Source organism: Elgaria multicarinata, chromosome 2, assembly GCF_023053635.1.
Source record: "Elgaria multicarinata webbii isolate HBS135686 ecotype San Diego chromosome 2, rElgMul1.1.pri, whole genome shotgun sequence".
Taxonomy (NCBI): domain Eukaryota; kingdom Metazoa; phylum Chordata; class Lepidosauria; order Squamata; family Anguidae; genus Elgaria; species Elgaria multicarinata.
The window spans coordinates 112,889,011-113,010,906 of NC_086172.1; the positions used below are offsets into that span (position 1 = coordinate 112,889,011).

At 41.0% G+C, this 121,896-nt stretch overlaps 1 protein-coding gene across 1 annotated transcript; it reads left to right on the plus strand.

Moving 5' to 3' along the window:
• The first annotated feature begins 20,948 nt into the window (after positions 1-20,948).
• Positions 20,949-121,564, plus strand: CD44 (CD44 molecule (IN blood group)). The gene is given in 23 exon segments (XM_063118427.1): positions 20,949-21,169; positions 73,856-74,021; positions 81,248-81,384; positions 82,754-82,825; positions 84,373-84,540; positions 86,238-86,345; positions 91,649-91,700; positions 92,099-92,250; positions 97,670-97,825; positions 99,069-99,242; positions 100,843-101,034; positions 102,353-102,532; positions 103,498-103,677; positions 104,820-104,999; positions 105,153-105,321; positions 105,484-105,674; positions 108,165-108,344; positions 108,627-108,779; positions 109,829-109,987; positions 111,856-112,041; positions 114,268-114,378; positions 117,560-117,638; positions 120,095-121,564. Coding segments are annotated over 23 exon segments (3,426 nt in total). The 5' UTR covers positions 20,949-21,102; the 3' UTR covers positions 120,309-121,564.
• Positions 121,565-121,896: the final 332 nt, after the last annotated feature.

The window sequence follows — 121,896 nt, forward strand, 5'->3', positions numbered from 1 at the left end:
AGTACATAATAATCAGATATATTACAATGTATCGAAGGCATTTTGCTGTCTGAAGTGGAGCTAAAATGTCCCTCTCCCCATTCGAACCAACATTTTAAAAAAGGTCTTGCTGCACTATTCCAACTCCTGCTTTCATCTATCATGCACCTCCACCCCACCGCCGTGGTGCCACCTAGAGTAGGTCACTTCACTCTGCTGCATAGCAGGGCTGGTCCTGCTATGTTCTTACACAATGGCCATCACCATGGTGATTTCTTTGGGTAGTAAACACAATATATTATTCATAATACTAAGTCATTAGCAGTCTCTTTGTAGTTTCCAAGAATAGCTGGGAGTTTAAATTGCACAATAGGGACTTGACTGAACAGAGGTGGGAGCAATGGAATGAATGAATTTCAAAATTGAACTAGATATGTGTTATAATTAGTTTTAACCCAATGTCTGTTTGTAGTTGCCTATTGATAGGTCTACTGTCTCCGTGATTTCATGGCAACTACACTATGCAAATGCAGATTTTATCTGGAATTTGTCAACCTGAGATTCCATCCACCACCCACCCAACCCAGCCCGGTTTTTAAAGTATATTCCTAGTGCTTAGAATTCAGAACAAGTCTGCAAACGTGTGGGTAAAAATGCCTGGTGGCAAGCAGGCCTTGCAGTTTGTTCTACACTACAGCCTGACTAACTGGGGAATGCTGGAGTTGGACTTTTATTTTCTGTTGAAACATGCATAGGGTTGCACCCTTAATTTGTTAAGGTTGCAACAGATTAGAATGGTATCACTTCAAAAGCTATAGTATTCAGTGTTTATGTGATATTAATATTCTGTAGGCTATAATAATAATAAATCTGGTTGTCTTTGTCCAAAGAGTTGATTTCTTTATATAGCAAATCACAAGGTGGTATATATGCTTACAACTGGATTTTTTTAAACCTTTAATTTTTTAGGATGAGTTTTGTTGTTGTTGCCAAATACGGAATAATTTACTTAGGGTGACCAACTGTCAGGATTTCCCCGGATTTGTCCTGGTTTTTGTTCTTTCCATGGTGTCAGGGGGGATTTTCTATAATTTTCAATAATGTCCTGGAATGACACATCTTCCTCTTTAAGGCTGCCATTAGCATGGCAGGAGGGAGTGACATGCTTTCTTGAGGCACATCATTCCCCCACCCCGAGCTCCAATTGAGGTCTTAAAGGGGAAAGTGGGTCATTCGTGGACATTATAGAAAAGGCCCCAATTGGAGTGGATGGTGGTGGTTCTTTCAATTGGGTTCTTTAAGGTGGTGGGGGAATAACGTACTTTCTGCAGGACTCAGAAAGCTGCTTCCCCACACACACACGAGGTGTCCTCTTTTTTGGTTTCCCAAATATGGTCACCCTAAATTTACTAGTATTAAAACTTCCTGTTATTTGGGGGAGGGGAGGCACTGGAGCTGCAGTGAGGAAGAGAGGCCTGTGAAAGTCCCATTGTATAATCAGAGTTCCACTCATGTATCCTTGGATCCAAGCTACAGTGTCAAAGGCCTTCTTCACACAAGTGAAATAAGGCATCCTCGTGACCGGCCACTCACGGAAGTTCATGCATCCTTTTGATGATGTTGGCAACCCCCCACGCCTTCCTCCAGTAATTCCGTTTTAAAAAAAACAACCACCCTGATTCTGCTGAAATATCTTGGGATTTCTTACCGTGTACAGGGGAAGTTGCACTCTAAATCACCCACTAAAGGGCACTGTCCCATTCAGTGCTATGAGCAGCAAGAGGAGGAGAAGTTTTCCATTACAGACCATGTGGTTGCTGCTCTCCAAGATCCATTATAAGAAGCAGGAAGCAAATTCTGAGAAGCAGGAAATGCAATTTCCTCTTAATCTAAGAAGCCCAAAGACCAGGGTAATTACTTGACTGTAGCACATTAATGTTTTGCATAGTGTGATTAAGTACCAGGCATAGCTAGACTTTTCCTACTCCTCCCATCAGCTCAAATGCAATGCTTTTAGAAGGAGTGAATGCTAAAATTTCTCTGTGAGATATGAAGCCTTAGTAACTGAGCGAGGAGGAAGCCAGTGATATACTTGGAAGGATGTGTGAATTGGCCATAAGGGTTGCTTCATACATTGTATTAGTGGATGACTGCAGCTGGTGAAAACTGATGTTCTACTGTGGGAGCTTGAAGCAGATGCTGTAACATCTCCAGGGTTGCAATTCCTATTAAAAGTTTTTCTGAGAGTAAGCCTCGCTAAACACAGCAGAACTTACTACTGAATAAACATGCAAAGGATTGCAGTGGCTGTGGTCCTATCATATAACAGGGTGCTTAGATGCAAAAGAGTTTTTTTCACCTTTATTCCTTGTGTTGGATGGGGATTTAAGCTTGTCTTCCAACCTGCACCTGCTGAAATCTCCTCTTCTGTACACTTCTTAAAGGTGCAGGAACCCTGCCCTCTTTTTATCTGGCCACCCTAGCAAGTCTCCTTCTCAAATGCTCATCCTGGTTTTGACTAGAATGTTTGGTTGGGATGTGGAAACCCTGATTTCAAAACCCTGATTTCAAATCCCTGCTTAACTATGTAATGAAGTTCACTCTGGAAACTACTATTTGTCAGCTGTGAGCTAAAATGGCTGCGAGCTAAAACACAGTTTTGAGTTCTTCAAAGAAAAAGTGGGATACAAACGTAACATTGTGTACATGTGTGGAATCTGTTTAAGACTTCTATGCTAATTATGCTGAGTGTACTATTATTCAGTAGCACTTCCTGTGTTCCTAGTTATGTTAAATCTTCAGTTATAGCACCAGCTCACGCTTGACAGTGTAGGCGCTTCTAGCAATTTATGATTATCTGAACGAATATTATTAACCTCCTTGTAAATTAATTTAAGACAAGGTAAGTCCCAAATTACCCAGTGAAATGCAAGAACTTGTGCCCACATGTTGCTGGTCTGATTTTGCACGTTCTGATAAAACGTTTGCTTCTAAGCAATTGGTACTTCATTTTGTAAGATGACTGATTCAGAGGGTTTTGGGGGTTTTTAAAGAGTTTTTGCTATGGACATGTTATCTGAAGCACTATTGAATATGGAGTCTCTGTATACATACAGTGAAGGATATACCTTTAAGTTTTATCAGCATGCATGTAAATAGGCGTTATACATAAAGCTATATATAATCGCATACCTTTCTAACCATACATGTAGGCTTCTTCCGTTTTCTGAAATGTTGAGAAAAACAGGAATAGAAACCTGAGATGACTAACACTGTTGACTTGAAATTTCTTAATTACACTGAAAAAAATCACCACCCACCAGAAGTAGACCTGATTTTAGTGGTGGTTTAAAAACAAAAAACCATTGTATTTTAAATGTAGTTGCTCTAGTCTCGCAAACATTGCCACATGGACAACAATGGCAGGACCAGAATTACTTGCTTTACTGTTTCCTACTGGGCTTTTTCAAATGCTGAGTGGTTCCTTAAGGAAGATTTAATTACAGACCAATCCTATACACCTTTAGTCAGAAGTAAGTCCCATTAGGTTCAATGAGACTTACTTCCAAATAAGTGTGCATAAGATGGCAACATAAAGCCATTTTCACATCATGCTTACACTGGGTTTGACATATCCCATAACTGTAATTTGAGCATAGAAGCTACATTAGCTAGAACAAGGATGGGGAAACCTCTCTCCATCCAGATGTTCTTGGTCATCAACTCCCATTAGCATCCGTCAGCATAGCCAATAGCCAGGAATGTTGGGAGTTGTAATCCAAAACATCTGAGGGGGGGGGGCATCAGTTTGGGAAAGGATTAGAGCTCATTACTATGCATTTTAGACAAAACAGCCCTACATCTCTCAACATTTCCCAGCCAGCTGGGGAACGCTGGGAGTTTTTCTGTCTAAGACATCTTCTTTCTTCCTTTAGAAACTCACGTTGTCCAGAAATTTCTATCTATGTGAAATAAGATGTCTTCAAGCATTATACAACAAATTGTGTAACCTTGTCCACCCTTTGTTTCCGTTTAATTAAAGCGCTGCTGTTCTCATCTGATGTGCAATATGTTGGCTATAATAGAACAGTTTGACTTCCAAATCTTTGGCAGGGTTATTTATTTATTTCCCTGATTTGTCATGTACTTACATGCATTTGAGAGACAGGATTGGACTAGGAGAAGATATGAAACACAAGCTGCTCATCTGAAAATGAGATTACTTGTTATAAACCCTGAAGCTAATTTAGGTTCAATTTCAAAGGTGTTTATCTCATACATAAATAGCTGCCTCTTTATATAGCAAGTGAAGGCCTGTGAAATTTCATCGAATTGGTGGGGGGCTCCAAGCATGGAGAAGCCCTATTGGCGGTTCACTGTAAGTATTCTGACCCTGTCTCTCTTGAATTCGGTGGCAGACGTTACTTAGAGGTGGCCTCATCCAATCCATGAGGAAACCATGCATACCTTGACATAGCAGAAAGGGGATGTTTCAAGTACTTATCGCATAGCTTCTGGACAGAGGAATATTAAAGCAGCCATTTGGTAGGATGCGGGAACCAGTGGAGGCTGGTGGCACTGATTTTGGTGGGGCTGTGAACCAGCCAGAACTCTAAATGAGCTATCCAAAGTGCTGAGCCCTATTCCCCAAAATGGGTTCAGAACCTTGGATAGCTTCTTTAGAGTTCTGTCTGCAAACCAGAATGGATTCACACCCCCAACGAAAATTGGATGGAACAACAACCTGTTTTTAAAGACTATTGACACTCTCCCATTACCTCCATGATCTATTCATTGAGAAGTGCAATTCTTTAAAAATGGTGGTTTGATTCAGTGTATGGCAAAGCCACATTTATTTATTTATTTATTGTATTTATTTCTAAAAAGTATAAACTGCCCTTCATCCACAAGGGCTTCCAAGGTGGTGTACACAACATTAAAAACAATAAAACAAAACAAAAACAAATCCAATATAAAAGCCAGAGAATTACACACTAAAAGACAAAATAAAACAGCAACGCTTCAACCAGCAAGCCAAACAGAAACACAATGATCAATTCAATTTAAAAAATAAAATTAATTTTACATTGTGTGTGAGAGATGTGGAAATTATGGACATAATCTACCCAACTGCCCCTTTCACAGTTCTGCCTACTTTACTGTCTCCTCATGCTCATCAGCACCAGGTACACAGGAGGACCCTATAACCCTTCTCCACTGTACTCTTCAGTGTACCCTGTGTTCCGATTTGCAGAGATACCCAAGCCAAGATAACAGACATGTGAAACTGAGAGATAGGAGCTGCATACTTAGCAAAACAGCTTTGAGCTTGAGAGCTATATACAGAAAAGGTGACATTTAGAGAAGAATATTCCAGAGCCTTGGCTATTAGGCAGTATAGAAATGTAATAAATGAAATGAAAATGAAATTCTGGTGGTTATGCCTACAAATTCCACGCTTGGTTTTAGAATCAATGGCTAGAAGGAAAAATGTCTGAGGGAGCAATTTATTAGATGTGTAGTACATCAGTTTGATTAGGGAGCTCATGCAACAGATGAAAACCAAAGGCATGTCTGCAATAGCCATTTATCCTGGGATCATCCCAGGATCATCCTTGTGCATGCAAATGACACAAAGGGGATTCTGGGACCAGGCAGGGATGATCCCTCTGTTTTCCTGGGACAATCCTTAGGTTTAGAAAGGGCTCAAGTGTGTCAAAGCTTGATATGAGCCTGAAAGTGGTATGTGGGCCAAAGAGAGTAAGGCAGATTAAATTAATTTATTAACTTTTTTTTTTGCTGCCTTTTAGTAGGGCTGTGCATGGACCCCCAACCCAAACTGCTTCGTGGCACGATCCACAACTTTCGGATCAGGCCCATCCGCTTTAGGTCAATCCAACCCTCCCCCGCTCCGCTCTGTGGAGCGAGATCCGGAGGGGCGGGTTGAGATTTTACCCCCTTCCCTACTTACTTGCCTCCGCAGTGGACAGTGGAGGCAAGTAAGTGGGGAAGGGGGGGCAAAATGGGGGGCGAATAAGCTCCCCTCCCCCTTACCTGGCTCTGCCGCTGTTGCCACACAGACTGCGGCGGTGGAGGAGCCAGGTAAGCACCTCTCCCCCCTTACCTGCTTCTATCGTGGTCCGGTGCTGGCTTCAACTGAGGGCCAGGCCTCAAAGCAGAAGAGCAGGCCGCGGCCCTCAGTTGAAGCCGGCACCGGACCACGACGGAGGCAGGTAAGCCCCCTCACCCCCACTTACCTGCCTCCGTTGTGGTCCGGCACAGGCTTCAACTGCGGCCCAGGCCTCAAAGCAGAAGCAGGTCACTTACCTGCATTCGGAGCTCCGGATGGAGGCGAACTGCTTCGCCTCGATCCGCAGCTCCCCCGACCCAATTCGGATCCGCCTTTGGCGGAAGCGAATCGGGTCGCTCTGCATTTGCAATCTGAATTGGAGCGGCGCACAGCCCTACCTTTTAGTGTTACCACTTCCGTGGCTGTTCATAGGATATTAAAATAAATAAATATTGAACTCATATTATAATAAAATACAACACGTCTAAAATAAAAATAAAAGTAGCTAGAAACAGTAAGAGCACATTTAAGCATACAGTTCCATCCTAACCATTTTTCATGCAAACTGCAAAGCTGAAACACGGCACACTTAGTTTGGTCTAAGTTACTAAGGAAAAACTGTGGACTTTGAAGAAGCTGTTTTGTTATTCATTTGGATACTCACTGCAAGTCACATGTTGAGTAATACTAGTTGGGCAATAGCTGAACACCGACAATTTACAAGGATTAGTTGGGCAGTATCCAATTGGACACCAGCATCAACATAAATTATGTTGCGGTAGCACAACATCAGACGTGTTAACTGGCATGCAGGATTCCCAAAATATATTTTCCGAAATTTGATATACTTTCCCTTCAACGTTCCCAAGCGTTTTAAAAAAAAAAAATCCCCACAGACATGAAGCAAGATTGCTGGGGGTGGGGGACCATGTGTGTGTGTGTGTGTGTGTGTGTGTGTGTGTGTGTGTGTGTGAGAGAGAGAGAGAGAGAGAGAGAGAGAGAGAGAGAGATGCTTTGGGTATGATTTTTTGTGCCCACCTGAGACTTTTAAAAATGATCACAAAATATCACCACACAGAAGCATTACATGCATCATCCAGAAAATGCATCATAGCCTATTACTTTTTCTAACTTTCACACATTACTCTTTTTAAACGTCTACTTTTTCCATGGAATATTGTGCTAGAAAAAATCCAATGTGTATGCCCATATTTTATTGTAAATAATGTTCGGATATGAGTTGCTAAAAATTCTTGATGTGTTAGGAGTTTAGTGGTAACCGATTAAAAATGTTAACATTTGCTGATAATTAATAAGGCTGCATAAGTGCCTTTCCCTTTATCTAATATTTTATTAGACAAAATATCTAATACCTGTACAGACTTATTTTGGACTAAGCCTCATTGAACTCTATGGTCTTATTTCTGAGCAGACATGCATAAGATTGTGCTGCAAATATCAAAACAAAATCAGACTCAGTTATAAACTCACAGCACTGGTAAATGTAAGAAATTAAAACTATAAATATATAATTCACGTTGCTTCATCTTGTATTTAAAAAATGAGGGCACAATAGAGGAGAATATTCATGTAATATTTTCACTGTATCTTTCTGAAATGAGAAAACAAATGCCATTGATTTATAGAATGTAAGTGCCTTTGATAGACATTTACCAATTACCTCAAGAATTACTGATAAATGTCAGAAGTGAGTATTTCACAAGTCATGCGTGGATATTTGCCAAAATGCCATAATATATGTTATTCTTTAATGGTTAATTGTGGAAATGAGGATGAAATTTGATCTTATGTGCAAAACACTTGATTGGCATTGAGATCTACCAGTAAATGTCAGTATTTTCTAACATTTACTGTTGGCCTCCTACACTGTTGAGGATGGCCAGTAAATGTCAGCATCTTCTGAGTTCCTGACATTTACCTTAAATATGTGTACAGTCTAATTCTCATTCTTGTTCATTTCTTGGATCAGTCATGTGAATTCTTTTTTATTTCTTAGTTAACCTTTCTCTTAATATTGTATCTGCTTAGGTCTTTCCCTAACATATTAACAATAAATCAATACAGATCTTTCCTCCAACATCTTTCTATATGTTTTCTCATGGTTTACATTGCAAAGAACATTAATTTCTGCCTAGAGAAATCACATACCAACTATTTAAATATAGTCTCTTGGAAAGTGGAGTTTTGCAGCTACCTGACATGATTTATTTTTATAACAACATCTCTAATTTAAAGCCGAGGGTAAATGTTTGTTTAGTTAGAATGCAATTACCTGAACTGGCAGAAGGCCAGTATTCTAGCATTAATAAGTACACCTACCTCATTCCTTCCAAATGTTGTACCTATTTAAGAAGCACAGCAGTTTGATGGATACGCTGCCAATTTTTAACGAGAGATACCTGCTGCTAGAATGTACTCAATTTGTGTACCAATGGAGAAGCAGATACGTCAGGCAAAATAGAACGGATTCATAGTTTCTGGCTTAGTAATTACCAGAAATATATGCCATGTAAAAATGGAAGAGATGAGTTTTAAGAAATGTATGTCCCACTTTTCCATTATACTGATGTCTGAGATGGCTTCACCAAAGAGTTTCTTCTTTGGTTCCTAGATTAAGATGCTTCTGTTATGAGATCCAAAGTCAAGGATCTAGAGGAAAAATGTAACATCTCTGAAAACAGCATATTATGAAAATAAAATTTACAAAGAATCACTGGTTTCCCCACCGAGTAGGGTGAGAACTCAGGGCCACAGCGCCAAAGCTGTTGTTTGGGCCACAGTGCCAAAGCACATGCAAAATATGCATTGATAATTAATAGATGATAATTGAGATTATGATAAAAGAGATCTGCCAATATAAATCTAGTAAAACCAGCATTGCGCTCCATTTTTGCTTTGGTTTCTTCCAGAATGTCTAGCAGTTTAGGGTTTTGTTTGCCTCTTGAGTAGACCTTGATCCCACATGGCTCTTTGACCTTGATTTACAACTCTTGGTCTTATGCTAGGTTTGATTTATTCTCATAGGTGCCTGCTCTGTTTCTGAACACCTGGTACTGCAGCTGACTCAGTCTGACCTTTAACAAACCTTGTCTACAACACTAGTTTTCACATTATATATCTCTGCTACAGGTTAGAGTGCAAGGACAGATTCTATACATGAGTAGCATAGTCTTTCCATGTAAGTTTTCTCTTGCGAAATCAACAATGTTCAAAACAAATCTGTAACATTTCTGGACACTCATGAGCATAATTTTAAGCAATTAATTAAATTAATTAATTGTCTATCCGTGATCATCATTGTATTAAACAATATAAAATAACGACTCTAACATCAAAAGAAATAAATATTTTCACCAACAAAATGCCTCTTGATTTATATATGTGTAAATTGCCCTGTGAAAGCAACCAATGATTGAGTGAACTAGCTCTCCCCCATAGAGGGTCTTCCATACTATGGGACCACTACAGAAAGTGGTGTGCCAAGGCACAGAGTTTGAGGCAGGTATCAGTAACAGAGATTCAGCCCTAGTTCTTATCTTAGTTTGCATGTTGGAAGAGTAGTCCACCTGCCTGCCCTCTAACACTCCAGTGATGTAACAACCTCAGTATAAATGTTCGATTGCATGGAAACCCTGTTCTTGTCTTCTCTCCTTCAATGAAGGGAAGGCAAGATAAAATGGTGTGAACAGGAGTTTGTTTGTTTAGTGTTCTCATGGACGCTTTGCTTCAGCTGTATCATTTACATGGTGGCTGAATGGAGAAGCCTACCTTCCATCATAAGAAGGCCAAGTAAGAACATAAGAAGAACCATCCTGAAGAAGACCAAAGGCCTACATAATCCAGCATGCTATTCACATAGTGGCCAACCAGTCCCCTGTGGGAAACCAATAAGACGGATATAAGTAGGTCAGGGGTCCCAACCTTTTTGGGCAGGTGGACACATCTAGAATTTTGAGAACTTTGCTCTTAGAAAATGGCTGCCATGGTGGGTGTGGTCAACCACAAAGCAACCATTTCCCAAAAAGTGAAGAGGTGAAGCTAAAAGCATACTAACTTGCACAAGGAGAGCTAGTGTAGTGTAGTAGTTAGAGTGTTGGACTGAAACTCAGGAGATCTGGGTTCTAATCCACAGTTGGCCACGAAGTCACTGATTCTTAGCCTATCCTAGCTCACAGCATTGTGGGGGGATAAATTGGAGAGGACCATGCAAGCCTCCTTGAATTCCTTGCAAAAGAGAAAAAAGTTGGGATATATATGTAATAATAAAAAACAAAGTTCAAAGCAGGGGAGGGGAAGGTCTGAGCTACAAAACCCAAAACCAGTTTTCTGCCCCAACATCCATTTCACGGAAGGCAACTTGATGAGGCTCATTGACCAGTAACTTAGCCAAGTAACTGAGTACAAGGCATGGGTGGGCCCCCAAATGCCAAATCACATATTTGTCTCCACAAACCACAACCAAACTGATGGTGCTCAGAGAGCCCCCCTTGCCCCCACACCGCCCCCACACCACACAAAAACCAGGCAAAACACACACATACTCACTCCCTGCCACCACCTCTAGCCCCCAGAATGTTGTCAACCACCCCAGCTGACCTTTTTATTTTTCTTGGTACTGGGCATCCTTTAAAACAAAGAACTGGGCTGAAGCTACCTGCCATTTTCATTTTCTAATAACGCCTGTGAGGTTTGCATAGGTCTTGGAGGCATTCTTGGATCTAACTTCACTTTGCAGAATGCCAGCCTCCTAAAACAACAACAACAACAACAAATTTTAAAATAAGCCATGGCAGGTATCCTGTCAAGTAAGAACCAGAGTTCAGCCATTTTCTCTGCACAAGGAAGTAAGCGTAAAAGGTAAAATGAACTCTGTGTGATCCTAAGAGTATAACCTTCCTAGAAGCAATGCATACATGACTGAAGCAATATGTGTGTGTTGAGATAAGCCAAGCCTGAATCCAGATGTGTTGGGGCTTGCTCAGACACACCCAGTTTGAATACTGAAAGTTGTAACCAATCAGTTAGTTTCTGATGCAATAGCATCTGTACAAGTAGCCCTGCCTCTCCTTTCTTCGACAGACACTCCCCCTGCGGAGTCTCCCCAGTGCGCTGTTTGAATAAACCAAGTATTGGAATGAAATTCTGTCCACATGTCTCCCTTTGACGCAAGGGAGATGATCGCGGGCACAATGGTGCCCATAGGCTTGAGGACCCAAATGCAATCATATTGGAGGGCTTTCCAGTCAAATTATATTTGAAACTCATCCTTATCCCAATGATCTCTGGGCAATGTACATGGGACTTCTTCCATTTTATCCTCAAAACAACCCTGAGATGTAAGGTTACTTAGTGAGTACAAGGCAGGAGCCCCAAATGTCAAATCACATATTTGCCCCCACAAAGCACAACCGAACTGATAATGCTCAGAGCAACCCTCCCCCCACCACACCAGTCTTTCTGTCCCAAGAACTCTTATTATATTCACCACATTACACTGAGTCCTGTATCGTTAGAGAGCGTGAAAAGAAAATGGACCAGTTGTTTTCCTTGCACCACCATTCTTAGTCAAAAATAAAGCCTTGGAATTCTCTTTTTAACTCTTATTATGTCCATCACATGAGTCACTCGTGTGTGTATGTGTGTGTGTGTGTGTGAGTGAGTGAGTGAGAGAGAGAGAGAGATATTTTTTTTTACCCAGCACTGCATGTAACCAGTTATTACCTGAGTCAGTGGAAACAAATGGATGCCTGTTATTTTCTCTAAACATATAATGCTCTCCATTCCCTTTCCTGGGGTCACATACAAAACATCAGACACAGGACAGCGTGCTTATTTATATAATCTAGTGAAGTGTTATAAAGAAACCACGAGGCTTGAACTTTCATTCTCATAGTCTTTGACACATGACAACTGTGGCTGCATCAGTTAATGGAATAGCACCCATTAAGACTGTATAATCAGTAAATGACAAACACATGAATCCAGTAAAAGTCTGCTTCCCACCGCCCCACATTTTTAATAAAACAAACCCTTCAGCTTAACGCTGTTCTAGATTTAACCAGGTAACAAACAGTCATTTCTTCCTTCTCAACTTCCAAAGATTTTTTTAAAAAAAGATTTATCAGGGCAGGGATTAGATCTGAGGTGGTTAGTAGGTGTGCTTACTAGGGAGCAGGGCAGGGCAGTGCAAAAAGTTACACCTTGATGCTGAAAAAACAGCCAGGCCAAGTGGTTGCTGTGACCACGATCTTCATTTGCCCACAATACCACGATGTCCTGACAAAGGATTACAGAGGGATGCTATGCCGGGCGCAGGGCCCAGAGAAGCCACCCATTCTAGTGCTTTTCCTCTCAGCACAGACCCTTAACAATGCTATAAAATAAATAAAGGGGTGCTGGTTTCAGCCATGGTGGATCTTCTAGGGTTGGGGTGCAAAACCTCATTCAGCCTGAGGGCCAAATTGCATTTTGGAGAAACTCTTGGTGGTGGTGGTGGTGGTGAGGGAATTCCAGTTGTGGGTGGGACTGAGGGTGAAAGGGGTGGACCAATACCAGCCAATACCAGCCTATAGAAGCTTAAAACTCTAACTGCAAATGACTAAGCCTTAGGAGAGGCATTTCACCTTTTAGAATGGGGGGAAAACTGGCACAAAATTCAGAAAAATGACCAAATAGTTGATGGCTGGGGAGAAAGGGGGTGGGACCCGGGGAAGGTTGCACGGCCTTTGGGGGAACCCTGAGGAGGGGGAGGATTTGGCCTCTCGGAGGGCTGGAGGTTCTCTGCATCCCTGTTCTAAGACCCTGGCACATGCCCACCCATGTGACTGATGATGCCAAACCTGTTCAGAATGTCTGGCAAACGCGGTTAACTTTTCATGTAAAGAATTTATCAAATGCATATGAAAAAATAATTTTCTCACTGTCTCCCGTTGGAACTTCTGTTGTTTCACCTTACAGCCCTTTTCTACTGTCATCTAACAACCCATTCCCACCTGATGGTCACTTAGTCGTGTGTTCTGTTTCCCCAATGAATTGTTTAATTTCTCTGGGTGCTAGTGCCACCTCTTCTTCTCTGAACAGGAGACTGCAACTGTAAAGGCTAATCTGCATCACAGTTGATCTAATTTAACCACCCTTCATTTTTATTTACACTTATCTGCTTCAAATATATTGGTAACTTTGCCAAGTTAATAAACTGTAGAAGCTGGGCTACAAGGTTTTTTTTTTACCTTTTTTTTTTACTTTAAAAAAAATATTTCTATGGGTGTGTCTACATTAAGCAAAAAAACTGCAAAAACAACAACAACAACAACCCACACCCTTACCATGGCTTTCTGCATTTGGGGTTATTGTTTGCTATTATATTATGCCCCCTTTATATTATGGCCCCTTTCTATTGCAGATGCATTGGGTTTGAATCGAGGTAGTGTCTCCCTGCCTGGCATGTGCAAAGGAGGAAGGGAGTTTTGCTTTCATTGATGAACTTGTGCTGTACTGTTTCCTTGCAGCCCCCAAGAAAGCCAGGTCTGACTTCTAAGTAGATGTAAGGATGTGCTACGGCCGTAGCTAGACCTAAGGTTTATCCCAGGATTGTCTTGGGGTCAAACCTGTTCATCTAAGTGCCACACAGGGCATCCAGCGCTCAAGCAGGGACGAACACGGGATGATCCTGGGATAAACCTTAGGTCTAGCTACGGCCTAAGAGTCTGCAACCCTAGGCACTTACTTGGGAGCAAGTCCCATTGAAGACAATGAGTCTTACTTACAATGGGACTGGGTAGACATAAGTGTATGCTATAAGCCGTATTGAACTTAAAAGGGTGCTCTTGGTGGAATGGGGGAATCAGATCTTGTTCCCTTTGTTGCAGGGAGACATTTTACACTCTTCTTCCTCTGATCGCAGACACGGAAAGTCCTTCCTTGGCAAGTTCATAGCACAATGCCAGCTTTACACACTGCCGATTTCACACCATTAAGGATTTATTCCAGCCTATCTCCGATCCTTTTAAAGAAGGAATGTGTGGGTGGGTGGGACTGCACAAGGTGTCCTGTTTGTTGACAACACTGTGAAATCCACCCACAAACTTCTGTGTGTGGCCAGTCATGTGTGTGCTATAAATTCCTCATTTAGAGAATCCCTATATCAGCGTTCAGCTCAAATGTTCTAGGGTGGCTTACTATAACTCATAAAACACTGTAAAAGTTCTTTGCAAGAACTTAGCTCTTGCTGAATGGATAAAAAAGCGTAGTCTGTCTAATGTCCTGTCATACAATAAGAAGTATCTTTATTGTGGTGCTTTTAAAATGCATTAAGGAATGCAAATATTAAAAATGTCTCAAGGTCTAATCTCAGTGGTGTTGTGAGGGTATACATATTTGGCAGAAGTCCAGGCTCCAGGATGAGCAGGAGGTCCTCCCCCAAATTCAGTGCAGATGGTTCTTTAGATGCTAATGTGTAAGTGAAGTAATACAATAATACAGTAAGTGAAGTAATACAGATTAACATCTAAAGAAGGGCCCCCTATAAGTCGATTAAGACCAGAGCCTAAATGAGCTAAGTGCACCACTACCTAATGTGCACATGGAGAATAATGAGGTAATGAGGAAGAAGGGTCTCTGAGATACTACAATGAATGCTTTCATTTCGGGATGGGGGCGTTGTGGTTATACTTTTCAATTTCCTACTTAAAATTGCTGCAGCCAGAAAACTAGGAGGACTTGCATAGAACCATCTGCTAGTTTTATTTTATTTCATTTGCAGGAATCCTGGTACTTAGGAAAGCTATCAAAAAGGCACACACACACACACATCTAAAGTAGTACATTCCTCTGAATATATAGACCAGGACTGAGTGACAGAAGACAATGATTCTAGGGTAAGCTGCCTCCAAATTTGATTCTCTTGGATTGTAAAATGTTGGCATGTATAGGATTGAAATAGCTTTTCAACATTAGTTTGGTGCCATGGTTATTGTACACAGCATGAAATTGGCCTTAGAGGAACTTTATTGGAGTTAAAAGCAACACAGAGTCTTGTGGTTTAAAGACTAATAAATTTATTATGGCTTTAAGCTTTTGTGGACTACATTCTGCCAACTTTGGCTTGGTAACAACAGCATCAGAACAAGTTTGTGTTTGTTTTTAATGTCCTTGTACATTTTGTACACAGGCTTCCAAATATGTACCACAAAAGTTTGGGGAACAGATAACTGGTGAAGCAAATCTAATGGGTATTGGATTGTTATTATTTAAAGGAACGATACAAGAAGAGGAAGTGAAGGGGTGAGGTGTGAAAACAGTTGGGGAACATAACAGAGTGGATAGAGTGGAAAGTGTTGGAAGCCATACTAGATTTGATGGGGAATGATCTATGAATACAATTCTCCTGCAGTTTTTTTTAAAGATCAAAGCAGCCACTGGGTGGGTTAATTTACAAACCCCAATGCCATGTTCCCAGTTGCAATCACCCCCTCCAAGAATCTGGGGCAAAGCATAAAGGGGCAAAAAACATACTGAAGGAAAACTGAAAGGGGGTGAGGGAGAGACAATAACAACGCAATCCTATGTACATCTACGTAGAAGTAAGTCCCATTGTGTTAAATGGGGCTTACTCCCAGGTAAGTATATACAGGATTGCAACTTAAATCTCCATCTATGCATAGTTTACTTATGGAGTTTGACAGGCAAAAGCAATAATTTGCCGTGCAATCCTATGCATATTTACTCAGAAGTAACTCCTACTGTGCTGGATACGATTTACTTCCAGGTACGTGTGCTCAGGATGATTAGAGTATTAGACACCTGAGGTTGTATCCAATCCTGACTGTCCACCAGTGGAATACAAATCTCCAGTGGAAAGGATTTCCCCTCTTCAGTGCAGCACTCAGCTTCCATCCCCTCCAGGGAAGTGCGGTGGGTGAGTGGGTGGGGTTGAAAGCAAGGGGGAAATCTGCTTGTAGGATGTTGAATTTAACCCATGGATGTTGTTTATTCATTGTGCCGTGCATGTGTTCTTAATAGTTCCCAGAATAAGGCCTGTGTCGGTAGGTGGATGGCAATATGATGCTTCTATGCTGTGTTGCAAACTACACATCAAGACAGCCAGAAATGCATCCCTTTTGAGGTCTTCAAGTTGGAGAGACAACCCAGGCTCACCCATGAGAACAATTAAATGGGTGATCACACAGGAGAGGACCTTCTCTGCAGTGGCCCCCACCTTTGGAACTAACTCCCACCGGAGGTCTGCCATGCACCATCTTTGCAGGCTTTTAAGAAGGCCTTGAAAACATTTTATTTTACCGTGGCCTTCTCATAATATGAGTACTGTTGTTGCTGCTGTTATTGCCATTGTTGTTCTTGCTGGGGTTTTATTGTTGCCTTTTATTGTTGTTAATTGTTATTTTATTGTGTTTAATTTTATAGCTTTTAATATCTTAACTGTTTTTATGATTTTTTATTGCTGTAAACTCCCTTGGGAGGGCTTCTGCTCTGAAAGGTGGCCAAGAAATGTTTTAAATAAACAAATAAAATTAGAAGGGGTAGAAAATGGTGGTATCTGAGCAATTTATTTATTTATTTATTTATTCCATTGTTATACCGCCCAATAGCCGAAGCTCTGAAATGGTTTCTTCTGCTATCATTTGGACAGTTGGAGCTATGTTGCAATGTAGAGTGGAAAGATCAGATTATTGGTGGTTTCCTTTTATGCACATAAACTACCGGGAGCCATTGTTCACCCCCCTGCTGCTCTGCAGGACACAGGACATAAATTACACGTGGGAACAAAACAGTTGGCAGGAATGGGTGCCTAGTTTCCCAATAGAATGTTTTGCTTTCAAGCTGACAGAGCAGAATATCTGGCTCAAACCAGCCCAGACCAGGGATCTTGTTATGGAGAGCTCTTGGCGCCACAAAGAAAAGGCACTTTTTCACTACCTGCCATGCAAGCGTAAAGTACTATTCCCATCTTAAAAGTTTTATTCGTGGACAAAATGTAATGTAGGCTCAAATGCATCGAGAGGCCTTAATCTGGGGGGGGCTTTTAGATGTAAATAAACCTCATGTAACTTTCAGGAAGTAGGCCATGGCTGATAAAGAGTGTCACGCAAAGGACAATGGTGTACATAGAACTACCTCATCTTTTACTCTCCAACCTTAGTTAGGTGTTCTCTTAGTAAGTATAGCAAACAAGCAAGGAGAGGGAGCGCGACTAGTTACTACCCCTCCATTATCATATTTGTCACTTTCTGCTTATGGGATGCATCATGGAGGCTCTCCACATGATTAAGAACTCTGTGTGGAAAACCTCCCTATGGCAACAGAGGGGGTGGGGCTAGCATGCTCCCTCTCCTTGTATGTTTGCTATGCCCACTTCAGGCTCTTACAATAGGGCCTCTATGGTACTCTTAAGAGCATATCTATAATACTGTTCTAGGGTACTTCTAGATGTAGGTGTTTGAGGGGCACCCAGCTGTTACTTTTCCACTGCAAGCCAAATAGTTACTTTGTAGATGGGTGGGCACCCCCATTCTCCAGCACTAGATTCTGGCGGGGGGTGGGGGTGGTTGGGTTGTTGGCACCATGGCATGGGCCACAGGATTAAAGTTGTCCTCCTCTGGCCCTTATTACATTCCTTTAGCCGCAGTTTAGGGGGTGATAGGGAAAGAAACAGATGGAAAGTCAATTCTGTTTAAAAAGGAAGGGTTAAAATCTAGTATAGCTAGAGTGACCAAATACAAAACAGGGCAGGGCTCCTGCAACTTTAACTCTTGTGATAAAGAGGGAATTTCACCAGGTGCTGCATGTAAATCCCCTTTTCTATACAACTGTTAAACATATAGGAGCCCTGTCCTCCTTTCCTGTCCTATGGTCACCCTAATATGTGAGTACTTGTAGACTAAGTGTGAGTGAATTGGGTCTAAGAAGTCCATTCATTGTCATTTCTAGAATCCCTGGAACCAGTACCTGGCTATCATTAGTGTAACTTACACATGGAAGATTGCACCAAACTGCCTTGTTCCAACAATTAAGACACATGGCAGTAACCTTGGGAGGCAAGAATTCTGATAAAATCTTCACCGTTCCATTACAACAGAGCCTGCTTACTAATCCCAAGCATTTTCAAGAAGAGCCAGTTTAGAAATCTGTGTGAGAATGTTCTCACACGGAGAAGAACAAATTTTACCTTTCTTTCTGTGGCGCTGTATCCATTTTCTATGATCAAATGCATGTGTAATACTCAGGAATATTGCTTCTTACATTTTTTTCTGTGTAAGTATTTTCTCTCTCTAAACGTGTGTGAAGGTTTGCATAAATGAGTACTCATGAAAATAAGCATGTAAACAAAGTTTAAATTTGAAAGCAAAACCAAGCAGAATCTTATTAATCAATAAAAAAGGATGCCTATAAGAAATCACTGGACAGATATGATTGTGCAAGCTGTAGCATTATATAATTGGTAACTTTAGATGTTGTGTATCTGTGAAAAAGAAACCCATATCTGATATAGACATTACTAATGTGTTTGTCTTTTTTGGCCATGGTAAAATTATTTTAGGTACACCTAAAAGCAGACCTTTGGTTCCCTTTAAACTTGCTTGCATATAGGCAATGCAGGTTGACAACAACCTTAAAAGTGATATGTAAGATCACCCTTAAGTATACAAATTAAATTAAGGACACAAGCTAAGTGCAAACTGGATTTTGAACTTTCAAACTTTAGAATACTTCCTTCCCTTTGAGATGGAGAAAGTAAAAGGTAGAAGACAAAGATCCATTCAAGACTGGAGGTTTGTTTTTAACAAATGTTTAAAGTCAGTATTTAAAGAAGCCAGATGAATGATCAGTTCCAATTGTAGAATCAGGAAGAGAGAAAGGATGTGGTCAGAGAATGGAGGATATAATTTTGGCTTGACAGAAGAGTAGAGAGCAAAAGAAAAAAGGGACAGAAACAGAGAAAGGAAGAGAAACGAAGGTTTTTAAAAGACAGTTAGGAAAGGAATACAGTAGATTTGAAAATCAATAGACACTTAATTAGTATATGAAAGATGGAGCACTTAATAAATGTAAGAGAATGAATATGATCATAATGACAAAAAGAGGCAGTAGGCTGGCTTCATCAGAAGACAGAAAATGGTGAATTTTGCTGATACTAGAAAGCTAAAAGTGATAAGACATTGATATGTTCTTATCTTTTTCATTCCATTTTCATAAGTTTATCTTTAATCAAGGGCCATTGGTCAAATATGCATTTATGTTTTTATTGAAATTTATTAAGAAAGCATGCTCAGTCAGTGTAAAAGGTCATGGAGGTCCATTGGGAATGAAGAGGTCCCTCATAGCAACTAGACAAGACATGGGAGATCCTGATTCAGGATTTCCCCCCACATCATCATCATCATCATAATACCTATTGGAGGATCTGAATAGGATCAGACCATGGCTCTGGGACCCAGATGACTGCCCAGAAACCCCACACTCCCTTCTCGGCGCCGGGATTATCCGCCCGGGAGAGGGAAAGCGCAGGGTTGAGAAGGGAGGTGGTGCCAGCCCGGTGCTATGAAGAAAGCCTCTGACCTTGAGCACAGCCTGAATTTACTTTGGCCCTGAACTCACCTGGAATCTCCAATTGATTTTGAGAATGAACGCAGCCAACCCCTAATTGTTCTCAGCCTGTTGTAATAGTAATCAAAGGAGTCCTGTAATTCTGACTAGTTGTTTTGGGTTTTTTTTGGGGGGGGGGCCCTCAATTGTCAGCTTGAGGATAGCTTCAGTCATTCCATAAATGTGGGGGTTACAGGAAGCATGAGTGACTTCAGGTGTAACATCTCAAGCATGTAATGGCAGATATCCTCCTGACCCAAAATATGTGACCTGCAGCAAGCACATTTCACCATGGGTTTTATGTACAGACTTCTACTTTTGATTTTAGCCTAAAATCACAACAGGAGAAATTACAAAGAAATACTTCCTTCCGCATTTCTATGGAACAGGCAAACAGTTCTGCAGAACTGATAACAAAGAAATCTGAGAAATCCCCAATATCAGAGCCAGTGTGGTATAGTGGCTAAAGTGTTTGGAGATCCAGGTTCTAGTTCCCACTCAGCCCTGGAAACCCACTGGGTGACTTTGGGCCAGTCACAAACTCTCAGCCCAACCTACCTCACAGGGTGGTTGTTGTGAGAATAAAATGGAGAGGAGGATGAGGATGTACTCCGCCTTGGGTTCATTGGAGGAAAAAAGGCGGGGTATAAATGTAATAATAATAATAATAATAATAATAATAATAATAATAATAATAATAATAATAACTGCTTCCCATGTGAAAAAGCACCCAAACACCCAAAGCTTGTGTGCTTTTTCACATGGGAAGCAGAATATTGGGGAATTCTCAGATTTCTTTGTTACAGAATAGAGACATAAATTGGTTTATGATGTCTGCTGCAGAAGTAGCCGGATCAGGAGAAGGGCATTGGCAGAGCCACAGAGACCTGCCATCCTTTGTTTGCACTCTCTGCCTCATGCAGTGAATTCACAAGGGGGAAAATAGATATGAAAATTCTTTTCTAAAAATCAATAATACTAGGCGTTTGGATAGACTTTGGGAGAGCCATGTGGTCCAGAGGCAGCTCCCGCCCCCCCTCTCCTAAAATGAAGAGTTGCACACAGTTCTGGCACAACTGCTTCAATCAGACCTCTGACTTCATTGTGATGAGTAAAAGACATTTGGAGCCTACATAAAAATGCTGCCGGTAACTGTGCTTACTCATAAGTAGTAGCCTTCTCTCCTCCCCTTTTTGCCTAGTCACTTTTGTTTCGAATGGGTGTGACTTTTGATTTTGCTCCCCTCCCTGTTATGTCACTCCTTCAGTTACTTTGAATTAGAATAAAAACTGCAGCAAACTTCAGACGCTGGCTGGCTTTCTGTGCAGACTTAACGAGACCTGGGACCTTTCCCCCCACCCTTGCCCCTCCTTTGTGTAGACCGGGAGAGGAACTCCTTGCCTTTTGCACATTAACTCGAAGAGGAAACAATGGCTAAGTTCTGGCTGTGTGCAGCTGTTGGATTTTACTTGTTGCAGCTTTGTTTAGCGCAGATAGGTAAGTGACTTATGAATGAAATGTCTGATGCTACCTGATTAGCTTAATAATGTTTCAGATAACAAAAGTTCCCCCAGCTTGCCAGCTCCTTAAATCACTCCAATAATTCATTTCATTGCTATTTTACTGTTTATTTCTTTATGGGCATTGACGCTGAACTGCATGCAACCTGTGCATTTTTACAAGCTGTGTGTATAGACTAGAGAACTATAGTATATCAATTCTGTACTGTATTTCTCTAACCTATAGAGAAACTAGAGAAACCAAAGGTGGAACATTGACAATTAAAGTTAACAGAATGTACTGGAGCATGACAGAGCTTCAGCACATCTGGTCCATATTCAGCAGTGGAAACCACAGTTATGCGTTTATTTTTGTTCCCTTTATTTTGTGAAGCATACTGTTCGGACGGTGGGGGGTGGACTCCTTCAGACTTATAATAGCTGTATTCTTGTGTTCACATATGGTGAATGAGAAGCATTTATGTACATAAGAGATGCAGAAGCAAGCCATACCTGCTTCTCCATAATGGGAATAAAAATGTGAGAATTTCAGGGCAAAAAGTGAACAGGGCTCGCTGGCTTTAAATACTGTATTTGAGCAGAGTGGTGAGATTTCGATGGAAACGTTAAGCCAGTCTGGCTGGAATGGGGAACTCTCTGTCCCCCATGATAGCTTTCCGAAGTCTGTCCATGAATAATGAAATCAAATGCTTGTTTGGGAATGAAAGTGGTTCATGAGTTTAAGAAAATCACATGCACAAAATGACAAAATGCTCTTAAAGTTTGATGTGATACAGAACCGCGAGTACTTGTGGAGAAATAACTTTAACAGAGACTCATTGTTAATAGAAATTGGCTTGAGCTGCTTTGAAGGGAATCTATTATCCTTTCAGCCTTATTTCCCCCCTCTCCCCCCAAACCAGATCCTGTGAGACTAACAAAACACTTTTTCATAGTCATTGCCTCCTCAGTGCTCTTATAATTATTTGAACATCAAGAACTAAATTAGATAATGCTTGCAGTTCTAAAGATTTGGAAATGGGTGTGTCGGAGTGCACAGTTCCTAACATGTTTTGGAATCATCAGGAAAAAAATCCCAGTATTGCATTCGGAAATACTTGAAGTCATCATTGTGTGTTCAGTGTGTGCGTGGCGGGGACGGGGACGGGGAATCAGGTACCTGAGTATGCATTTTCCAAACATAAGGAGGTCTTCTTGCACTGCGTGAGATATATGAGGTGTGGCTAAGATTTTGGAATAGATATAACATATGTATGTACATATGTACACCGTAGAACAATTATGCTTCTTATTTATTTATCCCTTGCTCAGCTAATATCTCCTTTTATGAAGGGCCAAATAAGCACAGCCTGCAATTACTCTGGGCATAATATTTTTCTTGTAAGAACGATGGACAGATACCCCTCCCATGCTTTATAATCTCGTCCTTGGTGTGGTTAGAAAAAAATGGCAAGCGGCACGTATGTCTCACAGGAAACTTTCTTTAAAGGCTTAACAAGGTATTAGATTATGGCTACAGTATATTTCAGTTGGTATGCAGTACATTCCAGGAAAGCTTTGTAGTCTCAATTGGCTTTGCAACTGCAAATTATTCCCCCCCTGCCCCCCCCCCCCAGTTAGGGATAGACAATTTTTTTTCCAGGTAATTCCAACTGTTTGAATAGGCTGCTGCTTGTAGTATGCACAGACATCCCTCTACTGCCTCTGGTAAACAGTTTTGCAGGGTTTCGTATCATTTCAAAACCCTGCGAAACCTATTTGATCAGAAGCAATAAGTTAGACAAAAAGAAATACGTGTGTAAGCTGCCTTTGGGATATGAATTCTGTCTCAAACCATTTTCAACTCCTTTTTCACCTTAAGTGCATCTAAACATGTAAACACTTCTGCCTTATACAGTCCGAACATTGATCCAGTTAGCTCAGTATTATCAGCACTGACTGGCAGTAGCTCTCCAGGACTTTGGACAGGAGACTTCCCCAGCCCTCAAGCTGTGGCCTTGCAATATAGGATAATAGCCACGTGCTGTAGGGTATTATTGTCCCCATTTGGCTAGGAGATATCAGATTGCACAAAACTATCTAGGAAGAAATAGCCAAGTGGTGATTTGAACCCAGATCTCCTCCATTGCCATAGTTTAAGGTCCAGAATGCCTTTCATTCAAATGCTAAATTCAGGTGTCATCGAGATGTTGAATCCTCTAGTACAATGGATATAATCTAGATCCTTTCTGATAGACAATTTATAGGTTGTGTGGGAGTTGCTGCAGCATGGCTGTTCCAGCACTACTCCTGGAAGTGTTTGAAGGAGCCAAATTACATGGGCAGAGCTGGTGAAATCATTACTTCCCAAACTAGAATTGCACTAACCGTGGGGCATGGATTGCAGCCATGTTGCTGTCCCTACTGAATTGATCTCCTTCCTTCAAACTTTATTGGAGGCAGTGTGGAAGCAATGATGCCACTTCTCATAGATTTGGCCGTATCTCTCCCCTCTCTCCAATAACTTGGCACATTGAATTGTTGAAAGATGTATCCTAATTTATCTGGATACTTCTCCTGATCCATTAACAGGAGACTTGGGAATGTCAAGAAATGGCAAAGGTCAGAGTCCTTATACAGAAGAGGTATATAAACTTGAATATGGAGATGAGATTATGTCTTCCAAAGCATTAATTATAGAAGAAAATGGGCTTCTGTCTGCTGTTTTAAATAGAATTCTATTTTTTGCCCGTTGATGGTTTTCAATCAATATTTTATCAACTATTTGAATACCCTTTCTTTATGCTACTTTATTTTTATATGATGATATTTTTGCAGTTTCTCAAAAGGTCTAAAGTAGTGAGGTTCTAAGTAATAAGTTTGACCTGAAACTTAACATAACCCCACATCTATGGTACATATTTCCCTTTGGATTCTTACTTGTCAATTTCTGGTCCCAATTCTAAAGCCTTAGGTTTTAAAGCACTTCATGGCTTGGGACCTGGGTACCTGAAGGGTTTCCTGGCTACACATATTCCTGCCTAGACTGTAATATCTTCTTCTGAGGCCCTTCTTTGGGTGTGCACACTAGGTGCGGTATTGTGGGTGGTTACTGGGGAAAAGGCCTTTTCAGTGGTAGCCCCCCAGCTATGCACTTTCCAGAGAGGCCGATCTGGCGCCTACCTTGATCATGTTTTGGAGTCAGGTGAAGACCTTATTCTGCAGGCATTTTTATATGCTGTAGGTCTAAAAAGGTCTATCTTTGCCACTTGTTTTATGCTGTTTTTATGTATTTTATTGTTGACCTGATTTATTGTGTGCATTTGTATTTTGCTTTTATTCTTGTTGAATGACACTTTGAGAACATGGTTATGGAGTAGCATATAAATGCCATAAATAAACGTCAGCTGGAAGAGTTGGCAATGGGAGGAGCTGACTGGGAGTGCTTGGTGGATGTTCACTTCTTCCCAGTCTGAGAAATCAGTGGGCCAACCACTATTGTTGATATGGCTAAAGGGCATCTCATTCAGCACGTCTATTGCAGTATGGAAATTTATCAATATGTGGGTGGGTGGATGGGGGTGGGGGTGGGTGGGAATCTCTTAATATGATGGTAATAATTCCTGATACTACAGAGCATCACAGTTGTAGTCAGGTTTCCACAGCAGGCAAGTTTAAAATCCCAGTTCAGAGGAAATCATCTGGATGTAATGAATTAGAGTACAGTAAGAATTCAATCTAAGCAAAAAGTCTGAGGTCATTACAGCTGCAGTTGTGGTTTCTTGGGTCTGCTTCAGATAGGGAATGAAAGATGATGAAAGTTTCTGAAAAAGAAAGGCATGGCAAGTGAAAGTTATGGTCTGTCAGTTAAGGAAGGCTGGAAGATAGTTTTTTAGGGAGTAGTGAAAAATATAGGACAAGTAAATACAAATGCAAAGGAACAGGAGTTGGAAAATGGTGAAAAATACTGTAATGGTAGATAACACATGGAAGGGAGGTAGCTTTTAAAAGACTGGATAGGTTTAAAGGAATGGCACACTATGAGCATCCATTGATAGTGGGACTAGCAATTACATAGCACTGAATGTTAGTCCTCAGAAGCAGGGAGAAAAAAATACTTTACAGACATTTTAGAAACATATGTGGAATTTTTAATGGTCTAGATACAATTTCAGCCAATCACATCACAGACATATTCAACACTGAAAGGTATCTGTGCTACCATTATCACTGGAAAGCTATCAGATTGATAAAGATCCATCAGTCATAGGGGATGATTTATGTTGCAGTATCATAAACCAGAACTTGCACTATCATAAACCAGAACTTGCGCAATGTAACTAGCATTTGCTAGGACAATGGGGGGGATGGTGATTTGCCGCCAAAATTTGGTACTGATGCTGAATTTTGGCAGCAAATTGCTGCTTTTTTCTATTGCTCTAGCCAACGCTACTTCTGTTGTTCATATAGACTTACACTAGTACATCATCATTAGTGCAGGTGGTGGCGTACAATTGGATCCTACCCATAAAGAACAAGGATTGTTTGTTGTTGATTTTCAAGGCCAATGCCATTTGCACCCTGTTTAAAGAGAAAGGAGGTAAAAGGGAGAAACAGGATAGATTCCATAGCTATTTCTACAACTCAGAACTGAACATTTGTTTAAATTCAAAAGTTATGATTATAGCAATTCAAATAAACATGGATTCTTTGCTCAAGCAGCAACTTTTGTTCTCTTTTCATTTTTGGATGTGTCACATGTAGCATCATAATTGAAGAAAATGGAAATTAAAAGTCCTTTATACATACACTAGCTGATATGCTCTGCATTACTCAGGTCCATGAATAGTGTTTATAACATGCCACTGCTATGGAGTCACATAGACGATAAGGCAATTTTCAATATATCCTGCTGAAGAAATTTTATTTATAGAATGTCCTGAAGGAATAATAGCAATTTGTACTGGTCATGACCGTGAGTCATAATTTGGTGGCAAGAGAAGACTTATGGGAGTTCCATCCAAGTCATGCTGGGAGTTGTAGGCTTAAGCCTCGGTTTTTTATTAGATGTACTGGTCATGACCGTGAGTCATAATTTGGTGGCAAGAGAAGACTCATGGGAGTTCCATCCAAGTCATGCTGGGAGTTGTAGGCTTAAGCCTCGGTTTTTTATTAGATTCCTTAAAAATACTTAAAATCCAAAATTTAATGTTTTTAGATTTTTCTGGTACATTGTACAGCCAGACCTATCAGCATGCCAAATTTAAAGGTTCTACCCACTGTTGCTTGGGCCCCCTAAGATACATGTCTGTGAGGTAATCATTTTAAAGTAGCAGGCCGGTGCTAAGCCTGTGAGTTAACCTTTAAACAAATTAAATTCATTTCTTCTTTTCTTTCCTCACCCTCACGACAACCCTACAAGGTAGGCCAGTCCTAGGCCTTTGAAGTAACTTTCAAACAAATTAAATTAGTTTCTTCCCCCACCCCCTCTCTCTTTCTCTCTCTGAGGGAGCTGACTGACTGACAGGTAGCTTGGTCGTTGCCGTTGGTGACAGGCCAGAACCTGCGACCTCCTTCCCTTCTGCTCTAGCCAGCCCAGGCACTCTCCCTTCAGGCCCAGGATGGTGAGCTACTTCCAGATGATGGCTGGCAAAGCCTGATGAGTCTTCCCTCCCGCCCAAGGCATGCTGGGAGTTGTAGTTGCAAGCCTAGCTCCCTGACTAACATGTTAACCTTCAAACACAACTGAAGTGTGGTGGGAGAGCGGGCCTTCTTAGTTGTAGCACTCTGCTTAAGGATTTCTTTTTCCCATGCAGGATTGGCTAGTGATTGCATTAATGGCTTTTAAATGCCAGGTGATTTTTTTTTTTTAAAAAAAAATCCAAGGCCTTTTAACTTGATGAGCTTTTTATGCTGTGAGTTTGTTTTTTCTCTGTTATAACTAAACCACAACATTCCAAGACAGATGCAAGAATTACTGAATAAAGTTTATGATTTTTATGTAAAAGCCGGACTTTACTATTGAAACAGAAGAGCAAATGGAGGAACGACTGATAGCTGAGGCTAGAGTGGAATGGTGGGCGGGGTTAGTGGCCGTTGGAGAACGTCAGTTAGAAGGAGAACAAAGACAGCGAGAGGTCAGGAAAGTGGGGGCTGAATAAGGACTAACAGAAAGTGACATGCTAGTACTACACCTCCCAGCATGCCTTTGGCAGCCCTCAGGGGCTCATGTCCTCAGCTCTTAGTGGATGCCCACAACTCTAGCCAAGTCCTGCTGGGACTGCCTCAGCCAGCACTTTTCACCCGCGAAGTGGTCCTTTAGGAACCTGTACTGAAGGGCCGGGACTAGGCCGGGCACTTGCCTCCCTTTGTCAAGTTTGTTTCTGGGCATGTGCAGAATGCTTCCCTTTCCTCCCTCCCTCTTAAGGGTGAAGGTTGTGTGTGTGCTTCCCATAGTTTCTGAGAAAACAGCGATGGGGTGTCTTTGAGCATGTCCAGAGTTCGGCCTCTCAAAGACACACTGTTGTATCTAGTTATGATTTTAAATCTCACATGGCAGGTGGGAAGAGGCACCACAAATGGATGCAGCTCATTTATGTGGGTTATTTCCTTTTATGTGGAATTGGGTTGACTTACTTTAGGAATCACAATGGCCGCCAAAGGCCAGTAAATCTGGTCGCCCACCCAAGGCATGCTGGGAGTTTAGGCATAAACCTAGGTTTTTATTAAATTCTTTAAAAATACATAACCCACCCACCCCAAATTCATGGTTTTAGATTTTTTTCTGATCCATGTACACAAAGCCCTGTCTGGGTGAACAGTTATAAGGCAGTACCATATGTGGAAGTGGGTAAACATTTCCGGACATAAGTAACACACATACTTTCCGCTTTATAAGTAGAGGTAAAAAAGCCTGAAATATTTCAGATGTTTTCCTCATTAAGATCCAATGCTTCCTTCAATGAGTTAAAGGTTGCTGTTCAACAAGGAAAACTGAACAAGGAAAGAAACGGCTTTAGCTGGAAAACAATAACAAATATTCGAGAAATTGGGAAAGAGAAAAAATAGCAGGAAGGATGGATCGTAATGAGAAAAAGAGTACGTAATATTTAAGGATTTTATTTTTATTAAGGCCTTTTGATCGGTATGTTCAAGTTTTGTTTTGTTTTTTGAACATTTTGATGGCCCACATCCAGAAAGCAAACATTTTCAAAGTTGTAGCCTTTAAAGAAGACCTAGGTGCAGGCTTCTACCAAGAGTTTTTTTGAATTGGCTTGTGCATAGTCATAATTTCATGTGAATACTTTTCTACTTTAAGGAATAATTTCATAACAAGGGCAATTATGGAATGTTTCCTGTTCCAAAATCTCTCCCCCACCCCACCCTGTCCCCTTAAACAGGGTGCAGAGTTTGTGGTAGCTTAATCATGACAAATGCCTTTTGGTCTATTTGATACTTTAAATTTTCAATTACAATGGTAGCCTAGCTACTTCTCAAAAACAAGTAATGCAGACTTCAAAATAAAATAGAGTAATAACAAGGTTTTTAATATCTGATCTGTAGATATGAAAGGCACCAATTCTTCTGATCATTCATGTAGCCAAAAACAAGACAGGGGGCTATATCTCAAACACACAAATCAATAAAATAATGTCTGGCTTTGGTTGAAAGCTGGTGGTGGTTTCAAGTGCTACCCAGAGACTGGCTATAAAAATATGTTTTTTTAAAAATAACTAATGTTAAAGCAGCGATCTGATTTTGACAAATCATTTTTTCTCATTAAGCAGTGACATTTTAATAAGCTGCAGTGTGTATGATGTCCAAAGTCCAAATAGGTCTTCATTTTGGGCTAGTCTTTCACTCATCCATAGTTTGCATGGCCCGGTGAGGAAACAACGCAAGATATACAATCTACATGGTTGGCTTCCCAAGTGAGCACAGGAATAACTCAAGGAAAAGGGTACTTGATTTTTCCTTAGATCCTTTATAGCAGGGGTGGGCAACTTTGGGGAGTACAGGGGCTGATTACCCACTTGGGCCACTCTTCCCCCACCGCTGCTCCTGTATCACAAAAAGGGGGAAAGGGAAGATGTTGTTGTTGTTGTTATTTATTTATTTATTACATTTCCGTACCATACCATAGCTGAACCTCTATACCACCCCATAGCTGAAATAAACTAAATGTATCATTTAAAGCCTTTGTAGCCACTATGGAGCTTCAGAATATACTATTTTAGCCTTTCAAGCTAACTTTTCCATTCTAAGCCTCTGTTGGTTTTTGGCTGTAAACTGCAACTTTTTATGTCCCACCCCCTTTTTTAAAAGAAAAAAAAAGGGGGTGATCAGGGCCAATGGGCTGCATGTTGCTCACTCCTGCTTTACAGTCTTTTTTAAAAAATGTTATTGTGGCTACTAGGAGGAGGGCTTTCTCTGCTGTGGCACCCTAGCTGTGGAATGAGCTCCCCAGAGAGGTTCGCTTGGCGCGTGCAGTGTACTCCTTTCATCGCCAGCTGAAGACCTTTTTATTTTCTCGGTATTTTAACACTTGATTTAACTTAAATTTAAACTTTGCTGTTTTAGTTCCGTATTTTAACCTATATCAATTTTTGCTGTGTGGTTTTAATCCTGGTTGTGCTTTTTATATTGTATTTTGTATTCGTGTTTTTAAATTGTTGGTTGCTTTTATGCTCTTCATGGTTTTAATTTTTGTGAACCACCCAGAGAGCTTCAGCTATTGGGCGGTATAAAAATGTAATAAATAAATAAATAAATATTGTATATCCTGGCTCAGTTCAGACAACACATTAGTCAACGCAGTGTGGAAATTCAACTCAAAGGTTGTGTTCCTAAGGGGTACTCCCCACACAACATGTTCTAATTCCACAGTTGTGTGACTGTCAGCTACCATGGAGTTGAATAAAATCCAGCACAATGTTTGATTGGCAGTTCCTCCACCCTCTCTCCTGCTCTGGTCCTCTTGATGGTATCCCATCAGCCACTGCTGCAAAAAACTAATCCCAGCTGCTCTCCTAGAGCGGCACTCGCTCCTTTCACCACTCTTGCCAGGGAACACTGTAGCCAGTGGGAAAAGTCAACTCAATGCAACGGAAAACTCCATGGAGCCCACCACGCAACACAGCGGTTGTGCAGGAACTCACCTCTGCACAACGTGGATATTCTGCGTGGAGTATTTTAAAAAAAACACGCCACCATTGCGTGGAGTTTTCTCAACGGTGGTGTAAAAACTCCCATCGTGGAGTTCTAAAACCACCATTGAGAAATGTGTTATCTGAACAGAGGGCCTGTCTTTTGGGGCAATGTCCTCACAAACTGGTTTGTGGGCACCTGGCAAATTTGGTTCCTAGGCCTGAGGATCTGCACCCTTGGTCTAGGTCAAGGGTTAGTAATTTGTGATCCTCCAGATATTTTTGCTGTGGCTGATGGGATGTGTAGGCCAAAATATCTGGAGAGCCACATCCCTGGTATAAGTTGTCCAACAGACAACTTGTTCTTAAACTATTTAGGTCTTTACAGTCAAAACCAGCATCTTAACTTTAATCTGGAAATTTAGGGCTGTGCAAGCCTTGGGCCTCAGATTCGGAAATCCAAACCAATGCAAGTGATAAAGGATTGGTGTAATATGAATGGTTCACCTAGTATCATGTCAGATGTGTTTTGTACCAATTGGAGTTTCCAACTGTCTTTAAAGGCAGCTCTAAGTAGAGCATGACTAGTCTAGACTGAATCTAATCAGTGCATGAGTAACAGAGGCCCGGTTTGCGCAATCTGGATGACGTCACAGCTGACATACCAGCCTAAGCTGTTAAAAGGCACTCCTGATTATTAAGCCTTCCTGCACCTGCAGAAGAACACCAACGAATCAAAACTCTTGATTCTTTAAGAGTTGTGCAACCTGTTCAGAATGGCTTGCAAAGCTCCATCTAAATAGGCTGTCTTCCCAACAGACAGTTCTTCTGTTTTATCTGGATTATGTTTCTGTGTATTTGCCCTCATCAAAACCATTTATACGCTCATTGTATAAATAATAATAATAATAATAATAATAATAATAATAATAAATATTTCTTACCTGCTTCTCTGTTTGGATCGAGGCAGGGAACAACAATAAGTATAAAATACATAAAACTGAATTAAAAACACAATATACATTATTAAAACATCCTAAAAACCCACTGGATAGGCCTGCTAGAAAAGATCAGTCTTTATAGCTTTCTTAAATGCTAAAAGACTATTAAGTTGGCGAGTCTCCTCCAGCAGGCCATTCCACAGTCTGGGAGCAGCAGAAAAGAAGGTCCTCTGGGTAATACTTGTCAGCCTAATTTTGGCAGGCTGAAGTAGATTCTTCCCAGAGGACCTGAGTGTGTGGGGCGGATTGTACGGGAGAAGATGATCCCATAGGTAGCCTGGACTCAAACCATGTAGGGCTTTAAAGGTAATGACCAACACTTTATACTAGAGCTACAGCTGGTCCCAGGGTATGCTGGTGAGTCCCCAGAGCAGATTCTAACTATTAATCTCCCACTTTTTTCCTCATTTTTTCTCTTGGCAGCCATCACAGTGGCCCTGTTCAGAAGACACTTTAAACCACAACTTTAACCATGGTGGTTAAGCTAGAAAGCCAGGTTGTGTTCAGAAGACACCTTAAACCATGGCTTTTACCATGATGAAAAGGGCAAAAAGCCTTATTCACCATGGTTAAATCCATGGATTAAGGTCTCATCTGAACACAGCCTGGTTTTCTGGCTTAACCACCATGGTTAAAGCTATGGTTTAAGGTGTCTTCTGAACGGGGCTAGTGTGGGGTTCTAGTAGCTCAGTGTGTTGTACTTTGGGTTCCTAGGTTGTCTGCTGAATTCAAGTTGCAATCAACTGTAGGCAACTAGCTCTTAGAACTGCAGTTTGTACAAAATGTGGAATCTCCACAGCAGCCTTGAATTGCTTCAGATATTATACATTTGCTACAGAGAAGTCTTGGGACCTCGATACAAGGGAGCACCTCTTCCTACATATGCCTGCCCGAGACTTGAGATCTGTTGTCCCACCAACATGAGACATACACTATGGTGGGACATGGAAGAGGTCTTTCTCTGTTGGAGGCCCAACTGGTGCTGGCACTGGCTCATTTCAGCACCAAGTTAAAACATGGCTTTTTAACTAAGCCTTTGATAGTACAAAACAGACAAATACATTATAGATTGTGATGTGACACAAAGTGTATGTGTTTCTTTTACTAGAATTTACAATAGAAGCCACAACTGGCTGTCACATGTACATCGCATGCATACACAGTGAAATAGCACTGTCACCACACAAGATGACCTACCTGCAAGTTGTAGCATTCCCCTCCCCCCACCCCCAACACAGAAGCAGCTTGTAGCTAACATGTTGCTTTTCAGAGTTCGCTGATTTCGGTTCACCCACTAGTATTTCAGTCAAAACCACCTGACCTTTCTAGTGTGGTTGCACCATACATTTCAGGCAAACTTTCACTGGCCTATAAAAGATATGGCCGACAATAGATCTGTAAACATTGAGGCTGCAGATATAATCCCAGTTGCAAAGAAGAAACTGCCAAATCTGACGGCTTGTCAGTTCCCTGATCCCCAACCACAAACAGGCTGTCCTGCAGTGCTGCATCTACTGCAACATCAGTAGCAGCTGGCTGTGATTTCCCAGCTCCTGCTTTTGATGACCCCACCCACAACATGAAAGGGATGTTTGAATGTGAATTAAATAGAGAATAACAACAGAAATGAAAAGATCAGAGAAGAAAACAAGGGAAAGAGATGTCTTAAAGGGTTTTCTTTATCATTCCAGCTCATTTTAATTCCGTTTAACAAACAAGCTGTTTATGTAACTCTGATGAAGCTTTTGTGGGTATAGTCACTGTTGACAATTATTCACAAGAGAACATCTCTCCCAAACTATGATAAAAGCAAACATGTTTCAGTGGTGCTATGTATAAGTTCTAAGCACATTGCAAAGCTTGCATCAACTAACCTGCAGAGCAATGGAGCTCTTGCAAGTAGTTCTGCTTGTATCCAATTTTAGCCGTTGCAAGCTTATTACGTGTATCATTTTAATGTTTGTTTTCTAAAATTATTAATTAAAAATGACATTGGCCATTATGCAGCCAAAGATAAGCTCTTTGAGGCAACATTGATTTTGGTGGGGAAATTAAGCACATGTTTCAGTCTCTCCCATTGAAATCAGTTGGATTGGATCATATACCAACTACGCCCTTATCTGGACAGAGATAGCCTAGCTACAGTTATCCATGCTCTGATAACCTCTCGCTTGGATTACTGCAATGCGTTATACGTGGGGCTGCCTTTGAAAACGGTCCGGAAGCTTCAGCTGGTACAAAATAGGGCAGCAAGGTTACTAACAGGGACTGGCCGACGAGATCACATTACGCCAGTCCTTTTCCAGCTTCATTGGCTGCCAGTCCAGGTCCGGCCCCAATTCAAAGTGCTGGTATTGACATTTAAAGCCCTAAACGGTTTGGGGCCAGGTTATCTGAAGGAACGCCTCCTCCCATATGTACCTACCCGGACCTTAAGATCATCTCCAGGGGCCCTTCTCCGTGAGCCCCTGCCAAAGGATGTGAGGCAGGTGGCTACTAGGAGGAGGGCTTTCTCCGCTGTGGCACCCCGGTTGTGGAACGAGCTCCCCAGAGAGGTCCGCCTGGCGCCTACACTGTACTGCTTTCGTCGCCAGCTGAAGACCTTTTTATTCACTCAGTATTTTAACACTTAATTTTAACTTAAATTTAAATTTTACTGTTTTAACTCTGTATTTTAATCTTATATCAACTTTGCTGTGTGGTTTTATCCTGGTTGCGCTTTTTATACTGTATTTCGTAATTGTGTTTTTAATCTGTTGGGTGTTTTATTGTGGTTTTAATTTTTGTGAACTGCCCAGAGAGCTTCGGCTATTGGGCGGTATAAAAATGTAATTAATAAATAAATTAATAAATAAAATCATATTCATTCTGGGGAAACTTCAATAATGACATAAACAGTTCAAATGAAACTGATCGGAGAAAACATTGCAATCTTGTACAGGTCTGCTCAAAGGTAAGACTGATTGAGTTCAAAGGGATTTACTCCCAGATAAGTACATATGGGATTGTGGACTAAAAGTGCTTGCGCTGTCTATATTAATAAGCTTAACACAACTTTGCTTACCGTATCCATAGTTAATATGAATTAAATGGCAACATACAAACCCGTTAAGGATTAAAACTAGCAAAAAGAGATTTGAAATACTAATACACCAGAACAGTTTTCAGCTAGTGGAAAAGAACGATCACACATGCAAAGACTGTGGTAAGAAGTAAGCCTTCATTGCTGGGAATGGTGCCATTCCAAAGTGATACCAGAACTGCCTTCTAATTTGGGGAAGAGTCTGAAAATGTGACTTGTAAATGCATAAATTCCCCAAGACGGAAAATGGTTTACAGTAGACTGCCTTTCGTGACATTTGGAGATGGAGCATGGTTTTGATTTTGAGGAAGTTCTGCATAGGATGTTCCCTTTCTGTCTGATGTTTGTTTGTTTGCTACTGGGTGGGTGCCTTTTAAGCAAAAGGGAGTGGCATGCATGGGCAGACATGCTGAGCATTGCAACTGCATCTTTCATGACTCAGCTTCCCATGCTGACATGTGTATTTCTTCTGTTGTAGGACCCTGGAGATCCTTTGTATATTGTGTACAAAATGCTGCCATGGTTAAGCAGCGGAATCTGTTTTGCAGGGGGGTGGGGGATGTACTAGCAATACCCAGGGCTGTCAATCAGCCTCTACATTTCCAGGCACAGATGTGCTTTCTAGTGGTTGGAAGACAATCTAAGATGGCATGTTCTATAGAATGCATAGAATCATTATGACTAGTAGATGAGAAATTATGAGAATAATTAATACAACAATTTGTCAGTTGTGTTATCTCAGAATAAGATACAACCACCTTCTAAAAGAACCTGCCCAAATATTATGATCTTCATCAAAGGCCCTCCTCTGGGCTCCTCTGCCATCTTAGATTAGGTGGGTAGTGACTGGAGAAAAAACCTTCTCAGCAATAGTGTCTCACTCTTGCATTATTCTCCCAGAGAAGCTCATCTGATGCCCACTTTGAGGTCTCTTTAGTGACCCTGTTCAGATGACATGCTAAGCCACGGTGATTAAGCATTTTGAGCTAAATATTATGGTTTAGCATGTCGTGTGAACTATTCCTAACCATGGTGGCTACATAGCCACTGTTTGAACAACCTAACTAATCATTTGCTGCAAAAGGATTAGTGGCCTAACCATGGTTTAGTTTAGCATGTTGTCAGAACAGGTCCTGTGTGAGGTAAAAAAAAAGCTTTTAATTTACCCAAGCATTTCAGCATGTTGAATAGTTGATTTTAATTTCTGGATGTGGTTATGGTTTATGCTGTTTATGTTGTCACTGGTCAACATCAGTAGTAACATCAGAGGGGTCATCCATTAGGTGGCCGTGATACTCCCAGATATTCCTAAATGTAGTTCCAAAAATATGGATGACTTAGCTGGAAGGATAGACAACAAAATATTGGTAGGAAAATGATGTACTATAACAAAAACAAGCAAAGAAAGAAACAAAAACCACTTCCTTGAGGGAAATTGCCAGGATTCTCCACGACAAATGAGCAACATTAGCATAGTTGTATAATAACAATAGCAAAAAGATCAACAGGAAAAGCCCTGACAAATTTGGCAGGAAGGACATGCATTTCCATCATGCTGTTTCGTCACATATTAGCCAAATGTCCATGCCGATCGATTCTTGATCTTGGAGATGCCTATCTCACATGGCCCGCAAACCCCACTTTTGTTTGAGGAATCAGGTCTATCTAGTCTTCTGTTCCCATAGCAGCCAATCAGATGTCTATCGGAAGCTTGCAAAAACGTGAGGGCAACTGAAGCCTCCTGCTAGTTTCACAGCAAATGGTCAGAATCCTGCCATGTAGATAGTAGCAGTCCTTCTGGTTACCTAATCTGTGTATGCACATCCTTTCAAATTCATTGTAAAAATGCTTCTAATCTAAATTTGGGGAAACTCAGTTGTATTGGTGAACCAAAGATGTTTTCTAGGACATTGTCAATGAAATTTTTAACCTTTCATGGGGTAATTAATTAACTGTAGGAGTCAACGGGAAACGGTTACTATGAAAACTATGAAAGCAAATGACGCATTCAGAATGACAACATCTAGAGCAAAGGTTGTGGTTGTGGTTGTTGCCGTTTAATTTAGTTACTTCTCAACTTTCTGTTGTGCCAATTAGTCTGACTACTTTATTTACTTTGCTGTTCAGACCTAATTCATTTTGCAATTGAGTCTTACCTTTCTTTTGCATTAGATATAGGATTGTCGTGGCCTTTTGCCTGTCAAGTGTAGACATGGTTGGGCACCTGGCGAGGGCCCACACCTCAGCAGGGTTCCTCTGAAAAAAGCCTCATGGACTTACTCCTTCTCTTCAGCACTGCAGAATGTTTATTCACCTGCCTCTCACTCTAGCCCAGACAACTGTGGTAGTGAAAAAGAGGGTCAATAGATGCCACTGCCTACTTGCTTCCTGGCTCCCTGCCTATCAAGCAAGCAAGTGGTAGCAATGAGGAGAAAGAGGATGAGGAATAATTGTTGAGAGAAGCCACACTCACTGAGGCAAGGGACCCATTGAAGATATCTTGCCTAAGGGCCCCCTAAAATTTAGAGCTGGCAGTGGTGAGGAGCAAAGTTGGGAGTGAACTGCAGCCAAATCTAGGCCTTTCGGTTAATTCTCCAGCTCATTGCCCAAAGGAAAATATGCTGAAGTTACTGGAGCGGACAAAGGCAGAAAACCAAGGGCCTTGCTAGACCTGCTGGATAAGCCGGCAGGAAGGAGGGGCAACGGCACGCTAGAGTTAGCGCACACCGTCGCTGGCTTCTACACGCATGACGCGACGGGGCAACGGGAAGCCCCGTAGCGTTGGCCATTTTTTTTTTAAAGGGGCCATGTGCGCCGAAGAGCCGCCGGACAAGGTAAGTGGTTTTTTAAAAAAAAAATTAAGCCCCCCTGCTCCCCCTGCCCGATCCCCCCCCACAATTCCTGACGCCCCCCCTGCCCGCTCGGCCGTCCTCCCCCATCCCCCATGCCCTGTCCCCGGCTGTCTGTCCCTCGCCCCCATCCGCCATCCCCGGCTGTCCTTCCCTCGCCCCCATCCGCCATCCCCCGGCTGTCCTTCCCTCGCCCCCGTCCCCTGTCCCCGGCTGTCCTTCCCTCGCCCCCCTCTCTCCCCCCCCGGCCCAATGGGCACAGCGCTCGTATGAGCGCTGTGCCCAGTCCGTGGCTTTTCCTGGCTACTCGCGAGTAAGCGAGCAGCCACAAAAAGCCACGGACCCTGCTAGACGTTTCGCAGCCCCAGCCTCAGGCCTGGGCTGCGAAAAAGCCAGGCCATAAGCGAATTTGCTTATGCCGGCTTAAGGCAGGTTTCAGCGCGGCCTGACCCCGGATTCCCCTGTGCGTCATCTGGATGCACAGGAGGGAAACCGGGCCTCACACCGCGCTAACGCCTGGTCTAGCAAGGCCCCAAGTCTAGCCAATCCAGAAGCTTGGTACTGCTGGCCGGTCAGAGATTGATATTCCACATCCTATTCAGCTGTAGAGGTTTGAGTTCCACTTGCTTCCATCCACATGGAGACTTGAGAGCCAGTGTGCTGTAATGGTTAGAGTAGGATTCACCCAAACATGAAGTTCACTGTGTGACCTTAGGCCAGTCACTATTTCTCAGTTTTGCTTATTTAGCAGGCTTGTTGTGCAGAAGATGGGTGGGATGGGGGAAATGACAGTGCAGTGATTCTGTACTGTGCAGTGACTCTGAGGGCTGCGCCCATACAGTTCATTGTAGGTCACCAAGTAACTCCAAGGATCAAAACACTCATTTGAAACACCAGAGGGGTTGATTGGGCAGCCTTGAGGTTTGGAGAAAGGGGAAGTCAATAGGGAAAGTGTTAATCATTGTCTCCTTCACTGCTTCTCTATTATAAATCCCCTCCTTCCAAATTGGTTTTGCTCTTTTAAAAATGTGGATTAGCGTATAATGTACACAGTGTGCCTTTATGTCGTCTCCTGGGGCGGAGTTTGCTTTTTCATTTATTCTATGTAGAGTGGTAATTGAGAATCACGATAATGTATGAGATATATGTATGTATAATGTATGTAATGTATGAGAATGACATACATAGGGTTACAACGATTAAAACTGATGCTCCTCAAAAGATACCCCCAACCTGCATGGTAAATGGTTAAGGATTATGGGAGTTGTAGTCCATAACATCTCTAGCACTCTTGGTTGGTGTAGATTGTTCTACATGAATATGAAATCTGCTGTCCACCTCAAAGCTCTTTAGAAGTCTCTCTCTCTCTCTCTCTCTCTCTCTCTCTCTCTCTCCTCTCTACAGTTGAGCAAACACACCGAAACAGAAAGCTGACTCTTTTTTTAAAAGAATCTGGTGTGGTGCTCTTGGAGCTTGAGAGGCTGGAGATCAAGGTTAAGAGGAATCTGGGAAAGGACTTCATTGACAGTGCAATCAGGAAATGGTAGAGCATCACCGGCCAGGTTGCAAAACAGAAACCAGGTGTGCCAAAAAGTCAGGACAATACAGAAAATATTCAAAAGCAACAGAATGGCATTGATGTTATCAAAATTGCCCATAATAATTAAGCGAACAAATGAATGTCACTTCCGGATAAAACAGCTAGTGTGGAAACAGCCTGTATTTCAAGTACTAAACTAGCAAGCACCGGTGTTCTGGACCAGCTGCAGTGTATGAATAGTCTTTTTTATGATCTAAATAGGAATAAATATTCAGCAGTCACATTAGTTTCTCAATATGTCTGAAGAGGGTGGCAACACAGTTTTGAAATGTGGCCAAGGCTGCAGTCAGCAATGGGGTGTTTCCTTTGACTATGATAGCTGAGTTGGTTGGTCTTTGGCAGTTCTGCATCATTTTAGCTAGAAGGGAAATTGTGACCCACTGGAAATTTTGGAGACATCTTGTAGTATATTTCCAGCACGTAGCTATCTGGGAGTTTAGAATTTCATCATTTTCCAAGTGTGGGTATATTATGAGGTAACATAGTAAGGACTGGGTTTAGAAAATGAGAATGCAAAGATGGATGGAAAACACCCCTATTTTCAAGGAAAGCTATATTAGTCTATTTATATAGGCGTAAAGCAACATCTTACTATTATTCTAGAACTTAACAGCAAATTTACCCACTGAACATTATCTGATGGAGGATATTCCAAAACCTGAAGCTAACAAGAAATTTCAAGAAGGACCTCTGTTATGATTAATGGATTAGATAAGAAATCTAGCTGCTGATGCAATGGTTGATTTATGTCAGAGAGATACTGCTCACATTGCAGAAGTAAGGGCGTTCCTAATTTTTTATTGCATAAACCATTTTACGTCATTTTAATCTAGCTGGAGAAGGAGGGATATAACATGGTAAATTTCTTTCAAATTGCCAGAGATTAGTGTAAGACATTTTTAATTTTTTTGGCCTACCTAGTTTTATTCTCTTAATTTGTTTAGGTGGGATTTAAAAGGGTTATCTGATATTTCAAACTGGCTTCAGGACAGGATACTGAGATGAGACTGCTATGGTGGCCTTAGTGGACGATCTACACCTGAGTATTGACAGGGGGAGTGTGTCCCTGCTGGTGCTTTTGGACCTCTCAGCGGCTTTCGATACCATCAACCATGGTATCCTTCTGGAACGCCTGGGAAGTTTAGGAATCAGGGGCACTGCTTCAGTGGTTTTGGTCTTATCTCTCGGGGAGGTTCCAGATGGTGATGCTTGGTGATAGCTGCTCCTCAAAGAAGGAGCTGTCATATGGTGTACCACAAGGTGCCATCCTATCCCCGATGCTATTTAACATCTACATGAAACAGCTGGGAGAGATCATCTAGAGACATGGGCCGGGGTGCTATCAGTATGCCAATGACACCCAAATATACTTCTCTACGCCTTCGACAACAGCGTCAGCTAAGGATAGTGTGTCTCCTCAGAATGAATGCTTAGAGGCGGTAATGGGCTGGATGAGGGAAAACAAACTGAAGCTGAATCCAGACAAGACGGAGGTGCTTACCATCAAAGGCCCCAACCTGGGTTTGAGGTGTATCAACCAGTTCTGGATGGGGTTACACTCCCCCTGCTTTCGCAGCTTGGGGTGTGTCTGCATCCGTCACTCCAAATGACAGCTCAGATAGATGCGACGACTAGGAGTGCCTACTATCAGCTTTGGCTGATACGCCAACTGCGCCGCTTCCTAGGCTTGGAAGACCTAAAGACGGTAGTGCATGTGCTGGTAACTTCAAGGCTCGAGTTCTGCAACGCGCTCTACATAGGGCTATCTTTGTGCCTAGTCCAGAAACTTCAACTAGTGCAAAATATGGTAGCCAGGTTGGTCACGGGAACATCTAGGGGTGACTATATTACACCAGTTTTAAAATCATTACACTGGCTGCCAATTAGTTTCTGGGCGAAGTATAAAGTGTTGGTTATCACCTTTAAAGCCCTACATGGTTTGGGTCCAGGCTACCTGTGGGATCGCCTTCTCCCATACAATCTGCCCCGCACACTCAGGTCCTCTGGGAAGAATGTACTTCAGCCTGCAAAAACTAGATTAAGAACTGTTACCCAGAGGACCTTCTCTGCTGCCTCTCCCAGTCTGTGGAATGGTCTGCCAGGAGAGATCCGCCAACTCAGTAGTCTTTCTGAATATAAAAAAGCAATAAAGACTTATCTCTTCTGGCAGGCCTACCCAGTCGAATTTTAAGATATCTGGCTGATATTTTAATAATGTATTATTTTATATGTTTCAATCAGTTTTATGTATTTTATAATATTTTGTATTTTATGTTGTTCCCTGCCTTGATCCAGAGGGAGAGATGGGTAATAAATAAATAAAGAAATTTATTATTATTATTATTGTTATTATTTCATTAGCTACAATCCAGCTGATTTCTTAGCAGTGCCAGGCAACGTAATTGTTAGTTGCCTTTCCTAGCCACTGCAAAAGAACTATATTTATTAGTATTTCTATGGATTTCACCTGGCTACTTATTCACAGGCCCAGTTTAGTTAAATATCTTCTAGGGCAGTTATCAAATAGACATATGTCTGAGAATTCACTAGAAACAAAGATAAGTATCATCTCACAAGTCCTCAACACACACACATTTGGCAATGCACTGCTCTCTTAGGGCGCAATCCTATGCCTGTTTAAATAGAAAAAAAAGTCCTTCAGTTCCCAGCAATCCCCAGCCAGTGTGCTAACAACAGTAGCACCTCTTTGTGTTACAATTTAAACATGCATAGGATTGTGCCCTTAGTTGGCGAATTGTATTAGATATTTGAGAGGATTTATTCTAGTTTGAAAAAGTTGTCTCTGGTTGCTAAGGGATGTCCCCAATTTCTCTAAAGAATTTGTCATTGACTTCCAAACACAAGACAAGATCATCACCTTTCTCATTTCAAATTCAGCCATTGACTTCCACTCCCTTTCACCCCCAAGGTGACATTTATTGTCCTTTCCATGGCGTATCCCTCTTTAATTATATCTTATTCCAAATCCTTACCCCAGAAATCTCTTGAGTCCTATCCAGTGATACCTTTACCATACTTGCTTCTTTGTACTTTTCTTTATATTTTTGAATATTTTTGTGTGTGTTCTACTACACTGTATTTCCTTTCTCTGGTACATTTTATTTTCCTTCATATCTCCCCTGAAGTTCAGAGCTTCTCCACATGAGCGATTTATTGCATGTTCATGATTGGTCACTCACAGAAATGTGCGAGTACTTTTCATGATGTCCTCAAGTTCCGATGCCTCCTACTGTTTTCAAATGGGAATCTACCATTTTATAACACACAGCCCCAATGTAGTAATAAATGGAAAATGCACTATAAAGCAGCACCTTCTGCTGTCAGTAAAATTGAAACATATGGGAAGGAACCAGCATGTCATGTCTAGCGCTGTCCCTCTGGGTTGGAAGAAGGTGTTTCAAGTGATCAATGAGAATCAGACTCTGAAGTAGAGGAGTCGGCACCAGAAACAGGCCAGCCTGTACCAGTGGGAGAGAACACTCTCACGGGCTCTTCACCAGCTGGGAGTGAACTCTCTCCAGAGCTTATTTTGTCAAGGGCAAATAATACACAGTCAGTGGGAAGCCAACATTCTTCTGAGGGAGAGAGCACGGAGAGGTTAGCCGATTCTAGAGTATGCCGCCGACTAAAATGGGCGGATGAAAGGAAGGCGAGAGGAAGCCGGAACTAGTCTCTCTGAAGTTAACACATCTTGGGGAAAAGCTTTCCATTCTTCTTGAAAGGACAATTGTCTCGCTTAGTTTGCATAGTTTTGCCTAGGGGAAAGTTCCTAGAGATTAGACTCTCTTCAGGTGGGAAGAGATGTTTATTGCTTGAATAAAGCTTTGTAGGTTACTTAGCAGGTGTCATTATTGTCTCCCAAGAAGGCAGGAAGTTTTGAGAAACACAACACAGCAAAAACAAGGGGGGTGGGGAAGCATTTGTATTGTGCCAGTCCTTAAACCTGTGAAGACTCTGGAAGTCAAAGCCCTGGTAAAGCTGCGGGATTTTCTACATGTGGAGAAGCCCTTACCTTCAGAACTTTAAGTGATATCATAATGGCTCAAGAGGGTTCTTCTCTCAAAACCATTGCTTTTCCATTCCATTCATATTTTGGAAACCAAAATGGAGGACAACATGGCTGGTCCTCAAGGAGGGATGCCCACCCAGACCCCAAGAGGCTTGTCCACCCTGACATAACCGGCCTTGGTCACATTGATTCTGCAGTTCACAATTAAGACAAACCTGTTCTACATACCGTATTTCTTCGATTCTAAGACTCCATCAATTCTAAGACGCACCCCATTTTTAGAGATGTTTATTTGGGAAAAAAGGGCATCTTAGAATCGAAGAAATACTTCCCTCACCGCCCAGCCAACCTCCTCCCCCCCCTCCGCGCTTTCTTCTAATGGTTGTGTCCTTTTCTTTTTTCCCTCTGTGAGAGAAGAAACCGCCATTTGCGCGGGAAGAAGGGTTGAAACAAAGAGTAAACAATATTTTCAGGCGGGCAGAGAGAGGAGAAGACGCAATTAAGGAGTTAAAACGCTTAACTCTCCAGTCCCGCTCTTTACTTGTCTGTGCACCAGGGGACGACGACACGCGAGTAAGTCCCATGGAAATCGATGGGACTTAAGAATAAAATTGACTAACAAAAAACCAGGCGCTTACCCAACCAGCTCCTCCTCGATCGCATGGCTCGAGGCTGCTGCAGGAGCTTCCTCTTTTCCTCTTGCCATATTGCTTCGATTCTAAGACGCACTCCATTTTTAGAGCTGTTTATTTAGGGGAAAAAGTGTGTCTTAGAATCGAAGAAATACGGTAGTATGTTATTGTTAAAATCACTGAAAGAAAGACCAGGTGAGACATTCAATGTATCTGAAATTAACATTTATTTTTAATAGATTAGGCCATACAGTCTTATTTGTGTGGGGGGAGAGAAAGGGAGAAAAAGTTGCTTCATAATGCCAATATGTTTTAATGTTCAAGATCTATTTGGCATATAGTTGCTGGGGGTTGAGGGTGGGGAGCAGTACAGAGGGCAATATGAAGCAGATGAACCGAGGACGGGGCAAGGATTTGGCACTTGCTCCATCTGCAGTTTTGCCAAATTAAGCACTCTTAAAGTGTTTTTTCTAAAAAGAAAAAAAATGGTGTGGGGGTTTCAGTACATAAACCCTGGTGGCTCCATGGCCAGTGGGGTGGTAAATCCACTCCGGGTTCCTTTCAGAACCAGTCAGAATTCCTTTTGAGTTCTGACTGAAACCTGGAGTGGATTCCCTGCCCCACTTACATCGAGACCACCAGCCTTAATGCATAAATGAACATGTAGTATTTAGTTAGGTAAGCAGTTCTTACAGCCATCCCATTCATTTGCTTCTGCCTGGACAGGAGAGATCAAATTCTCACAGCCCCTAAGAACCCAAGCTCATAGCTATCTTAAGACAGACTGCAAACAACTATCTGTTATGATCAAATATCTCATGCTGCCAAGACTTCATGTTCCCTACAAAAGACAGAGGAGGTGGGTCATAGATTTGCATGGTACATGGTACCTACTCCTTTTTCCAAGTGAGCCGTATTGTTTTGTAACTAGCCTGCTCTCAGGAAGATGTGTGTGTTTTAGGACAGAAGGAACATTTTTAAGTCTGGCTAGAAAGACTCAGAACTGCAATTTTTCTATTATAGGTTTGTTTGTTTTAACTAGCAAAGGGTCCTCTAAGGATCCTAAAAATTTGTGAAACTTAAAGGCTGTTTGGCAGCAGCTATCATTACATCAGGGCTGGAATTGGCTGCATAAACCAGATCTAACATGGAGCCCTTTATGGCTCTTCCTGCCTTTACTCAGACTGTGTAGAATGGGTTCTCCTTTTTTTCAAGATAATAATAAAAGCTGTACAACTGGTTGTGTGGCACAGATCTCTTGGTGAGCTAGTCCTTTTAGTTTGCACATGGGCGGCATTTCATTGTTGTGATATCATTTAGGTGTTTAACATATCACAGATCTAAACTAGTTCTTCATTTAAAGCTAGCACAGAAATTAGTCATCCCACACAATGTACAGTATTATTGTTTTAACCAAGTTTTTAGTCCCTATGATTATTAGTTGCCTTGAGCACCATTTTCTTGGTGGAAAGGCAGGGTACAAATCAATAATCAGGAAATAATAATAATAATAATAAATTATTAATTAATAATAATAATAAAATATATGTTGTTGAGTATTTCAGACTTCACGTTTGGAATTGAATGTATTTTCCTTTGTATAAAATAGTCCATATTCATTAATGTGGGACCACAGAAGAGCAATTGCATGTGAAAAAAAATATATACCAGCACAGCAGTGCCATAGAAATGAAAGGAAATCAAGTATAGACTTTACCCAGTTGTACTCCTGTTCTATTATGGGGTGGTTATATACTGCAATATTTTATTGTAGGTTCCACTTGTCTATAATCTAATTTAGTATAGCTTGTACAGAAGGTTTTCTTCTTTTTCATTCTTAAATGCATCAGATGCAAATCATCAGCCCTCAATACTTATAGGTGACCAAAAAAATTGTTGAGTTCAAAAGGTTGCTTAGTGTATTTAAAACAGTGACTGGTGATTGCTGGTAGTTATAGGACTTTTTTCTGTCTAAACATGCATAGGACTGTGCCCTAAGTGTATTTTAAAACATGTTTGACCCTGCAGTGCCATAAGCCCATGGTTTGAGTTTTCTTTGCTTTGGGACTGATGACACAGCTAGTTGCCAGATAGGATCACTGATCCAAGGCTTAGACAGCTCCCTTTTGTCAAAGCTTTTGTTTAATTGGACTACTTCTGCCTGTCTTCCAAACAGAAATGAATGCTTATGAAAGCATTCAGACTTCACATTTGGAATTGAATGTATTTTCCTCGATATAAAATAGTCCTTACATATTCATTAATATAGGACTGCATTAATGATGTGTCCTCGCGGTTGGTTTCAAGTTTTGGGGAATTTATGGGATATTTTCTGTTGGCATCACCACTTTAGGTCTTTTTATCAGCTGCTTGTATGTTTAATTTGGATTTGTTTTTGTTTGTTTTTGTTTGCTCCTGATGCCATTTTTGATGACTGCCTGCCGCGCAAAATCCATGGGTGCCATAACATACATCAGGTTTTGGAACTTAAAAGAATTCCCAACTCTGATTATACTTCAATAGGCAGTAAAGCATATATTATTAATTTAGGAGATAGTAGACCTGTACATATATTCAGTTAATATATACAGATTTCCCCCCTCTATACACTCACCGTCTACATGTTAGTCATAATTACAGAAGCTCCTACATGTTAGTCTTACTGCATAGCTTTTTCCTGGGATACTATGCAGAATGCATTTAGAGTAAACTAATTGGTCTCTATCTGTAGATGCTCCATTGAAGATGCTATAATCAACCATGGTTGTTGAATGCAGACAGTGGAAGGGTCCTGCCACCATGATTTCAACTCCACCCTTCATAGGATGTCTGCACAAAGCTAAATTGTTTCAAGCTGACCTAAAACAAGTGCTTTCCCATAACTGCAAATGTACTTTACATCTGTACTTCAAATATGCTGAGAAAGGATACGATATTGATTTTAGCCTGTTCTATATCTCTGTTTCTCCAGTGGCTGCTAGATAGACCTGGAAATGTCATTTATGTTTCCCACCGGGCTTTAGTGTGACTCATAAACCTTTTAGGCCAACCTATATTCTAGGTCGTTTCAATGATCTAAAACAGTTTGCACATTTGAATTGTATAATTGCTGCAACAGAGTAGTTTCCTGGAACTTCACAGTTTCAGAATATGGGTGTGAAGGGAACAGCCTTTATTTAGACTTTCTAGTTATCTAGATGTGTTTGGTAAGCTTTCAGGTCTTGCACTGTTGAGGTAATATTACCTCCCTAGTCTCTAGCCAGGTGATCAAGCTGACAGAGGTCTGCGGGATCTTATAAGAGGGTAGATAATTGAGACTCCACAAAATGATTCCACTTCCATCCAGTTTATTCTAGCACATTAGCAGATGTTATATTAAGTTTCTAGTCCTTAACCAAGCATATGTATACACATGTACGTATTTTGATGCCCAGTCAGAATAGTAGCGGCATGAAGACTGAGATCTGTTTGTGCGCAGATGCCTCCAAAGACTCCTCCTGTTGATTGCTGATAGTGGTGAGGGCAACGACCCCTTCCTCATTTGACTACAGTCCTTTTATACCTGTTTGTCCTCTGTTAACAGGTGGCATGTTCGGATTAGGGTTATACAACTTGTTTACAGACCTCAGTACATGATGCTTGTCACAGTCCATCAAGAACATCTGGAATTTCCCAATATTCCAGTTCAGGGTGTCTTATGAGTGGGACGATGCCAAAGCACGCCTAGGCACAGCCTGGCCATACACCTTGGTGCAGTTCTGGTCATGCTTCAGTGCAGATAATAAACACCTTCGTTCCACACCTAGACCAGTTGCTATTCAAGATGCGACACAACTACTTTTGATTTCCACTCACTCTTTTTCTTAGCTCATTCCTCATAGTGATGGTTTGAACCTTAGTTTGTTGACAAACTGTGGTTTGGACTAACTAGTTTGCTTCCATGCCAAAATTGAAAGCCATAGCTTAAACTGGATTACCAGTTCTGGTTTAGAGGCAAAACATAGCCATATTCAGGTATTCTAATTCTGTGTACCATGAACACATGAGCAGGAAAGCAAGAATGAGATTGCTAGCTCAGCCTCTCTCCATGACTATCATTCTCCATGTGTTGAGGAAAAACTTCTGCAGTGAGGAGCCTCTTCTCTCTTTATCTACAGCTTTTCTACACAAAGCATTTGTTATGCATTTGTCATTTGCTACTCATGGTTGTTTAAGGGTTCTTTAGATAATGTCATGATCTTCCAGTTTTACCTCTGTGTCTGACCAGCAATTTCAGTGAGGTGTTGTTGTTTTTAGATCAGAAAAATGGGGTATTTAATTGTGAAAGAAAAAGAAACTGCTTTTTTCACATGTGTATTTGTGTTAGTCTGCTACACCATAGTGTCACTTAAAGGTTATGTAGCAGGAAAGATAAAACTTCTGTAGCACTCTTATCTTGATTCTGCGAGGAAACTAAAATAGATAAAGTGTGTTAACAGAAGATTAACAGCCTCGTGTAGAAAAGCTCTTAGGCTCCCTATGTGATTTTAAACCCTGGAAAATTCTCTCTTTGCATGCCCTCCAGGGACGAGAAGAGACCTGGGTGTGCCATGGCCCTTGGGAAAAACTGCTGTAAAACTGGGCAATGCACCAAGGCATGGAAACACCACAAATTCTTCCAGGATAGGTTTAATCCAGTTTTATTTTTAAATCCTATTCTACTCCTATCACTTGTTCCTGGAGCTTGGTTTGTTCTTTCCTTTTTCAGGCATAAGTCTAATCTGTTACGTTCTTTTTGTCAAGGTTGCTAGTCAACGTCATGTGTGTTTGTATTAACTGGCTGGTAGTCAAGATGTTTAAAAGGCACCTTATGTTTTCCCCCTCTGCTGCTGTTACAAAAGCTTTTAGTGACTTGAAAGTCAACAGATGGTTTAGCATTTAGCATGAGCTTTGTTTCTGTTCTTTTTTTTGCATTTGACTACTGTCTGTTTTTCTCCTCTAATGAACTTTCCATTTAAAGACTGTTTATCAACAAACAATCTGTATTTTCTGCTGCTTTGTGCAGACTGGATGGAAACATTCAACACATGATATATGAATATGAATGAAAAGTGGCTTTACTTTATTTAAAAGTTGATCAGTTTTTGTGACGCTCTTATTTACAAATGCTTGGTCAGTAGTGTGTGAACAATGGGTATTTTGAATTGAAAGGAGGCTGTCTGACTTGACCATGTGGATACCATGTTCTCTTTTTTGGCTGAATAATATATTCCGGCTTAACATGAGTACTCTTGGGTTTTCTTCTGGCTTAATACCCCAAAGTAAGTTGGTTTGGAAAAATAAAATCTAAAACAATTGTTCACATATAAATTTCAGTACTCACTCAGCTCACATTTCACATAAGTGGCTTCTGCTTTATAGAAGACTGCCAAAAAAAGGTTAAAATTTGACCTCCCTTGTATAGTAACTTTGGGATTGCACTAAAATTTGACTATTTATGCTGTGAACTACTTTCCAATAAGAACTTTGGTGTCTGGCTAGGCTTTTAATGATCTCCACTTTCCAGGGGCCGTGCCTGATCATTGTCTAAATCGACAATGGTGACTTCACTGCCTGAACACATGGTTTTTCCGTTGCAGCATCTGCTGCAACTTCACAGCTGCACCGTATTCTGATGTGGCCCAAAACCTCTTGTTCTATTTTGGGAGAAGCCATTGTAAATGGCATAATATTTAACTTAGCCAGGAAGAAAGTTTAGTAAGCATTTTGACACTGTATAGACTATCTCAGTGTGCTTACCCAAGCAACGGTTGTCATACGGATAAAGCATATTCCCCCTTTGCAGCATTTAAAAAAGAAAAAAGGAAAAGGAAGGAAAGGCAGCTGCTGCGGCTGAGGAAATGAAAGAAATGTCTTGTTCTTACTTGTACCTTCACAGTGTGCCTGCATTTGCTTGGCTCCATGTTATTCATTTCATCTCCATATATAATAATGCTAATTTAATGTAGTCATATAAAGTGCCAAGTTAAGTGTCTGTCACACACGCACGCATGCACGCACACACACACATCTATATAAGGCAAGCCAGTGTGATGTAGTGTTGAGATCAGTGAACTAGGATTGGGAGATCTGGATTCAAGTTCCTACTCAGCCATGAAACTCACTGGGTGAACACTGAGTCTCAATTTAACCTACTCGCAAGGCTATTGTGAGAAGAAGCAAGCAGGAAGGGGGAAAAAGGAGCTGTGTATGCCACTTGGAACTCCTTGGAGGAAGGGCAAGATAAAAACATGATCGCTAAATATTTGCTTTCTTGTGTTCATTGGTGCCTTTGAGGTGTAGAGGCTAGAGTGTTGGACTGGGCATCGGGAGATCCGGGTTCTAGTCTCTACTCAGCCATGTAAGCCCACTGGGTGACTTTGGGCCAGTCACAGACTCTCAGATCAACCTACCTCACAGGGTTGTTGTTGTGAGGATAAAATGAAGAGGGGGATTATATATGGCACCTTGGGTCCCTTGGAGGAAAAAAGGTGGGATATAAATGTAATAATAAATAAATAAATGCTCACCCTCAGAATTAAACATGCCTCTTGTTCTCTGTGTTACATTATGTAAAGTAGTGCCTTTCACATTGTGCTGGTTTTGTTAGACCCTTATCAGCTTGCTCCTCATTGAAAATGTCAGTCTGCCAGCTACTGTGGTGCAATCCTAGGGCACACTGTCAGTATATGCAGACTAATGGTAATGCTTGATCGTTGTGCTAATTGTGTGTTCCTTCCTAGAATAATCCCCAAAATATTTTGCAATGCACAGGGGCTCTGTGACAGACAAATTAATAGTGACAGTTTCCTTAGAAGTAAAAAAAATAAAAAGAAGAAAAGAAAAGAAAAAAAGAAGAAGGCCAAACTAAAAACTATTGATCTAGAGCAATGGTTTTCAAACTCTGGAATTCCCAGGATTTCATAGAAGTTTACTAGAGTCTCTTCAACATGAAGATTGGTTATAGCAGACTAGGCTTGGATGAAGTGTCAATTTCTCTTTCTCCTGTATCTGAACGTTTTAAATCTCAAGTTCTTTCCTTCCCCAATATGAAAAAAAGGTGAATTTTGGTAAATTCTTATCAAAAATGAACTGAGACAAAACTATCGTCCACCTTCATGGCTAAATTCAATAGGTACAGCTGTACCCAGCATGAAAGGGCCATGTTCTGTTTGCCTGCCATAGAGTTTTTAAAGATGAGGAGCTTGGAATACACAAAGATTCAAACCCAGGCTTTTAAGAGCTAAGCACTCACAGTCCAGGCCCTTAATGGACAATTCTGTAAATTTTGGTTTCTCTCACATTGTTGTTTTTGTCTCAAGTTTTTTCCTTCCTGATTATGAAAAAAAAAAGTGAGAATGTTAGTAAATCCTTATTAAAAAAAATCATTGTCCCAACCCGCATGGAACGTTAGTATTCTATTCTTGGGAAAGAAGGAGAGTAGCCATTTATGCATAGTGACAGGGCTGCTGTGTGCAAGTATCTCCTCCTCCTGGGGTGAGGAGAGAGAAAGTGGCCCTGCTGCTGTGCACAAAATGGAGGATAAAAGGGGAGTGCTGCTCCCCCCTCATCCTCCCGCACCCGGTGCCACACTGACAGGAAAAGGTGGGAAATCTGCCAACTCCGACCCAATGTAGCCAAGTCAGGTCAGCTGGTGGATGTCGGGCCAGAGTCCGAGGCGGTTGAGCCGGCTCACTGACTTCCACCACCCCAAACTCTGACATTCCTAGTTCAGACCTTCTTGCTCAACATGGGAAGGATGGGGTCTTAGGGAATGGGAACATTGGGGGAAGGTCTTGCATCCTTTCCCCACTTAACTTTTGTATTGGAGGCTAAATGTTTACATCTAACGATTATCAAGGAAAGAAGTGAACATTTGTAAAATGGCTATTTTTTTTCTATCTCGATTAATAAGGTCTGTGTACTTTACAGATGGAGAACATTGGTGGGGCTAAGATTAGCTCCACGAAGGGCAAATGAATCACTGACATATATGAGAGCCAATGTGTGGTGTAGCGGTTAGAGTGTTGGACTGGGACTTGGGAGATCTGGGTTCTAGTGGCCATGAAGCTGACATTGGGCCAGTCACCCTAACATGCCTCAGAAGATTGTTGTGAGGACAAAATGAAAAGAAGGAGGATTATGTAAACTGCCTTGGGTTCCTTACAAGAGGAAGAAAGGTGGGATATAAATGTAGCAGTATAATAGAGCAATAGATCAGTCAAGAAAAGTGTATCACTTCAGAATCCAATATAAACTTCTCCTGTTGACCTTCAAAGCTTTTCACGGTCTAGCTCCTTCCTATCTCTCCTCTCTCATCTCACACTATTGCCCCGCTCGTGCTCTTCGCTCCTCTGATGCCATGTTTCTCGCCTGCCCAAGGGCCTCTACTTCCCTTGCTCGGCTTCGTCCATTTTCTTCTGCTGCCCCTTACGCCTGGAACGCTCTTCCAGAACATTTGAGATCTACAAGTTCAATCGCAGCTTTTAAAGCTCAGCTAAAAACCTTTCTCTTTCCTAAAGCTTTTAAAACTTGATGTTGTTTGGACTTTATGCTGTTAGTTTTACCCTACCCTGTGCCTGTTTACCCTACCCTGTGCCTGTTTGCATTCTCTTCCCCTCCTTATTGTTTTACCATGATTTCATTAGAATGTAAGCCTAAGCAGCAGGGTCTTGCTATTTACTGTTTTACTGTTTTACTCTGTACAGCACCATGTACATTGATGGTGCTATATAAATAAATAATAATAAATAATAATAATAATATCAAGAAGCAACAGATTACAGATCAACTTCATACACATGTATTTACTTGGTTAAGGAATGTAAATGCAGAGGCAGGATTGTGAATCTGCTCAAACTTTGCATTTCTTTGTTTGAACATTTTCACTAAGGCCTTGCTTACAGATTTTGTCTCTCCTCCCGCATAAACATTCAACTGCAATATTCCCATAATAGTAATGCAATCATGAGTAATTGAAAATTCACACAAGTTATTTATTAGGTTATTAATATGGAAGGTCCAAACAAAAGTTAATGCTGTTAAAACTATTGTGTTTTTTAATTTGCCATGATGTAGTCAATTTAGCAGAGTTGATGCTATCTCCCTCCTAAAACAGAGTGGGTTTGAAAACAAAATAAGAAATATATGCACTTTGAACTTTGCTTCTGTCTTCAAGGGTATTAACAAATCCACCCAATTTTGTGCTATCTACAAATTTGAGAAGCATTCCCTGCACCTCCTTATCCAAATCATTAATAAAAATGTTGAAGAGCACTGGGCCCAGTACTGGGCCTTGTGGTACCCTGCTCATTACCTCCCCCCAGTTTGAGAAGGTACCATTGATAATCACTCTGGGCCCATTCAGAAGACACCTTAAACCATGGCTTTAACCATGGTGGTTAAGCCAGAAAACCAGGCTGTGTTGAGAAGACACCTTAAGCCACGGCTTTAACCACAGTGAATAAGGCTTTTTGCCATAATTTCCCAAAGACAATAGACAGTGGTTCTGAGAATTTTTCTGCCAGCTCTTTTATTTCTCTTGGGTGCGGTTCATTGGGCCCTGGAGATTTGAACTCGTTCAAAGAAATTAGGTGTTCCTTGACCAATTGTTTATTAATCTGAAGCTGCAATCCTGCCCCTTCAACTTGTACTTCACCTTTTCCAGGGGGGTCATAGACCTGCTTTTGGGAGAAGACTGAGCCAAAGTAGGAATTGAGCACTTTGGCCTTTTCTTTCTCATCCGTTATCGATTTGCCATCCTATTGAATAGTTCAACAACCATTTCTTTCCTCTGACTTTTACTATGCACATACCTAAAGAAAGCATTTTTGTTGCTTTTAGAGCCCCTTGCTAGCCTCGGCTCATTCTCAGCTTTAGCCTTCCTGATGCCATTCCTGCACTTCTGAGCTACCTGTCTGTACTCTTCTTTTGTACCCTGGCCTTCCTTCCACTTCCTATATGTGTCCTTTTTTGTTTTCAGGTCATCTTTGAGCTTTTTGTGGAGCCACATTGGTTTCTTCTGTTGTCTTCTATCTTTTTCCTTGTTGAAATTGTTTGTAATTGTGCCTTCAACATTTCCTTTTTTAAAGACTCCCAGCTATCTTGGACTCCTTTTCTCATTAGGGTCACTTGCCACGGGACCTTACTTATAATAGTTCTGAGTTTATTAAAATTAGCTTTCCTAAAATCCAGAGTACGCATATGGCTACACTCAGCTTTTGCTTCCTTTAAAATCAAGAGCTCAATTACGACGTGGTCACTTTCCCCCAGAGTTCCCGTAACTGCTACTTTATCCACTAAGTCATCCCTGTTGGTCAGTATCAAGTCAAGGATAGCTGATCCTCTAGTTTCTTCAACACCTCCAACACTTCCTGTTGGAAAACGTTATCACATGTCAGGAATTTCTTGGAGGGGCCACTTTTGGCAGAATTTGTCTCCCAACAGATATCGGGGTAATTGAAACCCCCCATTACTACTACAGCACACTTTCTTGAAATACTGGCAATTCGCTTATCAGAAGTTTCATCCTCATCTTCTTCTTGATTGGGTGGTTGGTAGTAGACTCTGGATTAGGTGGTTGGTAGTAGACTCTGACTATCATGCTTCTTTTATTCCATGCCCCCAGATACCAGGCTGATCTTCCTGTATTTCTGTGCTAGGATAAGTATTTTTAGCATATAGTGAAACTCCGCCTCCCCTTCTATTTCTTCTGTTCTTTTTGAACAAGTTATATCCTTCAGTTGCTATATTCAAATCATTGGGAGTCAGCCCACCAAGTTTCAGTTATACCTATCAAGTCATATTTGCCTTCATGTATTAAGAGTTCAAGTTCATTCTGTTGTTACCTATACTTTGGGCATTGGTATATAGACTTCAAAGACCATGTGCTTTATAGTCTGGCTTCTTTCCTACATTATTGTGAAGACTTTTGAGGGGCAGTATTAGAGCTGTTCTCTTTGACATTGTGCATAAGCCTTTATCCATTGTTGCCTCCTAGTTTATGTCTCCCTCCCCTGTAGGATTCTGATTAAAGACCTCTTGATGAAGTTCTTCATGCTGTGGCCAAATACATTCTTCCCAGCCCTTGTGAGGTGCAACCTGTCACTTGCTGGCTTCCAAGTAGCTTAGCCCATGGTCCCAGAATCCGAATCTCTTACAGCGGTACCACCTTCGTAGCCAGCCATTCACCTGGAGTATTTTTCTTTCCCTTTCTATTCCTCTTCCAAGAACTGGGAGGATGGATGAGAAAACTATCTGGGCCCCAAAGTTCTTGAGTTTCTTTCCCAAAGCTTCAAAGTCAGACATGATTTCTTCATAGCTCCTCTTGACAGTATCATTTGTATCATCCACATGGATGAGAAGAAAAGGATATGTGTCAGTGGCCTTTATGAGCTTTGGCAACCCTTCAGTCAAATCTGTAATCTGTCCTCCGGGGAGACAGCATACCTGGTGAGTCCATGGGTCTTTGCGACATACTTGGGTTTCAAGCCACGCAGTAGGGAGTCTCCCGCAACGACTACTCTTCTCTACTACTTGTTATTGGACTTGATATTGTTGCCTCTGGTCGACCGACGTTCCACCCTGTAATTCTTCCTCTGCAGACTATCCTCCAGTCTCATCCTTCAGTAACTGAAAGCAGTTACATAGCTCTAGTGGTTCCACTGGTGCAGAGTGTCTTCTAGTTCTTCTGCTCCTAACAGTCACCCTTCACCCTTTTCAGGGACTTTCCCCTTCATTGGCTTTCCTCATCTCAGGATTCCCCACTTCTGCTTCAACTTGCTGTTGCTCTTCCACCTCCTGTGCTTCCTTTTGCTGTCGCAGTTCCAACGTTCTGTCTAAGAATTCTTCGCCTTGGAGGGTGGACTCTCGCCGCTCAAGTACACTCACTTTTTCTTCCTATAGTGCAACCAGCTTGCACTTGTTGCAGATGTACGCCATATTGATCTCACGCAGGAACACAAACATTGTATACACTTTGCAGGTCACTACCACTGGCGAATCCATTTCGTCCATTGTCCCGTTTTGTTTCTGCTGTTTCTGTATTGGAACAGCCTGTACTTTGTCCTGTCCCTCCTGAAGGTTAACAATAGAGTCCCGTAATATATGAGTGTGTTACTAGTCTGAGCTCATTTATAGTAAACATAATTATTGTCACTAGTCTGAGCTCATTTATAGTGAACATATACCTCTGAGCAAAGTGTACATGAGAAAAGGAGCCATGTGGGCGGGATAGATTCTTCAGAAAAATAGTTTGTCCCCTGGCAAACTTTAATGGAGGCCTTGGGGCTACTGCAAAGCATATACTTAGAGGCACCAGTCTCCATTGGGAAAGGTGCTTGAAGGATGGCCGCTTGACTGAAAGTCTGACGAAAATGCCACTCGTGATACTGATCCTTCCCTCACCTGTCACTGAATCAGTTTCAGGGATGCATAGTGTGTGCCTGAGGCAGGAGAGTCTTTTTGCAGGACACATTTGGCCAATCATGCCATCAGGGCAGAAGTCAGCAAAATGAGCAGGAAAGTGCTTTGGGGGGCTGCCTTTCTCTGGAGAACATTGGGCAGCTTACAGTAGGATTGTTCACAGTGGGCAGCAGTAGGCCTTGCTGTTGTTTGGAGTTAAGTTGTGCCTCCACCAATGCTCAATCTGTGTATTTGCGAATAAACTCAAATATTACAAAATGCCTCAACAGTGCAATCATTAGCCAACTCTAGTAATCTCTCCTAAGGGAAATAAAATCCAGCTAAACACTGTGCCCCTGACATTTTCACACCACTCGGAGAAATGGAGCATGCATAATAATACAGCATCTGCACATGAAGCCTTTAGTTTGCTAGGAGAGGAATCTAATCTGCACTTAGAAAAGTTCACAAATGCTAGAATCTGACACAAGAACTAGGGAGGGAGCTCAAATGTACAAGTCAGCCATGTTCTCCTCAAAGGAAACAACCTGTCGGAGCTTATTCCAACCTAGCTGTGGCCTAAATTAGGGTAACCATATGAAAAGGAGGACAGGGCTCCTGTATCTTTAACAGCTGCATAGAAAAGGGAATTTCAGCAGGTGTCATTTATATATTTGGAGAACCTGGTGAAATTCCTTTTTCATCACAACAGTTAAAGGTGCAGGAGCTATACTAGAGTGACCAGATTTAAAAGAGGGCAGGGCACCTGCAGCTTTAACTGTTGTGATGAAGAGGAAATTTCATCAGGTACTCCATATATACAAATGACACCTGCTGAAATTCGTTTTTCCATACAACTGTTAAAGATACAGGAGCCCTGTCCTCCTTTTCATATGGTCACCCTACCTAAATCCAATGTACCATTGGGGGAAGACATTGCTGTTCTACTGGAGCTCTGCTGCCTGTTCCCATTGGGCAGAGGGTTGAGCAAGCACCAGTGGAATACTTTGTGCACGTTGTTGCACAAGTGGAACTTTAGTTGGATTCTCCCCTTCCACACAGTTCTGAATGTAATTTCCACTAGCGTAATGTCATTCGCGCTAGTGGGACGGCACCATTGAATACAACCCTGCGTTTCCGGATTATACAGAAAAAGGAAGTTGTGTAGCAGTGAAACTGAAGTATTGTATTACAATAAAAGAGATATGGCTTAGAACTTCACAGACTGAAAGGTAATTCAACCTTTATGCTTGGCTATTTAGAATAATAAAAGCTTTTTGAGATCCTGATTGATCCTTTTTAATGTTCAGCTTCAGGGACAAATAATACAGCACCACAGCTTAAATCTGAATTCATGTCAAGCATATAGAAAGGCGATATTCAACGCCATCAAAACCCTAATATTATCTGAGCTTACAGGCTCTGTTTCTTATATCCTGCCAGCCTCTCAAGTCATTCGCACTAAACCACACTAACCAGAAAGGAAAATCCCGAAGTAGATGAGCACTTCCTGGTCCCCATGGCAACAAAATGTTGTGCATGCTTAAATACCGGTTCTTTTGGCATTTTTCCGTGAAGCAAAACGATATTTCTGCAACTCTTTTTTCTGCTACAGTCACTTTGATGTGCCTCTTGAGTCTTCTAATTATATGGCACAATGAGTTTTAAAATTATCAAATAGTACCCTGTCTAAGTGTGAAACCTGCTTGTACGGTACTAAAAAGAAAAGAAAACGCCAAAGAGAAAATAATCCCCATTATTATTAACATTCAGCCTTTCTCATTGAGAAGCAATTCCAGCAGGAATGTTTGCATATACTTATTTGAAGTAACAGATGCAAATGCCAGGTTGCTGTGAATGATTAGCCCTGCACGATTATGCTAGCAGGAGTCAAAGAGACTCTTTAGTTTCTAACTTCGAGCTCCAGATTTCTGAAGGTAGGGTGACCATATGAAAAGGAGGACAGGGCTGGGGAACCTGGTGAGATATGGGGAACCTGGTGAAATTTCCTCTTCATCACAACAGTTAAAGCTGCAGGTGCCCTGCGCTCTGTTAAATCTGGTCACTCTAGTATAGCTCCTGCACCTTTAACTATTGTGATGAAGAGGGAATTTCACCAGGTTCTCCATATATGCAAATGACACCTGCTGAAATTCCCTTTTCTATGCAACTGTTAAAGATACAGGAGCACTGTCCTCCTTTTGGTCACCCTATCTGAAGGCCACATGGTTATTTCCAAAACAAAGGTCTCCTCTTTGTGAGAAGACTGGGTGTACTCCACCATGTGTCCTGAGCACATCATATGCTAATACAGTTTTGGGTGTTCCCTTGCTCGCACTTATCTAGCTCAATCAATCTACATTACCCATACAGGGATGGGCAACTTGTGGCCCTCCATATGTTTTGGCCTACAACTCCCATAATCCCTTTCCTTTGACTATGTGCTGATGGGAGTGTAAGCCAAAATATCTGGAAGGCCACAAACTGACCACCTCTGCATGTGATGGAGAAAATGGCAGACTTCGCATAACCCACAAGTGGGATCCTGAAGGGGCAAATCTTCCTAAGACAGCCCCATCAAAACTCAGAATTTTGAGTGGACGAAAGGAATAAAGCGGACAACCAGGTGGGAGGGGGGAATAGGATAGACTGGCAGGAACTGGAGGATAGAGACAGAGGGCCTGTCTTGATGAGGGGTTTGCCCTTGGGTAGCAGCAGGTCATTTATATTACGCAGCTGCTGTTAACGAAATTTCCCCAAACCCAGTAGGGAAGGAAAGACTCCAGACTTATCTAGATGCAGAAGCTTTATTTCTTCTTCGTGGTCTCTGTGCATCACACTGATGGGCTCTGCGCCTGCGCTGAGCTTCATTCGGGAAACTTCCATAGCCTAGAGTTTTGGCGGGAACCCTGTTCCTTCTGCGCATATCCCCAGGGGTTCCCGCCCACCTCTTCAGTTCTTCTTTGACCGCCATTGTGGCAACTTCACCTCGGGATCTCTCCGTTTCGTCAGACCTCCTAGAGTTAAAAAAAAAAAAAAAAAAATCTTGTTATTCTATTTTTATTCATCTCCTCTTTCTATATTCTAATCCTTCCTCTATCTGTTTTGCGTTTTATTTACTCGCGTTCTTACTTCCGGCGATCCTTGATCGCCGGGCCTCGCCGCATGGCCGTTAAGGCCCCTTTTAGAAAATGTGTCCGATGTGGGAGTAAACTTCCTCCCACTGACGGGCACTCTCTCTGCGTTTTATGTTTAGGCGAGGGACATAAAGTGGAATCTTGCCACCACTGTATGGCATTTACTAAACAAACTAGAAAACACAGAGCAGACCGCCTCAGATCCTTACTTTGGGACAGAGCCCTAAGAGCAGTAGACACGCCTTCTAACGCTACCAAAAAGGGACCTACAGCAACCCCTGACCGAGGAGACGCGATGGATTTGAATATAATTCAAGTCTCACCTACTAGGCCGGTGGTTTTTACCGCGCCTAAACCACCAACAATAACTAGTAAACACCCTAAAAGGACCAAAAAGACTAAAAACATCGAATTGCAAAAGAAAAAGAAAAGAAAACAATTGGAACCGCAATCTCCAGACGTTCCAATAACACTGCCATCTCCATCGGCAACTATTTCGGGACCGAGAGAATCACCAGCACCACTTCGATTATCACCGTCGGTACCACCACCGACCTCGATACCGAACGCTTCAGTACCACCACCTACCTCGGTACCAAACGCTTCGGTCTCCGAAGGAGAGCTGGTGGATCTGTCACCACCAACCAGGGCAGAGCCGGCTATACTAACAGCCCCGCCAAGCCGCTTGGAGCCTCCAAACTCCGCCCAAGGAGAAACACAGAGCTACGAGAATCGCCATCGCGACCATAGATCTAGATCTCCCCGTTCAGACTGGGATAGATCTTCCCAGTACTCCCGTACCAGAGGACGGGAATACTTAGATTGGGAACACTACCGCCCACACCGCTATGAACAGGACTCACGTCGATACCGTGATTACCCGCCTACAGCTTACCGACGCATCTCTCCTTCGCCACCGAGACACGGACACCGAGCGGACATGGCTCCGTATCGACATGCCTCACCGTCACCACCTAGACATAGACACCGTACCGAGACCGAGACATCTCGATACCGACGAACACCACCACCATCGGGACCGAGACAACGCACATCGACACATTCGATACCGAGCCGCCCGTTATCGCCACGCGCAGACACAAACCTCGCTTTACGGCATACTGAGCGCGACTCCCCTACCGACGATGACTACCAATCTGATTCGTTATCAGCCCTTTCGATCACGCCCTCAACTCCGTCACCGGATGCAGAGGTAGCATCAAAAGAGCCGCCCTCTCCACCTGAAGACGTTGTAAGTTTTGCAGAGCATATTCTCCGCATGGCCAGAACGTTAGGTCTAGAATCCCAACAGCAGATCGAAAGACCCAAAGACCCAGTCTTCGATGCTGTGACTGCTGAAAATCCTACACTGGTTTCTATACCATACTTACCAACCTTACTAGAGACAGCGCAACTAGCATGGACTAATCCATCATCCATGATCCCAGCCTCTAAACGTCTGGAAAACATGTACAAAGTACAGGAAGGGGACGTTCCCTTCCTTATGAAACACCCTGCACCCAACTCTATCATCGTTGAGTCGTCACAGGGACGGTCACAAAGAATACATGCCTCCCCTGTGGATAAAGAAGGTCGAAGACTCGACCTCATGGGACGAAGAGTATACACTTCCGCATCGCTCACCATGAGAGTAGCGAATTACCAAGCAGCTATGGCTCGCTATCAGTTATTTTTATGGGAGAAGGTAGGGTCTCTATGCGATGAACTTCCAGATGACCGCAGAGACCTGGCCAGAATTTTTCAGGCTGAGGCTTCTAATATGGCAAAACACCAAATACATTCTGCAAGGCACCAGACTGACTGTGGCACCAGAACTATGATGGCTGCTATTGCCCTTCGCAGACATGCCTGGCTTAGGTCCACAACCTTGTCGCAAGAGGCACGTTCAAGGATAGAAGACCTTCCCTTTGACGGGGTTGGTCTCTTCCACGCTAAGACGGACGAAACTATGGATTCCGTCCAAAAAGCCAGAACAACTGCAAAAAAGATGGGCTTAACCCCTTTACAACAATTTCCCAGGCAACGTCGCTGGTACCGTCAACAGTACCAACCTCAGACACGTTTCTTGCAGGACCGCCCTTTTCGACAACAACAGCAACAGTCACAACAACCTAGACGACCCCATTACTCAACTGGGAAATTTCCCTCATATCGCAAACGTCAGGACTTCCAAAAAACTAAGCGTCTTTGACTGCCAGCATCAAACTCATGATTCAACAACGGTCCACTTCGACGGTCACCTTTCCAACTTCTTTCACGCCTGGGAAGAGATCACAACAGACAAATGGGTACTCAAAATAATACAGACAGGCTATTCAATCGAATTCGATACCCTCCCTCCTTTCTCTGGAATAAAGTTGACAACTCCATCCACAGTGCTCAAAAACGAGGTCAATGCTCTATTGCAAAAAGGAGCCATCAGACACCTATCTCAAAACGAAATACTCGGGGGATTTTACTCCCGATATTTCACAGTTCCCAAAAAAGATGGTGGCCTCAGACCCATATTAGACCTCAGAGATGTAAACTTCTTTATAACAACCCAAAAGTTCAGAATGGTCACCCTCTCATCCATCATTCCGCTTCTCTCACAAGGAGACTGGTTCGTCACCATAGACCTCAGGGATGCCTATTTTCACATCTCGATACGAGAGGACAGTCAGCCTTACCTCCGCTTCGCAATAGGGAAAAACTTTTACCAATTCCTAGTACTTCCCTTTGGCTTGGCCACAGCACCAAGAGTATTTACAAAATGTATGGCGACCGTATGCGCACACCTCAGAACTCTAGCCATACAGGTCTATCCATACATAGACGACTGGCTCTTGGTTGCCAAAACGCATCATCAGCTCCAACAACATCTCTCTACGACGTTGCGAATATTGTTCAACCTTGGCCTATGTGTGAACACAGAAAAGTCTGTCCTTCAACCCACGCGCACCATCAGATTCATCGGCATAAAATTAGATTCCGTGCACAGCAGGGCGTCTCTTCCCATACAAAGAGCCATAACGCTATCATCCCTTGCCAAAAGGTTGCGAAGATGCACCACAGCATCCGCTCACCAGATCCAAAAACTGTTAGGTTATATGTCAGCAACAACAGCCGTCCTCCTTTTCGCAAGACTCCACATGAGGGACCTCCAACAATGGTTCATTCGCAATTTCAACAACCAATTAGACGATCAACGCACCACACTTCAAATTCCTCACAAAATAAAGGCTTCCCTATTTTGGTGGGAAAATATACACAACCTCACAGAAGGAGTTCCCTTCAAAAAACCGCATACAACCAAAACAGTAACCACAGATGCCTCACTCTCCGGCTGGGGAGCGCACTGTGGTCCACTCAAGGTACAAGCTCTATGGACAAAGTCAGAAGCAATGAACCACATCAACTACCTAGAGCTCCTAGCAATAGAAAAGGCCTTGAAATCCTTCGTAATGACTCTACAACATCAGCACATCACAGTAGAATCAGACAACACCACAGCTGTCTTTTACTTAAACAAACAAGGAGGAACACGGTCCAGCCGTCTCCTTCACCTCACCAAGAGGATATGGACCTGGTGCATCAGACACCACATTCATATCACAGCCATACACGTAGCCGGACTAGACAACACAGTGGCCGACCTGCTAAGCCGCATGTCACCAAACACCCACGAGTGGATGCTTCATCGCGACATCGTCAACAGCCTGTTTACTCAATGGGGACGCCCTACGATAGACCTCTTCGCTACAGACGACAACGCAGTGTGTGCACAATTCTGCAGCCGCGCCGGCAACAGCCCAAACTCTATAGGAGATGCATTCACCATCAAGTGGGAGGGAACTCTATTCTACATTTCCCCCCCCATTCCACTCATTACCAGAGTCCTAACAAAGATAGAGGAGGACAATACAAATTGCATCCTTATAGCCCCTTGGTGGCCCCGCCAACCATGGTTCACCAAGCTACTTCTCCTATCCGACCGGTATCGCAAACTGCCTCAACTGCCAGATCTCCTGACAACACACCAAGGACAAATCAGGCACCCGAATGTTCAAACAACACGATTAACAGCTTGGAGGATCATACGTTAGATTACTCCTCCTTACCTGAACCGATACGTCAAATAATAACTGAATCCAGAAAACCAGCTACACGCCGTTCCTATTTAGCTAAGTGGAAGAGTTTTTCACTCTTCGCCCAAAATAAAAATTTTCAACCACTGACAGCCTCAGTACCTCAGGTCCTGGAGTTCCTATATTCTCTCCATCAATCTGGACTTAAACTTACCTCCATAAAGGTCTATTTATCAGCCATTGCGGCATATCGAAGACATACAAACGTCTACCCTCTTTCATCTCACCCACTCGTGAAAAGTTTCCTGAAGGGCCTACGTAACACATCTGGGATGTCTAGATCTATAGTCCCTGCATGGAGTTTGTCTGTGGTCCTTCATGCTCTCACAAAATCCCCCTTTGAACCACTTGCAACTACCGATCTCAGACTTTTGTCTTTCAAACTAGCCTTTTTGGTGGCAATTACGTCAGCTAGAAGGGCGGGTGAACTAACTGCGCTAAGAATAGATTCACCTTATCTAGTATTCCATAAGGACAAGGCAGTGCTCCACCCCGACGTGGCATTCCTACCTAAGGTGGTATCAGATTTTCATCTGGGACAAGATATCATCCTTCCATCTTTTTTTCCAGCTCCATCGACGCCGCTTGAATCCACTCTGCATTCACTGGATGTCCGCAGGGCTTTGGCTTTTTATAAAGAAAGAACAGCACCTATTAGAACTACACCGAGGCTATTCGTGTCCTATAGTGGAAAATCCAAAGGCTCAGCAATCTCGTCCCAGAGACTCGCTTCCTGGGTTGTTAACACTATAAAGTTGGCATATGACATTGAAAAGCTACCTGCCCCGATACAGGTCAGGTCACATTCGACAAGAGCAGTCGCCACGTCGGTAGCATTTGGGAGAGGAGTTTCACTCCCAACCCTCTGCAAAGCAGCTACATGGGCAAACCCTTCTACATTTGTAAAACATTATCGTCTCGATGTTCGTGCCAGGCAAGACTGCACATTTGGTCGAGCCGTCCTTTCAGAGATTCTTCGCTGAGAACACCAACCCACCTCCAAGGTATGTCAGCTTGCTAGTCGCCCATCAGTGTGATGCACAGAGACCACGAAGAAGAAAGTCAGGTTGCTTACCTGTAACTGTAGTTCTTCGAGTGGTCATCTGTGCATTCACACGACCCACCCTCCTTCCCCACTGGTGTATATTAAGGTATCTCTTCAAATAGTGTATGCTATGAATGTTTTTTCCTCTCAGTACTGAGTTGGCCACAATGTCGGTCACTTAGGAACTGAAGAGGTGGGCGGGAACCCCTGGGGATATGCGCAGAAGGAACAGGGTTCCCGCCAAAACTCTAGGCTATGGAAGTTTCCCGAATGAAGCTCAGCGCAGGCGCAGAGCCCATCAGTGTGAATGCACAGATGACCACTCGAAGAACTACAGTTACAGGTAAGCAACCTGACTTTACTACGTATGTAGGAGAACAGCTCATCTCCAGCAAGCTAAAGATTGAACCCTCTACCCATCATCCACATCAGCATACTTTTATACGCATCAAAGTTGCTCTGATGAAGTCATACTTTTCTCTCCTCGCTCCCGTGACTGATCACAAGTCCCATACATGTTCCATAAACAGAAAACCATTCTTACATAAACAATGCCATATTTTGGCAGCCTATGACCGATACAAAATGTTGCATTCTGTTCTTTGATAAGCACCCCAAGGAGAATTTGAGAGTCCAGAGTATACCCTGACCCTTCCAAAGTGCCCAGTCAGGGGACTTAGGTAGTAAACAATGAAGCGATGCGCCTTCCTGTCTATCCTGGTTCCTAAACACAAGGCAGACGTGTTTTAGGAAAAAGCAGCATGTGGTAGATAGGGAGCCAGTGCCTAGGCACAGAAGTCAGGACAGCCTGAGCAGCCGCCAAGAGTCTTTTCTGTGCCGCTTTATTCGAAAGGCAAAAAGGGGAGGGGGAGAAATTCTGGATGCTTGTGCACTTTTCCACATCAGACAGAGGATTTTAATGGGGTACTTTCAGATTTCCTTGTCATCATTGCGGAGCCATCCCGATGCATTCACCCGAAATTCCAGTTTTAAAAAGTTGAAGACTTACCATGACTTTTTTCTCTTGGAGTGAGGTACATGGGCGCGGCGCCTTCTCCAAAGTAAAGGGGGGGAAATGGGTATGCGAGGAGACATGGGCTTCCCGTGCACGGGCGCTGCACCTCCTCAAGTAAAGGAAAACAACCAAAAAACCGAGGCAGCGCTCCTCCTTGCATGCAAACCCCACGCTTGCTCCTTCGCATGTGGATGATGCAGAGGAGCACAAACGCGGGGGTTTGGAGACTTGAGGCGCAAAAGCACCATAGTCAAAATGCAGCCCTAGTTCACACTATCAGATTGACCCTGGGCATGTTTTGCAGGCACCCACTCCAGAACTCCACCCCACCTTGTAGCTTTTCATGTCATGCAAACCTGGCAAGGGTGGGTAGTTGGCATAGTTAACAAACCACCCACAACTCTAAAATAGCCCATGGTTTTTAGGTGGTTTGTTAACCATGGCAACTATCCACCATTACCAGGTTTGCATGGCACAACAAGCTAGGAGGAGGTTGATTGGTTTCCAGAATGGGCACCCATATGGGTGCCTGCAAACCACAGTGCTTTATTGTGTGAACTGCTGAAAATTAATTTGAAATGCCCCCAGAAATAGAATAGAACTGTCCATAGACATCAATGGGCGTTAAAGAATTGAACGTAGATGGGACTGGGTATCCACTTTACCCGCACCTAAAAATCTAAAGGAGAAGGGGGGAACCACCAAGAATAGCTCAATGAGGACTGAGCATGCTCTGTGAATTCTAACTAAGTATTGGGAGGAGAGGGGAGGGGAAGGAAAGCTTGGGTGTGTGTGAAATGGAATGGAGTGGCCGGAACCCAAAGCAGAAGCATTCCACATTGCAATGTTTTGTTGCACAATCCCACGTGTGTGTGTGTCTACATGTGTACATGCATTGAATAGCTGCACAAATGCAGTATAGCATGATTTCCACACATGATGAACTAGAAATTGTGCACTCAGTGCACATGTGCACATGGGAGGAATTAGATGTGGTTTTCCTACATGAAAGTGAGATCTATCAGTAGTGCTGATAAAGCAAAGCACAGGAGCCCTTTAAAGAAAGGTGGCCACTCGCTAAAGGCTCAAATGTGTGTAACACAGTCTAAAGTCAGTGGCCACCAGGGGAAATGACTAAGCAGCATGTGTGATTAAGTTACCCTTCCCCAGCCCGGTGGCCTCCCAGATGTCTTAGATTGCAACTCACATCGTTCCCAGCCAGCATGCTTTGGGTCAATGCTAGATGAAGCAGTTGCCAGTGGAGAATGGATGAAGCGGTCCCTTTTTCTGCCCCCAAACGGATCCTTCTAAAGCAGGGATGGGGAACATGTTGGAGACTGTTAGATTCTATTCCCACCATCCTGACCATTGGCTGTGCTAGCTAGGGTTGATGGGAATCCCACAACAACAAATTCCTCTTCCCTGTTCTAAAGACACCTTTTTAGTCTTTTACGTGTAGGGTGACCATATGAAAAGGCGGACAGGGCTCCTGTATCTTTAACAGTTGCATAGAAAAGGGAATTTCAGCAGGTGCCATTTGTATGCGTGCAGCACATGGTGAGACTCCCTCTTCCTCACAACAGTTAAAGCTGCAGGAGCCCTGCCTAGCGTGACCAGATACAAAAGACGACAGGGCTCTTGCAGTTTTAACTGTTGCAAGGGAGAGGGAATTTCACCAGGTGTGAAATTAACCTGTTGGTTGTTTTATTATGGTTTTAATTTTTGTGAACCGCCCAGAGAGCTTCGGCTATTGGGCGGTATAAAAATTAATAAATAAAATAAATAAATAAATAAATAAGGTGCTGCATGCATACAAAGGATACCTGCTGAAATTCCCTTTTCTATGCAACTATTAAAGATACAGGAGCCCTATCCTCCTTTTCATATGGTCACCCTACTTAGGTGCAATCCTATGCATGTTTAGACAGAAAAAAGGCCTACAACTCTCAGCATGCCCCAACCAGCATACATAGGATTGTGCCTTTAACAGCTTGTATTGTCCTGATTGCGTTTGCTATTGAAAAGGGTTAGGTAGAAACAAAGGCCTAATTACATCCTGCCAGTCATGGGTCTTTCCAAACTGCTGTGTGGAAATAATGGAGGGACTTCCCCCAGGCTTTTCCTGTCTTCCACCCACAGTGGTTTTTAGCAGCCATCGGCAACAGGGACCCAGAATAAGAAGATCAAGGGCTTTGCCTCGCGAAAGATGGAGCAATAATTGAAAATTAGCTTTGCTCCAAGTGAAAGAGACAGGGGTGATTGTTACCTGATTTCAGCCGGTTGGTGGCACCAGGGCTATATTGCTTCTATCTTCAGAGCAAAAGGCTTTTGCTTTGGGCCAGAGAATGAAATCTGAATTTAATACTAGGCATCTCAACTCAATCCAGGTTCCCCTCATCCCCCCGCCCCATAACAAGCATGGCAGTATCCCATTCCATTCTTGACAGGGAAATGGCACTTGCATTTAGTGTGGTCATCTTCTCCCCACCTCCCAAAATATCACCCCTGTGGCCTACACAGCCGATCAGCAACCCAGGAAGTTCTTGTAATAAAGAGAGGATAAGAAAAAGAAGACAGGGAAGTCTAGGATAAGAAGGAGGCTTGTGCTTTTGGGTTAAACATTTCCATGCTCGTTAAAATGTGAAACATGCTCAGGGGCATTTCATGACTTCACATTGAATCACCAAAGTCTCATGGTCTGGGTGAGATTAATGATTAGGACAATTACAGTATGTTGTGTAATTTTTGCCTCTCTTAGGAGCCATTATTAAACAATATTGGCTTTCAGCTATGGAACATCACATGGTGTCAGGAAAATAAAACAGCCATGCCAGTGCCTGCCGGCTACGAAGGGCAGAGAGAAAATAAAATTGCTCAGGCCCAATTCTAATCTCAGTGTAAATGGGATGGAACCAGCTCAATGGGGACACCAACCAATCCGGGACACCATTTAAATTGGATGGGGTGGTGAGGAGTCATTTCCCACTTCCCATGTTTCAAATCTCTTATTTCTCAGCAGCACCAGTTCAATATGAGATACTGGAAAAACAACTATACCTAGCACTCTTTAAGTTGTACTGCTTTTTTCCCCCCAGCTTAATCTTGAATATATCTGAAAATAGGGCATTGGCTCTTAATGTGTCTGTTGCTAAATTGCGTACGTGTGTATATTCCTTTGTCCCACAGTCCACTAGAAAATTACTTGTGGGGTCTTGGCAGACCAGTGAATAAACTTTTGTTTTTGTTCTACAAATCAAGGGCTTTGTTAGCCCATTAAGTATAAAAATAGCCTTGATGTCCATCATCTGAGAAAATAAGTCAAGGGCAGGTTGAAGTACAAATATTCTAGACATTTCTACAACTTTTCTGTAGGCCAGTTGAATGGAACTTGTGGACCAAAGGTTGAGAACCTCTGTCCTTCTGAAACCTACAATGGTATTCCTGCCCAGTAAAAAATTGCACGTGGCTGTAGTTCAGGACAGACATATTTGATCCTATGCTGGAATCAATATGCCATTGTATATGCATGGAGAATGTTACCTGAGAGCTCCAAATAGAGTTCCCAAGCTATCATCTGTGTGTACGTCTGTGTGTGCAATGTGTGTTTATTGTATGATCAGCCTAAAATACACCTAGTGTGTTTCAAACATGCTTTCTCTCTTGGAAAAACTAGAAGAGACAAAAGTTCTTTAGGGCATCTTCTTCAATCTTACCTAACCTGTGATCATATTATCTGCCTGGACAGAACTAAAACACACTTGTATTTTTTTGTGGTTGGAGTATAGACTGTATTGTGGTGCGGAGGGATCCTGTCCCCTACCACAACCAGTTACTACATAATCCTGTGTATCTTTATTCTGAAGTAATTCCCATGGGGGTCAGTAGGACTTACTCGCTAGTTAGTGTGCATAAGACTTCAACCATTGCAAAAAGATCAGAAAGAGATCGCTAGAAATTAGAAATTGTAATGCAAATGTTTCAGGACTAATGATCTAAACTAGCTTTCTCCAATTTAGCAGCCTCCAGATGGTTTTGACTTCATTTCCCATCAGCCCCAGCCAGCATGGCCAATGATCAAGAATGCTGGGAGTTGTAGTTCAAAACATCTGGAGGACACCGGGTTGAGGAAGGCTTGTGTAGAAAGTTATATATATATGAATACTCCAGAGAAAGCACTGTTTGTTTTTTTAACCCCACTGATACTTGGTATGTGCAGAACTTCCATATTTCTAGCATTGTTCCAAACTTTATGCATGATTTTTCATGCTCTGGGTTTTGAAGGTTATTTAGGAATTGCAATAAATTAACTTTCCCCCAGGAGAAGGGTGTGGTTGAGACTAGTTTAATTAGTAGAGCTTGAAGTCTTTTCCTCCGCTCCTGAGAGTTCCATTTTTGCTTACTTATTATGTTCCTTATATTGCTTCCTTATATTACCCAGGAGATGGTTCATGCAAGCTGATGTTTCTATAGAAGTTTATCTTCTGGTGTTCTTGGGGCTCATAACATAAGCTTCCAGTGCTTGTCATTTGCTGCGAGTATGTTCTGTATCCTTGCGGAGGTGGTATAAACTACCACGAGAATGTAGGTGGAAGTCACAGACCCACTGTTATAGATAATGGTTGCAAGGCTCATGGACCAGGGCTGCACTTCCCTTGGTAGCAGCTATTGCTGTCGACATATTGTTCAGCTCATAATTTGGAAACAATGAATTTAAAGAAAGCTAATGAGTAATGAAATGTTTCCAAATGTTAATATTGATTTAGTATTTGTCTTAAAGAAATCGTAGTGCTGGAAGAAATTATTTAAGCGCAGGCGTGAAAAGGCAAGAGCAGGCAAGTCTTCTGATTATCCTGCCACATATTTCTAGTCTCTTTATTGCACAAAAAACAATGCTAAAAATTATGTAGAGTTTAGGAGACTAGCTGGAAAAGAACTATGGATTGTTCCTTGTAGTCACAGGGATAGCAACTTGAATTTGTGCTGATAGTACACCAATAATAATAATAATGGGACTGCTAAGAGGTAATAGCATTGGTAGTCTGTGTTTCCATGCTGGCTGTAGGGGTGTGGAACGGTGGCGGTGGGGATGGGGGGAAGAAACTAGCATGGTAACACAGCATTTAAAAAACAACAGCCTTCTACTAAGTGGACTGATGGACATGGAACAGAGCAATCCATCCCTATTCTGCAGCACTACTGAATTTCTTTGCTGGCCATGGAAGAGAGGGAGAGAGCGTGTGTCTTTTTTTAGTACTGGAAACCTAGGGGGATGGGGCAATCTATCCCTCCTCTGTCAGCATCTTCACTCGCATGCATGGTATTGCTGCTCACCTGATATGACCAGGTGAATTGTTAAATTCCACCATGTGAACACACATCTGTTTGAGATTGTATAAATCCTTGGGAATCAGCAATGGCTAGATCTACACTGCTGCTTTATAGCAAGTATTGAAGTGCACTGATAACTGTTGGAGCAGAATCCACATTCCATATACAGCATTCATAGAGTTATTTCCTGCTTTTTATTTCACATTTGTAATGTTTTGATACAAGGAGTGTCTTTAGACCAGCGTTTTATAGCACGCTTGTGACTGGTCACTCATGGGTCTTCGTGTTTGACTACACAGTGACCCTCCTGCACATCTCCCACTCCTTCTGTTGTTTTTCCCACTACAAAATAAGACCTGGAAAATCTGATTCTTCTCAGCTGTAATGATAATTGGCGCCATTTCCTGTTGTGTACAGGAGAGGTTGTGCTATAAATATGGCCACTGAATGAACTATGTGGTCGCTGCTTGCTTCCTCTTTCTTCCCCATGTGATTCTGCCTGTCCCTATTGTGAGAGCCAGTGTGGTGTAGTGGCTAAAGTGTTGGACTGGGAGTCGGGAGATCTGGGTTCTAGTCCCCACTTGGCCATGGAAGCTCACTGGGTGACTTTGGGCCAGTCACAGACTCTCAGCCCAACCTACCTCAAAGGGTTGTTGTTGTGGGGATAAAATGGAGCAGAAGAGGAGGATTATGTTTGCCGCCTTGGGTTCCTTGGAGGAAAAATGGCGGGATATAAATGCAATAAATAAATAAAATAAATATCGTGGAAGAGAAGCAGGAAGCAAAGTGATGATAAGGAAATGCGACCCCCCTCCGCAGTCTGAAAACACTCAAGGTGTAAATCTGGCCCATGTCAGGATAGTTTCAGATATGTGTGCCTTCGTTTTACAACAGTACATATTGGTTATTGTTGTTTACTGTTTTTCTAACTAGGGTGACTTGCTGTGTTTCAAAGAGAAATATTGTCATCGGCAGCAATATTTATTCTTTGTGTCCAAAACAACAAGCAACCCATGAGGCTTGGTATAATTTAAACAAAGACTAAAAGCAGAACTTTGCCTACGAAGGCTTACAGTCAACAAGGAAAAATTACAACAGCTAAGAAATGAATCTATAGATAGTAGTAGTCAGTTTCAAACATTTTATCTTTTTGTCTCGCTGCTTAGCATGTGACAAAGAACTAGAATGCTCAAAAGTACTTTGGGAGGGAGGGGGTGGCTATCTTCAAGTAAGCACAGCTCTCCTATAGCCTAGTCAGAACTCACAATTGGTGGGGCTTTTGGGGTTACCAACTTCTTCTTTGTTTTAAATCAGCCCCATTCCTGAATCTTTACCAACAGCTTGCCCTGTGGCCATTAGCAGATGATAATACTTCATGCTATAAAAATGTTCACCTGCTGATGTTGCTCACACTGTGCTTGGTGACTCAGGTCCAGTTTTTCCTAGTCAGCACGTAGCTTCCTCCTCCTTTCTTCTTCAGCATATCATGCCCTCACTGTAACAGCCTCATAATCTATCTCCCCTGTCAGGGAAAAAGAGTATTCAGCATGTTGCTGAAGGCCTAGCCTGACAGCACTTTCCTCCTAATATATGCCCTCTTTGGATATATTTTCTGAAGCAAAGGTATAATTTAAAACTAAGCCAGCGCCAGGAGAGGCCTTGGGATATTGATACTCGGGATCTTATAAACAGCACAGCAGAGATATTTCATTAGATAGCAACACAGTCTTAAATACTTTTCTTCTGTAGTAAAGGGGAGAGTAGGCAGTAGTATGGGGTCCCACAGGGGAAACGGAAAGACACAGAACAAAAAACCCAGAGTGAGGATAACATGGGCTGGGCAGAAGGGAGGGGGCAAGGAAAGCAGCCTGCAGTATTACTTTTACTCCCCCCCTCCTCCAGACCATGCTAGCCCCGTTCAGAAGACACCTTAAAACATGGCTTTAACCAGACAGGTTAAGCCAGAAAGCTGGGGCCCATTCAGAAGACACCTAAAACCACATCTTTAACCATGGTGAATAAGGCTTTTTGCCTGACTCACTGTCGTTAAAACCATGGTTTAAGGTGTCTTCTCAACAAGGCCTGGCTTTCTGGCTAAACCACCATGGTTAAAGCCATGGTTTAAGGTATCTTCTGAACGGCTATGTCTGAAATTTCGCAGGGCTGTTCTACATTTGTTTAATTAAAGTCAAAATCTAATGCTTGCTTAGACAAAAAAAAAGTCCTACAACTCCCAATATTCCCTTGGCCAGGAAATGCTGGAAGTTGTCAGGCTAATGTTAGGCCAGACTTTCTGGGGGTGATCTGTCTTCCTTGCCCTCACACTATAATTGGTTTGTGCCACTCCCAGCCTGAAGGGAAATGCGTTAAAAATTCCAGTTTAAAGAATGATCAACAGACGTTGTGGACATCTGCAAATTTGGCACATGGAATATACTTTAATACTTGTGACCACAGTCTGGCCCCCTGATGAAGCACAAATAGAGATTTATGCATTCCTGTGCCTCTGCAGTCTGGACAAGTCCAGAGTTGCCTTGAAAGTAGAAAAAATACATCTAACCATGTTGGGCAAGAACGCCACCTGCTTCTGTCTTGAAATCCAAGCGTGACTTGGGTTCTGCTTGCAGATGTATCCTTTGCAGGCGCTTGTTCTGCTTTTTGGCAGTGAGCTTTCTATCCCTCCTAAACACTTACAACTAACTTCATTAACTTTGATGATCAAAGTGATATGATGTTTCTAGCCTAAGAGAAGATACTATTCTACAGCACTTCCTCTCTTCCTGATATATGTTCTGCTTATCTATGTTTTTTGTCTGAGGCAATAAATAAATAAATAAATAAATTGCTGAGGGAGGGCTTACACTAATGCTAGTGGTCATGTTTTGGATTATGAAGAAGATTATACCAAGAAGAAACTAGGTCCAGTACTCTCCAAGCATTACAAAGCTTGAGAGATTTCTTTTATACCACACAAAAGGACAATTTCCAGTTCCTGTGGCTGTTTTGTGCTCTCCAGCCCACCATGCTGCAAATAAAAAGATTCATTTCCTAAATATCTTACAAAATCTCCTCAGTCCCAAACAAGTTGCTTCTTCCTGATTGATATGGTTTACTTCTGGTCAGATTAAGCGTTCGGTAAATTTCATTTACATTCTTATTCGGATTTCGAAACATCTGACATGGCATTTAAACAACATTACAACAGCCAGTATCATTCTCTAATCTTGTCCTTGTTTTTCTCGAACGAACAGGTTTGAATATAAGTTGCAGATATGGAGGCGTTTTCCATGTTGAGAAGAATCGCCGCTACAGCCTCACCAGAGACGAGGCTGTTGAGCTTTGCAAAGCCCTCAACAGCACCATCCCAACGTTGGAACAGATGGAGAACGCTTACAACCTTGGGCTTGAAACTTGCAGGTAGGAAATCTGAATGCCATTTTGGCAGAAAGATGGGATAAAATTTAATAAGTAAAATACAGGAAATAACAGCGTTGAGGCAGATGTACCTTTAAAGGGGGATGGGCACTTCTTTCAGCTGCAGGTCTGGTTTTGCTTCCCCAACTTTCATTCCTTAAGCAACACGTGTATAGTCCATGTACTGAAAGTGTTCCTTCATGCCTTAGGTAAAGTGTCCACTTTAATCCCTTAATCCTCCCCTTTAGTCCTGTACACAGCATGTTTATCCACTCCCAACATTTATTCAGTGTTACGCTGACTGCAGCCAGGAAATCAGAAGACGTTTACTTCTTGGGAGGAGAGCAATGACAAACCTCAATAAAACAGTTAAGATCAGAGACACCACACTGATAACAAAGGTCCACATAGTTAAAGCAATGGTTTTCCCCATAGTAACCTATGGCTGAGAGAGCTGGACCATAAGGAAAGCTGAGCGAAGGAAGAGAGATGCTTTTGAACTGTGGTGTTGGAGGAAAATTCTGAGAGTGCCTTGGACGGCAAGAAGATCAAACCAGTCCATACTCCAGGAAATAAAGCCAGACTGCTCACTTGAGGGAATGGTATTAAAGGCAAAACTGAAGTACTTTGGCCACATAATGAGAAGACATGATACCCTGGAGAAGAGGCTGATGCTAGGGAAAGCGGAAGGCAAAAGGAAGAGGGGCCGACCAAGGGCAAGATGGATGGATGATATTCTGGAGGTGACAGACTTGACCTTGAGGGAGCTAAGGGTGGCAACAGCCGACAGAAAGCTCTGGCGTGGGCTGGTCCATGAAGTCACGAAGAGTCGGAAGCGACTGAATGAATAAACAACAACCTTTTCTTATTTATTTATTTATTTATACATTTTTATCCCATCCTATATCACAAAGATTTCAGGGTGGCGTACAGATAAAATAATACAAACAATATGAAACAATAGATATACACAGCTAAAAAATAAAATAAAACATTAATAAGCTAGAACCAGTGCAGAATTTAAAAACAGTAAAACCGATTAAAACAATTAAAACTATGTGCAGGCTTGGTGAATTTAGCCATCAGAGGCTTGTTAAAAAGCCGTGTCTTAACTTGGCGTCAAAATGAAACCAGTGCTGGTGCCAGTCAGGCCTCCAAGGGGAGGGCATTCCACAGCTGGGGTGCAACAACAGAGAAAGCCCTCTCCCACGTCCCACCATAGCATATGTCTCGCACTGGTGGGACGTAGAGGAGGGATCCTCCAACAGATCTCAAATCTCGGGCAGACATATATAGGGAGAGGCGCTCCCTCAAGTATGGAGGTCCCAAGCCGTTTAGGGCTTTATACGTCATTACCAATACCTTGAATTCTGACTGGAAGCGTATTGACAGCCCGTGCAATTCCTTTAAGAGTTATATGGTCTCTGTAAGATGTACTGGTCAGCAGTCCAGCTGCTGCATTTTGCAATAGCTGCAACTTCCAAGTCGTTTTCAAGGGCAGCCCCACGTAGAGTGCATTGCAGTAGTCTAATCTGGAAGTTACCAGTGCATGTACTACTGTGGCTAGGCTATCCCTGTCCAGGAAAGTCCATAGGTAGCAGGTCAGTCAAAGCTGACCCCAAGTACTCCGGGCCATGGAGGCCACCTGGACCTCCAGTGACAAGGATTGATCTAGGAATACGCCCAAACTACGCACCTGCTCCTTCAGAGGAAGTGCAGCCCCATCGAGAACAGGTTGCTTACCCAATTCCCAGACTCAGGAACCACCAATCCACAGAGCTTCTGTCTTATCAGGATTCAGGTTCAGTTTATTAGCCTTCATCCAGCCCATTACAGCCCCCAAGCGCTGGTCCAGCACCTTCACTGCCCCAGATGACTCCAATGACAAGAAGAAATAGAGCTGAGTATCATCAACATGCTGATGACACCCAAACCCCTAAAGACCTCACCCAGCAGCTTCATATAGATGTTGAACAGCATGGGGGATAGACTAGAACCCCGTGGCACCCCACAGCTTAATAGCCATGGGGTGGAACAGGAATGCCCCAATACCACTCTCTGAAATCAGCCCTGCAAGTAGGAGCAGAACCACTGTAACAAAGTGCCTCTCGCAGAGCCGATCCAGTAAGATACCAATGGAATGAAAAGCTGCTGAGAGATCCAGGAAGATCAACAGGGTAGCACTCCCCCAGTCTTTCATGCGGAGTAGGTCGTCAGTCAGAGCGGCCAAGGCTATTTCAGTGTTGTGCCCTGGCCTGAACCAGACTGAAATGGGTCCAGATAATCAGTTTCCTCCAAGAACGTCTGAATCTGCCCAGCCACCACATGCCCAAACAGGGGATATTAGCCATAGTTCTCACATACCTCTGGGTCCAGGGATGGATTCTCTTTCAAGGCAGCAGCCACTGCTCTGTGACAAAGTGAGGCATTTACCACCCCCTGTGTACCCCTGGGTGGTAAATAGACCCAACTTAAAATCAAGCCCAGTCTGTATTATATGATCCTTTTTTCTTTTCTTTTCTTTTTTTTTACTGTGCACCTCCTATTTCTCCAACTCTTTCTTTTTCTGCTTTAATCCAAACTTTCTTCCAAAGTTTGTCTTTTTCTTTCTCTCCTTCCAACTTTTTCTGTTCATTATATACTTAAAAAACCTTTACAAAGAAGATGGTGGTGCAGCTGGTGCAACCACCAGCTAAAAAGCCATGTCTTCAAAGCACTTGCTCACACACATGGTTTTCAGTAATCCTTAGAACAAAGCTGGAAAAGATACCAGTACATTTATACGCATACTTCAGGTGTGGAGGCTGGGAGAGAATCATGCTTGCACTTAAGGCCACCTAGTGAGTACACAGCTTAGGCAAGACTTGAGTCAGAGACTTCGTAGCTCATTCTGTTTATCACTCTATTAGTCACTATACTCTCATCAGCAGCACTGCAGATATGTTCAATAAATATTTACCAGTCTTCCTGCCCACCTACATAGACATATGCACCAAAGGGCAGGGTGAATATTGATTTAGCAACTTCATTGTCTGGAAGGAATTGTTCCTTGTCTTAGGTGACTGCATGGCCTAAAGGTAACATATGCCTAAGTAACTTATAACAAATGAACTGTAGTCTTCTTTCTGTATGAGTGTTTGTGAATCTCTGATGATCCACATCACACTAAAGAAAAGCAAATTGATAAAATGCCACTTTATAAAAAAAATAAAATTAAAATGTTCGTTTCCCAATGCACTCATTCAAACTCATTACAGTACTTCAACTTAACACATATATAGTATATCTAAGGTTACTAAATCACCTGGTCTAACCTTATTTCAAAAATTGGTAAAATGGTATCAAACTTTTTTAGTAAGTCTGGATGGAGTTCATTTTCCCCTTCCCATAGCAACATATAAACTATTATTTTATTCATCACCATGGTAGTCCAAATCTTCTTTTCCCATCTTCTTTTCCAACTTATTATATATGTTGTTTGTAGCATTTTCTGTGAAAATTCTTGCAGTTATTAAGATATAACTCACCACCAGCACTAAATAGCATCTTCACATTCATGACTGTAGAACGCCATATTCTGCTGAAAAGCTGAACTGTTGTTGCTTTTGAATCTTTACATGATGTGTGTGTTTTTCTTGGGGATGGGTGGGCAGAGTCCAGCGAGTAGAACTGAATGTCATTAACCACATAGGTAGTGCTCTGTGAATGAGAGAGTCTTGTTCCCCTGCCCCTGTTCACTTCTCCTGCTCAGGGAAGTTTAATGGAAGCACTGAAAAACCCTGTAGTTTACATCATACCTCTCCCCTCTCATCCACCATTGAGATATTGTGAAAGCTTAAAACAGAACTATTGCGCTATTGTGAATAGGAAAACCATGCTACCTATTGTGAATGGGTAAAGCAGGCTACTACACAATTGTGAATGGTTAAAAGGATAATGGTTAATAGGCACCTGTGCTAGGTGTCTGGCTTCTTCTCAGGAGCTGATAGGCTGCATCCCTCCCTGCTCTCAGAAGAAGAAGTGGGGGCTCCCTCTTGCAGGTTCCCAAAGCGTTTAAACTTCAGAAAATAATTGCATTTCTAGAGCTTGGTTAGGAGTGAAAACCTCCCAGCTCATCTTGAGATAAGACTCTATGAGAAAAGGGTGACGTAACTATGAGAAGCCCATCCAGGGAATGAGGCCTACTCTTGTCAACTAAAGCCTGTTTAGGCTACACAGGTCTCTTAGCATCATTTTGGAACTCTGTGAAGTCCATATTTCTGCTTACTAACGCATGCCTTTTCCAAAGGGAAGCTGCAAGGTTGCTGTGGATTGGTGTCAGCCCCAATGTGCTCTTGCTCTGCACGAGATCAGCCATGTAGACTGGGCCCAGTTGGCATTCTTGGAAGGTCTCCTATAGGACCATTTCCCATTATGGCCCGACTTGCATTGTAATTACTTTGTGTGTGTGTGTGTGTGTGTGTGTGTGTGTGTGTGTGTAAGGGAGAGAATCTAAATTATGGGATTTAAATTGACAGGCAGAACTATCAGGAAGAAACTGAATAGGTTGGATCCTGATTTAGGCGCATGCAAATAGGCTGGTGGAAGTGGACTTCCATGGCAGTCCATCAAGCCCCTCCAAGATACTACACGTATGGCTGGGGGACCAGGCTCAATGTGGTAGGAGATGGTACAGAGGGAAGGGGGAAATTCGTGAAAATCAGGCAGAGGCTCTTTCTTGATTTGCATGTAGAGAAATCCTATCTTACCTCAGTTATGCATGCAGTAATTACATCCACACTAGACTATTATAATATGCTCTACATGGGGCTGCCTTTGAAGATGATTTGGAAGCTTACCTGGTACAAAATATAGCTACTCATGTGCTTGTTGGATCCACAGCTGAGTCATATTACACCAATACTGTACTGGTTGCCATTGCATTTCCAGGTCCATTCAAAGGGCCGTTTTTGATATTTAAAGCTCTAAATGATTTGGGGCCAGGTTATTTGAATGACCACCTTTACCCATATGAACCTTGCCATGTTTAAGATCAAGCTTCAGAAACCCTGCTTGTTTGCTTGCTGTTAAGGTCAGCTAAAACAAAATAAATAAATAAATAAATAAATAAATAAATAATTCATCCTGATTTTATACACGTTCACTGGGAAATCAGTCCCATTGAGTTCAGTGAGATTTACTCCAGGTATTCACAAGATTGTAGCCTAAGCGATATATATATATATATATATATCATACAACTGGAATAGAAAAAGAATGAATATGAGTCAACTGGGTATCAATATAAATGGTTTTGACTAAATTATAAAGAAGGGATATTAGTTTTCACACTGCCATAAACTATGCTGAACTAACAGGAAAGATTGATGCGTTAGCTAAGTTATGTTCCTCCCACAATTAACATTTAATGCTGTAAAGTCATACTGTGATGTGAACCAGGTGGACATGAATCATAAAGTGGACTATAGTTTTTTGGGTCTCACTTAAGAGTTTACTATAATCTTCACAACAGCCATGTCTGATGCCTCTGCCTGATCGGTAGCAATTCTTTAAAAGGGTAATGGGCGGAGGGCCATTTAATCATTCATGTTTAATCAACCTTCTCAGCGAAGGAGCTCTAAGGGAAACTAGTAAAACTTGAGGAATTACACATTTGATACAGAATTGCAAAATATCCATAACCCATTACATAATTTTACTAAGCACATTTCATTGAAATTTCAGCCTGATTTATGAGGTTCTACATATATGCCGAAAAGCCCTGAGCTCAATACAGAATAATAAGAGGAACATTAAGTAATTTAGCTAGCATTCCATGAGTAAATTATTGCTACATTTCAGAAATTTATTAAAGCTTTGCAATTTTTAAAGGGTGGTGTGTTTTTCATCATCCTTGCATATAAACTAAAACTTGATCCGTGTCTCTCCTTGTCTCTGTCCCTATTTGCAATACGACAGTCAGTTTGTTAATGCTGATAAGTTGGGGAAATGTAGGGAGTGTGGGTTCATGGAATCACAGGGCTGAAAGAGACAGCATAAAACTGCCTATTATAATAACCCCTTGTACAATATGAGGCGATCCACACTTTAATAATCCTCTGGTCATTCTCAGGAATTCAAAACACAGATGTTAAAAGCTGGTGGATCAGAAAATTGGACTGGGGGGAAATATCTTCTCCTTTCTAAATACAGCGCCCTAACACAGTTCCTATATGGCAATACCCTCATGATGGTTAAATACAATGAACATATGAAGCTGCCTTATATTGAGTCAGGCCATTTGGCTGCCTAACCAAATGCTATCTAAGCTGGCTGCAATTGCTGTCTAGGTTTTCATTCAGAGGTCTTCCTTAGCTCAGCTTGGTGAGATTCTTTTAAATGAAGGTTTCAGGAATACCTGAGAAGGAACACCAACAAAAAGAGGTATCTACAAATCTTTCACTTCATTGCCCATCCTACAAAATCATACTACATTTTGAAACCATTTATTGTATGAGTACAGTACAAATTAAATAATTTGAAGATTTATAATACAGTATGGTGTAGTGGCTGAGTTCTAGTCCCCACTCAGCCACAGAAACTCACTGGGTGACTTTGGACCAGTCACAGACTCCCAGCCCAACCTACCTCACAGGGTTGTTGTTGTGAGCATAAAATGGAGAGGAGGATTATGTATGCTGCCTTGGCTTCCTTGGAGGAAAAAAGGCGGGATATAACAATAATAATTATAATAAGTTTCTCTGTGTTGTATTTCTATTGAATTATATATCTATAGTGTGGGAAATGTGATTCCTTCACAGATGTTCTATAGTAAAATATAGTTCTGTGTACATTAGTTATATACTTAAATATAGTGTGGGCAGACTTTAGGTTGGCAGGATCTACTTTGGTTTTTTATTTAAAGCCTGAAGTCCAGCAATCGGGGCTTGGTACAAAAGACATACACTGCGAATTAAAGAATTCTCTGCCCATGAATTTCTTCTGAACACAATGGCCATGCTGGTTGGGTAATGATGGAAGTTGCAGTCCCAACACTTCTAGAGGGCACCAGGTTGATGAAACTGAATTAGAGCATTGGTGTGTGTGTGTGTGTGTGTGTGTGTGCGTGTTTGTTGCTGCTAATCTTAGCTGAAAATCAGATAAATTTGTGTTGATGTATTGCAAATCAACGAGAGATCTACCTTCGTGCCTACCTTCTGCCCACTAATAAGATTGTCTCTTTTTCCCAGATATGGTTATATACAAGACAAAATTGTACTTCCCCGGCATACACCTTATCATCTCTGTGCAGCAAATAACACTGGGATTTACGTACTTACGTCAAATATATCTGACCGATATGATACCTTCTGCTTCAATGCATCAGGTATGTCTTGGTTTCTTCACATACTTCCCCATGAGCATATTTCAGAGTCACACAATGTCAGGTATAGGTACAAGGCCAGCCTTGTACCTAGTGGGTAGATTTATTAGGAAATGGTTTGAGAATGTCAGATGTCTCTGCAAGCTTATCTCTGTAAAAAGTTCCCATGGGAGTACCTTGTTCACTCCCTGTCTCAGCCTTAAAGTTGCTGGTTCTCTGGGAACTTCTTACAGAGATAAGCTTGCAGAGGCATCTGACATTCTCAAACCATTTCCCACTAGGTACAAGGCCAGCCTTGTACATATACCTGACACACATTCAGTGCCTCCATTTTGTCTGTGTTACATTTTATGAAACAGAAGAAACAAGAGATGAGATTAGCTCAACATGTGCTAAGTTTCTTGTAGTTCTGCATGGGGCTGCTGTGTCCAAGAAAACTTATATGTAGCTGAAGTTCAATCAGAGCCCAAGAAAATTACATCGCCATCTGTTGTTGTTCTAAAAACCAGCAATTGTTCTGACTACAACTTTCTTGAGCATTTAGGATGGTTAGGAAGTAGATGGTGTTTCCAGTAGACACAAAGGATACAGATGTTAGCCTTGTGCAAATTTCAGCCTTTAACTGTTTTTTTTCTTTTAACAAAAGTCTACGCTTAGTATGAACAAGTACAGTATATTTGCTAACTCCACATTCTAGTCCCCCCCCCCCCAACAAGTGAACATTTATGGGGGAGTTGTGTTGTATGATGGTTGAGTTCTCAGTTGAAACCTGGTGCAAAGTCAGGGCAGAATCCAATGAGGTGCTTACACCCCCGCTGATTCTCTTATGTCCTGCCAATTCTGTTGCACCAGCAAACCCCACTGCTGATGCAACATCAATTTAGCACTTGCAGGGCAACCCCAAATGAGCAGATATGCTCATTTATGGAAGGAGGCAGGTTAACGGAGGTCACATCACAGAGATCCGTCAACCTGCCTTCGTCCAGAAACAAGCATTTCCACTTATTTCACAGCTTTCTCTGAAAAGCGTTGAATATCCCATGCATGATTGGTGGGTCCTACTTGTACAGCGGAATTGGCAGGATCCACTGCTTGTGGAAGGGAATTGACAGGGCGGAAGGGAATTGGCGGGGGAAGGGGGCGGAAGGGCAGCGTTCTGAAAGCAGTAGGAGCTTCTTGTACATCGGAGCCAGTGGGGCTGGCCACATGCAGACTGGAACTGACGGGGCTGACCGTGTGCGCATGAACCCATTGCTTGCTGCCCAAAGTGCCCCACTGGATTCTGCCCTCAGTTTTGTTTTCACTTCCTGTTTCTGTTACTGCTTTTTACTAAAATTAACCAGCTAATATTCTGATGTTTTCTCCCCTTTAGAAAGAGCAGATATAAATTGTGACCCAGTGATAAAGTTATACTCCGTTTGGCCGAATAATGACAGCAAAATAGGTAAAAAACTAATTTCATACTTCATAGAGTATACTTTACAGAATGGATATAAGACTTGCAAACTGTTAATATGTCAGAAGAAAACACATCCTGAGTATTTAATTGTATAAACATCTACCTAAGTTTAATAGTATAAACATCTACCTTAGCTTAAATCCATTGATTTTCTAGTTAGCAACTAGAATTAGGCTTTATAAAGCCATTCTGAACTATTAAAAATAATCATATTATTGTTAAACAAGATGTTGCTTGTGGGTATTCCTGCTATTGGGCTTCTCCCCATCAGCTCTTCCTTAGCTTTGAGCCTTTGAATCACATATCAAGCTTTGATGTGTACATTCCTTTTTCTTACATTATACTTCAGAAAGGAGCATAGGTGCCTTTGTGCATCGACTTCCTTGATGCTTTTTTCTGCATGCAGTGCCTTACTCAGACAATGCTGAAACACAGTGTCAGTGTGGAACAAGTCACTGAACTGGACACTAACTCCCCAGTGATCCAGACTATTGCCCATGCTGGCTGGGGCCGATGGAAATTGAAATCCAAAACATCTGGAGGGCACCAAGTTGGGGAAGACTGGTTTTTTTTTAATCATTAGTTCCTAAACGTTTCCATTGCTACACACACTGTAATTAATGGGACTTACAAGTAGACATCATAGGATTGCAGTGTAAGTCTTGCAAACTGTGCCCGAAATTGATTACATGTGCCTTCTAACGCAGGGAGGTCTGCACATACAGGGCCATCTGCACTGTGCTCTGTGTTTGAAAACACATTGGGTAGTATCCAGTGACGTCATTCTGCAAACTTGAATCACGCTAGCAGAGCTCTGCCAAAGCTTTCTGTTTCCTGTTACTCCTATGCAGCTGGTTGTGCAAGCAATTGGACAACAGGTTGCACAATGGTTTGCACAAGAGTTGTGCACAACCATTTGCACAATGGTTTGTGCAAGTGTAAATGCAGCCAGTAACTTTAGTTGGATTCTCCTCTTGTTCATCGTTCGGCATCTAGTTTCCACTGGCATGACATCATGCCATTGTATACACAGTACATTCCATAATTCACAGAACAGAAAAGTGGTATGTCCCCCCCTGCATCCCTTCCTCTATTGTGGCTGCGAGAAGGAGGTTGGAAGCATTGTTTTTAATTAACTACAGTGTATCTTTATATTCAAGAATGGCAAATTGTGGTCAGCTCAAAGTAGAAAGAATCCAGGATTAACTCATAATTACAACATTGTTGAAGTGAACCATCGTTTAAACTAACCAATGTTCCCATTTTGGATGTAACTACAAATTCTGGGAAGAGGATGTTTCCAATTGCCTGCTCACAGACATGCACAGACATCTGAGACTCACTGCTGCATGTTCACGTAAAGCTAAAACATGCTCTGAATTGGCTGCTATGTGGCTATATGTACAATGGCCATGGTTAAGTTACCACTAGGTAAATAGCTATCGCTGCAATATGTGGTCATCTTACTGCAAATATTCATCTACATTGAGCCTAAGAGCTATGTACAGTTCTTTCCTTTCTTTTTCCAATAGAAATTTTCAATTCCGATGGATCTCGCTTTATTGATGGAAAGAGATTCACAGAACGGCCACCAGTGACAGATGATGACATTAGTATGGGCAGTGGTTCTGCAAATGACAGAGTAACAACAGATCCCAGTGTCATCAGACATGGTATCTCCCAGAATCCTCATTCTACAGGTATGCCTGGAATATAACAGAATGATATTGGGTAATCATGTGGAAAAGTAGCAAGTATTAATCAGGAAAATTGTCTTCTGTTGAGTCAGAGTAGTGGTCCATCTAAGCCTGTACTGAAAAACTCTACAAGAGTGGCCTTGTTCCTCTATTATAGCAAAACCTACAAAGAGTCCTAAGAAACCTACAACACTGTTGCTTTAAACAATTACTCTATTCCTATGTCAAGAATTTCCCAGTTGCTACAGACTGAAGACCTTGTTTATATACAAACATGGGTAGTATCCAGTTGGTGTCCTGCCGCTGACAGAAGGCTTTTTGATCCAGCAAAAGATTTTGTCACCAGAACAGGGATGCCGGGATTGTGGGGAATCCCAGTTCCCCTGCAGCACCCTCCCACTACCTCCCACACTGTTCAGAAGGACCCACCGACTCTCCAGAGCAGATTTGGAGGGGCCATGGGGTGGGGGTGTCACCAAATATCTCTCCTCTTCCTGTTTTGTGGATAGAAGCCTCTGCTGGATCAAATAACCTTACAACAGGTGAAAAGATACCAATTGGGTACAAGTCCATGTGCTTTACAACCGATGTCTTTTTTAATCAGATATCATACAGATGCAGTGAAAAATAGCCATACATTCCTAAACAGCTAATGCACCCTCAAAAATAAATCATAGTTTCAGAATTATGGCAATGTTGGTTACCATTTTCTGTTCCCTCCATAAAAACCAGTCCACAAAAAGTGTGGGAAACGTCCTCATATTTCTGTTTCTTTCCCTCCTGTTCCATTTTCTTTTTCTTCTCAATGTCAAGTTTGTTTGCTTTTCCAAACTGGCTAAAATCTTATCTGGTTTCCTGATCCAGAAAAAGGAAGTGTTATTGTGTAAAAAAAAATTGTTGGAAAATATGTTTGTGAAATTGAATTTATTTTCCAATAACTGCCCTATTGAGTCTTCCAAACTATTTTGCTGTTTGACAGCAGTCTAACCAGATTTTGTCTGGGTTTGGACATAACACTACATTGTGAATAGTTAAGAGCAGAAATGAAAGCTTCTGTTCTCCTTGCACCTGCAACCAGAGGAAGAGAGGAAGCTCCCATAGGTTCCAAAAACTTGAAATGGAAGATGATCTGTGGGAAAGAGGGAACAGAAATTATTTTGGGATGTCAGGCAAATTCCAAATTGGAATTTGTAATCTTGTAAGGCAAATTGGTATCTTGTAAGAATTACTAATGAAAAGGATTGTGGGAGTTAGGTCAGTAAGAAGCGATGAATCATTTATTTATTTATTTAGATTTCTATACTGCCCAATAGCTGAAGCTGTCTGGGTGGTTCACAACAATTCACAAAATAAAATACAGCATACAAATTTTAAATATACAAAATTTTAAAACAATTTTAAAAAGCTAAAAAAAATTGAATAAAATACTAGACCTGTTCAAATGGCATATGACATAAAAGGCTAGGAATAGAGGGCAGCCTTATCCAGGCACTGAAAATATGACAGTGTTGGCCCCAGGTGCAGGCCTCAGTGGAGAGATCATTCCCTAATATGGGCAGGGGGCACCTCTGAAAAAGTCCTTGTTGCCACTTTCTGCGCCTCACTTGGAGGTGGCACTTGGAGGAAATTCTCAGACATTGGCTATGGTATCAGTGTAGATTCAGGTTGGGATTACAACTTATTCATATATTATTATGCAGATGAAGTTACCTCAAGTTCCCACGTTGATGAGGACAATGAAGATTCAAAATACTATCCATGGAGCCCTTATGATGTTCATCCTGAAAACCAGCATCCAGAAAGTACTAGTAAGCACAACAACTTTTACTAGCTATCCTTTATGTAGACTTTACTGAAGCTCTTTTTTGAGCAGCTGGCGAGATACTTATCATTCCTTGTTGTTATGAATCATCTGCTCAGATGCCTTCTAAAATTATGTGTTTCTGGAATGATTAGATACAAAGTGTAATCTAGTGTGCGGTAGAAATTCGATAGATTATGGTTCGGTTCATACCATCTCATTTTTGTGTAGTTTCTGCACCTGGTATTTTGCAATAGGGAGTTCATGAGCTATGTTTTCTCTTGTATGTGGATGGAATATTACGCTTGAATGTCTCATAAGCATGATGCATCTGCCCAAAAAGGGACTGATGGGTATCAAGGGAAGGGAGTACATGTTTATCACTCATTACATTTTATGGTGTTGATGGGCTGTGCATGCGCTTACAAGTTAGTCCATGAAGCTATCATTAGTAGAATGGGATAGCCTATCTAGTCTCTACAGTCTGTGCTTAAGAGTGTTATTAATTAAACTATTGTATTCATATCTTCAGTGTGCTATTGCGTCAAATGTCCAGGTGTCAGCATATCCTTTTGCAAAGTAATCATCTGGACAGAACTAATTTGGTTTTTTAGAGAGCTATCTTTCATTTGTGAGTTTTTCCACTTCGATGCAACCTGATTTCATTTCAATATATTCCAGAATGTTAATTAAAGCCAATGATTATAAATATATCTATATATCTAGTCCAATGTTGTCTTGAAAGGATGGCAGAATGCTGCTTGAGGATCCCTTTTTCTCTGATGCATGGAACGGAAAACTAGTAAAACTGTTCTGTACAAAACCTTAAGGATGGTTTTATGTTTATTCATATAAATTAGATGATGTCTGGTTTCACCTGTTTATGATCATCTCTCTCTCTCTCTCTCTCTCTCTCACACACACACACACACACACACACACACACACGAGAGGAGCTGGGAGGGATGGGGAGAGAGAGAGAGAGAGTGCTCTGTTTGAAATCTTGTAATCTAGGTATTCCTGATCGCATTTTAAATTTTCTTTCACCTTGATTTTCTTTGTATGCAGAACCAGAGTTTTGAACCATTTTTCATATATATTAATAGATCATATTCCTTCATTTCTTATATAGTCATCTTTATACATAAATGTTTGCCAAGGCTGCAGTTTACATGAGTTTTTTTGGTATCTCACTGAAATGTGTTTCTATTTAGCTCTTGCATGATGTGGTTGGCATTCCAACTTTCTAAATATGCCTCCTTAGAGTTACTGTTGAACTTCTTATACAAGTAATGAGTTATACAACAGCACTGTTAATGAGAGATGTTCTCTGTGTTATATCAGTGTCTTTAGGGATTCACAAACTAAAACAGTAGGTTGTTCAGTTATGCGTTGCTTCATAAATTAAAATACGTTCCCCCCTGCCCCACTGTTAAGGAAAATGTACATTTGCCATCAGAATTCTGGTCACCTTCCTTTATGTGGCAGTGCATAAAATGGAGAAAGGTTTCACTAAGAGCTGTTGCTCCTGGAGTGGGGGCAGAAAGTAAGCGTAATGTGAGAAAGGGTGATATTAGAAATATATTTTTCTGCCCTCCTGCATAGGGAGAGCGTAACTATTTAAGAGACATCTCCAAAAGCAAAAAAGTAGACCTGAATCAGTGTTGCACACTGCATGTGTATAACTATTCACAATTGGACAATTACATTTTCCCATTCAAAAGTACAGGCGGCAGTACAGATTTGAATCATTTTTGCTCATTACTCATATAGTTGGCTGAACTGGGGAAAGCTTGTGCAATATATATCACAGTGCTTTCTTTGCACAGATCCAGAATAGTAGTGCAAACCTACTACCTCTTTGGGACACATACTTGCAACAGCAGATGTGTGGGATTTGCTCTGGGCAGAGAAAATCATGAATACTCATGATCTGGAATTATGAATGAGCAGTGGCAACAAATTATTTAAGGTTGTTAAAACACAAAGGGATTGAGAAGAGCTCCAAAAGGATCTCTCCAAGCTGGGAGAGTGGGCATCCAAATGGCAGATGCGGTTCAATGTAAGCAAGTGTAAGGTGATGCATGTTGGGGCAAAAAAATCACCTTTAAGTATAACCTGATGGGATCTGAGCTGGTGATGACAAGAAAGAGATCTTGGAGTTGTGGTGGACAGCTTGATGAAAATGTCCACCCAGTGTGCGGCCGCTGTAAAGAAGTGCTGTAAAGAACCATCTGTTGGGGATGCTTTAGGGTGGATTCCTGCATTGAGCAGGGGGTTGGACTCGATGGCCTTGTAGGCCCCTTCCAACTCTGCTATTCTATGATTCTATGATTCTAAGGCAAACTCCATGTTAGGCATCATAAGAAAAGGAATTGAGAATAAAAGTGCCAGTATCATACTGCCTTTATACAAATCTATGGTGCGACCACCTTTAGAATACTGTGTACAGTTCTGGTCACCACACCTAAAAAAAAGATATTATAGAGCTGGAAAAAGTGCAGAAACGGGCAACTAAAATGATTGAGGTGCTGGAGCATCTTCCCTATGAGGAAAAGCTAGGGTTGTTTAGCTTGGAAAAATGAGGCTAAGGGGAGACCTAATTGAGGTGTACAAAATTATGCAGGGTGTGGAGATACTTTTCTCCCTCTCTCAAAATACTAGAACCCGGGTTCAAAATACTAGAACCCGAAGTCATTCCATGAAGCTGATTGGTGGATTCAGAACAAATAAAAGGAAATAGTGATGGCCACCAATTTGGATGGCTTTGAAAGGGGGTTGGTTATGTTGGTGCCTGGTCAACATCTGGCTGGCCACTGTGTGAACAGAGTGCTGGACTAGATGGACCCTCAGTCTGATCCAGCATGGCACTTACATTTCATTTCTAATTTTAGCTTAAATCCAATATTGTCCTAACAAAGGCTCACTAGCATAATATTTCTTCCTCTTTTCGCCCCTCTGCAGTCCTCGAGGCCACCTGAAAATCTGTTCCTGGGATCTTCCAAGCCCTCAGAAGTGAATTTTCTGAGTGCCTGGGTGGCTGCAGGTGATGGTGGCAATCTTTCCCCTTGTCATTCTGATGATGGAATTGCCTCGATTGGCAAAACATTACAGTTAGATCCAACCCTTTGAACTTGGTGTTCTAGGCTAGGCTAAGGAACTGTATAAATTAGACATTAAAACCAGCATTCCGAGGACAGATGGAAATTTCTTAAGATTGATATAGCCAAGCTATATAAGTTCATGAAAAGGCAAGCTGAAAACAAAGGATTACACTAATCTATTTTTTTTAACCTGGATCTGTTCTTTCAATTGAGAGCATCATCAGATGGAGGGAAATCACGGTACCCTACCATCGCTTCTCCGCCCCCACTCTTGTGTCACAATACTTACTCTTTCTTTCTGGAGAAGAAAGAGGAAGTAAACAAAGACCATGTGGCCTACTCAGGAGCTGTTTTTATCGCACCACTTTTTCTGCACACAGCAGGAAATGTCAGCATATTCCGTTTCCCTCCCCCCCCAAAAAAGTCGGATTAAAAGGGGTCCGTTTTGTGACAGAAAAAAGGCAAAAAGGAGCAGGAGGTGCACGGGAGGTGGTCATCATTGTCTAAAGGACGCGCAATAAACTGTGAGTGGGCAGTAGCGAGCGTGCGATAAAATGCTCATCTGATGAACCCCATAGACAGCAAAACTAATGACACAAACTTATAAGTGAATAATGAAAGCTACTCAAATGGTAAATTGGTGCAGCTGTTTGATCAAAAATATTTAAATATATGTTTGCTTCCATGATGGTCTATGTTGCATATTGTTACTTGGGCAGGATCTACACTACTGCTTATAATGGTTTATAATGGTTATGACAATTGTTCATGCCCAGGACACATTACATACACCGTTTTCACAACGTTTTTAAAGTGTTATATCCTGCTTAGTGTAGATCGGGCCTAGGACAGTATCAGTTAAATAAAGATCTCATGATTTCAAATTATTCTGAATGTTCAGGCTGGGGGAAATGGTCTTTTCTCCCATCTTCTGCTTTCTACCTAGATCAAGGGTCATCCTGATCCTGTTGATCGGTTCTAAGTGCAGTGGGGCAATTAGGAGCATTTTCTTCCTCTGAGCTGCTTCATGCTATTGACGCACTCCTGATGCTTTTGCGTGTCTGTGTATCTGATACTTGGGTGATGTGATGGATTTTTTTCTTCTTTGAAGTTTCCCTTTTGGCCATTGACCTTTAGCCAATAAGCTGGGTTTAAACCAAGCACTGACTACTTTCTGTACTATGCTTATTGTTACGAGTATATATTCATGCCAAACATTCTTTCATCTCAGATTTTGCTTGGACACCAACATATGACACCTTAAGTTTGGAAAAAGTTAATTGATACTTCCAAGCTGGCAGGTGTTACTTTCCAGGGAATGGTCAAGCTTTGATATTTTATTTAAGCTAATCTGTTATGGTCAGAAGTTGCATCTGGCACTGTAGACCCTGCATTAACCAGGGGGTTGGACTAAATGACTTCCAAGGTCCCTTTGTAAGGTTCTGTAAGTCTGTGAACTTCAGAGTTTATGGTTGGTTTTCTGATAATGATGAATATTATTGTAGTGTTGACAATCTGAGGAAATGGCTCGTGTTTCCATCTGTGTACAGAATCAGTTTCATTCCATGTGCATATTTTGGGAACTCAGAGCCAAAAACTAAGAATTACTAATCTTAGACAAATATGAAAGAAATAAGCTGTCATTTTGGGGGAAAACACAACACATGATGGAATTTCCAGCATGAATTACTTAGCCATCTGCACTCTCATTTTTTCCATTGTGCTGAAATGGAAAGTTGTTCTTTTTCTCTTCTCCTCAATGAAAACTTCCTCTTCTCGTTGAACTCTTCCTCATCTCCAATGCTTCCTCTCTTTGGATTGCTGCTGCTTTCTCCCTTATCATTGAGAATGCTCTCCATCAGATTTACATCTCCGCATCTTACAGTGATGTAAATGAATGGATGAGGAAATGATAGTGCTCTTCTCTATCTCTTCATTGCTGCAAGGAAAAGACCAAGACTCCGCACTGGAACAGAAGCAAATAATGGTGGGAAATGCTCAAGAAGTAACTCTTTGTTACCACCCTCATAGTAGAAGAGAGAAAATGCCATTATGGACCAAATGGTGAACATTCCTCCCAAGAGGTCTAGATTCCTGTTTTCGCTTATCCAATTATGGATAAATATGCACATTTACGTGTGCACATTTAGATAAAAATGCCAGTCTTTACAATCTTTTAACTTAATCATGACAAAATTTGATGCAGATGAAAAACAGGAAGATTCAGCACAAGAACACAGAACATCTGAAGAGGATAAGTATGATAGCACAGCTCATCTTTCCTCTAGGATCAGTAAGCATAATTCTTTTTACAGGGATGCTTCTGAAGTGACCTTGCAGATATTTTCTGGATGAGAGCTTGCTTGTTACTTGCATATATCCCACAAGTGTACTCACCCTTCATCTGTTTATTATGGGCTCACAACATTCATACCATTTACTGTGGTTGTTCCTACCCCTTTTTCTTGTGCTGGTGTGCTTTTTTATATATTTTCCTCATCTCAAACTTGGGAATATTTAACTAAGTTAATTAAAACAACAACAGTAATGTCATTCAAGAACAGAGGATGTAGCCCTTCACTCTACGCTAAGAGAAGTTCTGGTGATGGTGATGGAAGACCAAAGTTATCAATGCAGCATATATGCAATATGTTAGTTATTCTGCAATCATTACAGCTGGTGAAATGTCAAGCAATGGAAGGCTTCACGAAAACTCTACTCAACAAGGTCAGGAAGTTCCTGAAGATTTTCCTTTGTGGTGGCCGACTGAAGAACACAAAGGCGTGCGGAACACTCCTTCCAGGAAGGGTAATGCCTTACAAACATTTTAGTCAGTGTCCCCCCTGTTGTTTGATATATCTGGACAAGACATGGGTCTTTTTGATGGCATGTTGCTTGTTATCTTCAGGTGTTCCGCTTGCTGTAATTTAAACACTTGAACAAGCATTTCAGCCTTCTACGGCACATTAACTGTTGTGCTTGTGCACTGATACCATGAGCTGAGGCAGTCATGTGACTGCCAGTGGCATGTAGAGCAGTGTGGTAATGAGCTTTTGGCCTACCACTGAAAGTGTTGCTTTAAGCACTTGTATTGGCATGCAGAAAAGCTAATCCAGCACATCTGCACACACGGTGGGCAGCCACACAATGCCTGTCTCAGTTCAAAGTACCAGTGCACGTACGATTCTAGACTGTTAAGGTGAAGCAGTTTCACCGTAATGTTTAGTTTATAGCAAATACCACTGATCAAGAAGACCTTGAATTCATAGCGTTACCATACTTGCTTATGGGAAAAAGCATTCATGCATAAGGGGGTGCGTGTGCCTTTCCATTTTAATATGCAACAAATCCTTCTGCTTGTCTTCCATAGCAGTATATTTAGTCCAACTACATTTTTCTTACTTTGTCATCATTTTTTAAAAATAGTCATAAAAGTAACAGGTGAAAGGAAGAAGTGATGTATGACTAAAGCAAAATCTATGTTGTATAAGCTAATTTCGTCAGGTATTTATTATAATTTCCCCATGTAATTGGAGGAGAAGAAATGTTTATATAGTATTGTGCTTTCTTCACTTTGCTTTGTTATTATTTTCAATAATTATGTTTTAGTCATGGTTTTTCTTCCTCTTAGTTCTGTGTGTCTCCTTTTTGGCCTCCAATTCAATTTTCATAGCCCTATATTTCTCAGAACTGTCACAAAAGCTTGTTGACATAAAATCATTATCTTGTCAATCAATCATTGTAATTCTCAGGCTTTATTGAATCTAGAATGGCATTGTTCTGGATTTCTTCACTACTCTTAACCGTTTTATTCCACTGTGGTTCCTTAGCTTGGTATTTTCCCAATAATTCTCTTTCACACTGTATCTGCTAAACATCCACTGTGACATCAGTGGATGATTTCTTAAGCCATCCTTTCTTCAATTCCCTTCAAGACAAAACCAGTTGTAAAACAAGAAATGATAAGAATAGAATTTTCTCAGATTCAGAGGTCGCTTTTAGGTGGACCAATGCTTTTCATACAGTAAAGAAAGAAGCTTACATTTTCAAATTGTACAACCAAACTTCTTCAGCAAGTAGGTCGGATTACAACAGCTGTGAAACTGCAGGGGGGAAGTTTCAGATGATGAAGATCTTAGACAACACTGGAGTTCCCTTAAACCAGAAAACAGTGATTATAGTGATCTTTCTGCAGTCTCTCACAAAAGCACAAAGCCTCTTATTTACTTCTCCCTATTTAAGGATTCTAGACCATACCAGCTTGACATTTTTTTACTAAAACAAATCAAAGGTGCAATCAGGAATAAAAATTAGCAGCTAACCAAATGGGTTCTCTGACTGTAGTTAATTAGTAGTGGGAAATGAGAAAGAGAAAGAAAGACGGGGAAAATGGCAAAATGCCTTTATGGATCCAGTTCTGATGATGATTATTTCAAGCATACTTATGTAAGTAGGAGTTTTGGCCCAACATTTTGTCCTATTTGTGTCTCTCAGGCACAGTGGCTTTATATAGAACCAATCCTTGACGAACAAAAATCTTGTTAATAATACGTTTTTAAAGAGCAAGCTTTCACATTTATGCATACAGAAAGGGCTTGTCATTCCCACCCCCTTTTCTATGTAAACTACCAATAAAGACATATAAGTCAAAGTGTAGTGGGAAGGGGAATCAGGATCACAGGCTGGATGTTTGACGGTTAACTTTGTCAAAACAGATGTGAGCTTACAAGAAAGCAGTGCAGAGGAAGGTAGCATAATATCAGAATATCTTTGACCAGCAATAATTTCTGGATGGGACACAAGTGAAGTCAAGGAAAAGTATCTTCAAAATACTAATAAAGAACCAGATATTATTATTATTCCTTTTCTGTTCCTTTCCTATTCTTCCTTGTCTCTAGTACACTTGGGGGGTGGAGTAGGCTTTCCAGAAAAATCTAATATTTTCTTGGAGTTGTAAAGTGCTTTCCAAGAAGTTATAGACCTACAGTTTTATGACTATCAGTTGATTACGGCATGCAAAACAGGTGTAGCATAAATACAAGTTAGCTTGTATTTCTAGTCTCAAAAGGAATTTTATAGTTAATTTGAAGCTGTATCCTTTACGGTGCCGCTTTGGTGCCACAAGGTGCCTTGCACTCTCACTTGCGTTCCTTCCTGGGATCTGCACAGGAAGGAAAGCAAGTGCAAATTTTCCAACCCCGCACCTTTGGAAAAGGTAAAAAAAAAAAAAAAATGGGGGGAGGAGGAGGAGGGAAACAGGGCTGTTCCTCTTCCCTCCCTTTTTATTATATGACCTGTATCTGCAGAGCTCCGCAGATACAGATAAGAAAAATAAAAGGGGGGGTGAACGAGGCAGCGAGAGAAGGACACGAGCAGAGGGACTGGGCAAACAACCTCTCCTCCCTCCGTCTGCCTCGTTCCTCCTCCCATCCATTTTTTATTTTTATTCTCCAGATGTGCGGGGCAGGTCATGGCGACCAATCAGGGGGCACCATGGGCTCCACTGCCCAAAAAGTCGAAGTAAGTGCCCAACTTTTTTGGAGTGGATTTTCCAGGGTTTGCCCCTGGATGCCTTCGCAATGGCGGCTGAGTCATGTAGATGATGTGCCGCTACTGCGAAGCTACCCCAGGGCAAACCCTTTGTGTAGATGTGCCCCAATACTGCTGCTCTGCCTCTGCAAATTTTTGTTGTACTAGTGAAGTGGACCACTAGGAACATAGGAAGCTGTCCTATACTGAGTCAGTCCACTGGCCCATTTAGCCCAGTATTGTCGACAGCGGCCCTACAGAGTTCCAGGCAGGCTTTTCAGCCTACCTGAAGCTCCTGGGATCGAAGCTATGACTTTTTTTTAATGAAAAGTAGCTGCTAGTGCAACAAGAGCTAGCAATTCCTAAAATAAGCGCAGAATCGAACAACAACACTCCTTTCAGAATGGGGCAGGTCAGAGGAGCTCTTGTCTGTGAGCTCCACTGGCATGGCCCATTCTGGAAATGAGTGTTCTTTTTCATTTTGTTCAAGAACCACTAGTTTCTATTGTGCTAGTGTGCTGTTCTGCTAGTGTGGGAGCAGTACAGGATACTGTCTTTTGTGTCAAGGTAATAAACATTGTTTCAAAAGACAGTGGCCCTGTTCTGACAACATACTAAACCATGACGGTTAAGTGCCTTGAGCTAAACGTTATGGCTTACTGTGTCATGTGAACCATGACTTAGTGTGTTGTGTGAACCATTCCTAACCACAGTGGCTACATAACCACGGTTTAAACATGCTCACTCACCATTTGCTGCAAAAAGGTTAGTAGCCTAACCATTGCTTAGTGTGTTGTCTGAACAGGCCCAATATTTTGTTAGGTACTGTATTTTTTTTCCTTGACATGAAGAATATTATAGAAAGCATCTGATGCAATTTTTTAAAAAACAAACGAACAAACTCCTGGCAAGGTTTTTGCTCTTTAACAAGATAGTTGTGGTTAAAATGAGACTTTTTTTTTTTTTTAGACAGATGTGAATACTTGGGTGCAAAATACACTAGGACCAGACCAGATATGAATAGCGCTTGTATCTGTTAGTAGTCCCGTTTCACCCTAAAACATACACGCACAGAAGCCCAAATACATAATTTAAGAAGAAACAATTCATATTTGATGTACCGTTCATGTATTCTGAACTTGGATATTCACATAAATGGCTTCTAGGAGCCAGTAGAGGCACCAAGTTTAAATAAAGAGGGCAGAAATCTAAATAAGTACTCTCACTTTACCTTTCCCCACTTTTATGTTTATTTTGCTTCCTTATTGCTGAATATTGTTTTTGGCATTATGTTATTAATAAAAGTATCCTGTTCTCCCCCCCCCCCATGCCTTAAACCAACTTTCCTCTAGCGTATAAATAAGCCGTGCCAGTTTAATGCTACAAGGGTTGCAATTCCTGTGGGAAGTTAATGCCAGAACAGATTCTGCTTTATTGAATTAAACACCAAATTCATAGATGCTAAACCTCTTTCTCCTTTCTTCTTATTGTTGGCATTCAAGTTGTTTATTCAGAAAGGCACTGATGGACAGTAGCTTAGTTGGGAAATGTTGGCTTAACAAATAAAACGATCACAACTCATTCAGCTATTGTCTGAACAGCTGTCAGGCCTCATGAGGAAACGTCCACCCAACATCAATGGAATTACTCTGTGTTGTTGCCTAGTACTGATTATAAGGACGTGCGGCATCCCAGAAGAACTTGGGTTAAAACATTTACATGTTGATAATTGTCTAGAATTGTCTAGGATATAATACCTCATAGTGATATCAAAAGTAGCACACTGATTGTAAAAGGCATCACCTAATTTGGAGGGTCTATCTATCTATCTATCTATCTATCTCGGGATGAGGCTTGAACTATATAACCTTATTCAGACATCTTGCAATATCTTCTCTATTCTGTTGCTACACGTGGTTTTTCATGATATTCCCTACTCTTTTAATAGCTCCCCAAAGCATCCTAATAATGGGATGCTTTGCAAATCATCGGACTTTCTTTTTCTATCGATGGTTACTCTTATTGCTGGTTCCATGACTTATGGCCTTCAGGCAGGACACCCTCAACAGCCCCCCTTAACATGGAAAATATGCACACTGAAAATTCTGTTCTGTTGTTAAAGTATTAAAATAACATGGTGTGGGAATATAGGTTTTTCACGCTGCTTCCTTGCCAAGTAAGCCCTTACTCAGATACTATTAGATAAAGCGACAACTCACTTTTTTTCAACCGGAATCCTAAAGATCTTGTGATTCCCTCAGTAGCATCTCCTGATGTTTTGAATGCCTCATAAGTTCTCTCTCTTTCTCTTACTAGTGTCACTCAAAGTGACTTGCGTGGCTTTGATGTGTTACAGTGGCTGAAGGCAATCTAGCTAAAGCCGAATACAGTAGTAATGTCTAGCCCAACTACAGTCTTGGTTCTCCTGAACTGAATTACAACCATGAGGGCACAATCCAGATTTTCCCATTAATTTCAAGACCACTTAACATTCTTTGGATTGCACCCAGGCCATTGGCGTTTCATTCACCAGCGAAATTTCTGTTACTCATTCTACCGTCTTGAACTCTTATTTGAGAACAGTATGGCAAATTAGCAACAAAAGAAAAAAAAACTGTTGGTAATATTTGTTTTGGTGATGGGGAAATGGATAAAGAGATCAAAAGCTTACCCTAGGTTTACATCAATAAATCACTAGATGAGAGTTCTGAAGAAAATGATGATGATGATGATGATGATGATGATGATGATGATGATGATGATGATAACGAAGAAGGGTCTGGGCACATAATTCCTGAAACAGTTATTGAGTGGAACAACAGTGGTGATATGGAACCTCAGCCATCAAATACCAGTAAGAATGAATTCTAGTAATGTATGCACTGTGTTATAGTGAAAGTCAATAGACGCATCTCAGTAAACAGTGGCATGTATATGTCTGTGTACACGTTAAGCACTACCAAAATAATAAACTGTAGCCTATAAAGAGTAATTTGCATATCATTCAGAAACACCAAGTCTTATCCAAAATTAATTTATGATAGTTGTAATGCCATTCTGGATTCAGTGGAAGGTTAATGCTTGGTAATACAATATACTAGCAGAGATGTTTATATTGAATGCTGTGAATTGTTTTGCTGTGTCAGTAGTTCTCTGCATATCGTAACCTGGGAGCAGAAGATTGCTTTTGCACTGAATGATGCTACAATTCTCTTGGCTTATGACCCAGAGATGCTCACAAATGTAGAGTCTTGTTTTGCGCTGTATCTTTGAGCTTAGTTTAAATGCATGGGAGTCAAGATCTGAGATGCCTACTCCTCCTTGCACTGTTAGGCATTGCCCCTTCAATGTGCATTATGAAATTTTACTTTATCTGGTAAACATCTTCTCCATACTTTGGTTTCTTTTAGTTCTTTATGGAATGCAGTTTTTTTCCTGGTCATGTTTTATTGAGGATCTCCCTGAACTTAATGTGCCAATGGCTTCAGATGTATTTAGAAAGGTGCTCTTCCTGGCTGTACAAGGGCTGTACACTGGTGTCTGAACTTTCTCATTCATGTTGTTCATGTGCTATTACTATATATTTTGACGTCAGACTCATTTTGCTATAGCCTCAGTGGGGTGGGGGTTGGTTGGTTTGTGGTGTGTTTTTGTGGTGGTGGTGAAGACTTCTGGTTCAACAATAGGCATTAAGCTATATTTTCCATTTATTAAACTGTCTTATGCATTACTCCTTAACGGTTCTAAATGCAGTTTAGTGGTACTGGTCAAGATGCCTGTACTCACTGTTTCTGCTAATTAGTTCTTTATGAACCTTAAAGAAAGGTGTGAACTGTTTCCATTGGAAAATATTGCATTTGGCTTAACTTTGGACGATATCGAGTTCTATCTGTGGTGATAAATTTCTGAAGGCTCTATCATGCTTGCAAGTCCTCCCTTGATACTAAAGGACATGTTAAGTGTGAATGATGCCTTAAAATAGCCATACATCTCTCCAATTTGCAGTGTATACCAGTGAAATAAATTAAGTTCAATGCTAGTTCATGGTAGTATTTCAGAGATTCCAATCAATATCCATTCAACCATTGTCACAACAGCTGTGGTCTCCAGCAGAGATGTCAAATATGAAGACTCAACCCATGATTCATTACTACATGGTGTACCCTCTGGAAGGGACAGTGAAGTCAGATATTCAAGAAATGGCACAAGGGAGGATGTGTCACCTGGAATTGTTCCTCTAGGTGATGGTGAACATAATTCGACAGCTACCGGTATGAGTAATTGAGCATGATCTTGAAAGCACTTTTTGTTATATGTTAGGATGAAATGGTATCTGTTTTCACAATATCAACACCTAGAATTTAATTAATATCAGGAAGCACTGTCCAGTTTTCCCTAGTACTACATGTACAGATAATATACTAGGATGACTTTACACTGCACACATTTGAAAGCATCCCCTCCCTCCTCCCCCAAATGGGTTCTGATTCATCTACCAAAACCATGAAACCAAAAGCTCAAGTATTATTTAGCTTTGGCTGAGCAAGAGTGAGTCACAAGTGCCAGTTTGCATTTATTTCAAACTCAGAAATCCCCTAACATTTGCAGAAATTCCAAATTGCTGGTGTCTTCCATGCCCAACCATATCTTAAAGTGCTATTTTAAAATTGCTTTCCCATGTAACAAAGTCAGCCTCTTGGCTTAAGACTGCTATACTGGGCCAGTTTTGGGACGCTGAAGCACACCCAGAGCAGATGCTCGATCAGGTAAAGTCAGTCTGGGGGGAAAAGGACGAAAGACTGCACAGAGCAAATTGAGTTGCCGTTCTGTGTTTTTCCGAGAAACCAGTGCTTGTAGACATTACAAAGTTGGCTTAAATCACAAGCCCATTTTGTGATACTTTCCCTTGTTAAAATTGAAGCGAACAGATCTTATGAAGTAGTGCATTGTTTTATCAGCATTAGAACATGGATGATGAATAAATTGCGCTCCCACACACTTTGCTTTGTGATTCTACTTTCTTTACTATGGAACATATTGGTATCTTCTCTTGCAAATGGGAATTACCTTGCTTTTTTCTTCTTCTTTTTTTACTGCACAGGGCTTTCTGTAGTCTTGGTGTTTGATCTTGAGGTGTTGGTTACAATATTTCTCAATATCTAAAGCATGTTCATTTAGACCCGTCTCAGCCATCATAATGTTGAATGCACTATGTGTTCCACTGAGTGCTGAGAAAAGATTTTACTCTGAAGGAGAAATCTGGTGGTGGTCTCAAGATATTTCCTTGGATTCGAACAGCAGCACCTTTAGAACTAAATAAGGCAACGCCTATTGAAATGGTTGAAATTCATCCGTGGCACAGACTGCCAACTAAAATGTACTTTTCAAGTTGAAAGTGCAAATCTGCCTTATCTGAATGTGGCAAAGTCCACAAATATTCCAAGAGGTACATTTTCAAAATAAAAGAAGAAGAAAAAGAAGACCAAAAGAGAGACAATCTATGAACTTAAGATGCTACTGTGAATCCAGATGATACAAAGTTTTGGCATCTATCAAAAACATTTGATAGATCAGTGAAGGGTGCTACCTGTTGTCTTTTCTGCCTCTATTGCTATTATATTCTGCTCTGCTACTGGTCTCTGGGGCACTGTCTAGAAAATCAGCAACTCTGAAAATTGAGGTGATGACACTGGCTGGCTGTGAATTCAACAATACTTCCCAAAATTTGATCTGCTTTCCTCTTCCTCTTGCTAATGCACATACATGAAAGTGCAAACCATATGTGTATATATTAACAAAACAAAGAAAACAATCTGGAGGGTTGTTCAGCAAGCCTGATATTGGAACTGATTCAAAACATCATCATAATAGCTCTGTCCTCCAGTGATGATTTCTTCAAGCCGGAAGACTCACATCAGCATTCACAGGACGGTGCTCACCCTGGATTGGAAACTGAAGACATAGTACTTACAACGACAACCACTTCCAATGTATTGCATCCAGGACTTGTTCCTTCAATTGAAAGAGAAGGACCTCTGCAAGAAGAATCGTTTCATCATACAGGTATCAGTATGAATAATGCATTATTACGTTATGATTCAAGCTTATTTTCTGCTGAATTATCTGCTTTCATTTCCTGATCCAGTTTTTGGGACAACGGATGTTTAACCGTCCTTAAAAATAGATACTTTAGCTATTGGGGTGCTGTAAGTTTCTTTCAGTTATTCTTCCACATGCCAAAGATATACATTCTACATAATTATTGAGAGTTTTGCTTCTTTTTCTAATCATAGCAATTATTTTAGAGTTATTAATTAGCAATTTATATTTTTAAGCAACACCTCTGCAACATAATATGAAAAGGTAATGATAGAGATGTATAGATTACATTATTTTCAAAGCCACCAGATCTAGTGGCGTATTCAGGAATGTTTCCTGGGTTATGATTTTTGGTCACGGGAGTCCTATTCAAGCAACTTTGTAACGAAAATGGCAATATCAGTGGCATTCATACCCATGTCTATTTACGTGTCAGCCCCCAGGTATGCTAAACATCTCAGAGTACATTTGCAAACCTGCATCTGACTTAATATCTGGCCCTGGCTCAGTGGCCTAGTGCCTGTTTTGCATGTGGAAGGTCCCAGGTTTCGTATCTGGTATCTGTTGTTAAAACCCAGCAGGTAGAAAGGTGGGCGAAAGTTCTCTGCCTGACACCCTGTAGATGCTGCCCTTTAAAGTAGACCACCACACTGAGTTTGATGGACCAGTGAAATGACTGAATATCTAAGGAAGCTTCATATGTGAATACACAGATATATGAATCCCACTCCCTTTACTATTGGTCATTCCAAAGTTCTCTATTGTTTTATCCCCATTTTGGCAATGCAGCAGTGTAGGCCCTTTTGATTGAGACTGTTGCTGTAGTATACAACTCAGTTAAACTGAAGAACCGTTTAAATTCATGTAAATCAATGGAACTACTTGATTCTGGAAAGAAACTAAACTGATTTCCGTCCAAGTGCTTTGACATCATTGGTTTGCGAGTTAGTCATACAACAAGAGAAAGTATACCTTTTCTTGCTCCAAGTAGTGATTCAAATATTGACAGGAGGCTTTTGAACTATATCGATTGGCACAATGAGTAGGAGACGTTATGTGCATAAGGAACTCCCACATGCTTCCCCATTCACTTCTGTAGAGGGGAACTTTTGTATTTAAAGGTGGATGCATGGAGCATCCTAGGTTGAAACAGATGAGGAAACCTGAATGCATAGGAGCTCATCAACGCAGCTACCGAGCACTGAGCCATTATTTACTAAGCACATGAAAAGCCAAAGTAGGGATGTATTTATTCCTGCTTTATTTATCATCACCACAACAGTTGTTTCCTTCAATGAAAGTGCTGAACATGAAGAATCGCATCAAGATCAGCTATCAGCTGAGGGTATATCTAGACCTGGAAGTGGAGAAAGTTCTGCCACGAACAGAACAATCCATGATGTCCTAGAAATACTTACCCTTCCAAGTAAGAGTGTTCATGAAAATGAGACTTCTCAGACAGGTACTTGACAGCAGGAGTAATTAATTAATTTAATCTCACTGTTTTCAATATAAATCAAATTCTATTACTCTTACTTTTATTTTGATAACTAGTAAGACTAAACTAGTTATTAGGTATCAATAGCTAGAAGCTGTGCCTTTTAGAAGCATGTCATGTGGTCTCATATGCTTTTCCTATCAGGGTGAATGACAGCTTCTGAAAGGGGTGGTGAGTGTTTATTTGGGGAATTGCATAGGGTGCCATAGTCCTGAACCAGTTTACCTGTCCCCTATGGCCAGATCACTATTTGTATGAATAACAACAACAATATTTGCAATATGTTCACAGATTTCCATAATTCTCACATGTAGTTTGACCCTATTCATACCCTTTAAATTATGATCCTAATGTTAAAATTGTAGGACACTTAAGACCAGCTTGATGTCATAGAATATTATGACAAAACCTCCAATTAATCCAGGAGTAACAGGGATGCTTATATAAACAGAAGTCTTCTTTTGCTTTAGAAATAGTAACAACAGTAAAGGTAGCCAGTCTTCTGTTTGCAGGTTCAGGCAAGTTTCCCCACCAGTCCATTCAGCTTTGATTCCTATGCTACAATTGTCTGGTGTGCACCACTGCTCAGGAGACTATGGCTGTATCCGATGTTGGCTTTTTGCCACCAGAAAGCACTTCTGTTTATGTAAAACAGGCTATCTGATTTTGCTAGTACCCCCTACTGCAGCCCCCAGCTCCCCAAAAGGTACTCCTGAGGATTTAGGGACCCTCTGGAACAGTGTGAGATACGGCATGGAGAGATGCAGTAGGTAGGGGTGATGGACGAAAACTGGGTGCTTTGCCTTGCCTTTACACTAGTGCAAAGCTACTATTGGATATAACTCCTTATATTTTCAAATGTGAAATTAACAAAGTGGGTTCTTGCAAAAGTAATAAGATGCCCATTGACTTGACCATTGCTTTAACAGCTCCGACTTTCCATGATGGATCCAAACATGAAGATATATCCCATGATTCACAAACCCCTGTAGATCACCCCAGATCAGACACTGAGGAGTCATATCCAACAAATAACACTTGGGATGATGTTCTACACAGTTTCGTTTCTTCAAATGAGAATGAAAGCGGGTCTTCTCATAAACACATTAGTAAGAATAGTTATTTACCTTCACGATCTACTTTGGATAGAGCACACTTCTAGATCTCAGTAATCTCATTCTGCTGCTGAACATCTTCTGTAATTTAGATGGATTTGGGATACGCTGGAAATATCTTGTTATCAATGTTGTTTATATTTTAAAGTTTTTATTCTCCTTTGGTTTGATTATTGGGAAGTCTATCCTTTGGGAATTTCTCTGGTTTTTTCTTGTGGTGGTGGTGTTTACATAAAAAGTTTTATATGTTAAAATTGTTTTGAAATATTAGCATTCAGTTTACCTGTAATAATATATTTCACACTGGATTATAAGTATTCACTTTTACTCCCTAAAAATTAGTATTAGACTTGTAATTATACTTCAAGCTACATGTGTCAAGAATATATTTGTTTCATTTTCTTTCTCCATTGGCTACATAATAACTGTAAACTTGTCGACTGCATTTGGGAAGTATTGATAGCCAGAAATATATATCAGGCATGTTGGTTCTACTACTAATGAGATTTTCTGACATGCTTCCCCTGAAGCTTAGTAGCAGTAACCTCATTAAGGAAAATAAGCACAGAAATATTGTCTAATTTTTATTGTGTAGCTATCAGAGTTGCATAGATATTTTTTTTACTCTCATCTTTCTGTATCTAGTCCATCTCTTCTTTCTCAGTCTCATACTCTCCTTTTACCGACATAAAAAAGAATCACATTAAACAGCTGTTATTTATATTCATTAGCTGGCCTCCCAAATCCTCACTTCACATGCTTAACTTCTGTAAAGAAAAACTAGCTAGGATACAACATGTTTTAGTTTTATGTTCTTGCTGTTTTCATTCATTTTAATTGGGTTATTACTTAGCTACATAACCTTATGAATTCACTAATTTGGTTGGCATTAATAGGCTTTTAAAAGCACGTCATATAAGCACTTTTATTTAAAAATGCTTATACATTAAGCAGTGATTGAGATGCTTGACTTAGTGACACCCATAAAGAAGTCTAAAAGGCATCCTTTCTGCTCATTTTGTTGAGTGAAGAAAAAGTATATAACTGCAAGATATATTGTAGACAGAAGTCCAAAGAATATTTCAAGCAGTGGTTCTACATATATAAATTATCAAAATGCTTCATCATAAAACCAGATACGGAGTCTAATGATGGGATGAAACATGAAGAATCTACTCAAAATCCACTACCACATGGTGTGTATCCTGAATGGGCCAGTGAAGAAAGATACCCCACAAATACATCTAGCAAGGAGATGCTACCTGGAATTGTTCCTCAAAGGGAACATGAGCATAAAAATGAATCAATTTATACAGGTACCTGCAAGAAAAGTATAATTAATATAATAATAACAAATAATAATAATTCTGTTAAAGGGTATAATCCTAACTCCATTGAAAAAATTGAGATTGCTTAAATGCCTTAAATACTGATACATCCCAATAGAAATAGCTGTCACGTTGTAACAGTTGTGGGTGCCACTGGTGACATTAACTGTGAAGATTCTACTGATGATATGTTGATCCATGGGATTCATCCCAGCTGGAGTAGTGAAGATGGAGGTCTTGCAAACACATCTAGAGATGGTGTTCACCCTGGCAAGAGAATCCACTATTTTGCCTAGTTGAATTACATAGAGTTTACATTGTAGATGGTATAGAGATATAATATACTTCAGATAGAGTATAATTCTGTCTCCTCAAGAATGAATCGCTAAGGTGTTATTGACTTCTATTTTCTATCAAATGGCTATGTAAAATAGCACTTAGTAAAGCAGCTGTGGAAAATAGTACTTTAAAGTGATACAGCCATCTTTATAACAGCAGTTGTTCCCAGTGATTTTATTCACTATGAAGACTCTACAAGTGATACAAAACATTCTGAATGGGATAGTGAAGAAAAATATCTCACAAACACATCTGGAGATCATTTGCTGCCTGGAATTTTTGATCCAGCTGAAAATGAGCATGAAAAGGAACCTTCACATACAGGTACCAGCTGGGAATTAAAAAAAAAATAGTGCCCAATCCTATGCATGTTTAGGTATAAAAAGTCCCCTGGCCAGTCATATTGGGACTTTTGAGACTTTTTATTGTCTAAACATGCATAAGATTGCACCTTAAGCTTTTTATTTTCTTTTATCTTTCCAATGGACTTGTGCTAAAAAACAGGAAGTCATGTATTTTGGATACTATGTAAATAATGTGGGAAGGGACCGTACAAACATCTAATTTGGTGTTGGGAATTAGTTGGTCATCCCTTTTGACCGCCTTCCCGCTGACCGATTCTTCATTGGAAAGTTCTTGACATGCAGATTCCACAAATAACAATGGTTTTAACTATAATTGATTAATACAATTAGGCTATCTTCTAGAACAATATACTATAAAGTTTTATTTTAATATAAAAATGTCAAATATAATTAAAAAAACTTAATTAATTGGAAACTGGAGCACAATGAAATATAAACACAAAAACTTTAGTTATTGTTCAGAAAGGAAGACTCCAGCTGTTAAATTTAACAAAATAACACCTTTAGTTAAGCTAAACCTTTTGTTAGATTTGATTTTTTCTGTGAATTATGTTCACAGGGAACCAATTTATAGCATTTAAAATAGATCCTCTTATTAGTTATCAGTCAAATAAAGGAATTCTAATCATTTTCATTATTATGATGTTAGATGAGAGATTATTCAGTTTTCAGCTGTAAATCATAGGTAACGTACCACCAAATTAAAAGGGATTATACTTCAAATTTTGGTAGGATATTCTTACAATTCAACAAAACATAGCGAGGAACTTAGTAAAAAAAAATGAGGAAAAGAATTGTGCAATGTACTATTTGAAAATATTCAAACCATCATTGCAACAGCTGTTGCCTCCAGTGATAATGGCAAGCATGAAGACGCCACAAAAGAACCAGTACTGCATGGCAGGCACTCTGGATGGGACAGTGAAGATGACCACCCTAGGAACACAACTAGGGATGATGTTCAGCCTGGAATTATTCCTCCAAGAGAAAGGCATCAAGAAATGCCTGATACAGGTACTTCCCAGAAAATGGGATTCTAATAAGTTTGTACGTCCATGTGCTGTTTCTTGAAATAGTTTGAAGAGCAGCTGATAATCAAGTGTTATTAATCTGTAATAAAAATTATGATAGTGTCTATAATTTACATAAAAGCAGTCAAGGGACTCTGCATATATAGTCTATAAAATTGAGCAAACTGTCAGTGTAACAGCTGTGTCTACCAGGAAAGACAACAAAAAGGAAGACTTGAAACCAGATTCTCAAATGAATGGAACATTTTCATGGTGGAGTAGTGAAGACAAGTAACCTAAATTAGATTTTAGAATGAGATGCTACCAAGTAACAAAAAGCACGAAAATGCTTTTTGAGACACCCACCCATCCAGAAATCTGGTTTTTGTTAGACCAGATGTTGAAGTCTACTGAAGTAAATCCCCACTACGGAGGTTCAAGAGCTAGTGTATGCCTGTGTTTGACTTTCTTTTAAACTGTAATAACCCTGTCGAATTCATGCATCACCATAAGCCATTTTGAAACTGTCACAAATTTATCATACAGTATGCTGTTCAGAGAGGCAGAAGCCTCCTGTTGCATGTACTAAGTAAAGTCTAGATGAAATGCATGTAGTAAAAAATGTAGTAAAAGATTTCACAAATGTAATTGTAAAAAAATCATCCAACCATATTGTAACAGCTGTGGCCTCCAATGGTGGCAATAACTATGAAGATTCTACTCAAGATCCGTTGAACCAAGAAACACATCCTGGTTGGAATGGTGAACATGGGCACCCTGCAAATGCATCAACAGATGAGTTGGTACCTGGAATTATCCCTCCTTCTGAAAATGTTAATGAGAAGGAAACCTCACATATAAGTACTGGTGAGAAAAAGAGGATTCAAATATTATTTTGTTGCTATTCTAGATCACCTAATATCCCAATCTAAATAACAGTTGCATTGAGACTCACCAAAACATGGAAGGTGCTTATGTCATGGTTGGGTACAATGGCTTGTAAATGATTTGAGAACTCGGCATGCAAACGCATCATTTAAACCTGAATCCACCATTATTGCAATTCCACTGTTCTTTAATGGTGGCATCAGTCATTAAGAATGTACCTGTTGATGCCTAATATCATTCCTTCAAAAGAAAGTTAGAATAAACATGAAACATCTCATACAAATTGAAAGGGGAAGTGTGAGATAGTTCTCTCCCTCACCTCATTCTACTGCTAAATTCCAAATATATTATATTTCTTTTGTGTCCTGTTTTCTTTGTAATTATGTTTTAGCTAAGGACTAAATTCCTACTGATTGCCACTAAATGTTGATAGTTGCTATCCATTAGGAATATTAATAAAATTCAAAAGATAATTCTATGTAAATGATATGAGAAATGGCTATGTGCCTGTTAGAGAACATTTAAAATTTATGCAACCATCATTGCAACAGTTATGGGTTCCAGTGATGATACCAAATATGAAGATGTTACTCATAATCCAATGACGCATGAACCACATCGTGAAGGGGGTAGTGAAGACGAATATCACACAAACAGCACAAAGGATGAAGTATCTTTAGGAATTAGTCCTCCAACTGAGCACAATAATGAAGAGAAAAGCTTTGATACAGGTAGTAGTGGAAAATAAGTTCCTAATTATGTGGGGTTTGGGGAATCACTTAGATTTGGTTTACCATTGTAAACCAAACTTTCATTTGGTGAATATAGATGTCCATATATCAAGTGTATCTTCTGCACAAGATTTGTTTTAAAATAATTCTTGCTCTTGAAAATATGAATGGATGAAGTGAAAATGCTGGGCAGTGAGTCATGGGGAGGGGATTGGCTTGAATAAGGCAACAATTTGTATTTTTAATATACAAACCTAAGTTCATCATTGATTCATCAAACAGTTGTCATTCACAATGATCATGAAGACTCAACTCAACAGCCATTACCTCCTATTCATCAGCCAGGCTGGTACACAGAAGAAAAATATCCCACTAATACTTCTAGAGATAATGCAGTAGGAGATAATGAAAATGAACATGATCCTTTATCTAAAGGTATTGGTCTGAATAATCATTTCATCATAATGCATGAAATGAACTACAGCTTTTTAAATGTACCGTGTATTTTATTTATTACACCTTGATTAATATTTAACTTCTCAGTATAGAATAGTATTCATACAAGGGATCTATGCGCTTGACCAAACAGTTCTATGCTGATGATTCATCTTGTTCTTAAGCTGATTTATAGGCTGTGACATCATTTCACTATTAATTTGCAATCATGTGTAGACTGTGTAGAATATAAAGAAGCAAATTTTGCAAACGTAGTTCTGAATCTGTCATACATTCTGCTTCTTGATATTCCTATTATTTCGTTTATTATTATGATTTTGTGCATCTGCCGATTGTTCAAAGTCATATAGTTGTGTTTACTACAATGGTTATTTGTTAATAATATGACTGATAATGAATTACCTGCATTGAGCAGGGGATTGGACTCGATGGCCTTATAGGCCCCTTCCAACTCTACAATGTTATGATTCTATGATTCTGTGAAATGATGAAATTGACACAAGACCTGCAAAAAACCAACCAACCAACCTTGCAGCCAGGTGTGGGCAGCGAGTAGAGAGCAGACTGTTGAAGGAAATGGCCATCATCCATCAACAGATGCTCAGTCGCAACTGGGAGAGACTTGGCTCATAGCTCCTGAATTGTTTGCTCATCCATCAAAAGTGTGCGACACATACTGTATATCATTGCCAAGTCCCTGGAATCCCCAGTGTACCACATCTATTGTCCATGTCCACCAGTAATCCTAGAAAGGTGGTCAGGGAAGAAAACTAAGGGAGAAGGCAGCAGTGAATGGGTGGAGTGGGACTCACTGTCAAAGTCAGGTATGCATTGTAGAATTTTCAGATTTTAGCAAATCCTTTTCAAACCAGAACCTGGCTACTAGCATGTATTTTAAACTGTTGTTCGGATATTGATCCTACTCTACTTGATCAGATGTAAGACGTCAGTGGATCAGAGTGAAATACGATGAATAGTTTTTTTCCCCTTCAAATTTTACATTCTTAATTACTTTACCATTGCGATAGATGTGGTCTATGATGGGACTAAAGAAGATTCAACCCCAGAACCAGTGAGGCAATGGGGTAGAGAAGACAAGTACACTACAAAATCCACAGCAGATGCCTTATTTCCTGGAATTGTTCCTCGAAGAGGAATAAATCAAAACAATAAAACTGATCATACAGGTATCCAGTAGAATGGTGGTGGGATCTTTCTTACCCCTGTCTGTATTAGGTGAGATAATCTGCTGTCAATTTCCATCTCTACTGTAAGTTCACATAAAATTTCATGCATCCCAAGAGCACTCTGTGAGGTATGTCATTCTTTGCACTGGAAAGGCTGATGAGCTGAAACAGAGTTTTTGCCTTGCCTAAGGCCTCTCAGTGAATCCATGGCTCCATTTATACCCATCCTTAAGCCCAAAATTTAATCACACTGATTCTTTATATCACATATTTCTGCACCTAAAATAGAAGGCCTGATTCTTACAGCCTCCTTTTATTAGAACATCTCAGGAGATGGCAACATACAGTGCTATAAAGGTTAACTATATTGATGAAAATAATGAGCTGAAGTCAATACTTAATGACTATACACTGTGAAAATGGAATCCTAAACTGACAAAAATAACCAGAGAACTAATCGCACCTTCATGTTGACCTTATATTTCGGTTCTGAAATTAATAACTTAATATTCTTTAAGGGAGCTTTGGCTATTAGGCAGTGCTCCATAAAATAAATAAATAATCCTATAAATGTTTATATAACATATTGCTTAATTTTTATTGAAGATGTTTTCTGTATTTGTATGGAAGAAGTAGCATGTGAACAGGAAGTATATGCATAGCAGAATACATGTAATTGCTGTGACTGCAGTAGTCATAGCTGTTAGATAACAAGAGAGTACGAGAATAACATATCTATTTGCTGAACATTCTGTGCTCTTGGAGCATAAAATTTTAAGCTATGAGCAAATTAGCTATTTTCAAATAATGCTGGTATACATTAATTTGAAAATCATGTATCATGTGAACAGGTGGGTTGTCTTCTACAACAATTTAGATAATGTTCCCCCCCCTTCTGCTCAGTTCTTTGCATTTAGTATTTTAATTGCGTATTCCTGACTTTCTCAGCTATTTATGTGTATCATAGTGTGAGCGGGCTAATGATAATTCGCAAAATAGATTTTTTTTTTAAAAAAAAATGTTTTGCATTCCATACTTCTCAGAGCCTATTGATATATTTCATCGTTATCTGTATGTCAGTATTAATATCAAGTTGCAAGATTTTTGGGGGGTGAAGATGATAATGTGGTGAGGTGATAGTCTTTTTGGTGCACTTCTATCACTTAGTTGCTTCCTTTTATGAGTTGACAATGCAGCATCTGGAATATTGGTAGTAAGAACATTAAATTAATTATTCACTATACTTTGTTGTTCCTGGCATGTGATTTGGACTCTTTAAATTGCTGATAGAAGTTGCTCCTCTGTCATAGAATATTTATCTCTATGGAGATAAAAATCCATATGTAACTGAGTCAGTGTTGTTTGGTGGTTTGTTAAAGCAAGAAAAAGAATGAAAATACAACCCCAAGCATAATAGCTTTTAGCACAACTTCCTAAAGTCTGGTATTGAACTAATGAGATTGTTAGAAGTTGGGGTACATGAATTTTCTTCTTATATGATATCTCCATGTGTATATAGACTTGAAAGTGGCATCATTTGATAAATGTAACATGAGAAATAGCTCGCCATCTCACTGCTGCTTAGATCTGAGCTGCAAGGATTTTTTTTTTGCCACTTCTCCTTTGTCCCTCACTTGCTTCTCTGTCTATTATTACTGGAGATCTTCTAATAAACCACAACTTCCAGTGATACGAGGAGAGTTTGGTTTAAATAACAAATCAGCATCTAAAGCTAATCCATACTGTAACCAACATGTGCCATACTTATTTTTCTCTTTTTAAGCTGTTGGTATAGTAGGGATTTGGTAGGAAATGTTTTGATTCTATAAATATCCAGCTCACACTTGGTTCAACCATCATTAAAACAGCTGTGGCCTCCAGTGATGGAGCCAAAAATGAAGAATCAACACAAGATCCACAGTTGCACAGATTGCATCCTGGATGGAGTAATGAAGATGAACATCTTCTAAATAACACTCAGGATTATATCATACCTGGAGTTTCTCCTGAAATTGACAGTGGTTTTGAAAGACATCCAACTTCTTCTACTGCTAGTAAGAATTATAAATTCCAGAAACTTCATCTCCTTTTTCATACATCAAAATGCTGGGGCAATCTGGTGTGGAAACTCCTAGATTTTAAATGGAAATCATACTCTGAAGTCATTGTGTTTATCTTATATAGCTTCTTACAGAATTGCATGACTGGAATATTATTTAGTGAATGCTTTTGCACTAGTAGGTGTGTTATTAGTTTTGAATAATCACTCAATATTTGGCGGGAGATTGATAATTTTTCTACCTTTCCTTTCGGGACTTCTTTTCAAATTATTAATAAATTAATAAATCATCCAATAAATATCACTACAGACAGAGTGGCAGACAGCAACTTTTCTAATGTTTGGGGCATTTGTAAGCGTTTCATCTGTAAATGTGGTACTATAGAACTGTTACTTGGGCCTAAAAGGTACAGAGAAACACTTCACAGAAGACTTCCAAATACAGGCCTACCAAATTAAATAAATCAACCACCTAAAATAGAATGTCAGGAGAAGAGAGTTGTCCATCGCTGCTTTCAAAATGGTCTTTAATTTTTAAATTGAAATTAATATGCTTGAGGTGAAGTGCCTGATACAGCAAGTGTGAGTCCAAGCCATAAGCAACTAGTAGAGATGTGAATATACTCCATATTCCAGACTGCACCCCAGTGCTCATCTGAGCTCTGTTGAGGTGGCTGGATGTGTCTTTTGATTACTTTGCTATAGGCCCAAAGGGGGATCAAAGCTTTTCTTGCCTTTCAGCTTGGGGGGAGGCTTTTCCAGTGTTTGCTCAAATACGCAAACATGCCCCTGTAGCACTCACTCTGTTGCTTACCCAATGACCCAGGGCAGGGGAGGTAGTCCAGGTAATGGTGGGTGCTCACAATAGGGCCTATTTCCTTGCAGAAATGTGGCTTGGAGTGTCAATCTCCTGCTGGGGATTTTGGGACTTCTATTCCCAGCCTCCAACAGATGATCAGGAGACCGGACACACTCCTTTTGTTCCCCTCTCCCCAACATCACTTTTCTCTGCCTCAAGGTACTACCCTTCAATGTAAGTATTATAAAGGCAGCCCAGAAAATAAAAGATAACTGAAGTTAAAAGTACAATCAGCAGTTAAACACTAACAGCAATGAAATCATCACAGTTTAGCAACAAAAAGCCTGGGAAAATAAAGAAGACATTTACATGATTCTAAAAGGATAGGAAATTAGGCACCAGGGAAGGTTCCATGGGGAATTCATTCCATAGGGTTTGGGTTAGGATTCATACTAATTTTTGTCCAGTTATTCAGAGTACCATCAGTAGCCCTTATCGATTGAATATGAAAATATAATTTGAGGGTATTGTCATGACTACTGTTTTTCTAATCTGCTGTAGACGATATTTTGCTATGCAAATTCTTTCCTTCTCTCTAAACTTTGCAATCACATATTGGTGACCTATTTGGGATGATCTGTATTGGTCCGTTTTGATTTGCTGGCCAGGGCTTGCCAGTGCAACATGTAGACACTCACATGGTGGAATCCTACAGAGACCAATCTATGATGCCCTCTTAAATTAACATACCTAATTTTAAGTACCAAATGTATATTCTTCATTTTAGAATATTCATTTTAACCACCAATCCTGCACATTGTTATTAACTTATCCCAGCAGAACTTGAATTTTCTGCATGATTTTGGGTCCTGGGTGAATAACATTATGAAGGTTTATTTTGGGTTTTAGTCAGTCTTGATTGGCCATTTGTGTTCTGCTTGCCTACAGGTAGGCTTTCAAATTCATCTAGACAGAAATATCTAGAAATGATTTCATGTATAAATGTCATACAATTAAGCATTATACTTCAGTCTATGAATGCCCTGTTTGTTGTCATTAATATGGCTCTCCAACATTTTGCAAAAGAAAATAGATGACCTTTTAAAAATGGTTTGCAAACACAGGGTTCATACTGTAGTAGAGAGCAAAGCCAATGTGTGATCTGCTTCCATATGCTTGGATCGCTCATCAGAGCAGTGTTGATTTCTGTGGTCTCGAGTACTGTTGTATAGCTGTATCTTCCAATCTTCTTTCAGGGGGACAGGAGACTATAGCTGTGTTATGAAACTGAACACAACCATGTACTGTGTTTTCCTTGATAATAACATGTATTTATCTGTAAAAATGCAAGGCCATAAGTTCCAAATTTGTATACTACAGCTATAACATTCTTTCTGAGAGTAATGGATATCTTTCATTTAGGTCCTGACCCAAACGAACACGGAAAGAAAGTATCCCGGACGGGAATAGAGGATGTGTCACCTTTACCGGGAGAGACACCAAAAAGCCAACCACGCAGGGCTCACATACCAGGTTGGTTACTCAACTTTTGCTATTTATGTCTATCAGGAAGTCATTAGGGGCTGTGTCCGCACTTCTCATTGCCACCACTGGAATGGGTGGTTGAGCACATGCTTTGCATGTAGAAGGTCCTAGGTTAAACCTTCATTCATCTCTTCTTCTTCTTTTCATTTATTCAATCCTTGGGGATTGAAATTCAAGGTTGTTAGACAGCAGAGCGGGGAAAGACTTTTGCCTTAGATCTTGGAATCTGCTGCCAGGCAAAGAAGTAAAGACTGGACTAGATAGATCAATAGATAAAACTGAAGGCAGCTTTATATGTTCAGATATTCATAAATTCAGTATAGCTGGAAACAGGAAGGAAAATGTGAGGAACTTCATTATTCTGTTATATTGAATTGGATGTAAGTCCTATTATTTCAGTGTTGCCTACTTTCAGCTACTTGTACTTAGGACAGCCTTTCCCAATGTTGCGGCTTCTAGATGTGTTGGACTACAGTACCTATAATCCCCAGGCACCATGAAAATGATGGGAGTTGTACTCCAACACCTCTGGAGGGCACCACTTTGGGATGTCTGATTTATCGCCTTAACTTCAGAAGACGCTACCATGGGATGGTCAGATATCAGCACAGCTAACCCTCTGGATCCTGTCGCTCAGTGACATGCCATCATGTTTCTTATACATGAATAACCTGTGATGTGTGACATACTCTCATAGGCGGGGTTCTATTATGAACCATACAGATCAACCTTTCCATAGTAATTCCAAAGGTCTTTGACATGGTGATATTCACTTTTGTATTCTTATGATAATTAGAAAATAATTTCTAATTAATTGTGATTGGGCTTTGTTCCAGAGGCGTAACATGGGTTTGTTGGTGGCGTATGGGTCAAAATAAAATGCAGATTCAGTGGTTAATTCATACAAATATTTATTCTGTGGCCTGAAGGAGAGGAAGTCATGTCCTTTTCAGTACAACATCCTGGGAGGCTGGGGCATAGACTTTGCAGTTTTTTGGGGGGGAAGGACAAGGGGCTAAACTTGGAAAAGGGGGGCTAGGCTTATTTGATTACATTTATGTCTATATTTCTATTTCTGGAAACCATCCTTCATCAACAATGGATCCAAGTGTGTTTAAAGTCACATATTAAAATAACAAGTACTCAACAAAAATACTACATTTTAATTATAATATTGTGATAATTTACACACTACGCCATCATCCACAGTCCTGTACACTATACCAGCATTCTTCAAAGTTTTTCCCCATGACCCAGTGCAATAATATCACATATGCTCAAGACCCCGTTCCTGTGCTTAGTCTGAAAATGTCTGACATGTAATATGCTTTTCACTCATTAGTTAACCCATGCTGTATTAATTTAAGGTGATTCTTTATAATTAAGTAAGTCCCAGTGAGTTCTCTGGAAATTACTTCTAAGTAAACATGTGGCTAGAGTGTTAGACTGGGAATTGGGAGATCCTGGTTCTAGTCCCCGCTCAGCCATGGAGGCTCACTGGGTGACTTTGGGCCAATCACAAACTCTCAGCCCAACCTACCTCACTGGTTTTTTGTTGTGAGGATAAAATAGAGAGGAGGAGGTGGATTACATATGCTGCCTTGGGTTTCTTGGAGGGAAAAAAGCGGGGTATAAATGTAATAATTAAATAAAATAGAAGTGTTTAATAGTAGTTGGATTGTGCCGTGCCATTATGTGTATTGTTCAGACCTATTTATATGGCAACCCCCCCTCAACACACACACTGTAATTCCTAAATAGGCAACCTTTTGTCCCACAAGGCATGAGGGGGTAGAAGGAAATTAATCTGGGGAAGGCTGAACCTGACACAAAAGGAGAGAGGTTTTGGTTTTGCAAAGAGATCTGCTGAGAAGCTAAGGAGCAAGCAGGGTTTGCTTGGAGGTCATTTAGACTGACTCACATAACTGCAGACAACTGGAGACTGACTAAGGAATCTGCCAGCCAGGCTGTGAGCTTACTGATGTCACCTGGTTGGGCATTCCCCACCCTTCCCAGGAAATCCTAGTGGAGGCTTGAGCCCCCTGCCCATAGTTTATGCCCCTGCTCCTGGGGATTTGTGACCCCATTTTGAACATTCCATAGCCAGACTTTCTAGCCTCTTGGAACAGATCTTACCTGCAAAAAATGATGGATTTTTTTTTTAAGGGCAGCTCTCAAACCTCCTGTAAGTTTTGGAAGCCCCTCCATGAACATTCATCTCACCCACCTGAACATTCCTGAAGTTCTCATTCCCATCTTCATCCAGAGAGAAGGTTCTTCTGGATGCAGGATGGTGCTCTTGCACTGTGGACTTCCCACAGTTCACTTATTAGTGGCCACTGTGTTAATAGAATGCTGGACTAGATATGCTTTTGGTCTGATTCAGCATGGCTCTTCTAAAGGTTAGGTGAAGTGGAGGGGGGCAGATCTTTGGACAGCTATACTCTATACTAAAGAGATGGACTTTCCATTGATTTAAGTTAGGGGTGGGCAAACATGCCACCTACCAGGATGTGTTTTGCATTCCCCACCTGGTCCCCTGCCTCAGCTGCTGATGTGCCACAGGATTCCCAGTGATTCTGCTCAGAAACAACCACGTCCTCCCTACATACAGCCAAGCACCCACTTCCGGTTGCAGCACGGCCACTTCTGTCTGTGGCTGTGTGTTTGTCTGGGGTGGGGGGGAACCTGTGGTCCCCTCCCCCAAAGCTATGCAGTTGCCCACCTGCTTTAAAGGAAAACACTCATCTCTGTGATTATCAGGACAAATAAAAGGAAGTACTTCTTCACACAGCACATAGTTAAACTATAGAATTTGGTACCACATGGGGCAGTAATGGCCACCAACTCAGATGGCTTAAAAAGGGGATTAGACAAGTTCATGGAGCCATCATTGTCTACTGTAGCTCTCTGTGCAATAATTTCTCCACACAGTTATGCTTACTTTTACATCATTGATGGTGTGGGGAAGGTTTAATTCATATGTGAACCAGCTTTGACAGAAAGCTCATAATGTACGATAACTATTATTTCATATAGTAAAGGAAACAGTAATCATGAATATTTTAATGAAGATGAGCAGGATTATTAAAGATAGTATGTCAACTGTCTGGTCAGATGGCAAGCAAGTGAACGTGTCCATGTTTCTTTCTCACACTTCCACCCACAGATTGGCTTATTGTAGTTGCTTCTCTCTTGGCACTGTCATTGATCCTTGGTGTTTGCATTGCTGTGAACAGTCGAAGGAGGTAAGGAAAGCATTTTGTAATCTTCCATTTGTTGATGCCAGAACTTTCCATTAGTTTAGGCCAGATCTACACCTTGTGTCAAATCATTACAAACATGGAATAAAAAGCAGGAAATAACACTATGAAAGCGGTATGTGGAATGTGGATTGTGCCCTAACAGTTATCAGTGCACTTCATCAGTACTGCTATAAAGCAATAGTGCAGATTTAGCCAAAGATCTGTCATCTTTAGAGAATGGAGAGGAAGGAGCAGCGACCACCTTGAGTACGGTCTGCATCCCAGTACTATCCAAGTCACGTTAATCCATTTAGATAATTTGATATCTCCCACTGGTTTTACAGTTAAGACCTAACATATTTTCTGCTGGTTTAGTTTTCCTGTAATGTGATTTGTAAATTTAAGTGTGGCCGTTAGAGTTCACTGAGATATGCTAATCTCCGAGCTTTTGATGATGGTGGATTTTTTCCAAAGCAGAGCATGCTAACTTCTTTTCTAACGTTCTTCCTTTGTCTCTAAAGTAGCGGCCAAGCATAGAGCAACCATGATCAAATGCAGAGAGCATCTCCTCAAAAATGGCCAAAAATAAATTAGAACCTACTGCTTCCTAATTGAGAACATTTTTCTTAGAATATCAGGACTTTTAAAGCTACATAACAAACTCATATTCATGTTTTAAAGCCTAGTGGAGGCAGATATAAATAAGGATATTTCCTCAGTTTTTAGTGTGCCTGAGCACATCCATGCTTCTCCACCCAAACTTTAAAGATCCTATACGTGTCCACTCAGAAGCAAGCCCCAATGAATTCAGTGGGGCTTACTCCCAGATATGTGTTTATAGGATTGCACTGTAAGTCATATCCCTCCCAATGCTGGCCTTTTCTTCCTTCGAATCCCTACCTTTTGTGATGGATTCTATAAGGCAACTGGGAGACCATGATATGGCTAATAATGCGGGGAATCCGAATGAGACCTCTGGATCTCATTGTCTCCCCTTCCCCCTACCTTTAATTCAAGTACTAGAGGCCAAATAGATTATTTATTTAGGGCATCTTCTGGTGGACAATGACTCAGCTAGATTTCATAGCTCATGGAGGTGAACAGGGCTCTCCACCTCATGGAACTCAGTAAGGAGAGTGCATGCTTAAATCCCTTAGCAAGAAAGTTTGGGGAGGTTTGTTCTTCAACCACCCACCACCCACCACCAATAATTCAATGGCCTTGTAGGCCCCTTCCAACTCTGCTATTCTATGATTCTATGAATTTACACTGATGGATCTTTGGAGGCTGTCTATAGCTGCTCAGGCAAATGGGATGAATGGGGAGAAGATTTGTGATCTGAAGATGCAAATGCACTTAAGAACAGAACTGAATACAACTTACCCTGAAGTAGCTAAAATGACTTCAGTTAAAAATAAAATGTGAGTTGTGAATCTATATGACACAAATATTGTTCCATCTCTATTATTATTATTATTATTATTATTATTATTATTATTATTATTATAATAGTGTCATCAGTGTGCATGGTGCTTTACAAAGTATAAGAAGACAAATCCCTCTCCTGAGGTGTTAAATTTGATACAGGAATATTTAAGACTGTCTTACAGTCTGACCGACAGTTTCAAGCAAATGTTGATCCAAGGAGTTTATCATGTAATGTCTTCAGAGGTGCTTGAAACAGGAGAATTCCTAATACTCTGTATGAGATCTAATTCATTACTGAATGATTCAGTAACTGTAGCCTCTCCAGTTATGATTTCATTAGATCACAGGGTATGTTTGGAACATGAGCAACAGTTTGATGTATTAGTTGGTCTTATGATTACTTGTTTTATCTTTTCATAGTTTCCGCTTGGGTTTAATGTTGAATTGCATGTCCTGAGGCTCAATGTAACTTCCAGAGGTCATATCACAAAGCTTTTTAAAAACAAACAACCTGTGGAGGCTGGTGGCTCTGGTAACAGTGGAGCTGTGAATCCACATTGGGTTTCAGTCAGAACCAGTTGGAACTCTAAAGGATCTTGCATGATCTTGTAAATGGAAAAGTTTTTCGAATGATATGTAAATAGAAGAGTTCGCTAAAACTTTGGGGTGAGGTAATGTTTTGCTCTAAATTTTCAGGGAGGCTTCTGTGTGGTTTTCAATAAAATATATCTTTATTTCCTGTTCGCTCATTAAAATAAAATTATTTGAAGAAAGATGTTAGAAGGAAATGCTGTTTTAATGTTTCTTTTTCATTCCCAATTACACTAAACACATCTGAATAGTCTCAAAAAATAAATCAATCATCCTGATTAAAAATTTGCATTCAATAATTAAATCTGGCTCCTAACAAATCATCAGTTAAAGCTTTGATTAAAGTTTGCAGCCCCAGACAAAAGCAATGGGATTTCCTTCATTACATTTCAGAATATCTTTGTATACTTTGACTTCCCATATTTTTCCCTTGCCATTAGATGTGGGCAGAAGAAGAAGCTTGTGATCAACAATGGTAAAGGAGGCATAGATCAGAAAAACATGGGTGGATTGAACGGAGAAGCCAGTAAATCTCAGGAAATGGTGCACTTGGTACACAATGAGAAGCCAGAGGACCAAACAAGCCCCCACGATGAATTCCTGGCAATTGATGAAACACAGAAACAAGATGAGGCCTTGAAGAGTGGCATGTAAGAAGGCGATGCCAATCCAGTTGAATCAGAGTTGGGAAAACAAAACAAAAATCGCACGGAACTGGGACTAGAATTCACAAATGCAATGAGCTACTGATGTCTTTGAATTAAGCATAAATTTCCTTCTTTCTCTTTTTTAATGGTCAGGTACAAGATAAAACTGTTATTTTACCTTTGTGTGACATTGCATAATTTTCCCCAGTCCAAATTGGTAAGTGCCATGTTACCAGTATCAACTGTCTCCCAAATACAGTGTATTTATCTGATACGGCCAAATACCAACTTCGACTTATTTCTCCTCACTTGCACAACTTTCCCTCATTACATCTTAGTGGAGTTACCACAATCTATAGCCACTGAGACACCAAGGTACTAAGCATGTCCAGAGTGCTTCAGAAAGCCAAGCTACCCAGAGTCAACATTAATCAGATTGTAAACTTGAGAACAGTTTTCCTATTCATCTCATAGCCCTTGTGAATTTGCCAGATTTAGTAAATTTCACTACTAATTTCATGACATTTTGGAATTATTTTCTACAATGATTGAATACAGAAAGACTTAATTTGTCCGAAAATTCCAGATGCCCAACAACCTTTTTTTAAATAGAAAAGTTGGAAAAGAAAGAATAAAACTGATTTTATAGCAAATAAATTTTTATTCTCTATAATCTAAATAATCTGTGATGTTATTTTCAAGTTTCAAAATTATCTGCTTACCACTGCCTGGTTTCTAGCAGGAGTATTTGGTATAGTGTTAAATTAGTGAATTGATTCCCACTCAACCATACTGCCATTCAGAGAGAGGGATGCACAGCAGTGGACTGCTTATGGGATACAGGCTGCACACATTTCCATTGGGTGGGGCCTGAAACCAAGATCTCCCAGCTTCATCTGTGTTTCATCCCCACTTCAAACAGCTGTTTTGTGTTTGGAGCTGTTTGCATGGCTCACAGGCTAATGTCAGGAACAAGACAAGAAACTCTTAATGATGGATTTGGAGATCCTGAAGAACCACATAGGCACAGCACCTCTTTTCCTTGCACAACTCCTTTGCAGGATACATGTGTTCCAAAACCCGCTTCTGTGCATATTAAGACTACGGTGATAATTTTACATTCCCGAAAATATGACAGTGGGCAAAGTCCAATGGTGGCCATCTGCCAGCAGGACAGATACCATTGACAGAATGGATCTCCCCTCTGTTCTGCAGCCCACCCATGTGTGGCTCCACAATCTGTCCCAAAGGGTTGGAAGACCTTCTACAAAATATGGGGCACGAGGGTACAGAGGGTGTGTGTGTGAGAGAGAGGAAGTCCCACAATGTTAGATATCACCCATTATCTTTTTCTGCAGTATGGGCTCCCCTGTAAATTAGGGCCAAAGGTTTCTATTTTTAAAAAAATTAAAATACAATATTTGCAAATATGGCTAGTTCATATTATTGGATGTATGTTGTTGAAGTCAAGATCAAATTATTATTATTATTTACCCTCATTTGAGAGAATTTTGTTTTATAAGTCATCTATCAGACATTTCATTCCTGCTCTGTGGAATGGGGTACCTAATTTTTATCCAGGGCAAGAGAGCAAC